This window comes from Perognathus longimembris, chromosome 5, assembly GCF_023159225.1.
Source record: "Perognathus longimembris pacificus isolate PPM17 chromosome 5, ASM2315922v1, whole genome shotgun sequence".
NCBI classification, from domain to species: domain Eukaryota; kingdom Metazoa; phylum Chordata; class Mammalia; order Rodentia; family Heteromyidae; genus Perognathus; species Perognathus longimembris.
The window spans coordinates 55,884,248-56,028,426 of record NC_063165.1 but is presented as its reverse complement, the minus strand read 5'-3'; the positions used below and the strand labels follow the sequence as shown (position 1 = coordinate 56,028,426).

The window sequence follows — 144,179 nt, the reverse complement described above, 5'->3', positions numbered from 1 at the left end:
AGTCGATTCCACTGGGCCCCACACATACCGCCCCCCCCAACGGACTCGCGGGAGGGCGCAAGTACAACCCAACAACCCAGGACTCTCTCTGGGAGGCATATCCCGCTAAAGTGCATGTTGTAGTGGACAACAGCACACAGGAGGGCGGGGGCCCCCGGCGACAGTGCCCGCTCTGGTAGGCGTACCCTGCACTGGTGGGCGGGGCCACAGCGGCAGCACCTGCTGCCGTAGATACGTCTACACAGGAGGGAGGAAAGAGCTACAAACCAAACCTGAGAAGCCACCCAGATTTCCAGATGCGCAAATCACAAAGAAACATAACTCAGTTCATCAAAGGACAAGCCAAATCGCCAGCTCCAAAAAGCAGCACGACTGAAGAGGAGATGGAGAATAAAAAAGCAAATGAGACCATGTTAACAGGAATGATTGAAAGCGTCAGAAATGAAATCAGAAAACAATTCCAGGAGTTTAGAGCGGAATTCTGGAAGGACACCCAGGAAGCCAAGAAAGAAATGGAAGCAAAAATGGATACAATGCAAGCCTCGTTTAAAGATATGGAAGCAAAAATGGATACAATGCAAGCCGCCTTTAAAGAAAATCTCCACATCCTGAGAATTGAAATGCATGAAAAAATAGATTTAAAATACAACTCTTTAAAGGAAGAAATTTCCACGATCAGAGCTGATATGACAACCATGAATAGCTCTCTGACATCCATAAACTCCGCAATTGAAACCATAACACAAAGAGTGGACCATATAGAATCCAGAATCTCTCGCCTGGACAATGAAGCAGCTGACAACAACCAGAAAATGACCACACTCCAAGAAAAGGTGAAGCTTCAGGGAAGATTAATCTAGGAACTAATGGACAAAGACAAGAGATATAATCTGCGCATAATTGGAATAGAAGAAGGAGCCGAATATCAGAACAGAGGGCTTAATCATGTTCTCAATAAAGTTATTGCAGAAAACTTCCCCAATCTCACAGGGGACCCCATCCAGGTAACCGAAGCCTATAGGACACCTGGCAGGCCAGACCCCAGGAAAACCACCCCAAGGCACATAATATTCAAGACTACAGACCTCAAGATTAAAGAGCAAATTCTGAATTCAGCCAAAGCGAAGAAGGAAACTTTTTTCAATGGGAAGAGGATTCGAATAACATCCGACTTATCCACACAAACTTACCAAGCTCGAAGTGAGTGGAAGAACACCATCCAAGTACTCCAGAATAACAATTTACAACCTCGGATCAAATATCCAGCGAAATTGGAGTTCACATTCGAAGGGAGAACCAGATCTTTCCACACCAAAGAGGAGCTAAAGGAGTATGTGAATAAAAAACCAGCCCTACAGCGAATATTAAGAGGGGAACCCCACCCAACAGAGATCGTAAATGACACACAGACAGAATCAGAAAGAAACTTCAATAGCCAAAGTCCAGCAGAAAGACCAGCTCACTAAAGACAAGAAGAAAAAAAAAAGAGGAAAAAACAGCCCAACAAGAAAATGGAAGGAGAAAAAAACACCCTTATCCTTGATCTCTTTAAATAGAAATGGCTTAAACTCCCCAATTAAGAGGAGCAGACTGGCAGAATGGATTCGCAAACAAAAAGTTGACATCTGCTGTCTACAAGAGACCCACCTTACAGCAAGGGACAAAAACAAGCTTCCAATGAAAGGATGGAGCAAGATCTACCAAGCAAATGCACCCACCAAAACGGCAGGTGTAGCCATTCTGATCTCAGACAAGCTGGACTTCTCTTTAAAGTCCACTCAAAAAGACAAAGAAGGACACTACATATTAATACAAGGAAAAATCCAGAATCAAGACATCACGGTGATAAATGTATACTCACCAAACAAAAGAGGCCTGACATATGTCAAGCAAATTCTCACAGAATTACAGAGCAAGATAGACGCAAACACAATCATAGTGGGTGACTTTAATACTCCTCTCTCTCCAAGAGACAGATCCAACACCCAGAGGATTAGTAAGGGAGCTGAGGACCTAAATAACACCATTTCCCAAATGGATCTAACAGACCTATATAGAACCTTTCACCCTACAGAGACCCAATACACCTTCTTTTCAGCAGCACATGGATCATATTCCAAAATAGACCACGTCATAGCCCACACAAAGAACCTCAGCAAATACAAAAGTATTGACGTCATCCCATGTATTATATCTGATCACAGTGGATTAAAGGTAACCCTCAACAAGAAAGGAAACCACAGACACTATGCACACTCTTGGAGGCTAAACCCCATGCTGCTATCCAACACTTGGGCCACAGACCAAATTAAAGATGAAATCAACGAATTCATAAGCCACAATGACAAAGAAAACACATCACAAAGAAACCTATGGGACAAAGCTAAGGCAGTACTGAGGGGCAAGATCATTGCACTCAGCACCCACATTAAAAGAATGGAAGCAGTGCAGGTGAATACCCTCATGATGAAACTAAAACAACTGGAGAAACAAGAAATGACAGAATCTAAAACGACTAGGAGGGGAGAGATCACAAAGATTAAAGAAGAGATAAATCAGATTGAAAATAGAAAGACCATTCAACAAATAAATAAGACTAAAAGCTGGTTCTTTGAGAAAATAAACAAAATTGACAGACCCCTTGCAAGACTCACAAAAAAAAGAAGAGAAGAGACTCATATACGTAAAATCAGGGACTCCACTGGAAAAATTACAACAAGTACACATGATATTCAAACAATCATAAGGAGCTATTTCCAAAACCTCTACTCAGCAAAAAACAATAATTTTACAGAATGGATCAATTCTTACAGAAGTACAAACTGCCCAAACTGAACCAAGAAGAAATAAATCAACTAAATAAACCAATAACTTACGGTGAGATACAGGAGGTAATCAAGAACCTCCCTACTAAGAAAAGCCCAGGCCCAGATGGATTCACCAATGAATTCTACAAAACCTTTAGTGAGGAGCTAATACCAATACTCCTCAAACTCTTCCGCGAAATAGAAACAGAGGGAGAAATCCCAAACTCATTCTACGAAGGTAATATCATACTCATTCCCAAACCAGGCAAAGACCCAACAAAAAAAGACAACTACAGACCAATATCACTAATGAACACAGACGCAAAGCTCCTCAATAAAATATTAGCTAACAGGATCCAGAAACTGATCAAGAAAATCATACATCATGACCAAGTAGGCTTCATCCCTCAGTCACAAGGATGGTTCAACATCCGTAAATCAATCAATGTAATTCACCACATAAACAGATCTAAAATTAAGAATTACATTGTTATCTCAGTCAATGCCCAAAAAGCCTTTGACAAAATACAACATCCATACCTATTAAAAGCTTTGGAGAGAACAGGAATAGATGGAACATTCCTCAAAACAATAAAAGCCATATACAACAGACCAACTGCTAATATCATATTAAATGGAGAGAAACTTAATTCATTCCCCCTAAACTCAGGAACAAGACAAGGATGCCCACTCTCCCCACTTCTTTTCAACATAGGGCTGGAATCCCTAGCCATAGCAATAAGGCAAGAGGAGGACATCAAAGGGATCTACATCAGCAAGGAAGAAATCAAGTTATCCCTATTCACAGACGACATGATCTTATATCTGAAGGACCCAAAAAACTCAGTACCCAAACTCCTACACCTAATAAACCAATTTGGCAAAGTAACAGGATACAAAATCAATCCACAAAAGTCAGCAGCTTTTCTGTACACCAGCAATAAACAAACAGAAAAGGAAATTATGGAAACAATTCTATTTACAGTAGCCAAAAAAAGAATAAAGTACCTAAGGGATCAACTTAACCAAGGACGTGACGAACCTATTCAATGAAAACTACAAAAATCTAATAAGGGAAATCAAAGAAGACACAAGGAGATGGAAAGACCTCCCATGCTCATGGGTAGGCAGAATCAATATAGTGAAAATGGCCATATTGCCCAAATTGTTATACAAATTCAATGCAATACCTATCAAAATCCCAGCCACATTCTTCACTGAAATAGAGAAACCAATCCATAAATTCATATGGAACAGCAAAAAACCTAGAATAGCCAAAGCAATTCTAGGCAAAAAAAATAGTGCAGGAGGTATCACCATACCAGACTTCAAGCTCTACTACAAGGCCATCATAACAAAAACAGCATGGTATTGGTATAAAAACAGATCGGAAGACCAGTGGATTAGAATTGAAGACCCAGAAATAAAACTGCACTCTTACAGCCAACTGATATTCGACAAAGGAGCTAAAGACATACAATGGAATAAACAGAGCCTCTTCAACTACTGGTGCTGGGAGAACTGGGCAGCCATATGCAGAAAACTCAAAGTAGACCCAAGCCTATCACCATGCACCAAGATCAACTCAAAATGGATCAAGGACCTCAGTATCAGACCTGAATCCTTGAAACTACTGAAGGACAGAGTAGGAAAGACACTAGAACTTATAGGCACAGGAAGGAACTTCCTGAATAGAGTCCCAGGTGCACAACAAATAGGGGAAAGACTCAACAAATGGGACTACTACAAATTAAAAAGTTTCTGCACAGCTAAGGTCATAGCCACCAAAATAGAAAGACAGCCAACGATATGGGAAAGGATATTTACCAGCACAGCAACAGACAAAGGCCTGATATCGGTCATCTACAGAGAACTCAAAAAACTAAGCCCCTCCAAGCCCAATAAACCTATTAGAAAATGGGCAAAAGAGCTAAAGAGAGACTTCACAAGAGAAGAAATAAAAATGGCAAAGAAACACATGAGGAAATGCTCAACATCCCTGCTAGTAAAGGAAATGCAAATAAAAACAACCCTGAGATACCACCTCACCCCAGTTAGAATGGCCTATACTCTGAACTCAGGAAACAACAAATGCTGGAGGGGCTGTGGGGAAAGAGGAACCCTTCTCCATTGTTGGTGGGAGTGCAAATTTGTACAACCACTTTGGAGAACAGTATGGAGGTTTCTCAAAAAGCTCAATATAGACCTACCCTGTGACCCAGCCATACCACTCCTAGGCATCTATCCTAAACAGCAAAACCCAAGATATCAAAAAGACATTTGTACTTCCATGTTTATCGTGGCACAATTCACAATAGCCAAAATATGGAAACAACCCAGATGCCCCTCCACAGACGAATGGATCCAAAAAATATGGTACTTATACACAATGGAATACTACATAGCGATTAGGAATGGTGAAATATTGTTATTCGCAGGGAAATGGTCAGAACTCGAACAAATAATGTTGAGTGAGACAAGCTTAGAACACAGAAAACAAAGGGGCATGATCTCCCTGATATATGACTGTTAACAAAGGGAGACGGAGAGACAGTAGAGACCAAGTCTGTGAACACTGTATATGTGCTTGATACATTGTATATTGCATATGGGTCTACCTGACCTAGACAAGGGATGGAAAAACAGGTTGTAAAATATCACAAGAAATGTACACACTGCCCTACTATGTAACTGCACCCTCTTTGCACAACATCTTGTAAAAAAATTTATGTTCAATTAATAATAAAAAATATAAAAAAAACAGAAATGTACACAGGTTCAATGTGGATAAAATGTTTAATGAATTAGTACAAACATGCTACATCTCACATTAAGATCTACTGCAGAGTGCAATGATAATTTTAAGAAATGAATATTGTAATAAGAGCACAAACGTAATTTCATTAATTTTATAGAAGAATATGTTTTGTAGGTTGATCAGATTAATTTGTGTAGTGTAAGTACGATAAATTTGCTAGGTATTAGACAAATCTAGTGAGTATTGAATCTGAGTTCTAACATTGCCCTCCTGAAATTAACATGGCATTTTCTCCATGCATTAATACCCTCAACTCTGCAATACAAATACATCTGTATGCAAATACATCTTTATCTTTATTAATTCCCAAGATGCTCTCATTCACAAGTAATTTACTACTTCACTAGTGGCAGAAAGTGATATGGAATACCTGCCTACCTGTGGGATTTTAGCATTTTGTACACATACCTTGGGTAAGATTTGGCCGTCCATGCACTGATTCTGAAAGGATCATCCCAGACAAAAATGTCAGAAGTCCAAAGCAAAGAAGAGTTGAGATCTTCATGGTACAATCTCCTTATGTAACAGAGACAGTAAGTTTCCCAGTGAAGACCAAGAGTTAAATGTGTGTGGAACACAGCAAAGCTTCCTCTTCAAAGGCAAGTGTGCTTCACTTACAAATCTTCTGGATACAAAAAAGTGCATAAAATGTAATGCATCCTGTCAACATGATTCACTACTTGGAGAAATGACAATGGCAGGAGAAACCTAATCAATACCTCTCAGTCCTGTCCATTTCATGTAAGAGCAGTCATTCTTCCCAGTGCCCTCACAATCACAGGGCACAAGCAAAGAGCAAAAACGTGAGACATAGACCTGCTTGTTACATTTTTGTAATTATTTTTAACTTTCCTTATGCAAGAGTTATTTTCAAATACAATTAACACTAAGTCTGAGATTACAGAAAGCAAGTATAAGTAGGAACAACAAATTCAATTTAACTAATTTTGAGCCCAGTGACAATCTTCCTCTTGGCAATGTAACCATCCTTTGATTCTTACCAACCAAATAGATCAGGGTTGAATTTGGAGTGAATCATAATTGTATAGCATTATGGCCTCACTGCACCAAGAGGTATCATTTTATTTCACTGTAACAAGCACTTTTATAAATTAATGCTCTATTTAATTAATTCAAAACTGCCAGATCTCCCATCTGTTACTCTCTTTGATACTTTAATTGTAATGGTTTTCTTTCTCCTCAGAGTCTTTCAATACATCTCAAATTCCTAATTTATGGCCTCAGGCGATGCTATACTGACCTCTAGTCTTGGCATTTACTTCTCTCCTGGGTCTTAAGAGTAATCATCTCTAAATCTGACTTTGTTCCAAGTGTACTTGAAGTACACTTGAAGTACACTTGAAGTACATGATGATATCAAATTTTTTATTAATTCAGCATGTTCATTGTTTCCTAAATAAAATCTAAACTACTTAGCTATATAGTTAGGCTTAATTTTTGTTTACAGGTTCATTTCCTGTTCTAAATTAATGAACCTAACCACGTTTTCTTCACTCCAGAACTTTGCTGATGTAGTTCTGTGTGCCTGGAGTCCTTTATTGCATGAGAGTGCTTCAACTTGTCTCTCAAACCTATGATCAAATGCTACCAGCTATTTTTATACTTCAGGATCTCCTTTCTTTCTTTATTATTTTATTTTCAGCCCTAACATTGTTTTCTTTTGGGGGGCTGCCACAGATTGTGTGTGTACAGGTGTGTGCATGTGTGTATCCTTCTGTGTGTGTGTGTAGGTAGGTAGGTGGTTAATTCAGGCTTGAACTCAGAGCATCCCGATCTTGTTGAATTTTTCTTCCCAAGGCTGACAACTCACCATTTTAGCCACTCTTGCACATTCAGCTTTTTTTCTGGGTAATTGGAAATAAGAGATTCAAGGAATTTTCTGCTCAGACGTTTTCTATCCAGGATGGTTTTAAACTTCGATCCCTGGATTTCAGCTTCTGCTTTAGCTAGGTTCACATGTGGGAGCCAATAGCACCAAGCTCCAGATTTCTTTCTCTTTTTTCCATTTCTTTCTATATTTCTCTTTTGCAGAAATTGGCAAGCTGATCCTACATTTGTAAAGAAATTCAAGGAACTGAGAAAAGCTAAAACAATCTTACAAAATGGAAGCCTCACACTTTTCAATTTCATAATTTACTCACAAGCACATTAATCAAGACAGTGGTGACTGGCATATGGATAAACAAAATGATAGAGAAGCAGTACTGAGTTTCTAGACACAAAACCATACTCCGGTGGTTCTGACAAGATGTCAAGATCCTACAATGAGAGAAGGAAGAGCTTTCTAAATAAATGCTTCTGGAAATACTAGATTACCATATTCAAAGTGAAAAAGTGGGAGCACTACCTTACATCCATCATATGTAACATTTAAGTCAGGTCTGAGAATGTGGCTTAGAGGTAGATGCTTGCCTAGCTTTGCCTGCAGCCATGAGTTCAATTCCTCAGTACTACATAAACAATAAATACGTAAAATTAGTAAAACTGAAAAACTCAGGATAGATCAAAGACCTTGTTTTTCAGAGCTTAAACTCAGAGCAGGAAGGCCTGAATTCAAGCCTTAGAACTAACACATATACCAAAAAAAAAAAGAAAGAAAGAAAGAAAAGAAATAATGAACCATGACCAGAATGGCATTGAATTTGTGTGGGCAAATATTGTGATTTTTACCAGATTAAGCTTTCCCATTTGTGAACTCAGGTATTTAATTTATTCTGATATTTTTTCAATCCTGTTTTGTACTTCTTGTTGAAGAAAACAGTTTTGTACATAATCTTGTTCAGTTAACGTCATTTGTTCTTTTACTTTATGTTTGCGTTGTTTTCTCTGCTGTGTTGCCAATCAAACTCAGGACCTTCTATGTCATAGGAAGGACTGTACCACAAAGCTAAAAACATCGTCTCACTAGTTAACTCAAGCTTGCCATAACTTGTCATATAGTCCAAGCTAGCCTCAAATGCATGATCCTCCAGCCACTGCCTCCTCCTCTGCAGCGGTATGCAGACATCCACTACCATGCCTGAGCAATTTTTTTTAGATGCTATTATAAATAAAGTTGTTTCCTTAATTTTATTTTTGCTTATTAATTACTAAACTATGAACATAAAATTGATTCTTGTGATTGGTCTTATATATTAAGAAGCTACTAAACTCCTTATCTCATACATATGCTTGTAAATCAAGTTGTCTTCTTAATTCATTTTTTTATTGTTCATTTCTGAAATATAAAATTCAACCTATTTTTATATATGGACTTTATATATTATGACATTGCTCCATTATTCCTTCTCATATATTTGTCTATTTGTATATACCTAATATGATGGCATCAACAAATACTTTAACCCTTTTCTTTACAATTTGTTGCCTTTTATTATTTTTTTTCTTGCATTGGCTTGGAACTTCTGGTGCAAATTTGAATACAAATGGTTAGAGTAGACTTTCATCTCTTGTTCCTGAACTTAGGGAGAACAACTTTAAACTTTTTTAAACATTTTAATATTATGTTATTAATTCTGGGTTTGGATTTTTTTTTTTTTTTGCAAATGCCCCTTTCGAGGTTTAGGAAGTTCCCTTCCATTTCTACTTTGATGCCTGTTTTCATTATTAAAAGAAATTGGGCTTTTCTAAATCATCTTTCTTCATCTATTGAAGTATCAGAGAAAAAAGTTCCAGTATTTATTTTAATAATATGCTATACTACACTGGTTTATCTTTATTAAGTAAACCTGTACCCCTGGAATTAATTCCATTTGATCATGCTGTATAACTTTTTAATATATTACTAGATTCAGTTTCCTAACATCTTATTGAAGATTTTTGTAACTATGATTGTAGGAAGTATTTTTCTATTGTGTTTTTGCCTTGTTCCATTTTTGTTATCAGAATAATTTTAACTTTACAGAATAAACTTAGAGTCGTTCTCTCCTCTTCTGTTTCTGAAGAGTTTCATGAAGAACTGCTATATCTCCACCCTCCTTTCCTTCTACCTCCAGCTATCACTTAATTTTTTCCCTTATCTTAAAGAAAGACAAAACCAACCAAACTGTCTCCCACTTGCTCTCCCCTGCCGTTCCATGACATCAGACCTAAGCTCCCCATGTCTACTTATTTCCCACATATTCCCTGCTCTGCCCTCTACCGTCTTGATCTTGTCACTCATAACCTCATGGACCATTCTTTTCCAGCAATCTGATTCCTGCTAAATCCCTTTCCATCTCTTTTTTCCTGGCTATCTTTCTAGAGTCATTGTTATTGAACCCATCCTTCTCCTACAGAAAATTCCCTAATTTTCTCCTACTTTGAGAGTCACTGCTTCTTGGTTTCTTTTAACATTTCCTTCTTACTTGACCTTTTACGAAAAATGAACTTGCTTAGGGTTTTATTTTCTTTCACTATTATGCTTCAATCTATTTTTGGAAGACACATGGCTTTAGTTGCTGTTTATCTTCCAGACACACCAAAAAGTATATCTCTCTTCTCTTTTGTGAATACCACAGCTGTGTACCCATTTTATCTCTCTTGCTTCTCCCTTTCTGATCTATTATAGAATTTTCATCTAAACTCACTTTCTTCATTTCATTTTAGTGCCTGTTTAGAGATACAATTATCATTTTTAAGCATTTGCCTTTTACATCACACCGGAAAATACTTAAAAGCCAACACAATAGACCTAGATTTTTATATTAACCATGTAGTAGTAGCCTTTACCAGTCTTCATATTTATTGTATATATGTAAGGTATATAACAAATGATGTTTTGATATACCACAGCCAAGTTAATGAATATGGTCAGCATATTTTACCATTACTATTGTGTGTGTGATTGTTGCAAGAAGGCTTAAAAATCCTCTTTGTTGGCAGATTCCCAGAATATAACACACAATTATACATACCTACAGTTCAAAAGTTGCTTATTCTTTCTACAATTTCTACCTTCATGCTCTTAAACTTACTATTCTCTGAACCCTTCCCATCCCCAAATCCCTGGAAATCACTATATACTTTCTGCTTTTATGTGTTTGATTAAACCTCCTAATTTCCTAATCTTTGCACTTCTTTCTGCTTTCCTTACCAATTTTCTCGATGGGAAAATGACACCTTCCACCTACACTACTTAAAAAAGCATCCTCATTAACAAGGCTCTGTCTACTCAGTGTTGCTTTCCTTTAGCCCATTGTCCATAGTTGTTACTCTCTTAAAAATTTTTAAACCTCTGTGTCATGATACTACTTAAAACATTCCAACTGCTTTTGTTTGTTTGTCTGTGATGGTCATGTAGGACCTGAGTACTATCCCTGAGCTCAAGGATAGCACTGTACCACTTCAGTTACAGTTTCATTTTGCCTTGTTGGTAGTTAATTGGAGATAAGAGTCTCACAGATTTTCCTCCTCAATCTGGTATTGAACCATAATCCTCAGATCTTAGCCTCCTGAGTAGCTAGAGCTATGGGCGTGAGTCATTGTCCCTTAACTGTTCTTTTTTAATAAGACAATTAGGATAAATATTCAAATCACAATATAATCTAGGAGGGCCTGCATTACAAGTCTCTATTCTTCTCTCCAATTTCATCCAGAACTTTCTTTCCTTTACCAAAAGTCAGCCACAATAGCCAGTCCTCCAAAAATGTCAAGCCACTTTCTGCTACAATAACTTTGTACCTGCAAGGAGACCTACTTCACTCCCACTACCTACACACACGTGTGTGTGTACTCCATTTTAATTGTCAGTTAAAGTTGTGTTTTCCTCAGGAAAATTTCCATTTCTTCAGATTAGGTGGGTGAGTTTTTGAGAGTTTCATGCTGAACTATACACATTTCCTGAAAAGCTCCTGTAACAATTCCAATTCAATAATGTAGGTTTGGGTGCAATGACTTGTCCCATCACATGCTAAAAATCAAGGCAGCACTTTACCACTAGGCCATATTCCCATCCCCACATGCTAAAAATCAATATGCCACAATACATGTTTTCTTTACTCATAGTGTTTATCTCCCACACCCAGAATTCCTGGTCCATGTGTGTCCCCCAGATAGGGTTATTGATTAAAAAATAAAGAAAGAACAAGAGTAAGCATTTATTTGTGGGTCAGTTTGTGCTTCATTGCCTCCCATTAGTTTCACTGATTCAAACACTTCCTACCAAAGAAAGAAAGGTTCTTAACTGTTCTAAACACCACATGAGTCTACTCTGAGAAAAGGAGAATGAGTGAGTGTCTCCAAAACCAATTCAGAGTCAGTTCCTGGAGGAAAGAGTGCTTGAAAAGTCACGTCCATATGTCTGCTAGTTTCCTAAGTGGATGAGGTATTTGGCATTGAGGGAACGAGATGGAAGAGAACTGAACTTGACTGATGGTTTAGTAGATACAAAAATTATGTAGACATCTTTACTCTAGATAGACTAGGCAACAAACTGTAATGATGCTGTGCTGGGAAATTATATCCGTTTCTTGTGACAACCATTATTGAAGCTGAGGTGTCAAATTGATGTCAAATAGCAGGCATCCTATGGCATTCACTGGATTCACCCAGATTTCTGAAGTCAAGGATATTTCCAGATGGTTGGCTAAGTGCAAAAAGCCTCCCCCCACCACCACCATTTAAATATCGTCTGTAACTTCTGGGCTCTGTATTCTTCTGTGTGCTTTTTGTATTTGGATTGTTGCATACTCTAGAGGCTTTGTTCTTTATGAGTGCCTGAATCAAGAGTCATACATCTATCCTTGGCCACATACCTACTTTTATTCCTAGGACCTACTCTCAGGAATTTTGTTTGCTCTTCTTTGACCTTGATTTCTCTTTTAGCCAGGTGTAGACTTTGGTGTAGACTTTGTAGACTTTGCCTCACTGTACATTAGAGCTAAGAAAATCCATTCAAGAAACCATTCCTTTATTTACACAATTCCTGTCAACTAAAAGGTCCTTATCATCCCTTCATGCTGTCTAGAAACCTCAACATTTTGAAAATCAAGTATCATTGTTGTATTTTCCAGTTAAAAGGATCCCTTAATCTTTTCTTTAGGGCAGGATTGATTGGTTTATCTTTTATATTCTCTCATCCTAATGTGTGTTATTACACCTGTTGCATTCCATTGGTAATTAAGCCAGTCGCTCTGAAAATGCTGAGCTGCTTGGGAATAAGCATAGTAATTTTTCATTTATCCTTAAATTCCATGTCTTTTACCCTGTGGAGATGAAAGGAGAAAATAGATGCAAAGCATTTAACATAGCATCTAGCACATACTACTGATTATAGATATTGGATAAAGCAAATAATATTCCCTGACTGACAATCCTTAAATAATATCTATTTATAGACATTAAGATAAAAGGTAATTCAATTCCCCTACAGATTTTAACATTCAACATAACACCTAACACAATTCTCCAAACTTGTGGAAGCTTCAGGAGCTGAATTACAAGAAAAACGTCGCAAATTCATTCAAATTAATATAGGTACTCTTTTGTCTTTATAAGTCGGTTTTTGTGCTTTATTTTCTTTTTGTGTTCATTGGATTTCAGTAATGTTTTTCCTTTCATATACAAGAGTGACTTTCTGGCCTAACTATAAGCTGTCATCATTCTCTCCTTAACAGAGCCATTTCCTCTTTTCTAGATGAATTCCAAGCCCTTTCTCTGGACAGCCAAACAGATTCAGGAATTTACACACGACTCAATCAAGGGCTCTTTAAGAATTTGTGTCATTGTAAAGGAGTGGCCCAAACATTTGAACAACAAAAACAAAAGAATAAAATAAATTACTTCTCTTAGAGTAAGAAGTTAGCCAGACATGAGCAGGAAAGAGAAAAGACCCCCAGTCACATGTTTGAGACATTAAAACCACCCTAAACACCTTCCTACAGAGGCCCCCAAATTGAGTGAAATGTATCCATGCCCTGGCCCATTTAAATAGAAGTAATGATGGGCCTCAAACATCAGCCAATAGATTTCCCAGCTATAACCCAATAAAGAACACAATGATAACTGGAACAGTCTATACCCAAACTACCTGCCTCACTCATACTTGTGTAAACAACCAGGCTTTCTTTCAACCCACATCAATCTTTGCTTTCATCTTAGATCTTGCCATGGGCCTATTATCATTATTAAAAATGATCACTTTTTTTACAGGAACACAACTTTGCTGTGTTCTCCTTTGCCTGTTTATCCTCCTTTTCCTGCCATTGGAAAGTGTTCTAATTAGAAATATTTTCCCAAAGAACCGAGGTCATGGTAACACCATCATAGTCCTGGACCACTGAAGGCAGTTCAGGAAATCTGGACTTTACATAAGGTGATTATACTCAGTCCTGCCTGGTTGATTTCCAGCACTACTTGTCCTCCATAAATTCCTCCTGTTTGTTACCACAATATATTTTAAGATTTCACTCTGAAAAAACCCTCAATATTATCAACATATTGCATTAATAGATGAGGCTATACACTGAACAACTTAGTTTGGCAAATTCTTGGCAATATTCATCCATCTTCAAGACCCCTATCCAAAGAGCTGTGCTTTAGGAAAAAATTGCAACTCTCCCAATGATATTTCTCCCAATGATATTTCTCCATCTGACAGAAATGATTAGGTGATGTCTATATTTATGGTGCTTTTATCCTGACTTGTATAAATTGTAACTGCCTTGGAGATTGCTTTTCAGCTCAACTGTTTGAAAGTCCATTAGTGACTATGAAAGAGGAAGGTAGGAGAAAAATGAGGGAGGAGATAACAAGTTTGATAATACTGCCTTGCATATGAAACTGTAACCCCTCTGGACATCCCTTTGACAACAAATAAATAAAAACAAAGAGGAAGGGAGGGGACTGGGGATATGGCGTAGTGGCAAGAGTGCTTGCCTCCCATACATGAAGCCCTGGGTTCAATTCCCCAGCACGACATAAACAGAAGACGGCCAGAAGTGGCACTGTGGCTCAAGTAGCAGAGTGCTAGCCTTGAGGAAAAAGAAGCAAGGGACAGTGCTCAGGCCATGAGTCCAAGGCCCAGGACTGGCAAAAAAAAAAAAAAAAAAAAAAAAAGAGGAAGGGAGATTTAATTGGCACTACTGAGAGCTTTGCTAAGGGTATGATTGAGGGGGGAAAAAAGAATTCCCTGGGAGGTGGAAATAATTAGCTTTTCTGGCTTCTGAAGTTCAGTTCTACTCATAGTCTAACAGTGGCCTCTTTGCCTGCTCTGAAGGCAAACCTAGCCCTTGTCTTACTTAAATTGCCATTTTGCGCCTCTAACCTATTTTCTCTTTATAGGTTAGTTCTCGTAAGATCATCTCAAATATAAGCACATTGAGGCCTCTATGGAATTTAAACTACCTTCCAAGCTCTGCAACCAGCAGGAGCCTAGAGAGCCAAGTCAACATGACCCTAGCTTCATTAACTAAGATCGTTGTACATACTTCTTGGTCCCTCTGCCATTTTCTTTCCCCTATATAATCCTGGAGCATTTATCCATATGGGAAAGATAGTGCTCTTAGAACATTGCTGGACACATTAGACACACTGTCTACTCAGTAAGGTTACACTGGAATAATCTCCTTTCATGCATCACTACCTCTTTCTACCACTTGTTCTCTGTGTGTGTGTATGTGTGTGTGTGTGTGTGTGTGTGTGTGTGTGTGTGTGTGTTGGACACTCTTTGAAGTAAATGATTAAGCTTGGTCTTTTGAGACCTAGGACTTTAGTATTCGTTGTTTTGGTTTCAGATATGTCCAGCAGGCATTCCTGATATCCTCTGAAGTAATATTCTCTTTGGAAGCGAAAAGTTAAGGTAAGAATGAAGAAGGTAGCATCTAGGAAAAGAATAACACATTTTACTATCATTTCTTGAGTATCTAACCCCAACCATATAAGCAAGCTGTATGTTATAAAGTCAGGAAGTTATCCGAAAAGCTTATATTGGCAAGAGTTCACCAAAGGAGTCAGAATGCCAGAACTCACTTTCTCATGTACTCCTTCCTAGTGTCATGACATTTGTTAGGCTCTGGTTTTGTCTGTTTGTCTATCTCTCTGTCTGCCTGTTTGTCTGTTTGTCCTTCTTCTAGTTACCACCCATAGATTTCATTTATTATGTGACTGTCTTCTTTACAGACTTTTGTATATTGACTTGAGTTTTTTGTTTTTACATTTTAATCTAATTAAAAATTATTAGCAATTGTTCCTGTAATTCTAGTTACTAGTTACTCAGGAGTCTGAAATATGGGTGTCCCTATTATTAAGGCAGCCTGGGAAGAAATTTTTTTGAGATTCCATCTCCAAATAATCAGGAAAAATATCAGGCTGGGGGAATGGCTCAGATGGTACCATCCAAGAATTCCAACTAAAAATGCAGGGCCCTAAGTTCAGGCTCTGATCCCAGCACATACACACAATACACAGACACACATGGCAACCTGCTCTTCTTACTAGAAAATGTCTTTCTTAGGCCTATAGCCAGTGTAAACTAAATAAGTCCATTTATGTTCCCTGATTGCTTCTTTACAGATGAAAGTCTCATTGTGAAAGGGCACCCTTTCAGAGCCACCTTGTGCCTCAGAAATTGTACCTTTTCCATGTAATCAGTTGAGGTAATGGTCTGTCTAATACACAATAGTCACATCTCTCTTTTATCTTCAGAACTCTATCTCATAGAAACTCAGCAACAACTGTGCTTTTATGTTCTTTTTTTTTCCTTCACGTAATACGTAACGTGAAGGAAGACCACATCATTTCTGTAACAAGCACTTCCAAAACAATTTTGCTAGAAAGCACTAATGCTACATTGGATCCACAAGTCAAATGAATACAGTATAAAAACTTGACATTCCTGCTTTCATTTTGTATTTGTTTCCTTTGCTCCAAATTTCTCTAGAGAGAGAGAAAGCTCTCAGAGATCACATCTTTACAATAAAGGACTGAAATGAAACTATCACAGAAACTAAACGGGATTTATCACCCATTCACAGGAGGGTAATTGCTTATAATGATAAGACTGTAACCTGGAGCAGGAAGGAATAGTCACCCATGCGGACAAGACTGCTCTCCGAACTCACCTAGAAATCCTCTGAAACCAGAACTTAGCTAATAACCAAATGACCAGCCAGGACCTTTGTGTACCTGGACTAATAAATAGTGCATACCTGTTGCCTTTGCCCCAATTCTTCCTATTTTTTCTCATTTCTTTATTTTTAGAGTGATGTGCAGAGTGGTAACAATTTCATATGTAAGGCAGTGAATACATTTCTTACCCAACTTGTTAGCTGCTTCCTCATTTTTCCTTTGCTGGCCCCTCCCCATTCCCCTACCATGCGTTGTACAGTTGGATTACATGGTATTGCTGTTGCATTACTTTGTCATTTTATCCTTCCTCTCAATTTTTGGTACTCCCTTTCCCTTCCCTAGTTCCAATACACATATATACAATACCCAGGGTACTAAAATCAGTTACAGTGATATCAAGGGTAAAATCACAGTTCTTACTTCCTCTTCAGAGAAGTCTCTTTTTAGGCCTTTATTCCATTTGTTGAGGGGGCAGTTAGTTCTTTGAGGAGTTGTTTTGTTTTGTTTTTTTGCCAGTCCTGGGGCTTGAACTCAGGGCCTGAGCACTAGCTTTTTTTTACGCAAGGCTAGCACTCTACCACTTGGACCACAGTGCCACTTCCAGCTTTTTCTATATATGTGGTGCTGAGGAATCAAACCCAGGGCTTCATGTACAAGAGGCAAGCACTTTACCACTAGGCCAAATTTCCAGCCCCTGAGACTTGTTTTAGAGGAATTTAATTTTTTATTTCTCCATATATTTTAGGTATAAGGACTTTGTCTGCTGTATGGCTGGTAAAGATCTTCTCCCAATCTGTAGGCTTTCAGTTTATCTTGCAAGCTATGTCCTTTGCCATGCAAAAGCTCTTTAGTTTAATTCAGTCCCATTTGTCCAACCTTTTTTGATTTGTTGTGTTTCTAGGCTTTCATTAAGAAACTTTCATCCTGTGCCAAGGAGCCCAAGTGTTTTGCCTATTTCTTCTTGTAATGTTTTCAGGGTATCTGATTTTACCTCGAGGTCTTTGATCCATATGGAATTGATCTGGTGTAGGGTGATAAACAAAGATCTAGTTTTATCTTGTTATAGGTGTTGCAGCAGTTTTACCAGCACTATTTCTTGAAGAGGCTGTCTTCCCTCCAACCAGTTTTTTTAGCTCCTTTATCAAAGATAAAGCCGTAGGTCTGTGGGTTCATTTGTGAGTCTTCAGCTCTATTCCATTGGTCCTTAGGCCTGTTCTTGTGCCAATACCAAGGCGTTTTTACTACTATAAGTTTGTAATACAGCTTGAAGTTTGGTACTGAAATTCCTCCAGCACTGTTCTTCCTGCTTAGGATTGTTTTCGCTATTCAGGGTCTTTATTGTTCTATATAAAATTCTGGATTGCTTCCTCTATTTCATTAAAAAATGAAGTTGGGATATTGATGAGTATTGCACTGCATTTCTAGATAGACATTGGCAATATTGCCACTTTCACAATGTTAAGCCTCCCAACACAGGAATATGGGAAGTTTTTCTGTTTACTTATTCCTATTTAAATTCGCTTTTCAGGTTTTTCTTGTATTTCTTTATTGACAAAGTGGAGGACAGAGGACCTACAGTTTCATATGGAAGGCAGTAAGTATATTTCTTATCCAACTTGTTACCTCCTCCCTCAATTTTCCTCTCTTTCTCCATCCCCACTTCCTTCCCCATAGTTATACAATTGGTTTACATGGTATAGTTTTGTAAGTATTGCTGATGCATTGGTTTGTCATTTTATCCTTTGTCTCTCGATTTTGGTATATTCCTTTACCCTTGCCTAGTCCCAATACAGGTACATAAAATATCGAGCAATATGAGTTACAATGATAACAGGGGTAAAACCATGGGATAGGAATATGGAAAGAAAGGGCACAGTTTAACCTCACATGTTGAAAATAATATCAATGATATATCACTTGTTTCCTTGAAGTTCATTTGACTTAGCATCACCTTATGTGTTCATATGGATATACCTTTTGAAATTTTGTGATCAGCTAGGACTATCCTGGACATATACTAATTATTCCCAATGAGAAAAACCAAAGTGTTCATGTTTCTTTGGGTACTACTCACTTCAATTAGTATGATTTATTTCCAACTCCTTCCAGTTCCTTAGAAATAGGGCAATGTCATTCTTTCTATTAGAGACAGAGAATTCCATTTGCCTGATTGTAATTAAATCACACTGCTGAACTCAGAATCCCAGTGATTTGCCTATACCATTGGCAGCACAACAGAAATATTTTTCTTCCACAAGGATGCTGTTGGATTTCACTTCCATCTCATGCAAATGAGGATTGCACATGTAATGTTTAAGACTAAACAAAGCTCCTCTCCATGCACACATTCTTTTCAAAGCTACACATTATTTGATTGTAGTCTTTTAAATAAACATATACCAGCAGATAGACTATACAGTTGAGTGTCTCAAATTCCCTCAGCATGGCAGATAATATCAAAGTCATATATAGTCCCATTAGAATTTATTTAATAAAACAGCCATATAAAAACCTTATCTCGGTGGATAAGCCTTTCAGTTAAAATAGCTTAGCAACAAACATGAAAGGGAGGATATCATATCCAAGAAGACTGGAAAACTTACATTTTGTCAGACAATTATTTGGGTTATCTCTAGGGTTTTTTTCTGAAAAAACTTTTATATCTTTAGCTAAAAGCATCCTTTGTGAATGAGAAGCTAAGTGAGAAGTTGGTTAAGATTTTGTGCCTTGAGTCATAATGAATCAATGTTTTCTGGAATTTACCTGAACAATCACTTTGTCACATGAACTGCTTTACCATTTATTTTTGTGCCAAGGATACATGTATATGTTGATATTTCAGATCAAATTCCCCCTCAGTATTAAACCCACTCAAACATGGAGATGGTAAAGGGGAAAAGTAAGGATTGTGTCTTTAAACTTATGTTTTCAAATTAAAAGTGATTTGAGAAACTCATTGTATATGGTTTATTTGCTTTAGCTGACACCTTATTCAACATTGTGGCACTTAAAAAAAATGTTGAAAAAGTCTTTTCTACAGAGATGTTTATAACAAGATGTTATCCTTAGAAAACAGAAAACATGATCTCAGAGGGACATAGTTGTGCAGGAATAATCATAGGGAGCAAAATTGATAAAGCCAAATGATTTATTATCCTTCAATATATAAAGGTGCAGAGAAACTGACTGTGTATTACAAACAAATTTCAGATTTCGTCTTTAGTCATTAACTTCCTCCTGGTCTTATCATTGCCTGAAGATAAGTGTAATGTTCTGGGTTTGCTCTCACCATGTAGTAGTCCCTTCCTGAAAGAGTAGAATAGAACTGGCTGTCATCTAGCCTTCCTCCTCCCAGTGAACATATCTTAAAGATTCAAATGTTCCACTTTAATAAGTGATTACAACAAGTATGGCATGATCATATCCTTCTCTTAAACAAAAGTATCTTGTGAGAATTTGTTATATGACACATATTGAAGAGTCTATTCCTGTGGTAAATACACAACAATATATGTTCTATGTTGATGATGCCCAAATAACAGGAAGCTAGAGGAACAATGAAGTGTTTTTGATACGCGAAGAGAGTTTTGATATTGCCTCTAGCCCCAATTATAATTGTTTTCCCTTCCCTAAGAAATAGAATTAAATTCAGCAACAGGCATGTTCCACACAGAGACAGATGATTTCAAGAGTCAAGGCAGACTTTGAGTCATTCTTCTGCCTGCAAGCACTCCTAAACTTCCGCCTTACAAAGGTAGCTTGCGAGCAAACAGGCAGAGCAAGTGTGAAGGGTCAGGAGAGGGAAAATTGTTCCACAGAACATGTGTGCTACACGTGAAATTGTTCGGTCATTCTTTAGAGAGTAATAAGTTCAAGCCCATCATTTTTCTCCATCAGGAGAAAAGGGATGGGGCGCGCAGTGCACAAGACTGCAAGCAAATTGGTGGAGTCCTGTAGGGGGCAAGGAAGGCCAGCCTCTACTTGGGCAGGTTCACGGTTGTCTTTAAGTTGCACTTCTTCAAAAGCGTCATGCTCCTCACTCAATTCAATCTTCATGGGACCTGACAGGTATGGAGTGGTCTCAGCAGCAAGGGTATCGGTGACTGCCTGCATCCTGTCCAAGTACACCATGCATTCACCAGCAAGGCACAACAGCAGCTTTCTCAACTCCTCCTCCTATTTCTTCTACTCTCGCAGAGCTGGTGGACATGCTCATCTTTCTCCTGATGCAGCTTATCCAGTGCTCTTTACAGGCAAGGATGGACTCTTGGATGGCTGTGGTGTGCTCTGACAGCTGGCTGCATTGATGTTGCAGGATATCCCCTTGATTCTGGAAATCCTCCCTGTCAGGCAGGTCAGGGATGAAGCAGATTTGCAGCTTCCTCTTAGGCACCTGTGTGTCCTGCCTCCTCTTCCCAAACAGGCCGTGGCTCCACCTGGTGGGAAATTGTGCCTGGTGCTCCAGCTTAGTCTGGCACTGGACTACCAGGTTGGCCAGGCCCCTGCAGAGGGCCTGCTGCTTCTGAAGCTGCTGGCTGAGTTGTACCTTTTTAGATTCAGCAGCTGAGAGTGCTTTGTGGTAAAAATCCCTCAGGATCTGAGGGGTATCTACATCCTCGGGGACACTCATATGGAGTGGGCTTGCCTCCTCCCCCTTTTCTTCCCCAGTGCTCACTCCTTCACCTTCTCCAGGGAAAGCCAGGAAGCTCAGCTGGGGCTGCAGTTGCTCCTTCTTTTGATTTGTTGCTTCTAAGCACTTCAGAGTGCCTTGTGACTTTTGCCTTTCCATCTGGGCCGGCAACTTGCTCTGTACTTGCTCCTGCTTCAGCTGCTCCAGCAGCTAGGTCTGCCTCAGCAGGTGCTGAGCAGGTGCTGCTGGAGGGCCTCCTTCTCTGAGGTCAGCTGCTGATTGGACTGTGTGCTGATCACAGGTGGCTCTGAGTTCCTGCAGCTGGGTCAGGTAGTGGTCGTGTAGCTCCTGCAGATCCTCAGCTGCTTGGCTCACTATCTCAGCCACCTCTTTCCATTCTTGGAAATCCTTCTCTTGCTGCTCCAGCTTCTCCTGCAGATGTTTCTTCAGGTGCTGCTCTGAGGTCAGGATGCTGGTGGGCTCCTCATGCTCACCACTCAGCCTGTGGAAGGCATCCTGCAGTGGGCCAGCTGACCTTTGATCTCTCTGTCATGCAGAGGTGTTCATGTAGGGGTCTCAATCATCTTGTGCACCTCCTTGGCATGCCCAGGAATGGGCTCCTTGCCTTTCTTCTCCAGTCTGCACAGCTGAATCCCAAGGTTGTGGCCAGAATCTGGTGATGCAGGCAGAATGGATGAGGTCATGATGACAGCTTATCCTGCAGCCCAATCCCCATCTAACACTGTCCACTTTGGTTTTGGGCAAGAGTGGAACTGGCTGCAACTGGATAGATGCTCCGTTTTACAGCTACCTTTCCTACCTTCCCTCACACAACAACTGTGGCCACCAGAGTTTTCCCCAGGCTTTTAATTGTCCTCCAGGGAGTGGCAGCAAGAAACACACCTCCCTGACCATATCCGTTGTCTTGCTCTTCTCACTCCATGCAGAAGTAGCTCTAGTTTTCTAACTACATTTGCTGACACTTGTATTCTGATCTGGAGTCACTGAGTTTCATCACAGTCTTGATAGATGCTGCTCTTCTAGTCCCAGAGGGACAGGAGGGCTCAGAGACATCACAGGTCCAGGGATCTTCTCCATGAGTCCTGGCTATGTTGCTCCCATAGGCCATGCCTAGTGCAGCACGTGTTTTACACACTTAGGTCTGGTGCTCTCAGAGGAATTAGAAAGACAATCGTGGGAGAAATGAGAATTTCTGAGAAGTCTGTGCTGCATCTACCCAGGAGGAGGTGAAATCTACTCCAACACAAAAAGGATCACTTGCACATAACTGAAAACAAATCTGCTAACCAAGGAGTCATCTACCTAGCCACATCCAAATGATGTTGTGTGCTGAATCCAATGTAAGGACTTGAGAGCATGAAAATCCACGGAGGCATGGCTAAAGGTGGCAAAGGGGTTTTATTTACAACCCAAAACCCAGAAACAGTACGTACTCCACGACCAAATACTGAACTGCCACTCCCTTCTTCTGGCCTAAATACCCAGAACGTAGATGCCAGAAGCCAGAAGCCAGAGCAGCCTCCATCTCCAACCTCCACCCATTTCAAACTCCAACGCTAGGTACTTACAAACCAGCTAGCTAGTATTCCTCCTTCCTGCAGGCCTGGCTTTGTTCATGCCTCCGCCCTCTCCCAAGTCCGCCTTGGGGCCTCCAGGCTTCTTTGCAGGCTTCCTTGAGGCCTCCAGGCCTCTCCACAGGGCTCTGGCCTTGTCTCCCCATGGGCCCCTTGACAGAGTCAGGCAGTGATCTGATCTGCCCAGTTGCTTTGCCCCAATCCTCTGACAGACACCTCTTGCTACTTCCTTCTCTCCCTTTTCACTCCACACACCAGCTCTCTCCCTCTGTCCACATACACACTGCTGACCACGCCCACAAACACATGCTAACCCACACAACACACAAACAAACACAAACACACACATACACACAACTCCAAACATGGGCCCAATATATAACCCCCCAGTCCCACTCAAATGGCTCTGATGCCCCACTCCCTCAAGCTGGTTATCACATTCCCCAGTTGTTGTTTTGTTTTTTGTTTTTTGGGTTTTTTTTGGCCAGTCCTGGGCCTTGGACTCAGGGCCTGAGCACTGTCCCTGGCTTCCTTTTGCTCAAGGCTAGCACTCTGCCACTTGAGCCACAGCGCCACTTCTGGCCATTTTCTGTATATGTGGTGTTGGGGAATCGAACCCAGGGCCTCATGTATACGAGGCAAGCTCTCTTGCCACTAGGCCATATCCCCAGCCCTCCCCAGTTGTTTTTATGTCCAAGTGAAAGCATTGATTTTATTTCTGGCCAAATCTGAAACTGTCCAACCCCCCACCCCCATTCCAATCAAGCAGGACACGTGCGGAAAATAGAGCATTTAACACCAGGCTGCGTCTACAAAGGGGTCAGCAGAAAATCTCTCCCTTCAGAAATATGATTTAAACAACAACAACAAAAAAATCATGGGCCAACCATAACTAAGAGTCATGACCCTGTTAAACATGTTAATTAATACTCGGTAAGTCTTATCTTTTGGGGTATTTTCTGAATCTCTCTGAACAGTCCATCTCGCAGCCACCTCATCTCTGGGTATTTTCCCACTGCCTGTCTCACTTGAGAGGGATGGATGCAATGCTATTTTCCTGTCACTTCAATGACTGATGGTGTAGTTAGCACTGCCCAGTAAGGTCCTCACCACTTGGGTTCCAATTCAGGAGCATGATGCCTTTTTACCCAAACCAGCTGTCCAGGCAAGAAAGAATGGGTAGAGTTATTCCCAAGGGGCCAGTGCACCTCCGACAAGGAAGGATAGACATGTGAAAAACACTTCAAAACCTGTAGTGACTATTGAAGACTGTGTTTACACATTTCTGTTCCTGTAGCTTCTGCAGAGTTTAGGATGCAAAGAGGGTAGTATACCATAAAATATTTCAAAGGCCATGAATCCTCTAACTTAAGGGATGCATCTTGCTTGGAGAGGAGCAAAAGGGAGGGAGTTTACCCAGACCTGGCCAGTCTTTGTAATTAACTTGTCTCCTTGAAGATCCTAGTCATTATTTCCAGCTGTCCTGAACACCTCCCACCCCCATGTTTGTAGCTACAATGTAACTTCCAATTGATTCCTAGGGCCTTGGCTAATGCTTGAGTAGCTTGGGTCCCGAAGGCCTGGCCATTGTCTGACCCCACTGCTATGTGTAAGCCAAATGGAGGAGGTATTTCGTGAAGTAATTATTAACTGTTACTTGAGTGGTTTCCGGTTTTTGTGGAAGGCCTCAGTCCAGCTTGAGAAAGTGTCCACTAGTAGTAACAGATACTGTTATCCATACTTTCCAGGCTTTACCTCCCTGAAGTTCACTTCCCCAAATTTGCCAGGTAAGGATCCTCATATACATGCCCTCTCCAAGTGTTCCCTCTTTGTAGCATTTACCCAAATGGTTTTCAAGACAGTTTCAGGTAGTAGCCCGGAGCAATTTAGAGATAGGCATAGATGGTATGTGCCGATGACCCTGTTTCACAAGTGCAGTCGCCACACATGCACCCTTGCTGACACTGTTTTCCATGCCTCTTCCTTTCATCTTAATGACCAGTAGCTCTAGAGGCCACACTGGATTTAGGGCAGCCTCCTGGGTTGCTTGATTAGCTTGGTTGCTTGCCTGAACTTCAGGGGACTCTAATTTCTTTAATGCATGGAGCTTGGAGCCTTCTTCCACTCTTTCTCCCAAGCTTGCTTTCCTGATTCCAACCTCCTTCTCAAAGGCCTCCTTAACCGGAAAGCATCCTGCCAGGGGCACAGTAGACTTCCTTTGACTGTCCAACTGCTAAAGGCAGTGCTGTGGCCACATCCATCTCTTTGCCCTTCTCCTGGTTCTTGAGCTGCTGCAGACTCTGCTCATAGGGCCTTTTCTCCAGCTTCTGCTCTTGATGGTGTTTCATGGCCAGCGTCCCTGCTGCTGCTTAATGTGCGCATGCACCTGAACTTCATGCTGCCTTGACAGCTGTACCTGTTGCCTCTGGAACAGGGCGATGATGATCTGCCACTGCATCTGCGGTTTCAGTATATGACTTCGTGTGGCAAGAAACTCAGCAGTCTATTTGGCCTTTTGCTCCAGTAGCTTTTCTTTCTCATTTTTCACTTCATTGTTGTTGTGACAGATCCTTCAACTCTTTATTTTGCTCTTCTGTTTTTCAGTCTCATGATCTTTCTGTTTCCCTGGCATTCCTCATCAGAGCATGTGTGTCCTTTACGTCTTTCTGAAGAATGACAATTCCCTTCTTGAGCCTGATTTTTTTCCAAGCACCCTTTTTTAGCCCCTTCTCTCTGACAGGGCTCTTTGGTGTCTGCTCTGTGAGTTATTCTTTCAGTTTAACAAAGTTGGATATTAGAGTCGCTAGCCCTCCTCAAGTTGCTTAGGAGATAGCAGCACAGTTTCATGGGGGCTAATGTGCTTACTTAACCTTTCATTTTTTATCTTTCTCCTCCTTCGACATTCCCTTTTCCAATGTCAATCTCCAGTTTTCTGGCAATAAGCACATTGGTCTCATCCATAGGTTCCCTACTGCCCTTTGGAAATGGCTTATGTTGAGGGTCTCTTGAGCCCTGTCCTATGGCTGCTGCTAAATCTTGAACTAACTTTTAAAGTTCTTTTCCTCTAGAGTGTTTGTGCTAGCCTACACGCACCAGGCAACTAAACCAACCCAGACAACACCTTCGCTTCAATACCTTGTAACCATTGAAGCTTTTTTCTAATTTTTTGAAGTGCTGGGTAACAAAGGACATGATTAGGGCTCTTTGATTCTCTGTGACCTCAGGATTCCATACGTTTATAGGTCTTATAGGCCTCCAGGACCCATTCAAGGTAATCAGCGGAGGATGCACTGGGAAGCTGTATATTCTCAATCACCTTATCTAAAACAGATGGCTTCACATCCACTGACATATCCCTGTTAACAACATGTGGAGATAACTGTCAAGCACCTCCCTACCTTGGTCACTATTGTCACCCCATCTTTTGTGGGTCACGGCAGAGACTAGTTTCAAACATACTGTGTCTTCTTTGGGGGATCCATCTGGTCCCAGGACTGTATACAATGCAAGGTGCCAGTTGTGCTCTTTTTCTTCTGAGTGAAAATTACCTGGTAAAGTTCTTGACAGTCATCCTAAGTGTGCTGGTGTGTGAATTATACAGTCTCTAATAATGAAATGAGGCCCTTGAGTTTTTCAGAAAAGCATGGTTTTTCTGTTCCAATTATATAGGTCACTAGTTTTGAAAGGAACATACAGTAGAAACAGGACTTGTCTATGGTCTCCTCCATGGTTTGGCACGTGTCTCAATGGTTTCAAGGCCGCTTTACCACCTTGTAACCCCTCAGGCTGGTATACAGAACCACTTCTGGTATGGGAGACAACATCGAAGGTGATTTGGGTCTGAATAAGGGGGAGAATGCACCAGCAGGTCTTCTGGTGGTTCTGCAACACTGGGGTAAGAAGATTTTTCAGTTATTATTTGGCTTTGAAGAACTTTGGGACATTGTTTTCCTATCCTGGAAAAAAGGAGTAGGCAGAGGTGTATAAAGAACACAAAATTTGTAATAAACACAGACAAGTAGCCACAGACACTGTACCCACAGGTCCCCCATGCACATGCCTTCCCTATGGATGATCTCGCTGAGGCCTCCAAATGTAATGCCCTGAAAGCAAGAACAATCACGAAGTCATGGCTAAACATGGCAAAGGAGTTTTATTTACAACCCCAAATCCAGAACCACAATGTTAATGCTGAGAGTGAGGAAAGTCCTCAGAGGCCCAATTAAAGTTGGAAAGGAACTTTATGTACATTGGAGCTTTATTTACATCCTACAATCCAGAACCAGAACAGCCCTCCTCCTCCAAATATGGCCTGGGACTACCTTGTCCTGGGCTAATTACCCAGAACTCAAAATCCAGAACCCACACTAGGCCTGACCTCCAAACCTGCACTCCTTAACATCCAACAGCCTCAACCTCAAAACCTCCAGAGGAGCAAACTTCTTTTGTTGTTGTTGTTTTTTAACATGTACTTTTTTCTTTTCTATTTTGGTACTGAGGATCGATTGCAGGATGTTGCACTTGCTAGGCAAACTCTTTTTCACTCTGGTACATGTCAGCCCAGAGCAAGTTTTTTTCTATTCCTCCTTCCTACAGGCCTTGCCAGTCAGGCCTCCCCACAGGCCTTAGGTCTCAGGCCTCTCTGCGTGCCTCAGGCTTGCTTCAGACTCTTCTGCATGCCTCAGGTTTCAGGCTTCAGACTTGCCCACTGGACTTCCCCACAGGCCTTAGGCTTCAGGCTCCTCTAGAGGCCTCATGCTTCAGACTTCCGCACAGGCCTCAGGCTTCAGGCTTCCCCAAGGCCTCAGGCTTCAGACTTTGGTCTTCTTCCACAGGCCTCAAATTTTGGACTTTCTTGCAGGCCTCCTGCTTGGCTCCTCCTCAGGACTCTGGTATCAGACTTCCCCATAGGCCTCAGGATCTGGATTTCCCCACAGGCCTCAGGCTTCAGGCTTTGGTCTTCTTCACAGGCCTCAGGTTTCAGACTTCTCCACAGGCTTGCTGCTTGGCTCCTCCTCAGGCTTCTGATCTCAGACATCCCCACAGGCCTCAGGCTTGGGCTCCTCCATAGGCCACTTAGCTCCATTCTACTCCACTCCTCTAGCAGGCATGACCCACTTTCCTCTCTCCTCCCTATCCTCTTCTCCTCCCAGAAACTCAAAACAGGCACCATATATTGTACACCCTAGCCCTCTGATGTTCACCCCCTTCCCCAACAGCCGGGCTGACTTAAAAGTATCGCCTTGGCAGTTAAGCATGTGTGGGGTGGGACTTCCCAGACTGCCCCTCCCATACTCCTGACACTCCAGCAGCTGAATGCCATGCCCCATCCTGCAGTCTCTTGCCTAATGCCATGCCTCTTCTGCAGTCCATGCCCTAATGCCACGGCCCCTCCTAAAGTCCATTCCCTAATGCTACACCCCCTCCTTTAGTCTGTTCCCTAATGCCAAGCCCCCTCCTGCTGGTACATGGCTGTGACACCAGCATGGGGTCCTGTCCCACTGGTTATTGCACAGAACAGCCTCTATCTCCAAATACTGGCCTGTGACTACCTCTTCCTAGGTAAAATACTCAGAACCCAGACCAACCCTCACCTCGAAACCTCCAACAACCTCAACCTCCAAACTTCCAAAGGAGTGAGCTTCTTTTAATTCCTCCTTCCTGCAGGCTTGGCCTTTCCTGATGTCTCTCACCTATCTTCAGGCCTCAGGCCTCTAGGCATTTCCACAGGCCTCTAGGCCACGCTGCAGTCATGGGGGCTCTACACAGGCCTTAGGCCTCTCCACTTCACAGGCCTCTCAGCAAGCTAAGGCACCACTCAGCTCAGCTCAGCTCAGCTATGCTCCTCCGGCATGTATCTGTTGCTGTTTCCTTCTCTCCTTTTTCACTCCTCACATACCACCTATCTTCCTCTCTCCACACACGCTGCCCCAGACATATGCCCATGCCCATATGCCCCAACCTCCACCTTAGACCACAAGCCTTATATATAGGCTCCCATTCCCTCTTCCTTCCAATGGCCCTAATTCCCCACCCTCTCCAGTGGCCATGTCTGGGTGGCAATGAAGTCAGGGCAGGGCACATCTTCCTGCCTAGTTGGTTATCAAATCCAGGGTCTGGGGACAACCCTCTACCACTCCAGAGGCCCTGGACATCTATTTTGGCTCAGAAGTGATTAGTTGCCTCCCAGAAATTGGCTGAAGTGATTGTTGAGTTCTTGTGTGTGGCCAGCTTTTCTTTCCAATGAAACTTCATGCTGGTTATGGTGGTATAATAACCTGAGAACAGAAAAAAAATCCACAGAGGCATGGCTAAAGATGGTAAAGGAGTTTAAGTTACAAAGGTGCTTTATTTAAAACCCAAAATCAAGAACCAGAACAGCCTACAGCTCCAAATACTGGCCTGCAACTACTTTGTCTTGGACTAACTACCCAGAACCCAGAGCAGCATGACCGCTAAGCCTCTACCAGCTTCAACCTCCAAACCTTCAAAGGAGCTAGCTTCTTTCTGTTCCTCTTTCCTGCAGGCCACTCCTCTCCTCAGGCCTCTCCACAGGCCTCAGGCCTTTCTGCAGGCCTTGGGTCTCTCTACAGGCCTCAAGCCTCTCCACAGTGGTACACATCTAAAGTTCTATGCTCAAGTCACTTCTTTGGATTCAGGCAATGTCACTAGAAGACCACTGTGAAATGCATATTACAGGGAATTAGGTCTGCGGTGACTCCTCAGTCCCTCAATTAAGTTGCAGCTGGTCCTGAACCCTTACAATGAGAACTATTTTAGTGAGCCACAGTCAATCAATTCCACTACTCTTGTATTAGCATATCAGTTGCTCAGGCAGCAAGCAGTCAGCTTGACTTCATTGAGTCTCAGGTCCACAGGAGCAGGTCTGAGTACTTGGCCTTAGTCAGCACTTAAGGAATGCACTGCTCCTCTAGCCACTTACGTTGTGGACTGTAAGTGACGAACACTGTAATTATAAAATATATGTTCTCCATTAAAATGTATATAACATACATTTATAAAGCTTTCAGTGTGGTGACCCTGAAATCTAAGATACTCAAGAAGGAATAACTGAAAAGACTAATCAGAAAATCAAAGACACAAACAAGTTGGGAATGAGGTGAGCCTCTTGAGCAGGCCACTCTTCTGCTGCCTCTTGGCTAGGCCTCGTTGTTCCAGTATAGCCATCATGTTGGTCACCTGCAGTGCCTGAAGAGGCTTCCTTTCCTGAGTCACATCTTCATCTCTCCCATCTTGCATGATGGTTATAATTGAGATAGTGTGGGAGAATAACTTCTCTGACCAGTGGAAAATTTAGCCTCGACACAGAAGTTCTGATGCCTTATTAGCAAACTAATAGGCCTATGGGGAAACATCTCCATTCAGGGTCTACTGTGTTTGCTGGCCAAAGGAAACCATTCTTTGTTATGAGAATCTCCCCTTTCCCTGTCTCCCTTGGGAGACTTGCTTGACCAGCCACCATTAGCTCTCTTCACAGTAAATAGGAAAGTCTCTTCACAGTACATAGGAAAGTCTCTTCACAGTTAATAGAGTCTTGGTCAAAGTCTTAAGCAAATAGTAGCTAGGTGGTAAAGTTTTGCCTTGACTTGTTTACTCCTCTGTCAACAATCTTTGATATAGCTCAGCCCTTAATAGTAAACACTCTTTGAAGTAGCCATCTTTTGTAGTAGGTAAACTTTTGTATTAGTTTCCTTCCTCCCAGTAGTATCATCCTCAATTTTTGTATTTGAGATGAATATCATGCTGTGTTAACTTTTACCCTGGAAGTTGTAAGTTGATTTCTAACCATGTATAAACCCTGGCCCTCCTGAAATAAAGTGTGCATTGGTCCACTCACCTCTGCATCCCCCGTGTCCTGACTATGGTTGTAGTTACCTAGGTCCAACAAGATAGGATTTGAAAAGTTTTCTTCCCTAGATGGCTTCCAATCTTGATCTTTCCTCTTTCAGTTTACTGAGTAGTCAGAAATTACTAGTGTTGGCCACTGGTCAATGGTTTTTAATGAATGGTGGATCTCTACATCTCTTTCATTGGTGAATGCCTGCATTGATAGTTGTATGTCAAACCTAAGTAGAACATTTTCAGTGATTCAGCTTTAAAACAGTAGTTATTTGATTACTACAGGAAATGAGTTGTTTCTGGATAAAGAAGAATCAAATCTTGAAGACGTATTGTTGGATGTAGTGAAGAAAAATTTTAATTTCCAGAATCCTTCCAACATTGGTGAGTGAAGAACAAAGTCAAGCTTGATATATTAAAAATAACAGAAACCATTCCATCTCCAGACCTGGTACTGGCATTTTAGGCACTAGTTATCAGGTTTAAGCCCAAATATCAGGTCTTGTTACTCAATCTAGTATGCCAAATAAAGAGAAAAGTAACCGTGAAATCAGAGAAAGTAAACTTAATTAACTTGGCATGGGCATACTATGGGAAGAGAAGAGGTATGATTTCCAAATTTCCAACTACTTTCCTTACACAGACATTTGCTTTAAGTTTAAATAGAGGAGGTAGAATTGGGAGGGCGTGGGGTGGGTGAGAGACAGAGAGGCATACATGCTCATTAAACAGTTTCAATCAAGAGGTGTTGTAGTGGCCCAGAGGTGTCAGTGACAGGTACACTGATTGCTTCTAGTCTCATTATTGGTCAGGCAAGGCCTTTTTACACTAGGACTCACTGCCGTCTGGTTGGAGTTAGGAGGTACTTTGCCTTTTCTTACAGAATGTCATTGATCATCAGTCCTGTTCTTTCTAATTCCTCAAGTCAGAGTGAAGGGGACAGATGCAAAACAGAGCTGAGATTCCAAGCTTTTCATTTGCTTTCAATTAATTCACAGACCCAAGTCAGAATCCAGTGTTTCTGAATAAAAGCTGCTTTACAGTATGTGTTCTATACCTGCTAATGCCAATTTGTATTAAATAAAATAATATCTATTCTCCTGTGTGATTCCCTGAGAACTTAAATGTTTTTCTTGGCATGTATTCATGGTAAAAGCTTCATATTTATTTAAAATCTTTAAAAGCCTATGTCATTCCATTTGAGAAGCCTATTGGATTGGAAACTAAGAAATTGAAAAATGGTTACTTTTACTTATGTTGTCCTCTCACGGAAAAGACTAGACTTTACAGTTCCATGGAGTAGTTAGTATTTTTGTTTTGTTTTTAAGAGAGGGTTTGTTTTTAAGAAATCTGACTTATTATATCCATCAACAAATGTGTATTTGTCATTCATTTATTTATTAATCTCCTAGGGATTGAACCAAGGGCCTTGCAGGTATTAGGCAAGCTCTGGCATACTGAACTACATTCTAGTCTTAAGATTTTCTTTTAACAAATATCTTGTCCTATAAAAGCAAAGCTTTAAAAAATACTTCACATGTTGTCCAAAGTACTGCCCAAGTCCAAAGAACTCAGTTGAAAAGTGGTTAACTTCACTATTGTAACTGGTGAAATATCTAGGGGAAACAATACAATATTCTTAAAATATTTAGAGGTGGAGTGTCTTGGCACACACCTGTAATCCCAGCTATAGAAAAGATGGAGGGAGGAGAATGGTGAGTTTGACGCCAAACTTGGCAAAGCTAGTGAGACTCCATTTCAGAGAGAGGGGAAAATAGAACTTAATCAAAACAAAGACAACTTCCATCTCCAAATCTTAATACTTAAAAAGAATGTTTAAAATTAGAAACAAGGGGCTGGGGATATAGCCTAGTGGCAAGAGTGCCTGCCTCGGATACACGAGGCCCTAGGTTCAATTCCCCAGCACCACATATACAGAAAACGGCCAGAAGCGGCGCTGTGGTTCAAGTGGCAGAGTGCTAGCCTTGAGCAAAAAGAAGCCAGGGACAGTGCTCAGTCCCTGAGTCCAAGGCCCAGGACTGGCCAAAAAAAAAAAAAAAAAAAAATAGAAACAAAACCTTTTCATTGGACAAGTGAAATTATAGAAAGAAAAATTTGGATGGGTGCAGATGATCCATGCCCCAGGGGGCTGAGATCTGAGAGTTGAAGTTCAAAGCCAGCCTGGGCAGAATATTTCCTGTGAGACTCTTACCTCCAATCAACCACTCAAAAACCAGAAGTGGAGTTGTGGCTCAAAGTGGTAGAGTGCTAGCCTTGAATAAAAAGAGCTCAGGGACAGTGCTCAAGCTCTGAGTTCAAGCCCCATTTCCAAGAGCAACTCAAATTCATAGCTATATTATAAAATTTCAAGAATTGCTACTAATATTTTGGTAAATTTTCTATCTTCATTAAATTCAGTGTAGAATTTGTATCCATTTATAACATTTAATATTGTTGCTTGGGATTTCACTATATCAGTCAAGATGTAGTTGCTTCTTTTCAAATAACAGTATATCTTGGAGTTACAACATTCCTTAGAACACTGAGCTTATTGTTAGAAATAGGGATTTTCTTGTGATATAACTGTCTGTGTTCCAATACTATTGGGAACATAAAATGTATTAAAGTATTTACATTAGGAATGGGCAAGTAATATCAAATCACATGAAAAAAAAAACTTTGTCACATAAAATCACAAGTATGTTTCCTGAAGGGGATATTACTTTCAATGAATGTTTTTCACCTGACAAATATTTCTTGCAGATGTTGGACTGGCTCATAAAGTGGAAGAACTAAATCAGGTGAGAGTGAGAACCACTTAAATGCTCAATTTCACAATTACAAGGCAATTTTTTTTGACACTGATAAAAAATATCATTAATAATCCAAGTAAAACTTTCAGTCTTGGTAAAGAAAGAGCAATTTGCTAAGAAAAAATTAAATTATACTTAACAAATTAAAACAAAACAAAACTATGCTTGATGTGTAATTTCCCAGCAAGGAGACCTTGGTTCGCCTCAAGTTCTCTGAAAATCTTATTAGTGCTTTTTGGAATTCTTACTTTTAAATAGTAGAAATCTCCTCCCCCCAAACCCCAACACACATAAAATGCTGCATGGCCTCAGCAAATGACACATGAAAGAGTGGAATTACTCTGCTCAAGCAGCTGGTTGGGATAAATTGCAATGCTGCCTTCTTGACAGGGAGTCCAAATGAGCACTGTATTCTTCATTCTTTCATATTCTATAAAGTATATTTTAAAATTGTTGCACGACATGATCATTGGCTTCTTTTAGATAAGTTGGATGCTAACCTACTGTTCTGTCATTTGGGAAGAGAAATTATGTCTGTCATTGTCTTTGAGCAGCAAGACTAGGAAGGCATGGAGTATTCTGGGCTGAGCACTACCTTGGTGGAATTACCTCTTCAAGGGGTAATGAGACATTGTTAACAATTAAGATGGTTGAAGTCTAGTACTGGCAGCTTACCCCTGTAAGACTGGTTACTTAGAAGGCTAAACTCTGCAAGATTATGGCTTGAAACAAGCATGGACAGAAAAGTCCATGAAATTCCATCCTCAAAATAACCAGCAAAAAGCTGGGCTGAAGGCCTGCCTCAAGTGTCAGAGTTCCACTAAGCAAGCTGAGTTCAAAAATAAGGTAGTTGAATTCTAGGTGGAAAATACAGACACTCAAAATAGTTCTCCTTTTCTGCTAAAAAGGGTGAAGTTGTGAGGAAATCCAAGTATTCACACATTTCACTGAAGTTCCTTGGAAAGAATTACTGTTCCTTGCACAACAAGTAAAATCTTGTCCTACCCAGCCTGCCTTTATTAGCTCCTTATTAATTTACACTCAGACTTTGACTTCTTTTGTCAAAATCTTGTTTCTTGGTTTAGAATTTCTGATTGTCATGTAATTTTCCAGCTAATCTGTGAATGCGTTTTTCTTTTTTATTTTTATTTGCTTATTGTCTTATTTTTTACTCTTGCCCTCCCTTTCTTCTCTTTCTTCCTTTTTTATCTTTCTTGCTTTATCTTCCTTTTCATCAATAGAGAATAGGATTGATGTTCCATAAGACTGATTTCCACTTAATTTTTTTTATCAGTTAGAAAAACAACATTTTATGGAGGCCAAGGATGCTGAGATGTCCCATGCTATGAATTGTCTATCCTCATCCAATCCAAACAAACGAGGTAAGCTTTCATTTCAGATTTTAAAATTGACTTCTGAAAGTTTATTTTTGCAATTATTTCTGAGATGGAACAGATAAGGTGACAAGTTTCAGTCTTCATAAGGCAGAAGCAGGAAGATCCTGAGTGAAGGCCAGCCCACAAAATGTTAGCAAGATTCTACCTCAAATATGAACTCACCTTCATATGAAATCACCATTTCCTTCCTAAACTCATCAAACTGTTGTTATTCTTTGTGAAATCTAACCCAATGCAATGTTAACCTATTTCTGATTTTCCAACCTTTTCTTCTAGTAATTTAAGAGACAGCTGATCTAACATACACAGTTGTTGCAGATGCCAAGTTTGCCACATTCGATACCGTCTTGTAAACTGGCTTCAACTTTCCCAACCCAAGGGAACAGTTTCTTATCCCACTAATGGGTTGCTAACCCTGTGTTATATTGTAGGTACTTCTTAAAATACAGCTCATTTTGATTCATCAATTTGCATATTGGGATATGTTTGGCAGATGACATTATCAAAAACAACCTTAAAACCTCTGTGGTGTAGTTTCTGGTGTTTTATTTTGAGTTTATATGATGCTGGTATATTCTGGTTTGTTTTCCTCTCCATCCTGCCTAAACTATGTGGAACTCATGCTCTTCCTTTTCCTCTGGCACAATAGGAGAGGCTTAGAGGATGTATACATATGTTCTTAGTACTAGAACTAAGCACATAGTCTCAATTTAAGTGTGGTTGAGGGCATGTGGGAAAGGTAGCAATGTTCAAGGAATAAGTTGAGATTCCTATCTTTAGACCTTATGAGCTTATTATACCATATACAAGAGAACCCCCTTGTGACTTGAGTATGCCTTTGGGTACACAACTGGGAGTTTGGAAAAGCAACACCTATTGGAGGCATAAATTTGATATATGTAAGCAAATTCACAGTTGGTATTGTGAACAGATTATCTGAGAAATGACTCTAGATACAAGGGTAATATATTCAGGGACTGAGTTCCAGAACACCCCAGGGTTGGAGATTGGGAAGATGATGGAGAGTCATCAAAATGGGCCAAGTAGGAGTAACTACAAAGAAAGGAGGCAACAGGGAAACAACATACAAAAATCAAGTAAAAACACCAGTTTATGTGTGGTAAGAACCAAGTAAATATCTGTGATGATGGATATGTGAAGTAAATGGTTAAGTCAGGTCACACAAACAACTCACATCACTGTGAAGTTACTGGTAGTGGCCAAATAGAACTTGATCACCATAAACAATCATATTTGAAAATAAAATGAATCCAGAAACCCAGCTTAAGACATTGAGAATTTAAACTTGCTGTGAGATACTATAGTTCTCTGTGTGTGTGTGTGTGTGTGTGTGTGTGTGTGTGTGTGTGTATGTGTGTCCTTGTTCTGGGTCTTGAACTCAGTGCCTTGGCATTGTCCCTTAGCTTTCTGGCACATGGCTGGTACTCTACTATTTGAGACACAGCTCTACTTCTGACTTTTTTGTTTTGTTGATGGTTATTTGGAGATAAGGAGTTTGTGGACTTTCTTCCTGGGACTAGTTTTGAGCCACAATCCTCAGCTCTCAACCTTCTGTGTATCTAGGATTATAGAAGTGAGCCACTAGCACCCAGCTTGTAATTTTCTTTAATCACTTTAAGTATAGTCAATAAATCTCAATCAATATTATAAACATAACCATCAATACCCAGCATTGGGCTAAAATCAGGGCATATGGGAGCAAATTCGACAGACATCAAGGAGCACCAAGATACTAGCTCTAGTTTTCTTCATGTAAACAATATGCAAAATGTGAGAGCAAACTGTTGGCAAGTCCACTAGGAGTAGTTCCTTTCAACCAGTCCCTGAAAATTCTCTAAAGTGTTGCACACTTAATTGAATTGCTCATGTGGTGTGCATCTTGGCTACGTGGGGATTTACAGTTTTCTGCCAAAGATAGCTGAAATAACAGCATGCTCAGTGATGGTGATGTTTCCATGGCATACTATAAAAAGAAGATTGGATTAGTGGACCAAGTGCTTCTGTACCACATCTGAAAATAGGCTTTCGCTTTCACAGGGTGAGTGTGGTTTTGTGTATGGAAATCTGTGGCTTCTGTGGAAATGAGAAGTAGATTCTGAAAGTGATCCTAATGCTCTTTGCATCTGTGCTGGTAGGCAGTGTGGTTACAGTTTAAAGAGAGACTTTAGTTGCAGAGAGAAAGCTAATAGACTTTAAAAAAAATTAATATTTTGAAATTTTATTTAATGTTAATACTGGGCCTTAAACTCAGGGCTTTTCTTTCTCTAGTCTGATGGACTTACTTGTGAGCCACAGCTCAATACATAACTCCATTCTTTTCTAGGCAATGTCTAATAAGTCAACAAAATATCCCCATACCGAAGGACTTTTAAGAAATCATACTAAGTGAAGTGAGCCAGACCCAAAGAAACATAGACTGTATGGTTTCTGTCATTGGAAATAATTAGTACATGTCCAGGATAGTACTAGCAGATCACAATAGCCCAATAGCTATGTCCATATAAACATATAAGATGATGGTAAGCAAAATGAACACCAAGTTATAGAAATAAGTGGTGTATCATTGTTATTATTTTCAACATGCCATGTGAATTTATGAACTTTTTGTTTTGTATTTCTCTCCTGTGGTTTTACCCCTAATATCACTGTAACTGATTTTAGTACCCTGCATATTGTATGTATGTATATTTGAACTAGGAAAGGGAAACAGAATACCAAAATCAAAAGACAAAGGATAAAAAGACAAACCAAAGCAACAGCAATACTTAAAAAACTATATGATGTAAACCAACTGTACAACTCATGGGGAGGTGGAGGAAAATGAGACAGGAGGTAACAAGTTGGGTAAGAAATGTACTCATTGCCTTACATATGAAACTGTAACCCCTCTGTATATCACTTTGGCAATAAAGAAATGAAAAAAAATAGCAGTAATAGAGCCTTCTCAGGACAGATCACCCACAAGCAATGATGAGTTGTATATCCAGATCAGTGATGACTACAATAATAACGTCTCTGAACCTCTCAATAATGAGCAATCAGGCTCTGCTTGAACCAGGACTCTTTAATAATTATGCATACATTATTCCCTTTGCCATAGTTCTTTGTGTATAAAATGTTCAGCTCTTGCCTACACCCCTGATGACAGCTGGAAATGCACTGAAATGCAGTCTTCTATGGCATGCTAATACCATGTAATAGACCTTTTCTCTTCCATTTTTATTTGGCATACAAGAATGAATGCTAAGATACAAGGTGGAAGTCCTGGAGTTTGAGCCCAGGGTGTAAACATTCCTGTTTCAGTTGTAGAACCCAAAATGTAAGTCAAAGCATATAACAACAAGCAGATTCCACCTACTTTAGTTTTTAAAATTACCTAAAGCACCACAGAGTAGACAATGGTACAGAAAAAATGTTTTGGGGTTCTGAAGCTGCATTAATGAATGGGAAAATAAGGAGGGGACAATTTTATAGTTGCGGTTGCTAAAGATTTTCTCATTTGCTAATTTCTTTGGCTCACCTCTGGCAGACCTTTTCTATCCTATACATGAGAGATGAGCTTCTGCCAGGCAGGAGGGTATAGTCCACATAATTAAATGGAAAAGAGATCCAGAGGAGCAAGAATAAGCAATATTACCTCTCCAGTTTAATTAGCTAATGAATGCCTGGCCTAGCTCTGGGTGCTTTTATTGATGCACAGCCTTATTCCCACCACTCTGTATGAATACAGTATCACACAGTCTTGAAAGTAAGTGTGCTTTTTTATAATTTATGTATTAATTAAACAAATTTTTTTGGCAAGGTGTTGTGCAAAAGGGGTACAGTTACATACTAGGGCAGTGTGTATATTTCTTGTGATATCTTACACCCTGTTTTTCTTTCCCTTCCCTAGGTCAGATAGACATATATACAATACACAGTGTACCAAAAAACACATACAGTAGCCACATGGACTACGTCAAAGGAAATTCGCCTAGGACTTTAAATGTAATGTCGGCAATAGGGTTTGCTTATCGTTGTCTTATATGAACATACATACATAGCTTTTGAGCTATTGTGATGCATTGAGAGGTTTATTTTTGACCTTTATATGTTGAGTAATTGTTTGGTTTTAGTTACATAATGTAGGGTTGCTGACTCAAACCTGTGGGAAATACCATTTGACAAGATGTTTTTGGTTTCACAGACCTGGTCTCGACTGTCGACCCTTCCCCCACCTTAACAGTCATATATCAAGGAGATCATGCCCCTTTGTTTTCTGTGTTCTAGGCTTGTCTCAATCAACATTATTTGTTCAAGTTCTGACCACTTCCCTGCGAATACCAATATTTCACCATTTCTAATCGCTATGTAGTATTCCATTCCAAGTACTCATATTCCAAGTACCATATTTTTTTGGATCCATTCATCTGTGGAGGGGCATCTGGGTTGTTTCCATATTTTGGCTATTGTGCAGCGATTAACATGGAAGTGTAGATGTCTTTTTGATATCTTGGGACCTGTTGTTCAGGATAGATGCCTATGAGTGGTATGGCTGAGTCATAGGGTAGGTCTATGTTGAGCTTTTTTAAGAACCTCCATACTGTTCTCCAAAGTGGTTGTACTAATTTGCACTCCCACCAACAATGGAGAAGGGTTCCTCTTTCCCTGCACCCCAACCAGCATTTGTTATTGCCTGAGTTCAGAGTATAGGCCATTCTAACTGGAGTGAGGTGGTATCTCAGGGTTGTTTTTATTTGCATTTCCTTTACTGCCAGGGATGTTGAACATTTCCTCATATGTTTCTTTGCCATTTTTATTTCTTCTCTTGTGAAGTCTCTCTTTAGCTCCTTTGCCCATTTCCTAATTGGTTTACTGGGCTTGGAGGGGCTTAGTTTTTTGAGTTCTCTGTAGATGACAGATATTAGGCCTTTGTCTGTTGCTGTGCTGGTAAAGATCCTTTCCCATATGGTTGGCTGTCTTTCTAGTTTGGTGGCTATGTCTTTAGCTGTGCAGAAACTTTTTATTTTGTAGTAGTCCCATTTGTCCAGTCTCTCCCCTATTTGTTGTGGCCCTGGGACTCTATTCAGGAAGTTCCTTCCTCTGCCTGTAAGTTCTAGCGTCTTTCCTACTCTGTCCTTCAGTAGTTTCAAGGATTCAGGTCTGATGTTGAGGTCCTTGATCCATTTTGAGTTGATCTTGGTGCATGGTGATAGGCTAGGGTTTACTTTGAGTTTTCTGCATATGGCTGCCCAGTTTTCCCAGCACCAGTAGTTGAAGAGGCTATGTTTTTTCCATTGTATGTCTTTAGCTCCTTTGTCGAATATCAGCTGACTGTAAGGATGCGGTTTTGTTTCTGGGTCTTCAATTCTATTCCATTGGTCTTCAGGTCTCTTTTTACACCAATACCTGGCTGTTCTTGTTAATGATGGCTCTGTAATAGAGCTTGAAGTCTGGTATTGTGATACCTCCTGCACTGCTTTTTTTTGCCTAGAATTGCTTTGGCTATTCTAGGTCTTTTGCTGTTCCATATGAATTTATGGATTGCTTTCTCTATTTCAGCAAAGAATGTAGCTGGGATCTTGATGCGGATTGCATTGAATTTGTATAACAATTTTGGCAATATGGCCATTTTCTTTTTTTTTTTTTTTTTTGGCCAGTCCTGGGCCTTGGACTCAGGGCCTGAGCACTGTCCCTGGCTTCTTCCCGCTCAAGGCTAGCACTCCGCCACTTGAGCCACAGCGCCGCTTCTGGCCGTTTTTCTGTATATGTGGTGCTGGGGAATCGAACCTAGGGCCTCGTGTATCCGAGGCAGGCACTCTTGCCACTAGGCTATCTCCCCAGCCCCCAATATGGCCATTTTCACTATATTGATTCTGCCTACCCATGAGCATGGGAGGTCTTTCCATCTCCTTGTTTCTTCTTTGATTTCCCTTTTTAGATTTTTATAGTTTTCATTGAATAGGTCCTTCACGTCTTTAGTTAGGTTGATCCCTAGGTAATTTATTCTTTTTTTAGTTATTGTAAACTAGTTATTTAGTTATTTCCATAATATCCTTTTCTGCTTGTACATTGCTGGTGTACAGAAAAGCTGCTGACTTTTGTGGATTGATTTTGTATCCTGCTACTTTGCCAAAATGGTTTATTAGGTGTAGGAGTTTGGGGACTGAGTTTTTTGGGTCCTTCAGATATAAGATCATGTCGTCTGCGAATAGGGATAACTTGATTTCTTCCTTGCCGATGTGGATCCTTTGATGTCCTCCCCTTGCCTTATTGCTATGGCTAGGGATTCCAGCACTATGTTGAAAAGAAGTGGGGAGAGTGGGCATTCTTGTCTTGTTCCTGAGTTTAGGGGGAATGATTTTAGTTTCTCCCCATTTAATATGATATTACCAGTTGGTCTGTTGTATATGGTTTTTATTGTTTTGAGGAATGTTCCATCTATTCCTGTTCTCTCCAGAGCTTTTAATAAGTATGGACGTTTTATATTGTCAAAGGCTTTTTGGGCATTGACTGAGATAACAATATGATTCTTGATTTTAGTTCTGTTGTTGTGATGAATTACATTGATTGATTTACGGATGTTGAACCATCCTTGTGACTGTGGGATGAAGCCTACTTGGTCATGATGTATAATTTTCTTGATCAGTTTCTGGATCCTGTTAGCTAATATTTTATTGAGGAGCTTTGCGTCTGTGTTCATGAGTGATATTGGTCTGTAGTTCTCTTTTTTTGTTGGGTCTTTGCCTGGTTTGGGGATGAGTATAATATTAGCTTCATAAAATGAGTTTGGGATTTCTCCCTCTGTTTTTATTTCGCGGAGGAGTTTGAGGAGTATTGGTATTAGCTCCTCACTAAAGGTTTTATAGAATTTGTTGGTGACTCCATCTGGGCCTTGGCTATTCTTTGTTGGGAGGCTGTTGATTACTCCCTGAATCTCGCTGTAAGTTATTAGTTTTTTTAGTTGATTTATTACTTCTTGGTTCAGTTTGGGCAGTTTATACTTCTCTAAGTATAAATTTTTGTTTTTTAGTGAGTAGAGGTTCTGGAAATACTTCCTTTTGATTGTTTGAATATCGTGCGTATTTGTTGTAATTTTTCCGGTGGAGTCCCTGATTTTACGTATATGATTCTCTTTTTTGTGTAAGTCTTGCGAGGGGTCTGTCAATTTTATTTATTTTCTTAAAGAACCAGCTTTTAATCTTATTTATTTGTTGAATTGTCTATTTTCTTTTTTTTTTTTTTTTTGCCAGACCTGGGCCTTGGACTCAGGGCCTGAGTACTGTCCCTGGCTTCTTCCCGCTCAAGGCTAGCACTCTGCCACTTGAGCCACAGCGCCGCTTCTGGCCGTTTTCTGTATATGTGGTGCTGGGGAATCGAACCTAGGGCCTCGTGTATCCGAGGCAGGCACTCTTGCCACTAGGCTATATCCCCATCCCTGTCTTTCTATTTTCAATCAGATTTATCTCTTCTTTAATCTTTGTGATCTCTCTCCTCCTAGTCATTTTATATTCGATCATTTCTTGTTTCTCCAGTTGTTTTAGTTTCATCGTGAGGTTATTCACCTGCTCTGCTTCCATTCTTTTAATGTGAGTATTGAGGGCAATGATCTTGCCCCTCAGTACTGCCTTAGCTGTATCCCATAGGTTTCTCTGTGATGTATTTTTATTGTCATTGTGGCTTATGAATTCGTTAATTTCATCTTTAATTTGGTCTGTGGCCCAAGTGTTAGATAACAGTGACGGGTTTAGCCTCCAAGTATTTGTATAGCCTCTGTGGTAACCTTTGTTTTTGAGGGTTACCTTTATCCCACTGTGGTCAGATATAATACATGGGATGACATCAATACTTTTGTATTTGCTGAGGTTCTTTGTGTGGGCTATGACGTGGTCTATTTTGGAGTATGATCCATGGGCTGCTGAGAAGAAGGTGTATTAGGTCTCTGTAGGGTGAAAGATTCTGTATAGATCTGTCAGATCCATTTGGGATATGGTGTTACTTAGGTCTTCAGTTCCCTTGCTAATCCTCTGGGTGTTGGATCTGTCTCTTGGAGAGAGTGAGGTATTAGTGTCACCCACTATGATTGTGTTTGGGTCTATCTTGTTGTGTAGTTCTCTGAGAATTTGCTTGACAAGTGTAGGGCCTCTTTTGTTCGGTGAATATGAGTATACATTTATCACCGCGATGTCTTGATTCTGGATTTTTCCTTGTATTAAAATCTAGTGTCCTTCTTTGTCTTTTTAAGTTGATTTTAATAAGAAGTCCAGCTTGTCTGAGATCAGGATGGCTACTCCTGCCGTTTTGGTAGGTGCGTTTGCTTGGAAGATCTTGCTGCATCCTTTCATTCGGAGCCTGTTTTTGTCCCTTGCTTTAAGTTGGGTCTCTTGAAGACAACAGATGGCAACTTTTTTTTTTTGTGGATCCATTCTGCCAGTCTGCTCATCTTTATCGTAGAGTTTATACCATTTATATTCAAAGAGATCAAGAATAAGAGTGTTTTTTCCCCTTCCATTTTTCTGTTAGGCTATTTTTCCTCTCTTTTTTTTCTTGTCTTTAATGAGCTGCTCTTTCTGTTGGGCTCTGGATATTGTAGCTTCTTTCTGTTTCTGTCTGTGTGTCCTGTACAATTTATGTTGGGTGGGGTTCCCCTCTTAGAATTCGCTGTAAGGCTGGTTTTTTATTCACATACTTCTTTAGATCCTCTTTGTTATGGAAAGATCTGGTTTTTCCTGCGAATATGAATTCTAGTTTCGCTGGATATCTAATTCTGGGTTGGCAATTGTTGGCCTGTAGGACTTGGATTGTGTTCTTCCACTCTCTTCGTGCATGGTAGGTTTGTGTGGAGTGGTCTGCTGTTATTCAGATCCTTTCCCATTGTAATAAATCTCTTTCTTAGTTTTGGATGCATTCAAAATTTGTTCTTTATTCTTGAGATCTGAACTCTTGATTATTATGTGCCTGGGCGAGGATTTTCTAGGGTCTGGTCTGCCAGGCGTCCTATAGGCTTCGGTTACCTGGGTGAGGTCCCTTGTGAGATAAGGGAAGTTTTCTGCAATAACTTTGTTGAAAATATGCTGAAGCCCTCTGCTCTGGTATTCGGCTCCTTCTTCTATTCCAATTATGCGCAGATTATATCTCTTGTCTTTGTCCACTAGCTCTGGATTAGTTTGTCCTGGAGTTTTTCTATTTCTTGGAGTGTGGTAATTTTCTGGTCCTTATCAGCTGCATCATCATCCAAGAGAGAGATTCGGGATTCATTATGGTCAATTCTTTGTGCTGTGGATTCAAGTGTGGAGTTTATGGATATCAGGGAGCTATTTATGGTTGCCAGATCAGCTCTGATTGTGGATATTTCTTCCTTTAAAGAGTTGTATTTTAAATCTATTTTTTCATGCATTTCGCTTCTCAAGGTATTAAGGTCTTCTTTAATGGAAGTTTGTTTGTATCCATTTTTGCTTCCATTTCTTTCTTGACTTCCTGAAGGTCCTTGGAGACTTCCATTCTAAACTCCTGGAATTGTTTTCTGAATTCGTTCCTGAGGTTTTCCATCATTTCTGCTATCATAGCATCAGTTGTTTTTTTATTCTCGATCTCCTCTTCAGTCGTACTGCTTTTTGGAGCTGGCGAGTTGGCTTGCCCTTTCATGAAATTTGTAATGTTTCTTTGTGATTTGAGCATCTGGAGATTTGTAGGTGGCATCCTTGGGTTGGCTTTGTGCTGATTCCTGCTGGTCTGTCAGTAGGAGACTTGTTTGTGTCCTGGTTCTGGGTTTGAGTTTGGCTGTAGAATCTTACTGCCCAATGGGTGAGTGTGACCGTCTTGGTTGTTGCTGGGGTGGTCACCCTCACTGCTCTTAGGGGTGGGTAGGTTCTGTGTCTTTCTCTGCAGGATAGTGTCCTGCCGCTGTGTTGTGCCTCCCTATTGTGACGGCGCCATCTTCCCTCCTTTGTAAGTCTGTTTTTAATCCTTAGGTTGACATTGAAGATTCTCCTCATCCAGCCTCAAATCCATCATTGCAATCTCTTCACCAGCCATGTTTTCACTGGCCCTCCAAATGCTGTTGCAGTTCATCTTATCCTATAGTGTCCTTTAAAACATCAAAACTGCATCGTAATCTTAGGAATGGAACAGAAAGTCACAATGTTCATTTGCATCAGATACAAAATAATATTTATCAAAAGGAACTCCAGGAAATGGAATTAAGGGTTTTTTTTCTTTTTTGTTGTTTTTCATTTCTTTTCTTTTTGCTCTCCATGTTTCTATGTCTTTGGGAAAGAAAGCATAGGAATGGAGGGACAAAGGATGAAAAATGCAGCAGTGGTACTCCCTGGACACTATATTGAAAATGAACTATACAACTTGTGGATGGAGGAAGGGAGGGAAAAGCTGGAAGAGAATTAGGGAAGGGGTGACATTGTCTAAAAAGAAATGTATTCTGAGTTGTGTAACTGTAACACCTCTGTATACCACCATTATAACAACAAGAATTTAAGGAAAGAATTACTGCAATAAAAATAAATAAATAAAAGCAAAACAAAAACAAACAAAAAACTCTGTATAATAATGCTCTGTATAATAATAACTGTATAATAAAACTCTGTATACAGAGTGAAACTCAGAATAAAACTCTGATACAGAGTGAAAGCAAATACAAGGTGATGTGTTTCATCACTGTCCACAATTTCATATGAAAACAGTCAGTTGCTGTGTCCTGTGGCATAAATCTGGATTGCTCCAAGGGATACCCAACCTCAGAACAGTCTATAGTGGATAAGAAGCACAAGGAATTCTCCAGTGTTTCCATCTCTTCTTTGGGTGTCACTGGGGTACCTCCAGAGCTTGTTAAATTTCCTGTACTTTCATGCTGTGTTATTCCCCTTTCTGTTTCTCAGGCATTCAGCAGAGTAGCTGGAACCTCTTCAGTTTTATTCTACCAATAAGTTCATTGTAGTAGTATCTCTTTGTTGGTCACTATTTTACCTATTGTCGGTATTTTATTTTATTCTGTGTTCATGGTGTTAGTTGAAAACCGAGCAGATAAATCTTATAAAAGGTTACAAAACCTCATGCAGCTAAAGCTCCATTCTTTGGCCTTGTGAGAGAAGAATTCATGCAAAGCACAAAGCATAATGAAAACAAAAGGAAAGTGTATTGAAGAGTATACACTGCTGGGGAACAGAGAGCTCCAGCTAGGCTCTAGAGCACAAATGCTCTGTTTGGCTGAAGTTTTTGTGGGCCAAAGTTCTTTTTGGGGCATTCTTTTCGGGCAAACGCTGATGCAGGTTGGTTGACAGGGGTAGCTTAAGTAACATACATGTACACATGACCAAGTGTGTTGTAACCACTTGTGCATGAACTCCCTACAGAGAGAGTGAATGACCTCAAGTGAATGTCTCAGGCAACAAAGAACTAAGAGGTTATAGATTTTATTTCTACATTTTTTGTACTTATTACCTTATACTTACTATTTTTACTTGTTTTATATAATTAGTTATTGTATAGTCATAAAGAAATTAGGTAAGGGTCTAATGCTTTGAAAAATGTTTCCAGATCCTTAGATATCATTCTTTTTTCAAAAATCTCTAGTCTTGTTCTGCTTTTCCTTTTTCTTTCTTTGAGATGGATCTCTATGTTGCCCAGGCTGGACTTGAACTACTAGCAAGTGACACTTCCACTTCAGCCTCCTTGCAGCCAGGACTGGAATTGCCCATCATCTCATAGCAATATTGAACATCTGTTTGTCCAGTGTAGACTTCTTTTTACAAATTTTCTTACCTTTTACCAGAAAATATTGTTGATGTGGTTCTTGTAATTTTGTAGTAGTTGTGACTGAGTTGGATGCTTTGCAATTCCTAGAGAATCATCAAGCCTCATTCCAGTCCTATTTTTATTTCTGAAGGACAATTATATTACATATTGAACATTTCAGACTGAGCATTTCAGATATTATTTTTGTTTTTCACATTAAGGTCACAATTTCATTATTTATGGTTATGCTTTATTGTTGTGTTTCTGACTTCATATTAAATCATTTCTATCATTCTCTTGCCTCGAGTTTACTGAGTCTTTACTTTATCATCCCTAATCTATTAAACTAAACAAATAATTTTTATTCTACTTCAGATATTATCTCTATTGGTTGTAGAATTTCCACTTATTTTCTACTTTTTCATCCACTAAAGTTTTATATTTTGCACTGATATATATATATATATATGTTTTCTTTTTCTCACTAGAGTTATAGATTTTGCTTTGAGTCCTTCAAGTATGCATAAAGCTGTTAATAGCCTCTTTATGTCATTGCCTACTAAACCTAACAGGTCATCTTAGTATCTCTCTCTCTCTCTCTCTCTCTCTCTCTCTCTCTCTGTCTGTATGTCTCTCTGTCGGTCTGTCTCTCTTTTTTCTCCCAGTCCTAGAGCTTGGACTCAAGGGTCTGGGCACTGTCCCTGGTTTCTTTTTGCTCATGGCTAGACTCTACTGCTTGAGGTATAGCATGACTTCTGGCTTTTTCTCTTTATGTGGTGTTAGGCAAGCACTTTATTACTAAACCACATACCTAGACCCAGTACCTTATTTTTTAAAATGGAAATTGGAGTTTAGATCGCAAGCCCCAAATGCCAGGAGTACTGTGTGATGTCAGGTCAGTTATATGCCAGATTTACAATGTTGGCTCCTGGTGACTAATGCTGTAATTCTAGCTACTTAGATATCTGAGAACTATGGTTTGAATCCCATTGTGGAAAATAAATCTGTGAGACTGTCTTCATTTAACCAGTAAAAGGTCGGAATTGGAACCCTGGCTCAAGTGGTCGAACCCCAGCTACAAGAGAAAAAACTAAGTGAGAGTGCAGGGTCCTGAGTTCAAACCCTAGTACTGGCACTTAGAACAACAGAAAGCATCATGAAGGGCAGAGAAAGATTTATTATATGGCACCAGCAGATGCAAGGCAAATAAGCACTCTGTTTCCTCTTCAGCCATCTTCTGGGTATAGGTTTAAACAAAGAACTGGGAGTAAAGAATAAAAAGCATAGTTTACCACTCCCAGTTACAGAGGTGGGCAGAATAGGGGCTGACAGTCCATGGTCTCAGAAACAGGTGGGTCCTTGCCATAATAAGAGACATTGATACTTAGGCACCAAGATGGCTGCAAAGTGATTTCAATAGAGAATAGGTCAGGGTAAAGTAGATAGATACAAAATGGAGGCTGGGCTGCTGAGCCTTTATTTTGCTTTTAGTTAAATTGTGTACCAAATTTTTGAGTGAGTGTCTTAAAGCTAAAGCAAAATCAAAGCAGCTGTTACACAACTTCTTTGCATGTGTAATTTCTGATTAATGGTGGATGTTGTTGTGATGAATGATAAGGAATCTGGGCAAGGTCATCTATTTGAAAACATTGCTGAATTTTGACAGGCAAGGCAGTTAATTTACTAGAAACTCTTCTTTGTTCTGGTAAGCCTTAGTTTGAAATTTTGTTATGTGAGCTAGGCTTTGCAAAGGCATTCTGCAGGAAAATATTGATTGTGTGGTTCATCTTCTAATAATCACTTTCAATACTTTCCAGTCTAAAGATCTTTATCTTTTCTTTTTCTTATTATCTGTAAGTAGTTGTACAAGGGAGTTTGAAAACATAGGTCCCGGCCATCCCAGAGGACCATGCGGAGATAATCACAGGCAGGAGAAGAAGGTTCGTAAGGAGGTTTATTAGTGGGGCCATAGTTCCCACGGGAGAGGGAGCTACATGGCTTCTGCACCTTATGCAGGTGGCAGCTTCTCTCTCTGGGGGTAAAGGGGAAGTAGTTAGGTAGTGAGTAGGAGTGGCTCATTAGGTATGGGTGGGTCTGGGGTCTAGTGAAAGGAGATGAGGACCTGAGGCTAGGGAAATGCTAACATTGTTGCCATTTAACAAGCAGTTTTTGTTTGTTTGTTTGTTTGTTTTTGGCCAGTCCTGGGGCTTGGACTCAGGGCCTGAGCACTGTCCCTGGCTTCTTCTTGCTCAAGGCTAGCACTCTGCCACTTGAGCCACAGCGCCACTTCTGGCCATTTTCTGTATATGTGGTGCTGGGGAATCGAACCTAGGGCCTCATGTATACGAGGCAAGCACTCTAGCCACTAGGCCATATCCCCAGCCCACTTTTTTTTGTTTTTAATAAAGCACTTGTTGAAAGTACATAATCATGACTCCTATGAATTTACTACTACTTGTTAATAAATCTATATTTATTAATTAAACTGCATCTGTACTCATCCAAATAGTTAAATATGCTGTATGAGATATTTACAATTTATATAGTTTATAAATAATTCTTTTACCCATGTGAATTTGTAAGACTCATGGTAGAAGTTCCAGCATGTAAAATATTATGGCTAAGGATTAAGCTTTTCTCACAGCTGTCTCTCTTTTTCTGCTGTGTCTTGTTCTTGTGTGTTAGCACAAATGCTTGTATTATGCTCTCTACACCAATCAGTGTCTATGCCAGCATCCTTAATACCATGAAGAGAAAACTGTTGACAGCCTACCCTAGTTCCTACCAAGCTGCTTGGCTAAGACTTCCTTCACCAGGGTCCATATTGATTTACTTTCTTTTTTGTTTCTTGACTACCATCTGTGACAATCATGGAAAATTTATGAAATGACAGCAAATATCAATGTCTTATTTTTTTATTCTTTTCTTCTTTCTTTTTTTTTTTTTTTTTTGGTGTGATCCTTGGGGAGTTAACTCAAGGCTTAAGTGTCCTTTTGATTGTCCAAGGCTACCACTTGAGCCACAGCTCTAGTTCTGGCTTTTGGTTTTCGTAGATTATTCCAGATAAGAATCTCATGCACTTTCCTGTCCTGAACTGACTTTGAATGGCAATTCTTAGATCTCAGCCTTCTGAGTTGCTAGGATTACAGGTCTGAGCCACTAGTACTTGTCAATTCTGCTCTTTTAAATCAGAAATGTATTTATCTATAAGAAACAAATGGATTTTAAGTAAAACTAGACTTCAGAGCATGATGATAGCAATATTGTGATTTTCCATTTTGTGTTCACTTCTATTTCTTGTTACATAATATCTAAACTCTTTGCAGTCCCCACAAGATTTGAAATGGTAGGGTGCTTTGGGATAGTCTTTGGGATGGTCTTACAGAAAAGGCGAAGTCATGAATAGAGAATTAGAACTTTTCAGGCTTACTAACCAACTTCCAGAAGAGGAGGGCAGCTGGAGACTGATCATTAATGACTATTGATTCAACAGTTATTGTTTAGGTGAGGAAACTTCCATAGAACATGTGAAATGAATGGGTTATTTAGCTTCTAGACAGCTAAGTAAATGCATGTCCCTGAATTGATTCCCCAGAGTAGAAACTGCTCTCCCGTTGGAGATCTGGGAGTGCTCTGAAATATTCTAACATTTACAAGCTTGGAAAGTGAAAGAGGAAACCCTAATAAATGTAACCTGCAAGGCTCCATCCTAGGGGTGGTAGGTCGCATAACTAGGGATGTGAACTGCAGATATTATCAAATAGAATTCTACCAGGAGGTTACACTCTAAAGGAAGTTAACAAGAGTTTAAGTTTTTTTTTTTAATTTAGATTAACAGACACCTTATAGCATTATACAATGAAGGTTAGAAATGTGTTATCAGCAAAATCAGGAATATTTTACATAGGTACAGATAGGCAAAATGCCTGGAATATTTTAAAGAAACACTAGGATGTTATTTGAACAGGGTATAAGACACAAGATAGCCTTTCCACTTTTACATTTTCCAGTGATGCTTAAAGCAGGATTTAAGAAAATATGACTGCGTCTGAAAAACTCTTTTATGTACTTTATAGTCAATGCCAATCAAAAAGTAAGGAATTGGGACATTAGTTAGCCTAACAAACCATATTTAGTTCATAATGTATTCATTCTGGGTTATTAGCAGCATAAAATGGACTAAGACAGGAATCAAGGAAGCCATGAAAATAGAAGGTAGGTAACCAGGAGTCATTAAAAGTTGAGTGATGATGGAATTATGAGAAAGGAGCTGTTAGCTTTAAGGAATGAGAAGCTACTTAGAAACACAAACAATTGTGGTAAAGAGATGCAATGGGTGACAGAATGTGAGGGCATGAGATGCAAAGTAACTGGAACTATTTAAGAGTGTGTGAGGAATGTATTCTAGAAGAGACAATAAAATGAAACTCAGAGAAGGAACATCGAGGTCCAGTGGGGTATGGTCTGTACAAGAAGAAACAGGATACTCGGATACTCTGATACTAAGGAGGTGATTTATTCCAGTGAAAATTATGTTGCAGTAGGAAAAAGGGGACATTCATAGAGAAGGTAGAGAGGATTTTGTGGATGATGGTGCATTAAATACATTGGATACAGTGAAACGGTCTAGGAAATTGGGGATCTCAAGACCCTGAGTAAGGTTAATGAACTTGCATACAGTGTAAGGGTCAGACAAAAGTGCTTTGAGTGTGGAGCAAGCAGAGACTTCAGAACAAATAAAATCTGCTGATACCTTTTGATCTTGGGCTTCCAGACTTCAGAACTGGGATAAAATAAATTTCTGTTGTTTAACCTTTTTACTTTGTGGTATTTTGTTACAGTGGCCCTAGCTAACTAATGCACCTTTTCATGCAAGTATAGCCTCCTTTTTGGAAGTGCGGTTTCAGGTAGATTGTGAGGATGAGGTCAGAGGAGGAGCCTTTCCTGTAGTGTGTATAACATGGCTTGTGAGAACCCTGTGGTGGCTTCTCTTTCCTGTAGTGTGTGCAACGTGCAGTGTGAGGACCCTGTGGTGGAATCTCTTTCCTGTAGCATCAAGGTCAAAATCAGTAATTAGTTTGTTCATATTGCGTTCTCTTTGCCTTCTTTTGTGATTTTTTAATTGGCAATACGGTTGGAAAACTAGGGACACTTTTTTAATGATAAAAATCATAGAGTTTTACTTTGGTTCTCCAACTTGGAATTGTCACTGTGGAATTTGATTTTTCCTAAATGGAATCACTATGGAATTCTCCTAAGAATATTACATGAACCAGAATATAGGGTGAATATGGAAACTCTACAATCCAATCCACTTTAAAAAGATATCTTCCCAAATTAGTTTCTTATTTTGAATTAAAATATTTATTGTAAAGGTGATGTACAGAGGGTTATAGTTACATAAGTGGAGTAAAGAGTATATTTCTTTTTGACCAGTGCCACCCCCATCTTCCCTCATTTTCTACTAGGTTTTCCCCTCCCAACCTCTCTATTTTGATTTTTTTTTAAATTTTACGTATCTCAAATTTCATATAAAATGCCATGGTATGCATACATCCTCTTAAAGTCATCTTACTTAAAGTCATCTCTTGATAATTTGTAATAATTAATCAATATATTCTAAATGCAAAGTGAATAGTTATTATTTTCTTCAGGGCAAAAATGACAAAAAATGTGCTTGTTCAATATGACATTCCAAATAAATGTAATGTAATATATATTAATAGAGATTTACACTACAGATTTAGCTCTTTTTTTCTTTTTCTTATTTATTAATTAGATTTTTTTGAAAAGGTGTTGTGCAAAAGGGGTACAGTTACATAATAGGGCAGGGTGTACATTTCTTGTGATATCTTACACCCTCGTTTTTCTTTCCCTTCCCTAGTTCAGGTAGGCAGATATACAATACCCAGTGTACCAAAAACACATACAGTAACCATGAATTTTGATTTTTTTTAAACAGGCTCTCACTCTCAGCTCAGACCAGCTCAGGCTGGTCTCATACATTTAACATCCTATCCCAGACTCCTGAGTGCTGAGATTATAGGCATGTGCTATATTATTCTTCTTGAAGTAGAAAAATAAAATCACATCTTAAATGATCAGTTAGTATTTCCATATTACACCTAAAAATTCTTACTTCTCTGTAAGTCAGTCAAATTGTGATTTGGCCCTGAGTTATTTGCCTAGGATCAGCCTCATGTCAGGGATTTAAATTTTCTATGGAAAGTCCACTCTTTGACCTTTTGTATTGCAAAACTAGCATTTTGGGATACTAAGAAATATAAATTAGTTATAGAAAAACACTGTAGGTTCATCCTCTATTAATAAAACACTTTCTGAAAAAAGCATTCATCAAAAATATTTAGTTATTATCCAAGCTGTTTTCAGACCTCTGTTGGATACTAACCTCTACTTCTAATTGTTTGCTCCTGTTGGGGGCAGACATAGTGGATGTGAATCAGAAGGAAAGCTTGATGGTGTAGGAGATTGTCCAGATCATTTGCACTAGAAACTAGATGGGGTTTCTGCCTTTTTTTTTTTTTTTTTTTGCCACTTTTGGGCCTTAGCACTGTCCCTGGCTTCTCTTTGCTCAAGGCTAGCACTCTGCCACTTGAGACACAGTGCCACCTCTGGCCGTTTTCTATATATGTGGTGCTGGGGAATCGAACTCAGGGCTTCATGTATACGAGTCAAGCACTCTTGCCATTAGGCATGTTCCCAGACACTCTGCTGTCTTTAAATTACCTTTCCCCTTGAATGCATGTAATCAGTAAGCATGCCCTGAACAATAGTCATGTCTTTTAGATATATTTTGTTCTGTATCAAGGCCAGAAATGACATTTTTAAGGAAAGCAAAACAGTACCCTTTTGGCATACCTTACTGTATCACTCAGAGTCTAGGCAGGAAGTAAGTCACCATCAAAATGACTTATCTGAAAAGAACATAAGGAACTTCAGAGATGATGGCTGAGTTAAGTGAACTGTTAACAATGGGAGGCCATTAAAACCCTAAACCTAATGGTTACTGCAAGGAAATGATAGCATTAGAAACCCATGAGAGGCCTGGTGTAGTGACTTGTGTCTGTAATTCCACGTATTCCAGAGACAGACATTGGGGAGGATTATGATTAGAGGTTCACCCAGGGGAGAGGAAGAGGCAAGAAGGGGGAAGGAGGGATAGAGAGAGCAAGAGCAAGACAGAGCCAGGCTAAACAAAAAAGCTGTGTGTGATGGTACACACTTGTCAGCTTAGTTAAATTGGAAGCATAAGTAAAATAAGGTCCAGGCTGGCTCCAGGCAAAAATACTTAATCCTATATTGAAAAAATAGGAGTTGGGGCTCTTAAAAGCAAAAAGGACTGTAGGTTCAAACCCATCATCATCACACACACACACACACACACACACACACACTCTAGAAACCCATGATAACTGAGATCAAGGAGAAGAGACCAGAGCTCTTGACAGGCATTATAGTTCCAAATGGACACAACAATGACCAAATTTTGGTTTAGCATAAGGGAAGAAGAACGTAACACGTAATCTTCTTGCATTTCTCTTCTCCTTTCTTTTGATCTTCTGACAGTACTTCTGATTGGACAAGCTCAACAGGTAGTCACAGATCAGGGGGGGCGGGATTTATCATCCTTCTGCAGCACCGCTTGGTAAAGAAGTACAAACAACAGATTTAGGGAGGGGAACAGGATAGACTGCCATTATAAATATTCTCTCACTGCAGGAAGATAAACATAAATTAACAGCAAGACAATTAAAAAGACATATCTAGTTTTCTGATCATAACTCTTCTTAGTCACATATTAACTTACTGAGCATCCTCTCTGCCTTAGCACTGGCTTGGACCAACTTTTTCTGTAAAGCCTGTGATAATATTTTAACTTTGGGCTTATGAGGCAAAGTTAAAATACATCCTATGTATGCCACCATTTAAATTGAGATGGTTTAAACACATATAGTTTTCCAACAGTGGGACAGATTTGGTCTGTGGACCATAGATTTCTACCTTTGGTTTAGAAAGTCTACTAGATTTTCAGTATCTTAAAGTCAGGCTTTGTTAGACTATGGTTTGCTTGTTTTTCATTGTCAAGTCAGAGTAAAACCTTTTACCCCCTCCTGATCTGTAATACTGGAACACTGAGCTGAGAAGGACAGGAAACCAATGTTTACTCTATTAAGTATAAAGATAAATTCAAATATGGCTACATCCAGGACAGAAGACATCTCTGCTGACCTCTAGGGATATCTTAGTTTGTTACAAATGTTTGCCTCAGAGATGTCTAGTTTCTTCTGCTTTCCTAGCTTTGCTTCTGTGCACAGTTCAGCTTCTTTACTGAGGCCCAGACTTCCTCCTTCTCTGCATCCTCTTGTGTCAGGGGAGAGGGGAGGGAAAAGAAGGGGAAGGGAGAGAGGGGAGAGAGGGGGGTTAAGGGGGAGAGGGAGAAGAGAGGGGAAGAGAGGGGGAGACAGAGGGAGAGAGGAGAGTTAGCCCAAGCAAGCAAGCCCAGCCCACTTGGGTACTATCCCTTAGCTTTTGCATCCAAGGCTGGTGCTCTACCACTGGAGACACAGCTATTTTATGCTGGTTAATTGTAGATAAGAGTCTCACAGAATTTCTTGCCTAGGTTGGCTTCCAACCAGACCTTAAAATCTGATTTCTGAGTAGCTAAGATTACAGACAGGAGCCACAGGCAGTGTGTCTTCTTTATATAATTAAGATAGAGGAACACTTCTTGCCTCTGGTCACACACATCCTTTGATTAAACCAGGGTGGTTGGGTGTGTGTGTATGGGGGGACGGTTGTGGGTGGAAGTGAAGATTGGCTAGGGCGCTGATGTTCTACTTTTTCACAAGCTGAAGCCGGGAGCTCTCCTCTGAGGAAGGGAAAGGGGTCATCTTCCCACCAGGAGATGTTACCAGGAGATGACCTGGGCAAGGTTGTCTGTCTTGGGGACATAGACATGTTAGAATTATAGTCCTGTGTGAGGCATGCTGTAACAGTGGTTAAGTCCGACCCTTTGTTTTTAAATTTAATTTTTTTTTTCTCAAGGCTAGCTAGTACTCTACCACTAGAGCCACAGCGCCACTTCCGGCTTTTATCCCCCTATATATGTGGTGCTGAGGAATTGAACCCCGGGCTTCAAGTATATGAGGTGAGCACTTTACCACTAGGCCATATTCCCAGCCCTAAATTTTATTTTTATCACCCCTGTACCTGACAGCAAACATATGGACATGCTTTTTGATGAATGAATGACTCAGCTCACTTCCACCAGCTGACTGGGAACATCCTACTCAAATCTATAAACTTGCTCAGATTTTTATCAGCTCTTTTAAATGATGTATGCTGTCTAAGAGGCTTTTTCTTTCCTTCTTTTTCTATTTTTTTTTGTTTTAACCCTAACAAATTACCTCCTTTCCCATGATGGGCACAAAATCAGACATATAGTTGTTAAAAAAATATATGCCCGAGATTCAGCTATTTTTGCAGGAAGTGTCCTGTGAGAACAGTACAAACACCTGGGATAGGGATGAGCACCATCTGGGTTTTGCCTTTTGGCCCCCAGATCGTGGTCTGGATGGCATTTATTTATTTATTTATTTATTTTTGTGGGGGCCTTCAGGGCACCTTAACGATACATTCCTTGGGGTGCAGGGAGGCAGGCCAGGGGCAAGGCCCTAGCCTCAGGGAGCCAGAAGCCAGGGCAGCAGGGCAAGGGTGATTTCCGACCTGCAGCTCCCCTCCCTCCCCTCTCCCCTCCCCGCCCGCCCGCCCGCGCGCTCGCCGCCCTCCCGCTTTTCTGGCTCCTCTCTCCCTCCGTAGTGGGCCGCTCGGGGTCTGTTTCCGGGATCTCCGGTGTCGATCCGGGCCGCGGGGGTGCTCGGAGCAGGTGGCCGCGGCGGCGGGGTGGGGCGGCCGGGCCCCAGCCGGGTGCACCCGACGGCGTCTCCCGCGGCTTTGCTCGCCAGTTCGGTTCCGCGCTGCCCCCCCTCCCCCCGCCGTCGGACCTTGACGCCGCGCCGGGCGGACGCCGGGGCTGCCGCGCTGCGGGCCGGCTCGGGGAGCGGAGCGGGGCGGCGGAAGGCGCGGAGAAGCCTGGGGGGCGCCCGGACCCTGGCCGGACCACCATGGCCGAAGTCAGCATCGACCAGTCCAAGCTGCCTGGCGTGAAGGAAGGTAGGGGCGGGGGCCCGCGCCCGCTTCCTTCTCCCCGGCCGGCGCCGCGGGGCGCGGGCGTCTCGGGGCCCTCGGACCTCCTGGGCCCTGCCCGGTCCGCTCTTCCCCCTCCTGGCCCCCTGCCCCCCCCCCCCCCCCCGCAGCCCGGTCGGACTCCCCGGCCTGGCCTGCTTGTTCCCCCCGCCCCTCCCAGGGCTCTGCCTCGCTCCCCAGCTCGCTTGCTACCCCATCCCCAGGGTCCCTCTGGGTCCTCGCCCCCGCCGGCGTTGGTCAGGCCTGGACCCTGGGGTCGTAGGTACAGTCACTCGCGCCGGAAGGTGGGATCGGATCCTCCCCGCCCCCCCTTCCCACAGCGAGGGGTTGTGCAAGATGTCTGTCGTGGACTGCCGGAAAAAAAAAATCTGTGGTAAACGCTGAAGAGCTGGGTGAATCTGGCTCAATTGTTCGTGAAGATGGAGGCTGGGGAGTGGGGGAGCGGCCCACACCCGGTACTCGCGGGAGCCCTTTGTTTTGAAACTTGACTCCTGGCTCCCCACTTTCCCCAGCGTGGCATCTGGGGGGCTGGCCGGCACAGCTCTGGCCACCTTCCTCCAGCTTCGAAAGCCAAGGCTTGGCCTTCGTGGGCCGATGGGAAGTCAGTTGTTTTCAAGTGTTTTCTTAGGAAAACCTGTTAGGAAGGGAGGGGGTAATGTCTTCATTGCTATCTTGGGTGTGGGTGGGGTGTCGGATCGTCTTTTAATTTTCAGTTCTTGGCTCTTTTCTTTGCTTCTCTACGAAGCCTGGAAGTTTCTGAGCGCTTAGCTGAAGCGGTGTCTGATGTTGCACCCAAGCGCTGCTGTCACCTGTGCCGCTTGGATAACGTTTAGTTGAAACTTAAGGGTTTTTACATCTCATGCAATTGCATGTTTCTCTACCAGCTTAATTAGACTCCAGGGTTCTTGCCCCAGCAACCTAGACATACCGAGGAGGTTAGTGACTGCATTCCTGCCCCCCTTGCCCAGAGTTCCAAGCACCAGGAGATCAGTGACTAGCAGCCACTGATTTCTATTTATTTATCTTGTAGACAATTTTGATGGGGCCCGAGGCTGTTTTTGTAGGCTAATAACACGCTCAGGCCAAACTTTTTTTTTTTTCCCTTTGGTTGTGGAGCTTGAACTCTGGGCCAGGGCTCTGTCCCTCAGCCCTTCAGATCAAGGTTAGTGCTCCATCATTTGAGTCACAGCGCCACTTCCTCAACCATTTTTTTTTTTTTTAGCAGTCATTTTTCTGACTTTCTGTTCCTGACCCATCTTGGTTGAAGACTACTATTCACTTGTTACAGTTTTCCATTCACTGTCAAGACTTAGGAGCTGAGTGATTGGAAAGGCAAGCTTAGAAATTTTCTTGGTGGGGGTGGGCAGGGGTAGTCTTATTTTGTCTTATCCCTTTTGTCCATGAGTTCTTTTGTGTGTGTTAGTATGTGGTTAAAGAAAAAGTGATCCTTACATATGATAGTGCTTCCTTAGAGGTAGGTGATTAATAGTAGAGTGAGAACTGGAATTCAAACAAAACTTCACTTGTAAATTATTTTACTTATGCTTGTGTCCATGTCAGTGACCTGGAAAAAAGTCTTAAAAACTGACTTTCTGTACATACATTTGTGCTATCCTTAGGTCATTGGATTTTTTTTTTTTTCAGGACCTGGGTGCCATCCTTTAGCATTATTGCTGAAGGCTGGTGATCGATCATTTGAATCATAACTCCACTTTCAGCTTTTGGTGGTTAATTGAAGATCAGCTTCTCTTGGGCTTTCCTGCTTGGGTTGGCCTTGAACCTTGATCCTCAGCTTACAGCCACCTTAGTAGTTAGGGTTACAAGCTTGAACCATCTCCTAATTTTTAAGTCCCACAGTGCTTTCCATCTATAAGTGCAAGATTTTTCTATTTTCAAGTTCTCATGGAATACTTACTAATTGGTTTCAGTTTGCAAAATAAAATGTTAGCAACTAATTTCACTTAGTTAATAAAGTGGTGAGGAAATTTAGTGTGGCTCTTTCATGTATGTACCTTTGTTAAGTTAGAATTTACTGTGTTAGTTTTGAAGAAATTGTTGAGAACATCCTTGTCTTTGTAAGCATGTGACTTTTCTGGGTCCAGGATCATCTAAGGAAATGATATACTGTTTAGGAATGCCCTAGCGGTAGGGAAGTTTTTGATCTGGGAAGTATTAAAGCCTAATAAATGGCATCTTTCTCTAACATAACTTTTTATTATGACCTAGTTATTCCCTAAGAGTGTCTTTATGCTAATGAAAGAGAATCAAGCTGGAGCATGCTGGGACAGAATATTGAGACTGTTGTATTACTAAGTTTGAGGAAGTTTGGTAGGAGTTTGTTTAATATTCTGCCACAGATGTTTGAACCCCACCAAAATTTTTTTTTGGCACTTCTCTTTTTAATTTAAACCTTTGGTTGTTTTATATACATTGACATCTGTCATCATGGGAGAGATTCCAGTGGAGAGGGAGAATAATTTTGTGGTGAATGTGTGACCCTCCACTGCCATTTCTTTGGAGGGACGGGAACACTTGGGACCTTTGTTGTGAACCTCTCAAAAGAGAGGTCATGGGTAGCAGCTGACATCTTCTTTGCTAGATTAAAATCCAGTGTTTACCTCTGCAGTTTTTAAGGAGGTCAAAGAATTTCATCATTTGGAAAGACCTTTTTTAAACCTCCCCCTTTTTTGCCAACCATGGTGGTATTTATACCTTGGGAAATCATTCTTAAACTAGAGCACAAAGAAGGACCTTTGGAGTTTGCACCAATAAAAAGAATTAACTAAATGTCAACTGCGTGTAAAAAAAAAATTAAAAAGAAAAAACAGTTGAAAACATGTTTGGAATAATGCTTTTATTTCTTAAGCCCTTGGAGTTCTACGCAACAAAAACTAAAATAATTCTCAGCTATTCAAAAAATTATTAGATCTATAACTGAAATGTAATATGCAATACATGAATGTAGGCAGAGGATCATACAGATTCCAACAATGTTCCAAAGTACTCATTTTACAGTTCATAGCTGGAAATTCAGTGTTTTTCCCCCTAAAAGTAAAGACTTGTAATTAGTAAGATAAAAACTTTTTTTCCCCTTTTTTGGTAGTCTTAGCTTCTTTACTGCATTTTATTTCTGGAACTAGATAAGGAGTTGATCATTTAAAAAGTGATCCCAGAAAATAAAGCCTAAAAACTACTGATCCCATTTTCCAGGAAAACAACAACAACAACAACAACAAAAAAAAAAAAACCCTGTGTGCTACAGATGGGAAATGAGTTGTGTGAAACCTTGAAATTGAACTAGCCAGGGATTGACCTATTGGGGACAAAAATTTACGTAATTCGTTCTTTATTCCTCCTCTTCTCCCTTCTTTTTCTTTTAAATTGTTCTATAGATACATAAGATTAATTTCTAAAGTGTTTCATTGAGTATTATCATTTAAATATTAAAATGAAAATTATGAACAAGTGGCAAGACCTTTTCAGAAATGCTAATGTTTTCACTTTTTAGTTAACATTGTTATTATTATTACTACTACTACTATTAGTCCTGGGGTTTAAACTCCTCCTGGCCTGGGATGCTGTCCCTGAGCTTTTGTGCTCAAGGCTAATGCTCCACTACTTGAGCCACAGCTCACTTTTAGCTTTTTGGTGATTAATTATAGATAAGCTTCTCATGGACTTTCTTGCCTGGCTTGGCTTTGAACGGAGATCCTCATATCCCAGCCTCCTGAGTATCAAGGACTACAGACATGAGCTACTGGTGCTTGGCGTGTTGGTGGTGGTGGTGGTATTGGCTGTTGGTTTTGGTAGTATTGGGTTTGAAGTCAGGGCTTCGAGCTTGGTAGGCAGATGTGATACCACTGAGCCATACCTCCAGCTGTTTGTGGCTGGCTTTTTTTTTTTTTTTTTTTTTTTTTTAGGACAAGGTCTCATGTACTTGGACATAGGCATGTACCTGGACATAGATCCACCTACTTTAGACTTTCTGTAGCTGCTGGGTCATAGGCCTGCCTCATCATGCTTCCTTTGCTATAGACGGCGCATCTTGTAGATTTTTCTGCTAGCCTCAACCATAATCCTTCTAATTTCAGCATCATGTGTTAAACTTGACCTGGTGTGATGGGCTTGTGTCACTTCCCTTAGTTTTATGGATTGAGAAAGGGTCTTTTGAACTTTTCTTCTCAGGCTGTCCTTGAACCTTGTTCCTCCTGATCTCAGCCTCTCGAGTAGCTAGAATTATAGGCGTGAACAACTGGTGTCCCACTAGGTTTTACTTTTGAATTAAGCATTTTTTGAGCCTTGCTTTTTGATTGAACAGATGGATTACTGAGTGCATTATATAGAAAGTCACATTGTTTCAGCAGTGTTTTTCTACTTGAAAAAGTTTACAAACTTTCATGAAGAGGCTATTATTTAAGGACTTGAACTCCAAACTTAAACTAATAGTGGAATTAAACTTAAAGAAACCCATTGATCATGATTTCTTCTTACTTCTCTTAAGAGGTTTTGAGATAAATTTACTTCAATGACAAATCATTTTCAGCCTGGTGCTAATATAAAATTAGGATACCCTACATCCTCAATAAAGCCTATAAAGGATAATTGGGTTTTATATTCAGAAGGACTCTGTGGATTACTTAGACATGTGAATTTGGAAAACGATGCTAAAGAGTTCTCAGTACATTTAAAAAGGACATGACAAGGGGTTGGGGACTTAGCTCAGTGGAAGAGCACTTGCTTGGGAAGTGCAAGGTCTTGAGTTGGGTCCTCAGCTCTGCAAAAGAAAAGAAAAAAAAGGACAGAGCCAGATGTGGTGGTGCTTACCTGTTATCCTGGAGGTATAGCCAAATACATTTGAATATAATTTACATATGGCAGACAATTCTTTAGCATATAGTTCTGAGTTTTGACACATGTATATACAGTCTTCATGTGTGCATGTATATGGGGATACTGGGATTTGAAATCGGCTTCTTGCTTGACTTTTTGCTCACTGCTCAGGCTCTATCATTTGAATCACAGCTCCATTTCTAGCTTTCTGCTGATCAACTTTTTGGTGTGGATTGGACTCTAACCATGATCCTCACATCTTTTCCTCTCAAGTAGCTATGACTACTCTCATTGGTACCCAGCTGCAGTTTTGTTTCGATATAGCATATGAACTGGGGCATGGTTTGTTGTTGGATGTGATTTGAAAGCTATAGGAAGTTGAATTGTAGTGTCCACAAGATTGATTGGAGCACAGCAATGCTCATTCATTTACGTGATGTCTGTGGTGGCTTTTGTACCACAGAGGCACACATGAGTCCAATATCCCATGACTCTTCACATTTTACTCTGGTACTTTACAGAAAAGAAAAGGTTGCTTTTGAAATTACTCCCCATGAAACCTTCAACAACCTTTTTGATATTTCACTGGTCAGTGTAAATACTAATTAACAAAACTCTGTTTTAATGGTCCAGCCTTTGGGGACAATTGTTGGTTGAACTCTGGACAATATAATTTTTTTTGACTTGATTTGTATCTTTTATTGGCTATATAGATTTGTATCCTCTTTTTTTTTTTTTTTTTGGTAAGGATGAGATTCCTTCCAGATTTCTACAGAGTTAAACATGAAATCAAGGTGAAAATGTTACCTAAAGTAACCACTATGCCAGAAACCAGCTCCTGGATAGGCTCGTGGGACATCAGGAGTAAGATACATAAAATATCCAAATAAACCTCTCCCTGCCCATTTTCAAGGATAGGGATCAAATCCTGGACTTTGGAATTTCACTTTTTAAGAAGCATGCTTATTTGTTTTATGTTCTTGTCCCTTTTTGACCCACAAAGCTAGTCCATTTTGCTTGTTAATTGGAGATGCAGTCTTGTGGATTTTTCTGCACAGGCTGACTTCAAACACCGATCCTCCAGGACTCAGCCTCTAGAGTAGCTAGGATGCACCAGCGTCTGGTTTTACCTTGCTACTTAGTAATTGGATCTGTTCAAACCCTTTTGGGGTATTTGTATTAATGAAATACCACTTCAGAGAAATTTGTGTTAGAATTTTGGCTAGGCTGATTTACCACAAAACTTTCAAAGCTGTGTGTTTAATAAATGTTATTAATCCTGGTAAAACTTCTCAGTGACCAAATATCAGGGAGTCTCCACTGGACATTTTGTCTTTTGCTTTTCTAATGAGTCATAAAGACTGAGTCAATTTCCATCAATTGTACTCCAGGGCTTTTAAATGTGTATAGCTAAACTGTACGTGACATAAGTCTTTCCCTCTAAACTGCCTTTATATCAGCAGCAACATTTGTTTTGTTTATTGACTATAGCGGAGCCCAGGGTTTACTTTTAAGCATTACATTCACTAACTTTTGATGATTGGGAAACTTGAAGTTGAAAAAGAGAAAGAAAGGACTCCGTTAAATTCCTTTTACTCTCATCTCCATCTCCTATTTGTCTTCACATCTGGGCTAGCTGCTCCAGCTCAGTTAGAAAGGACTATTCATCTCTTCTCAGTGTCTGCGTTTCCAGACACTTCAGGCTTTGCTTATAGAATGTTCCCTATTCAGGCAGTGATAGCTGAATTCTAAAATAACATATCTGCTTCTATTGTTTTCCTGACTTCTGTGGTCAGGCCTGCTTATTTTAAATTGGGCTTTATTGTATTTGCAAACCATTTAGTCTTTTCTGTTGTTGTTTTTGCTTCCCCATTAAAACTTCAAGGAGTTCATATCTGAATGCTAATTAACTGAAAGGGACATTGCTGAAATACCACAAGGGCTGGGATGCAGTTGTTAAAAAACTCTGCCTACAAAATGGAAAGTTACCATTTGCTCTTAAAACCTGGAAGGTACTTGTCTCCCATAGACTTGTCTTGAGGCTCACAGTTTGTTTTCTCATCTCATTCTTGATTATTAAGCACAACATGAAATCTACTGTTTAGACTATAGTAGAAATCATTGGAATTTCACTTTATTCATATTTAAGTAAAAATTACGAAAATTATATTTCTTGAGTTTGCTTTCTGTTTTCTATTTATGGGTTTCCTTATTGATTTCTAAAAATGTGAAGAACACATATTGAACTGAGTAATGTTATTGAAGAGAAGGAAGGAAGGCACATTCTGATTCCTACTTATTGGAAATATGGAACATGACCATCTTGTTAGATGGAAGCATAGAGGAGCTGCTCTTTACACTCTTCTGCTGTGCTTCTTTTCATTACTATGTAATATTTACCTCCGCCTACCAGTTTATCATATAGTTGATTCAATTTGACAACTAACTTGGGATACAAAATTTAAGTTCACTTGACCAGTAACTTCCTTATAAAAGGAAATTCTTTGACCCTAGATTTGTAAGGCCTGGTTTTACATCTCTTCTTTCTCCCATATTAGATGTATCAACTCAGAGACATCATTTAGTATTTTTAAGTTCCAGCTTCCCTTACCTATTCATTGGAGATATTTACTGTGCCAAGTAAGTGAGCTTGCTTTATATTTGAAGAAATGGATTTGTCAACAGATGCTGTGAGGGTTAGTAAAGTTTTCCTTTAGAGTTAGGAACTTCTCACGTAGGGTCTTTGACTTTGATCACAGAAGAATTTCTAGACAAGTCAGGATAGTAAGAAAGCTTGGGGAAGCTTTATTGAGTAAGTAAACAAGCAAGCAATCAGAAAAACAGACAAACAGCAGATAAACAGACAAGCAGAAGGACAGGGACACACTCTAGCAGAGTGTGGATGCTCTTACAGGGAGATAGAGGGAGAAAGACACATAGGTTCTTCTTGGGCTGCTGGGGTATTTACAGGGTAAAGGCAAGAGGCTTCAAAGTTATGGAAAGATATGTATTTTGTTTTTTATCTAATCACAGCTGGTGTTACCTTCAAAGTTTCCAGGTAAGAATGCATCCTTCCATAAAACAGGTCCTTATCCTCCACATAAGCAGGTGCCCTGCTATCTGCATTTGGGGCAGGAAATGGCTTAAGTTTGGGGAAAGTTTTCTCAGGAAGACATATATCCTCTTGTCTCTCTATACCATATTTCTGAGTTGCCTTCACCAGGCCTCAGTTTCTTTAAGTTCCCTTGGTTTCATTTTCCCCTAAATGACTTTGGTCCCTTAATCCTAAAGAAAGTGTACAAAGAAATATCTCTTGTATTTGCTGTAAGTTTGCCACACCTCGTTTCCCCCTAGCTTATTGGCTTCAGATACAGAAACATTTTGTGAAAGGCACTGTTGCATATTCTTTCTCATTATAGTACTGTTTATGTTGCCCTATAAATACCCCTGCCTTTCTCTTTTTCACACGTGGTACCTGTGCACGCTCATCCACTGTCCTTGAAGTTCTTCTTCAATATCCACATACATTTCTAATCTCTGGCCTAGTAGTGAGTCTCTCCATGTCCCCCCTGTTCCTTTCCTGGCCATCTCATGAGCTCACTTTGAAGTGTTTACTTCCTTAAGTAATGTGTCTCTGACTGTATTAAGTCTACTGGTCTCTCAAGTCAAGGCTCGCAGCTGTTCTTTAGCAGTATTTCTTAGTGTTTCTTATACATAGACATAGCAAACTTGTCAGAATACCTGGCAATTTGAGTTTAGTGGACAGAATGGCCTAATACAATTGAGCTAATCATACCAGGTTAAGAGCTATCAATGATCTTTTTTTCTGAATTCACTAGGTATGAATATAGGATGAAGAATAAGTCAGATTTACTTAATTGTTTCATCTCTCAAACTTTTGTAGAAGTTTGATGTTGAGGTTAGGTCTAAACCCATAGTCTATATTGGCAACAACAATTTTAACCTGCTTAATGAATAAATTTAGTTACATATGACCCTGGTAATGCCTGTATATTATTCTGTAAACTGCTAGAGCTTTTGCTTTGATTAGAGGATCCAGTTAGTTTCTTAGATAGGGTTGGATTCAATTCAGAATTTTTATGAGCAGTATTTTCTCTTAGCTTTTTAGATAAAGAGTTCTTCAGGTCTTAACAAAATAAGTCAAACATATTGTTAAAAAATTCTACAACAGAAATATTAGTGAATGTTAGGAAAATGGAGGAGAAAGGAAGGAGACAGGCCAGACTTGATCTTGACAGGCTAGGACTGTTTATTGCCAGCGAGGAACACAGACCTTCTTGTGGGCTTGAGGTGTGTGTGTGTGTGTGTGTGTGTGTGTGTGTGTGTGTGTAGTGTGTAGGGTGGTGGTGTCAAGGCTTTTATAGGGTCTGAGCAAGGAGACGGGTTACATCAATTTAGTATAGGGGTGACTACAGGTGCAGGGAGAGAATATGATAAGCATTCATTCCCTTATCCAAGGTCTCAAGCTTTTTAAATGTTCAAACAGCTCTACATCTGTCTTTCCTAGACAGTTTGACCTTTACAGTTGTTAGTTTTCCAACCTCTTAACCCTTTCCTGGCCTCACAGCCTGGCCTCAGAGCCTTACAGGCGAGGCCGACCATGGAATGCCCTGCCTGTGTCAGGCAGTCTGCACTTACCTTTGGTGGCTTGCCTGGTATTTGTAGGTACCTGGGAAAACAGGGTGGAAGTCAATCCTTCCTATTCCATCTTTGGATACATAGGAAGAATGAGCCAAGAGGAAAGAGGAGTCAAGTCTTTCAGAGAAGAATTTGAAAGTTTGGGTTTGGAAATTAAAATGCTGTACTGATTGCAAATTTGCAGTTGCTTAGGATGAAAAGAATGAGGAAGGAATGAACAAAAAAGCTCCAGAGTTTAGCTTCAGAGAAGAATAATTTTAATTTTGTTTATATTTAGAATCATTGTGAAAAAAAAGCTTCATATGGTGTATGAGCAGTTAACACCACTTCAGAAACATGCAGTACTACAAGAAAGAATTTTCTACTTATAGGGAGATAGTGTGTAAACTTTCAAAATCATCTGAACAATTTGACCCTTATAATACAAGTGCAGCAAGTGGATCCTCTGTGTACAGAAAGTTATATTAGTGGGAAGCTGGTTTGGTTTGCAGATGGAAGCTGCCCTGCTTTTCTTTCAGTTCCTGTACAGGGCTATGGCATAAGACCCTGTAAGGTAAACTGAGTTTTAGTAGCTTTATACAGAGAAATCCAGGGGAGTTAGGATGCTTTCCACACAGACTGAAATCATCTGGTGATCTTCGTGAAGCCTTCTGAACGTGGAAGGTATTAGCTTTTCCAGGCTATGCTTTCTTCATCTGGCCGGAAGAAGTTTGAAGGAAACCTTTAGCAAAGGTCTCTGTGCACATTTGGGTTTGCTGGGGAGTTAGGGACTGATAACTTGGTCTTGTTTTACCCTGATGATGAAGGGTCTGTAAGAGCTGCTAGTTATAATAGAAAAGCTTGCCTTTTTATAGGGCAGCAGATGGAACAAAAGGTTAGCTTAGAATTAACAGGTGGTTCCAGTTACTGTTCAGATAAATTCAATTAGAAGTTTGTTTTTGTTTACTAGACTTAGTAACATGAAGAGTAACAATAAAGAAAACAATATTTGGTACAGGAGAAAGTTACTCTATCAGTCATGCTGAATGGATATGCTTCCTATGGGGTGTGGTTGACACATTTAGATGTGTCTCATTAAGAGAATGAATCCACTTTTTCCTATAACCCTATATCTCAGCTAGATGAGTTCTGGAAGATAATTTTGACGGTGTACTCTCACATTAGGGGTATGAGGTTCGTATTTGGAAAAATAACTGTCAAAGCTTACTTGGTAAATTGCTGAGAGCCAGGACCAACATTCTTGCAAGTATCTGGAATTAAGAAGAGAGCTTTTAGTACTTCATCTTGTTTCTATTACAGTGAAGCCCTTAGATTTCCTAAAATTGGGTAAGAAATAACCACATTTTTTTTACAAAAGTAAATTGAAGATTTGGCACAAAGCTAAAGCATCTCAAAGTACAGAAATTAGAAAAAAATCTGTCTAGTTTTTGCCATGGCACAAATTTTAATCCCCATGTTGTTTGAGTTTTTGACAAAATATACTTTTTGTTGTTGTTGTTGTTGTTGTTATTGGTCTTTTGTGGTTGAACTTGAGACCTGGCCACTCACTGTCCCTGAGCTCTTTTGCTGGGGCTAGTGCTCTACCACTTTGAGCCACAGCACCACTTCCATTTTTTCTGGTGGTTAATTGGAGATAAGAGTATCACAAATTTTTCTGCCTAGACTGGCTTTGAACCATGCTCCTTAGATTTTGGCCTCCTGGGTAGCTAGAATTACAGATGTGAGCCAGCACCACCAGCGACAAGATATACTTGTGAACCTACCGTTCCATTCTTGCATCCTTAAAATTATTTTCAGATAGGATTCTAGTTTGTTAATCTTGAGAATTCAGCTGAAAGAAAAAGTTTGAAGTAGTTGAGCCTATCAAACACTCTACATATTCTGACTTGTGAAATATGTTTTCCCTCAATTGGATGAAATTAGGAAGAGCTATAGAGATGCCATTCTGTAGACTGTTTATTGCCAGAAAATATCCAATACAGATTCTACAATAAAAGAGACTAGTTATACTTCTTGGAACCATAGTGAAGGAGGAACTTAACAGGAAATAACTAATTGCAAGATTTATTAACTTTGGTGATGCCAAAAATGCTAGTAAGTTTTGTTTACTGAAAGGTTTCTTACTGAGTGGGAGATAATTTCTTTGTGCTTCACATAGCTTAGCCAATTTAGGTCTTTTTTTACTTTTTCAAATTTATTTTTTAGCTGTACAAAGAACAAATTATATTTATGGGGGGCTATGTGATGCATTGATACATAAACACATTGGGTAATGTTTACATAAGGGTAAACATCTCTTCAGATATTTATTTTTATCATTTATTCATGGTGTAAGGAATTCAGAATCTTTCCTTCTAGATTTCTGAAATAATGCAGTGCATTGCAAGTACTTGTCATGCCTGACTGTGCAACGAACCTTCTTACTGCTATCCCACCAAATGATTGACCAGAACTTCTCACTTTAATGTGACACCCTTCTCCATTCCTCACCTCCTCCCCCAATGTATCCTTATTTACAGATGAGGAATCAGAGGCTCAAAGAGGTTAAATAATTAGTTCTCAAGATCTTTTAGTTTAAGTAAATAATATTTAAAGTCTTGTCTGGATATCTTTATAAAGTTTATATTTCTTCTCTGTAGTACTTAAGTACTAAACACAATTCATTACAAGTCCATATTGCCAGCCTATGTACTAGGCTTGTGTTTCCTTTTTTGTAGTATTGGAGTTTGAAACTAGGGATTTTATTTACTCTTATTACCTGACTCATGTCCAGCCTGGCTTTTTGCTGCTTATTTTTGGAGATAGGGTCTTAAAAACTTAATTGCCCTAGTTGGTTTTGAACCATCATTCTGTGTAACTTAGCCTCCTGAGTAGCTAGGATTACAGGTGTGAGCAACTAGCACCAGGCTCCACTGTTCACTTTTGATCTCAGTATCTTAATTGAACTTAGATCACTCTGATTTTTGCTTCTCTCTTCTCTTCATACCTGCTGATTTTCCAATTTATGTTTGGAATAGAGAGTCAAGAGTTCATATATAATTTAAGTACCAGTGAAGCAAATACAGGTTCTTACTCAAGAAAAAAATACTCTCAGTCTCTACAGAGAGACAAAGTAGTTGACAGAATCACATCTCTAGCTATTCCTGCCTCTCTGTGTAAGCAATGTGTGTACTTTGAAGCACAGGCTATCTTTTTTATTTTTTGATTTGCATTTTATTGTTATAAAGGTGATCTACAGTGGGCTTAAAGTTACTTGAGTCAGATAAAGAGTACATTTCTTTTTGGACAATGTCACTCCTTCCTTTGCTCTCTCGGTTTGGCTAGCTTCTTTGAATTTTCTATGAGACCTCTTCCTTATTTTGTAGAGCTTATAGTTCTAGAGGAGGAAATCTGATTTAAATGCAAGCTTGCATCTATTAGGAAACAAATGTGGGAAGACAAGTCTTGTGATATTTTGTGTAGACACTACCTAAGACTAATATAAGACTGAGTACTATTCTAGGAAGAAGCCCAGGACCTCCAGATGACTATTGACCAAAACATTTCAAGTTGATGAACATGACCAATTAGGCTATAGTGACATTAGAAATGTCAAAGATTGAAATTTTTTCTCGCCCTAAAGTTTTGATTCACATACTAGTAGGTCACTGGAAGTGTTTATAGAATTTTTACAAGTGTTGACCAGAATGGAATTAGGAGTTTTGTAGTTTATTTTATGGGAACAAGATTCTGAGAATATTTTACTTTTCCTCCCATCTTTACCTTATGATCACTATCTATAATAAAGTTGTTGGGGGATTTTGAGTATTGCTCTTGATTTTTTTGTTTTTGAAAACAAAATTAATTTACTAGTCTAATATGAAAGAAAAGTGCTAGAAAGTATCTACTTGCACAGTATAATTTCAAGGTGGAAATATCTGACCCAAGGATAAACAGAACTTGCAGTATCCAGTACTTAAGGCAACTCACCTGTCATCCAAAGCCAGTGAACCAAAGTGGGCTTTTCCCCTGAGTAAACTTGTACTTAAGTTGGGTTGGATGTGATCTTTTGGTTTTTAATGGGCATCAGTGGATTAATTCTATAGAGGTTTGAGAAGATGGGCGGCTTTTCTTTCTAGGCTAAGGCAAACAGAGAACTGACTGCCAAACCATTTGAGGGCTTGTTTAAGTACCAGGAAAAGTGCTATTCAGATAGGGATACAGCATAAGATTGGAGTTTCTTTAGGGATACGTGGGCCCAAAATAGAATAAATAAATTCTTACTGTCTGGATATTCTTAGAGAAAAATTGCTTTGACAAGATTCTGTTTACTATTGCTTTTATACTACTGTCCACCCTTTTGAGGCTGTATTGTGACAATCATTAGTCTATTTTTTAAGTAGTTGTACAAAGGAGTTTCAACTCTAAGTCACATTGTGGGTATAGTGCATCTTAATTAATGTCATCCTTCCTATCATTCTCCTCCATCCTTTAATATGTTGTTCTGTACATAGGTGTGATGGCTTCTTAGGAGAATAATTTGTAACTACCTTAAACATTTAATTCCATGCACTGCTCAGGTACTTACTGATGATAATTATTTTTCTCATAGTTGTGCAAACAGGTGACACACAATTATTCACATAGGGAGTGTTGAGCAAAATTGGTTAGTTGTGCAACATATGCTAAGTATCTCACAGCCAGTGTTATGTTTATTGTCCTATAGAAAATACTATATGAGTTTTATTCTTTCCTTATAGTTTTCATACCCATTTCTGCTTTCTTAATTGTGAAGTTTTGAAAGTCAAAAAGTGCCATTTAAAAATTAACAGCATTTATATTTTCCTCACTTTTATGATACTAACAGTAATTTAGCTGATTTTTAAGTTAAAATATTCATGAATTGTTCTGGAGGAGATGACCTATGTAAAAATTATTGTTACTTTAAGAAAACTGGCACAGTGATAAATTTAGGAGACTGCTTTCTTCAATTGTGATTAGTTTAATTTTCAAGGCCAGTTGAAATTTATAAATATACACATTTGTCAATGTAAGTATTTGGTACAGATTTAGAGATTTGGTAAGTTTATTCAATAGCAGTTACCTTTTATGAATTGCAATTCTAGGGCTAGGGGCATAGCTCAAGAGGTTGAATCCCTGCCCAGGCCCTGAGTTCAAACTCTAATACCACAAAAACTGAAAAACAAACTTCTTTAACCCTGCTGAATACCTGTTTCCCTTTGCTTTCTCTGTGGTTGTATCTGCACAGTGATTGCCATGTAAATGGAGAGTAGTATTTTCTCTTTCTCTGCTGAGGTTAGCAAAACTACCATCATTAAGGGCTGAGGAAAAAGAAAAGTAGAAGAAATTTAGTATACAAGCACTCTGAATATAAATTGGTGGCTAGCACAAGAGCTGTAATATACTTGGGACTCTTGGTTGTCAGGACATTTTGGTTGGTTATAACTGTTGGTTATAATGTAAGTGTGCCTCCTCATACATACATCATACATACATATACACATATATGTAGTTCAAATAGTTTTAAATGCTGTGGTTCCTAATTCAGGGTCACTGCCTAAGAAGGTCACATTCTAATGATTGTCTGGAGCAATGCTAGCCAATTGAACTTACCTGGTGCTGGAGATACTCAGTATTGTATACTTACCAGCCTTGTGGCTATTTAGAAGTGGAAATGTGGTTCATGAAACTGAGAAAGATTGAATTTTTAAAATTTAATTTTATGTTGAAATTACTACATGCGACATATATAGGACAATAGAGTTTATAATAATGATAGAACATACAGATTTTGGTCCATTTTAAGGAATAAGTCTTTCCTAATACATGGTTTGTACAACATTAGGCCACTTGGAATATTTATCACTTGCGTTTTGATGGATGCCTTATTGACCACTTGGTGGGACTAAAAAAACAATTCAAGAATGGCTTTGATGAGAACTCAGGCTAAATGATTTCTTCATTAAGCTCCTTTCAGGTTATGGGGTCTTTCTGAGAAGAAAGGAAGTTAAACTTAAGCATTTTAATATATGCATCTGTGTTTTCTGAGAATGTGTAAGTTTTACTTCATTATTGTCACCAAATTTTTTTTTTTTTTTTTTTTTTTTTGGCCAGTCATGGGAACTGAACTCAGGGCCTGAGCACTCTCCCTGGCTTCTTTTTGCTCAAGGCTAGCACTCTGCCACTTGAGCCACAGCGCCACTTCTGGCCTTTATGTATATATATATATATATAATATATATTATATATTATATATATTATATATATAAACATATATATATGGTGCTGAGGAATCGAACCCATGTATAAGAGGCAAACACTCTTGCCACTAGGCCATATTTCCCAGCCCCTGTCGCCAAAATTTTTGACTTCATGAAAAACACCAATTTATAAGATTATGCCTATGCTATATAGGAAGCTTGTGAAGTTATATGTATGTTTTGAAACTCATTTTGGTAGCATAAGTTCCACATGGAAAGTTTTTCCCTTTCCCACAGACAGTGCTTACTGGTGTGAGTGAAAATGGCTTTATTTCTACTCTACTTCCTCTGTCCTTTCTCTTTCACTGTTCTCCTCATGCCCTGTCATGTGCCTTGTCAGATGGAAATTTCTGATTCAGCCATTTTCTACTTTCCAATAAGTTACCCGGTGATCTGCGGTCTCTGATAATGATGTGAATGGTCTGTGATATTAAAGTAGTACTTCTGACTTGATGACTTATATTATCTCAGCATTTTCACAAACCACTTGCTTGCAATCTGCTGTCTGTGGTTAGCTAGAATGAGTCTTCTTGCCAAACAAGTGGTTTAGGTTACTGGGGTTTTTACTTCACTCTGAATTTGGGGGGTTGAGGAGGGAAGGATACACTTCGAAACTTCCTTTGATAAATTTTATGAAAGTGAAATGTTGGGATTAAATCAGTTGTTTTGCTTTTTAGATTAGTTTTCTGTTCTGGTTACCCTGTGTGTTGAATATTGTGTGTGTGTGTGTGTGTGTGTGTGTGTGTGTGTGTGTGTGTGTGTGTTTAAAACTTGAGTTTATTTTCATGTCTGGTACTAACAAATACTTCTTTAAAGTGAAGACTTGACATTTCTAATCTGAGAACAGAAAACCTTTTCATTTTTACCTTCTTTGCTTCTAGCTGACATGTACACACATAGACAACTGTGTGTTTGTTGCTGAGTGAAACTGATTTGTCCATATGAATACAGTTGCATTTTCTAATATTGGGCTCTAATCTAGGCATTACCACTTTTAAAAATCTTTATGATCATTGGTATATTATTCCCAATCTTTCTCCCCCTAAACATAGTGATAACTTTGGGTTCAAAGATACCATTAAATGAATCACTTGTCTGAGTAAATGTTTCTGGGTGTTCTCAGATTCTCTCATATACCTGTCTATTAAAATACACCTGAGATTTTGAGTGATAGGATTCACTGTCATTTGAGGTAATGTTAGTTGCCGTGTAGCTTTTGAGCCTTGTTTTGAGTAAGAGGGAGAATTTGAATAAGTCAGTAAGCTGGATGGCTGTGGATTTTAAAAAATTTATTGTTTTATGCTATGTAATGAATACTTACCATCTTTTTTCTCAGGAGCCATTCTTTACAGAAACATTTATTTGAAAATCACTATCCCAGACACTGAGATGAGCATTGGCGAAAAATGGCTCATAAGATTTTCCCTTCTTTTGGGATTTAGGAAGTATACTAGGGAAATAGATGTATGAAATCTTTTAACTGTGATTAGTGCTGAAGTTTATTATATATACCATATGCTGTGACACACTGAAAGGAAACAATGTTTTCCATTGATTTTTATTGCATGTAGTGTAAAGTGTAGGTTTGGGTTAATAGAAATAACATTTGAATTGTGGAGTGAGTATAGATAGAATGTCCCCTCCCCACCCCATCTATGTTATGGTGCCTGAGCTTTACCTAGACTTGCAAGGTTCTCCCATTTGTTGTAAACCCACTACCCTTAAACCACTGAAAATAAAAACCAAATCCAATAACCATCCCAAGACAGTTGTAATATTGGTAAGTATCTATTGATCCTGCAATTCTTTTATGTCTAGAATGAACGTCTTTGTCTTTGGCAAAGGAATTACAGAAATCTGTGTACTTTGTGGATAGTAGTTGTACTAAGAAATAACTTCAGGCAGGGGATCTGATTTAACTGGATCTCTGCTCAGAAGGATCATCTGTCTCCCAGACACATGGAGTGACCATGGCATATTGGAATCAGCAAAAGATTTGGAGACTTGGTCAGAAAAGTAGCCCGATCATTGACTACTAGGAATGGAGTAAATGAGGACAGAACACCGACGCCACTTACCTGCTCAGCCTCTGTCAAAATTAGGTGCCATTCCCTCTTTTTGTCATACTGTACGTTTTATTTTCATTTCAATGAGATGGAAATTTAAGGGCACTGAGGGAGAAGGATCAAAGGTTTGTTTTATAGCTAATAAATGGCTAGGATATCCTGTCGGTTTTCAGCCTTCTTCCTGTTAGTGGGAAATTTTCTTCTCTGAGTGACTAGCAGCTCAGAGCTGAGCTATATGCGCTGTTCTGAGGCTCATAATTGGGACAGTTAGGAGGTTGTCTGCAGCTTATAGCTTAGCATCCATCTCTAAGAACTTTCTGACTGCTCCTGGCTGGATTGGTGTGACAGTATTAGAGTTGGTTTTGGTGGTGGTATTAGTATTCATGATATTGATGTCATTTTAGTTCCCAAATATATAAACTTTGTCAGAGCAGTGAACATAGATGATTTGGCGTAGTCTGTAGTTTTCTGACATCCAAATTTCTTTCCATCTAGTAATTTTAAGAAAAAAAATTAAAAACTTTTAACAATATACTTTGAGACATTTCTATTGTAGGACAACAAAAATGTAGGAGTTGGCTTTTAATTTAAGTTGTCATTAAATATCTTAATGCAGTAGTTTAACTTTGTGTTACATTTTTTGGGGGGGAGGGGCAGTCCTGGGGCTTGGACTCAGGGCCTGAGCACTGTTCTTTTTGCTCAAGTCTAACACTCTGCCACTTGAGCCACAGCGCCACTTCTGGCTATTTTCTGTATATGTGGTGCTGGGGAATTGAACCAGGGCTTCATGTATATGAGGCAAGCACTCTTGCCACTAGGCCATATCCCCAGCCCTAATGCAGAAGTTTAAAATTTGGTAGTTCACTGTCTCCTCAAAGAGAATAAAACTCTTGATGTCATATGAAGGATCAGAGAGATGGTGGCAGATTGGTATATCTCAAAGGGAGAATTTTCTTAAAATCTCCCACAGCAAACACTAGAGGATTATTCTTGTAGGTCACCTGTGAAAGACTATGCAAATTGAAGAAAAGATTTTATTGCTCTTGTTTTTTTTTCTGGAGTAAATATTGGCTACCAAAGACTGTACCTGGCTTCTTTTTGCTCAAGGTTAGCACTCTACCACTTGTGCCACAGTGCCACTTCTGGCCTTTTCTATATATGTGGTGCTGAGGAATTGAACCCAGGGCTTCATGTATGTGAGGCAAGCACTCTACCACTAGGGCATATTCCCAGCCCCATTACTTGAATTTTGAATACATGTACCACTTTTACTCAAATTTTACTTTCTCTAAAGAACCTTAAGGATATATAATATGTATATATATATACATGCATTTCCATTTTATATCTGTCATCTAATTTATGTATCTGTGTATGTATATATGTACATACATACATATGTACATATGCATGCATGCATCCATCCTTTTTTTCGAGCAGAAATATCTGAGACCAGAAGAGGGAGATTTAATTTACAATTTGCTTCTTCTTACCACTCTGCTCATAAGTAAAATGAAGATGTTAATAGAACCTTTTTTAAGTGATTAGGAGTAAAAATTGGAAGTGCAATGTAATCTTCAAAATTCCATATAAATGTTAGTTGTGGCTGCCTCCTGCACTTTTCAAGACATAAAGTGTGTTTCTAGAATATCTTCCTTGTTCCTAGAGGGTATTTTCATGTTTATAGACGAGTATGTAGTCTATTTGTTACAAATAGCACCTATATAAAAGTCCGTAAAATGCCATCATTCCACAAAAGGGAAAACAGACCAGTTGAAAGAAATAGTGAATGAATGTATTACTAATCTATGCAAAATTACGTGGGTGGAAGTTTGTAGTCGTTGAGTCATAGGAGTTGCACTTTCAGAGTTGAGGTATGGTAAAGAATGACAGAAGTAAAATGATTTTCACTTTTCTGGTTTATGTAGACTTAAGTGTAAAAGAGTTGGAAATGTGTGTTTTACTTGTAGACTATAAGAAGAGAATGTCCTAGAGCCATATGATGTGTGTTCATTCTGCATATGTGACTGTAGTGAGAGAAAGGGTTCTTGCTAACAGGAATATAATTTAGTTTGGAGCTTATAACTTTTGAGCGGAATAGTTTAGGCAGATGTTCCCAAAGGTTTTTTTGTTTTTTTTTTTTTCCCCTCAATTATGTTATCAGTATTACTGTAGATTAAGTCCTTCAATCTTGGCTAAAATTCATGAATACGTTCATTTAGTAGAAAATTATAATGTTGTATGTATACAAATGTGCGTGCCCACATGTACATACCTGTAATAGCTAGCAGCTGGAAAGAGATACTTCTGTATGTCCACAAAAATTTGGTAAGGGGATTCAGTGACTTTCATTCTAACTTCTAAACCAAAATCACTTCTCTGTAACTGGTTTTCAAGATAATATTGATTGTTTCTGAGTGAGAAGAGAGAAACTTGCTTAAAAAATAGCATTCTTGTATATTGTATGTAAAATGGAGGCATTCTTTATTATAGAAGGCTCAGGAGGATCACTATCTACTGTAGTTGTTAATAACTAAGAAATCCCTATTTGAAATACTAATGTAGGAATTTAAACTTGTTTTCATTGAACCAGAATTTCAAGGAACATTTAAGTCATTGATGCTCATTTTTCTTTATTTACTTATCTTATTAGGAGAACATAGGAATGTAGTTTTCTTCTTTCTGGCAATTGCCAAGGATAGAACTGAGGAGGGTGCTCTGCTTTATAAAAGAGAAGCAGTTCTTTCACTGTGTATATGAAAGCCTCCCAGTTACTAGTAGGGAGAATGGCAAGCTGGCTCTTTCTAGAGCTGGGACAAAATTGTCAAGCAGATCTCTGTATAGAAAAAAATAATGAGTAAGCAAAAAGAAGAAAGATGCATTAGAGATTCAGGAAGAAGGAAAAAAAATGGCAATAAATACCAGATTTCCTTTGGTGCATGTCTTGTAATCCAGGAATACAGGGTAGTCTTTGTTCCTCATTGTGGTGCATAGGCCCCTTCTGTCTCAGCCCCCATCCTGTGATTCTTGTTCAGATGCTTGCTTCTGAGTCATAGAACTTGGGGACATTGCCTGAGCTTTTTTTTTCTTTCTTTCTTTCTTTTTTTTTGCATCTTTTTTCTGTAATTGCTCCCTCTGCCATCAATGCTTAAGTTAACATTTCTGCCCATAGGAGTTTTAACCTGGTTTTGCAGTCCATTTCACATGTTAGATATTTAAAGGCCATCTGATACACTATCTGAGTCCATTTCTTATTATTTCTATTTATAATTCCTAACAAGCTTCACTGCTCAAATGTTTCCACCTTTAAAGGATTTACTATAGGTCTTCAGTATAACATCTATTAAATTATGTTAGACCTATTAACTTTTCATTCATCTCCACCTCTTTATGATTTGGGGGATGACTTACTCATACTGAAACAGAGAGCTTAACACATTTATTGAATAAATGAGTGCTTATTAAGTGGCTTCAATATAGTTTGGGTATTTAGGGAGAATCTTTAACTGAATGAGTCTCACTGTATATTACTAATAGTTGAGAAGGTGAAGTGGTTACCTCACAAATTCTCTGCTCTACTTTATAGACAGTTAGGGGGACAGTTGTCTACCTGTGTAGACAATGACTTTCTAAGCTTGGAAGCAGGTAAAAAGACTTAGCTGTCATCATGTAGTTTTGGAGAAATGTTTGGGGCAAAGGGAAGGGGTTACAGGACTGTCAGTGTTGGTGGGAACAGGAGTAGTTGTGAATTAACTATGGTGTGAAATCTTTTAGTAACAGACTTGCACACTAGACAAAAAGCTGGGTTGTGCTAATAGCATTTAGCCAAGTCTAAGTTGTGGGTAAATGAGAATGAGCATGGAAGGAAAAAGTTTGAGAAGTAGGTATATTAAAACAGATTCCAAATGTATATCTTAAATGTGCCCGCAGGTGTATTTAAGATGTACCTTGAAGTATTCAAGTGTAGTGTGCCAGACAAAGAGCAAAGTTATGTCCAGACTCTAAACTTGACCTTATGGTGAAGTGTGTTCTGCATTCCAGTCTAGTTACTGATTTACAAAGGTGATTGAATTTGTGACTGTTCTGTAGCTTACATTAGAGTAGTGGTTCAGAATATACATTGCAAGGTCTTGAAAAAAAAGTATTGCCGGCCGGGTGCTGGATGCTCACTGAGGCCTATAATCCTAGCTACTCAGGAGGCTGAGATCTGAGAATCTTGGTTCAAAGCCAGCCAAGGCAGAAAAGTTCATGAGCCTCTGATGTCTCATAAATGACTCCAAAAAAGCTGGATGTGGTGCTTTGGCTCAAATGGTAGAGTGCTAGCCGAGAGCAAAAGAAGCTTGGGAGACAATGCCCAGACCTAGAGCTTCAGGACACACACACACAGTGGATGGTGCAAGAAATTGTGGATTGGATAGATAGTATTTCCGAGTAGATGATTGTATATCTGGAAGGTTTTAGTAAACTCTAAGGTGTTACATCTGTCAGTGTGCATGACAACACCCCTGTATGCAGGTGCATGCTTCCTTAGTGTCATTGAATCTTCAAGGTCCTCTTCAACCTCTAGTCTCTGTTCATAACCTTTGGGTACCAGTTCAGCCTCTTTGAGTAGAAGAGTTAGGGTCAGTTCACAGTAATTCAATGTATTTCACTTTCACATTTAGGTATTTAAAAAATCATTTCTAAAAAGCCTTAAGGTAGTAAAAAATCTTTGTACATGCCAAACCCTTCTTCTTCATGTTTAGTTTTATAACCAGAGCCTTACTCCAGAGGCCCAGATCCCTGGCTGCAGCTGAGGGGAAGGGAATGGGCAGCTTGTCAGCCACTAGCCCTAATATGGTAGTTGAAGAGGCGCAGTAGTAAAGCGCAGAGAAAGGAGATTTAGTAGCATGTGTGGTAGGGTAGCTTTGGGAAGAAGGAGAATAAGTATTTCAGCCATTGTTGTGGCTTTAGATTTAAACAGAGGAAGAACTGCAGCAAGGGGCAAGAGATAGCTTAGTTAAAAAACAGTCCTGCTTTGAGCATGCTCTTTTATGATCAGTTGATCCTTATCTCAGTTCTGGTCCAGCAAGGAGGCTGGAAGAAGTTTTATTGGGGACAGTCTGGTTCTGAGATGATTGCTACTGCTTGTGTGTGAATGTGTGTGTGTGTGGTGGTGGTGGGGGGTGGCTTTTGTTCCTGGATCTGGAGGTGAGTGCATGTTAGGACAATGACTGGAGACTTTGAGGAGACTTTGGTGCGTGTTCTACTACAGGGGGTAAAATGGCTTCCTTACAATTATCTTTGAGCTTTCAGCTTTGAAGGGTGAGAATAAGTGAAGGCGCACCAGTGTTAGATAGATACTTCTTTTTAATTTTTTTTTCTTTTTAGTATATTTTATTGTTACTGTAGAGTTGATATACACAGCGGTTACAGTTGCATGAGTCAGGTAATGAATTCAATTCTTTTTTGAACCATCTTTCCTCTTCCCTCACTCTTTTTTCCCCTCCCATATCCACCCATTTTCCATAGTGTCTAGTGAGTACCACTGTTGTATTTGCCCATCCCCTTTGACCCTCCTTACTCTCCCAAAGACAAACCAAAAAACAAGACAAAAAAGAAAAGACAATAAAAACAGCAACAACAGAAATCTCTAAATAACATACCTGCTGCAGAGTTAGGCAGAATCTTACTCAAAGGTTTGAGATAGAGAAGACAGATGGGTAGGCTTTTTATCCCACTTTTACTTAACTTGTGGACTTAAGTAGGAGGCAGTCCTTTTTAGAAAAAGCATTTTTTTAAGCTCTTATATAGTTTAGCAATATATGCCATTAATGAAATGAAAGCAGTAGATTAAAAATTATACTGAATTATAGAATTTGAAATGAAATGTTACATATAGCATATTATAAAACAAAAATCACAGGAAATACTGAAAGCCCAGAACCTAAGCTCTGGACTCAGTATGGAGCTTAGTGTTAGATATCTGTGCAAGCTCTTTAATTTGAACCCCAGAACTATAACAAAACAAATGAAAAAACAGAAAGGAAAAGGAACCTACCACTCGTGCCATATTTTCCCTAAGTTTTTGCCTTTGTTGTCAATGCTAGAGGCAAGCCCCTTTTCATCTCTGTAAGATTACCATTATTTTTAATTTCGTTTGTGTCAGTGGTATATATTTAAAAACCAAGTTTGTGACTGATTTGTCTGTCCATAAGCAATGTATTTTTTGTTTTGATATATTAACAAATATTACAGGTATTTGAATGCATATTACATGGAAAACACATAGAACATGTATTTGACAATGTGGTGACTTAATAACATAAATTGAAATACTTTTTAAACTTTTTTGATATAATCTACAGAATAATAATGTTTTGTGAACTAGTATGTATATGGCTTACATGACGGTATATTTATGTGATATGAGTACATATAGTACTGAAAAATACTCTTTCTAAACTATTGTCATCTATACAACATGTTAATTTTGTTATTTTTCTAGCCTGTGAACGTTTAAATATTTGTGCCAAATTTAGTAACTTGTTACCTAATGATAGGCATTCATGATTTGGAAGATTAATCTAAACAAACCTGATCCACTACACAAGCATTATCTCTTGTATTATAATAAAACTACTCCAACTAATATGTACTATGTTACAGTAGTCTTCTTTTTGTTGTTTGGAGACTGATATTTGAACTTGGCACCTTACAGTTTTGATCATTGGCTACCATTCGACTGCCATACATCTAGTCCCTATAATAGCATTCTTTTTTTTTTTTTTTTTTTTTTTTTTTTTGGCCAGTCCTGGGCCTTGGACTCAGGGCCTGAGCACTGTCCCTGGCTTCTTTCCGCTCAAGGCTAGCACTCTGCCACTTGAGCCACAGCGCCGCTTCTGGCCGTTTTCTGTATATGTGGTGCTGGGGAATCGAACCTAGGGCCTCGTGTATCCGAGGCAGGCACTCTTGCCACTAGGCTATATCCCCAGCCCTATAATAGCATTCTTAATACATAAAACTTGGTTATATTGACAAATCTATCTTCCATAAATGAAGCCCCTATGTGAATTATCCATTTAAAAATTAAGTATCAATTCATTGAAGTCTTCTAGAGAATGCATTTTGGTTAGTATAAGAATATCTTGTGGGCTGGGGATATGGCCTAGTGGCAAGAGTGCCTGCCTCGGATACACGAGGCCCTGGGTTCGATTCCCCAGCACCACATATACAGAAAACGGCCAGAAGCGGTGCTGTGGCTCAAGTGGCAGAGTGCTAGCCTTGAGCGGGAAGAAGCCAGGGACAGTGCTCAGGCCCTGAGTCCAAAGCCCAGGACTGGCCGAAAAAAAAAAAAAAAAAAAAAAGAATATCTTAAGGTTCTTCCATTTCCTTACGAGTGAGGCAATGTCATTATTTCTGATAGAGGCATACAATTCCATTGTGTATATATACCACATTTTCCTGATCCATTCGTCTACTGAGGGGCATCTGGGTTGGTTCCATATTTTAGCTATGACAAATTGTGCTGCAATGAACATTGTTGTGCTGGTGGCTTTAGTGTGTTCTTGTTTGTGGTCTTTTGGGTAGATGCCCAAAAGTGGGGCTGCTGGGTCATAGGGGAGCTCTATGCTTAGCCTTCTGAGGAATCTCCATACTGCTTGCCAGAGTGGCTGAACCAGTTTACATTCTCACCAACAATGAAGTAGGGTTCCCTTTTGGCCACATCCCCTCCAACATTTGTTATTGTTAGTTTTCTTGATAAATGACGTTCTTACTGGGGTGAGATGGAATCTCAATGTTGTTTTGATTTGCATTTCTTTTATGGCCAGTGTTGTAGAGCACTTTTTCATATGTCTCTTGGCCATTCTCATTTCCTCATCAGAGAAGTCTCTTTTTAAGTCTTTAGCCTGCTTGTTGAGGGGGTTGTTGGTTCTTTGAGGTTTTGTTTTGGTGGAATTTAATTTTTTTAGTTCTGCATATATTTTAGATATGAGGCCTTTGTCTGTTGTATGGCCAGTATCTGTGGGCTTTCTGTTTATCTTGTGAGCTATGTCCTTTGCCCTACAGAAGGTCTGCAGTTAGATGCAGTCCCATTTGTCCAACCTTTCTTTGATTTGTAGCATTTCTGGGCCTTTATTAAGGAAGTTTTGTCCTGTGCTAAGGAGCCTAAGTGTTTCTCCTACTCCTTCTTGTAGTGTTTTCAGGGTATCTGTTTTTATTTTGAGGTCTTTGACGTATGAAACTATAACCTCTCTGTACATCAGTTTGACAATAAAAAAAAGAATATCTTCAAAATTTTTGACTGTGTGTTCTGGGATCAAGGAATGGTGTTACAGTGTCAGAGAAGGAAAGAGACTTTACTGGATTAGCATACACCTGGTCCTGTCACCAGTTCTTTTATATAGTCTTAATAAAATGGTTTTTCTGGATGCTCAGGTTTCTCACCTATTAAATGAGGAAGTTAAATAGCCCATTTTGAAAATACTGTCATTCTGTGAAATGCAGTGATACAACCTAGGCCTGCCTATGTGAATTTAAAAGAATAGAACTTTCCTATGGGAATTACCTCTTTTTTCATGCATTAGATCGTGGTTATTAAAATAGAGGTCTGTTCCTAACTGAGGGATGAATGTAGGTGGTGCTTTTTTTTTTAGAGACACTGTAATACACATAACTGCCTGTGTGAGGACCCTTGAACTAAGGATGCCCGAGGCTTAGGCTAGGCTTCTTTGAATTCTTCAGATACTGCAGGAACTCTACTCTCATTCTTGCAGCCATCAAAGCTTTGCTGGCTCTTGTCTTATTTCAGCAGCACTTCTTCCCTTAGAGCCATGCACTGGAATTCCTAGACCTCTGGGCTCTGGTGCTGTGGATAATAATTCCCCACCTCAGGCCATTATTTTATGGTACTCTGTGCTTGAAACTGAGTAGGCACTGTGGAGTTGTATGAGTGATGACTTAATATTTCATGAGACTCTTGTTTTGTGCATTTCAGGTTATAAAAATGATCATCTCAAAATAATTACAGTTGATTTTTTGAAGTAAACAAAATACTTTTCATATTAAAATACAACTAATGAGCCTTTCCCTCTACTTTTCCTCCTAAATCCCTACCAATCTCTGCAGTGTGCCGAGATTTTGCTGTCCTAGAGGACCACACCCTGGCTCACAGCCTACAGGAACAAGAGAGTGAGTAATGACTCTTATTTATGGGCCTTCAGTTTTCTTGGTAGCTTGAGGCTAGTTTCTTAAGGTGATGTAGGAAAGAATATAGTGACCAAGATAAACTGTTCAGGATTTGTCTAGGCAAATGGCTTGATGAATTTATGAGGGTTTTAAAGTAAGACGGGCCATCAGGGATTAGAAGACCCTGCTACGGGTTTGGGAGGAATTGATAGACCTGAAGAGAGAGACTGTCAGTAAATGTATCCACAATGTGGTAGGACCTATCATAAAAATCTCTTCTTGTCCTCAGCAAAGGGCATGAACATCTTTTCTTGGCAATCATAGTATCTATATGAAGTCACATTGTGGACTTTTTAGACAGTGTTCTTGTGGAAAGTAAAATTAAGTTTGTATATACAGTTGAGTTTGTGATTTCTTTATCATTTATTCATTTATCAGTATGAAATAAATTTTAAAATGTGGCTAATGAAGAGTAATAATGTGGTAATAGAGCACTGGCCCTGGCTTAGAATATTGGTGAAGCAATCCTGGCACCACTTTTTTTGCCAGGGGGCCAGAACAAATGAATCTTTGCTGGCAATAACAATCCCTCTGCTGCTTTTTTTTTTTTAAACAGTAAAGCCCTTCTTAAATTAATTATGAGGTCTATTACTGACAAAAACTCCTGTTCTAACTCTTCTTTAATCATTCTTCCCAGTTGAGCATCATCTGGCATCGAATGTTCAGCGGAACCGTTTGGTCCAACATGATCTCCAGGTAGCTAAGCAGCTCCAAGAGGAAGATCTGAAAGCCCAGGCTCAGCTCCAGAAGCGCTACAAAGACCTGTGAGGATCTGGGGAGTGGGAGTGATGTGGCTATTAGCTGTGGACCCAGCAGCTGACTAGGACAGGGGACGAAATCTCTCCTGCCCCATCCCTTCTCTCACAAATTCTACAATGGCTACCCAATAGTTTTATTTGAAAATATTTCTTTGTTTTGTACCATTAACTTACTGTAGGGCAAGTGAATATCTGCATGAGCTCCTAACAGTATTAGTAGCTTTGTGCCTTGAATTTGTTTTTTATACCTCAAGTGTAGATAAAGATGATATTTCTTCTTCTGCCTCCCAATTTATTTAGGGGACCCAATGCAATAGTATACATAAAAAAATTTTATGAGTTGTGTTGGCTTTATTTACTATGTCCTAACTATGTTTATTCTGTTTCCAGAATGTTCTGGAAAGCTCTGACTTGTATACTTAGTTATATTCACAACTTCAACATTAGACTAAGCTGTTCGCTCCCTTATTAGATAGATAAATGCATATTTTTAATTTTAAGGTCCTCTAACTATAATGGCTTTTTAATCTCTTGTAATGTGTAAAAACTCACAGAGTATATTTGTTGTCTGAGTTTGGCTCTTACAACTCATGTGTTGGGAAGAAAAGAATAAAAGGAGACATGAAGAGATCCCTTAATTTAGTGTGATGTTCAGATAAAACAGGAACACTTGTTGTTCCCTCCTCCCCCTTGGTAAAAGGGTTCATTATTCTGTTTATCATTTATAGGGGGGATTTTATTCTGAATTTTGTTAAGCTTCCATATATATTGTAAGTAAACACTATTGGCTTGCTGAACCTGGCCTGAAGAAGAGCATTGGATATCAGAAGTATAAACAAAACATAGTCATGGTCTTTACAAGCCCTAGGAAAACACATGAGCACTATAAACTTAGAGATAGGACTTGAGCAACAGATTTAATTATACATTTCATGCCCACGAAGAGATTGGGAAAAGCTTCAGAAGACACACCATGTGCTTAAACTATATCTTGATGGCTAGTTAGAAATTTGTGATGATAATTCGGGGAGACTATTCCAGCCAGAAGGAATAGCATGCATGAGGGCCAGGGCCAAAGGACCTGGAATCTCACAGTAACTGTGGGAAGTTGAGTATTGCTAGAGTATGAGTATGATTAAGACTATGGTGAGAAACATATTAAGATGATGAGTTGAGGGGCTGGGGATATGGCCTAGTGGCAAGAGCGCTTGCCTCGTATACATGAGGCCCTGGGTTCGATTCCCCAGCACCATATATACAGAAAACGGCCAGAAGTGGCGCTGTGGCTCAAGTGGCAGAGTGCTAGCTTTGAGCAAAAACAAGCCAGGGACAGTGCTCAAGCCTTGAGTCCAAGCACCAGGACTGGCCAAAAAAAAAAAAAAAAAAGATGATGAGTTGAGAAAAGTTGTCAAGTGCTAGACCAAAATGGACATAGAAGTTATGTTAAAGTAATTATGTCTCATAGATTTATATTATAACCATTTTATTATAAACCATGAAAAGAGTTTTAGGTTATCACTTTGGGACCTACTTTGAAGATTTGGGTGGGTAAAGGATTACAGGTGAAAGGAAGGGACAGATTTGAGCAGTGCTGAGGCCCAGGGTCACACATACAGATAAGGTAGAACTAAAATAAATCATTTGAGATATGTCGATGGTCATCTTTCATATCATTTACAATTCTCTGTTAAACTAGTTCTGAAGTTAATGTACTGGTTCAAGTTCCTGAACCAGGTTGATGACATTGAGCACAATAAGTTTATTCAGAGATTATTATGACAAAACACTGTGAAATACAAGTCAGGATTTGGAGAGAAGCAGATAATAGCTCCTAAATGAGAAAAGAACCAGGCATGGGGTATTTCTTCCTGGAATTCCAAGGTTTTGGAAATACTTAGTTAGAAAGGAATTCTTTCAGCTTCACTTTCTGGAAGTGTTTACAGCTGGCTCTCTAAAGGGAAGGATGAGATGCTTCTGATTTTAATGAGATGGGCTTTCACTCTCAGTGTCCTAGGGCCACTGTTGAAAGCCAAGCTTATGGGTTGTTCACTGTTCCTTTTGCACTTCATTTTACTTCCTTGTGGTTTGTTACAGCTAGCTGGCTGAGCTAGAGCTTGACTCTTTTTGGAAATAAGTGCAGCTTGAAATCACGAAGCTTACCTGAAAATTTATGTTCTTATTTTCTGTATAAGGAGCTGCAGCTTCCTGGTTACCTGAGACCTGAACAGTTCATTGTGTTTCTGCTTTCTTGGAGTTTATCACTTTTATGTAGTTAGTAGAGGCTTCCTCCTGTATGGACTTTACATTCATTGTGAGGCTCAGGTAGAAGTCATTTTAACTATTTTTTAAGCAAATGACTTAATATGAGGAAACATTAATATGATAAATATGTATAAATAAGAATGTAGAGGAGAAAATATAAATAGAAGTTTGAGTAGATTTTTATTTTTTTCATTTGACTTTTTAATTTTTTATTTAAGTTAACAACTGATTAACTGCAATGAAAAAGCATTCTGTAGTAACAGAATAGTGGTTTGGAGCCAGTCCAGGGAGAATAGTCCGTGAAACTCATATCTTCAGTTAACCACCAGCAACTGGAAGTGGAGCTGTGGTTGAAGTGATAAAAGTGCTAGCTTTGAACACAAAGTTCAGGGACAGTGGTCAAGCCCAGAGTTCAAAACCTAGGATGAGAGCATGCGTGTGTGTGTGTGTACACACACACACACACACACACACACACACACACACACACACACGGATCTACAGACTTCTTATTTGGTCATTTTTTTTTCTTCTGCCTCTAAATACATGTTTTCCTATTACTGGCTTTTGTTCTGTTGCTTATATTCTCTTGCTTGCTTCCTGCCTTTTTTGTGTATACATTTCTAGTGTGTGCATGCACATCTAAATTCACTTGTTTATTTCCCAGTGTATTCAAAATGACCATTTCCTGCTTGGAGGTATAGCTCAAATGATGGGGTTTCTGCTTAGTGAACTTATTCCTTCGGTTCAAACCCCCGTATTACCAAAATGACCATTGTCTTATACAAATGTGGATTATTTTTATGTCTTCAGTTTCATTAGAATAGTTGGGGTTATTCTCCAGAGAATAAGTTACAGAATAATTCCTGTGATCATTAATTGTTTTTAATTACAAAAGACTGACATTAAACATGAGACATCTGGCCAAATTTGAGTCTCGTTGAATATTTTAAGTTCAATTGGCAAAGGGAGAATGATGGAATGTGTATGTACTTAGCAAACAAACTGCATATATAAATTACAGTTGGAGTTAAGTTTTAGTAAATTTTTAGGTTTCCTAGCTAGTGGCTTTGTATGAAAAGTGACTCAATTTTTGGAATTTTAAGTTTCTGAATTTTTTTTTTTTTTTGCTAGTCCTTCTGAATTTTTTTTAAAGACAAAAATCAGAAGGCTTCTATAGGTAGGGGCACCCTGGGTAGAGGTTTCTGAGAAAGTCAGTCTTCATTTTCAATGGAATAGCTTTTCTGACAATGTTATGTTAAAGGATCTTGGTTCTGCTAAAATATGCCAGGGGTTTCAAAAGGCTGGAGGGGCATTTTTCCTATTTCTGTTCTCGGTGTTAAGCATTACTTGCAGATTTTTTCTGTGTACTCTATATTTGGATAGTAGGGGCTATTAATTGTGTGTGTGTGTGTGTGTGTGTGTGTGTGTGTGTGTGTGTGTGTGTTTATGTGTTTATTTAGTCATTCATTTACATATAAAGCCTTTGCAGAAGCCCTGGAAACCATGCTTGTTTCCTGTCAAGAGGTTCTGTAGTGTGAAGTGATATGATGAAGAAGCTGGATCATTCCATTGCAGTCTGGGGATCAGACTCTGGTTTTGCCATGTATATTTCCTTTGTGATCTTGAGGGAAATGACCTAATATTTCTAAGCCCATTTGCTTTCTATACATTTTATCAGTTATCTATTAGCCAGTGTATGTCATTACCATGAGGGTTAAAATGAGGTAAAAGTATATGAGGGGGTCACAGTATTCAGTAAACTATGTTAATTATTTTTTAGTAACAGTATTCCTTACTTATGTTATTTATACTATTTTTATCTTTGTTTTATAGTGAACAACAAGACTGTGAAATTGCTCAGGAAATTCAAGAGAAGCTGACTATTGAGGCAGAGAGACGCCGCATTCAAGAGAAGAAGGATGAGGTATAACTTAGTTAAAACGCCTCACCCCATGTAGGAAGGGGTGCGCATCTCTGCAGCAAAAGCCCTTTGTGCATGTTGTCTCAATGGAGGCTGGATGGGCAGCAGTAGACTTTTATCACTTGGAGTGAAAGTAGTCGTAAGCATTGTTCTCCATGGCCCACTTCTTTAACAGGTGCACACTTGGTAAAGGTTTGAGAAATAATAATGGACAATTTGATGTGAGGTGTGAATTTGTTTATTAGGACTGCTGCAACAAATTACCACAAGATTGGCTGTTAATATAACAGAAGTAAATTGTTTCACAGTTTTAGAGGTTAGAAGTCTAAAATTAGGGTGTCAGCAGGGATGTGTTTCCTTTTTTTAAAAAAAATTTATTTATTTTTTGTGTTTCCTTTTAAGAGGACTTCTTATTTCTTTTCCCAGCTATGGCAATTCCTAGCAGTCTTTGGTTTATAGCTGCATCACTTCAGTCTCTGCCTCTTTTGTCATATGGCTTCTCACACAGACACTAATCATTGGTTTAAGGACCTAATCCTAATGATCAGTTTAGCCTCTTTCATCCACAAAGCCCCCATTTCCAAATAAGGCCACTATTCAAATCACTAACATTTTCTGTGCCTGGGTTTGTCTTTCACCTTTAGATAGAGGAGATCTTGAATGAAATCCAAACTAGAATCAGGGATTAGTTCTTGCTAAGGATTAGGAGCTAGCATTAGTCTCCCTGTTTCTTGGTGGTTTACTTTTCTATAAGCAATTGATATAGGTAACCTAATTCTGTGTAAATATTTTTAAGTTTTATTTTTAAAGCAGAGAATGATTAAAATTAGCAGTAGTACTTTGTGAAAAGACTTGAATTTACAGTCAACTATTTCTTTTTTTTTTTTTTTTGCCAGTCTTGAGGCTAGGACTCAGGGCCTGAGCACTGTCCCTGGCTTCTTTTTGCTCAAGGCTAGCACTCTGCCACTTGAGCCACAGTGCCACTCCTGGCCGTTTTCTGTATATGTGGTGCTGGGGAATTGAACCCAGGGCTTCATGTATACGAGGCAAGCACTCTTTGCCACTAGGCCATATCCCCACTCCAGTCAACTATTTCTTTTTATGCAATGTATTTGTAGTACTACGTACAAAAAGGTTGGTTTACATTGATTCTGTGCTACCTTCTTTCACACCTAATATTCTCTTTTTTGCCACTATCTTGACAAAAACTAGAGCAGAATATGATTTCTTTTTATTGTTATTTCTGTGTTTTGGTCATTTCTAGGGTTTGAACAGACTGTTTTAATCACTCAGCTGGTACTCTACCACAACTGTAGCCTGGCTTTTTGCTAGTTACCAGAAGATGAAGTGTTACAGAATTTTCTACCTGGTCTGGCTTTGAACTATAGTCCTTCTGATCTCAGCTTTCTTAGTAGATAGGGTTACAAGCATAAGCCATGCTACCCAGTTTGATTTCTTATCTTCAGTATTTGGATAACTTTGTGATTTGTTGTGCCACTAGAACAACCTTTGAGGTTAAGAGAAGTGTTACTGATAATTACAACTGGCCTATACTGTTCCAGCTAGCACACAGCACCCTGTGGAGCACATATGTACACAGCTAATCCGGCTGAGCCATTCCTCTTTCTTCAGATTTCTTATTCAGTGACAGATGAGTGTGAGATCATGTTGTGAGTGTATTTGGTTGTTTAATCAAGAAGCAAACCATTATTTTGTGATAATTAGAACTTCAGATAAGACTTTCAGATTATATTTGATCCTCCCTGTTGACCCAATACAGGAAGCTCGTACTAGAGGATGACATGCCTCTTTGTGGTAATGACTTTGAGATGGAAAGAAGTTGTATTTTGCAGAAAGGAGAACCATGGTAAAGCAACACTATAATGAGCTGCCTGCTTATCAATGCCACTTCTGTCTTGTGAGGAATTTTTTTTAACCTCCATTCAGGAAAGGAGAGAAAGAGATGCCAAAACACTATTACACGTATTAAATTTAAGTAGCAATTAAAGTAAGTAGTATGATAACACCATATAAAGCAAGCAGTGTACTTAATCCTTAAATAAGTGTCTAGTTCCAAGTTACAATAACATGACAAATATTTGTATAATGTCCTCTGAAATGACTGGTCCTGAGTTCAATTATAGTGATAAAAATAACAACAACAAGATTTGGAATTAGGCCATTTTTGGTATAATTTCACCTCTTTAACTTCTTGTGAATTTTAGTACTTCACTTAAGGATTAGAAAGAACTTTAGGTTTCAAATGGACAAGTAACTTTAGCTAAACATAAATAAGAGGCAGTTGTGAGATTTCAGTGAAAAAGCTTTGAGAACAGTGGTGGGTATGAAGTTAATAATTAGGCTTTCCTTTTTATTTTGTGGCCCAGGTGATTTCCCCATAAATCTGACCTTTATAACCTGGATTCCTCCTTCAGTGGTACATGTGTAAAATTAGGAGGAAATTAAATAGGCTTTAAGGGTGTTCCAATGTGGGATGATTTGAGGAGTCTTCAAGCAAGCATCTGCTTGCTTTCACAGGCTTATTACTGTTTGTTTGACCACCTTTACTATTCAGCCTATTGAATGAAATGTTTTATCTTCCCCAGTAGAGTAGAAAAGTGAAATGAGAAATACATTGATGGAGTTTTAGTAGCTGGACACATTTCTTCTCTGAAAACTGTTAAGTTGGGTGCCAGTGGCTCACTCCTTTAATCCTAGCTTTTCAGGAGGCTTAGATCTGAGGATCCTGGTTCAAAGCCAGCCGAGACAGAAAAATTCCATGAGACTCTTTACCTCCAATTAACCAGCAAAAAGTTAGAAGTGGAGCTACAACTCAAGTGGTAGAGCACTGGCCTTGACTGAAAAAGCTCAGGGAGAGGTCTGGATTTCAAGCCCTAGTATTAGCACAAAACAAAACAAAAACCCATTTGGGTACAGTTGGTTCATTTCTGTGATCCTAGCTACTAAAGAAGCAGAGATCAGAAGGATCTTCAAGGCCATCCCAGGCAGAAAAGTCTGAGACTTTAAAATAACCAGCAAAAGCCACAGCTGGAGAGGTGATTCATGTGGCTGAGCACCAGCAGAGCAAGGAAAGATAAGCATATATAGGTCCCTGATTTCAAATATTAATACTGGGGACAAAAAAAAAAAAAAAGCCTTGTTTTACCTTTCAACTCGTCTTGGCTACTGTGCCGTGATAGTCTTTTCTGATTGAAAAATGTGAGTCTTACTCTACTACAATGTTATCAATATTAAATGAATAGAATTTGCATTAATAAAAATTTGTTCTTGAAGAATGAAACAAGCAATCTTTGAGGCAGAGGAGACAGAATCAGTAGTGCTAAGTCTTCTGGCTAGTGATACCTCCTTCTCATAATCTGCCCTAGTTCTTTTTTTTCCTCTTTGCTCTTCCCTGTAGGCTAATTCGTTATTTAATAATACAACTGTGGAAAATTTCTCTGGAATTTTACCTAAATATTTCAGAGGTATTTGGGGTCAACTTGCTTGAGCAGCTTATAGCTTCCCAAAATAATCAGATATAAAGACTAAGGTCCATTTCTTCTTGGGTCAGGGATTTTGTTCTGAATTTACTGCACTGTAGAAGCAATGGCACTACCCAGCTTTGTGTGTGTGACTAAACGTTTCCCACATCATCATGCTATAATTGTAGTGTTTGTTAACAGAGCAGAAGTAAGGAAAGTAACATCAACATGCCAGGCACTTCCATGTGGAAAAGTGCCTTAATAGCATTTGGGACATTGTTCTCTTTTTCTTTCCTCCTCCTCTTTTCCATGCTTTCCCTGGCTCTTATGCTCTTGTTCCTATCTTTTATTTGTTGTTATTTTTCTGTTTAAACCTCTTTTGTGTATTGTCATAAATACAGAGGTTGAATTTCTCTTTAGGTGTTTTGCTAAAGTGGTTTATAGCCTTTTGGAGTACTCTATGAAGTTGTGATCACATGAGTAGATTAATTACACAGAAGTCTTTCTCTTCAGTCACAGCCGTATGCATTTGCCAGTGGTTGTTTCTTTTTTTTAAATAAAGTGTGAGGTATTGTGATTTCAGTTAATTGGACTTAGTAATTCTTAAATAAAATGTTCTGTGTATATCTGTGTATATTTTAGACTGTGTGTGTTTGTGTGTTTGTATTATGTTTAAACCTTGGTCAAATATATGTGAATTTAGAATTATTTTTAGGAAAGAACTTCTTTCTTATTCTTTTTTTCCTTTTGGTTAAGTAAATATTAGCATGGTCAGACATACCATGAAAGGTTGTGGCACTGGCTTGACAACTTGAAGGCATTTATATATATTTGAACTATTCAAGGATAAATTTAGTTCCCAGCTTACATTAAAAAAATGAATCTCTTATGAACCATGGTACTTATTTATAGAACTTTAGGTAACTGGAATTTTATAGCATTTCTTTTTTGTTGTTTTCGTTTTTGTTTATCTGTTGGTTGTGGGGCTTGAACTCAGGTGCTGGGTGCTGTTCCTGAGCCATTCTTGCTCAAGGCTAGTGCTCTACCACTTTAAGCTACAGCACCACTTCCTGGAATTTTATGATCGCAAGTAATATTTATACAAGCTGATAATATTTAGACACTGGCTGTATAATAGTACCTTTTAGTTATTAAAGTCTTGTTATGTTTTTAAAATAAGTGTTTTAAACATAAACCTGTACTTATGAGCAGAAAGGCAGCAGGGAGGGAGGCTGCAAGTTGGGATTCCTTCTTCTAGTCTTAAACTAATGCTTTTACTATACACAATTGGGATTACCTATTCTCCTGTTTTTTTTAGCATACTCCTTTTATTTTTCATTTAATTTTGTATAAAGGTGATGTACAGAAGGGTTACAGTTATGGAAGTCAGGTAAAGAGTACATTTCTTTTTGGATATTGTCACCACTTCCCTCACGCTGTCTTTTGTTTTTATACTATCTATGAGATCTCTATTCAATGAGTTGTTAATATGTTAATTGTTAGTTAATAAAGTAGCTTAGCAATCTAATGGGATAGTTTCTTAATCACATTTTTGGACCTTTTGTCCTTAAGTTCAAGATTTCCTCTATCTGAAACCCATTATTATTGTAAAACAGCCGAAAACTTAAAGATGAAAATGATGATATAAATCATATACATCCCAGACCCCAAGGTCCTTTGGGCTCCAGGGTACCTTGTTATGTTGAAGCCTGTCTTAGATCCCTCATCTTTGCTCATGTCTAATTGTCCTGATAAGGATATTGAGCAAATAACCTGATTTCCTACTGACTCATGGCTTTCCTCTAGCATTCTTAGATCATTACCTTACCCTTTCTTGCATTTAGAACTTTACATTTTCCAAAGGTGAGTAAGCTTGCATAGTAGGAGAGAGGTGAGAGGTACAATGGTAAATTCCCACTCCAACTCTTAATAGCAGTTAAGAGTTTGTTAATACTTGTTTTCCTTTTACATAGGATAATAATTCCACAAACTCTACATTTTTATAGGAGTGATCATAAATTTGGAAAATTCTAGTTTACTTAATGATTAGAGGTTTCCTTTATGTAAGAATTTAAATATGATAATGTGCATTTTAAGAGTTAAGTTTGTGGTATCTTTTCTATTGAATACTTTTTTCTTGAGAAACTGTTGGAAATCAGTGTTCTCCAGAACAGAGCTTGTAAGTGCTGTTCTAGACTAGACTACCCTTTCACAGGGCACAAACTGAGGATCCAGTTCGAGGTTGCCTGAGCTGCTTAGCTACATCCAAGAGTGCTGTCAGGTTTAGCTTGTTTCAGAGAAAGTCACTTTAAATACGTAGCTAAACTCATTGTACTGCAAGTTTGGAAGTGGGAAAGAGAACCGGTTTGTCCTTATAAGCCTTATGTATAGTATAGGCCCAGTTTTCTATTGAATCTCTACCTTTTTCTTCCTTAACCTAGTAGCCTATTTCTTCTCATCCAGATAGAAGCTTAAGAGTTGAGAGGTTAGCAAAGCAAAAAGATTTGAGTGCCAATTTGACAAGGTATTATTTTTCTACTTCATTAAAAGCATTTGCTTGACCAGCTAATACATTTATAAAGAAGACACATAATTCTTGGTTCTTGTTCTTCACACTGGGAGAGTCTCTTATTACTGTGGTTTCATTAGGACTGAATTCAATAGCAGGAAAGCAATTGTAAAGTTCCAGGCATGTAGTTTAATCACTTTTTCTGGTAATTGGGTCTGATACTGTTGATTTGTATTTTTTCACATATTTTATAGAGGGGACTATTTTGTTTGCTGTAAAACATACTAAGGAAAGTAGAGTGTTAGGTGCTTAGTAATAAACACAACTCAGGTGTTTGCATTTCTTTCTACTGGTTAAGAGTACCAGAACATGGAAGTTCATCCAGAATGTGGAGCTTCAACAGTATAGGAAGGTGGTCACTTGGGAAGAACACACTATTCTTCCCCATCTCGACTACCCTGATTTGAAAAGAACTTGGTAAGAGATGAGAAACGATGAATCTGGCTTAGGCATTGGTGCCTGATAAAATCAAGATTAAGAAGAATGAATGAAGTGTTAAAACCATATTACTTTAAGATTGAATAGTTCACATGTCTCATTGTACAGATTAAGAATTGAAACCCAAGGAAATCACTTTCATAGGTACTATTCCTTTCTGAATATCTTCTTTCAATCACCTCTGGTTTAAACAAGAAGGAGTTATGGTATAATTTTTCAAAAGTACTAGAAATTCATAGGGGTACCTTGTGTTAGATAAGATTATATCCTTTTGCTCTCATTCTGAATTGTAAGAGTTGCTCATCTAGGATCTGACATTGTATTGCAAAAGCTTTAAAGTGTATTATCAAAACTATAAGTATGTGTGCACATAATATACATAAGTAAATGTAGTTTCTAAAGGTCTCTAAGAATGAGTTACCGAGACTTCCCAACCAGGCTTACTTGATCTTCAGCTTAGGAGGAATGAACACACACACACACACACACACACACACACACACACACACACACAACACACACAACACACATACACACACCTTAAAATTCTGCTGTAAGCCTGATGTAGGGTGGGCTAGGTTTGAAAATTTTTAGATTGAGTTAGATTTAAATTTCAGTTGGAAAAGAAAAGTTGTCTAGATTATGTAACAAAACTATTGAGTAGTCTGTGACATTTGAATAGCAGAGATTAGTGGCCAGAAGCCTGGAAACCTATGAATACAGCACATAGCAGTTTGCCAATAGAATGTCAAACTCTCCTTTATCAAGCTTACTATTTCTAAATATTTATTTCCATTCCCTTTTGTCTTTGTAGGATATAGCTCGCCTTTTGCAAGAAAAGGAGTTACAGGAAGAGAAAAAGAGAAAGAAACACATTCCAGAGTTCTCTGGAGCCAAGGCTTATGGAGATAATTACTACTATGAAGATGGAGGTAACAATACCACATCAGGGCCCACTCTGTTCTTAGACCGATCCACAAGATATCCCTTTAATTTGTTCCATAAAATGACCACAGGGCTCTGGGAGATATCTCTTATACCCAGGCATGGCATACATTTAGATTTGTGACAGTATTTTGTTTAATGTTGGTGAGTTCATCTATTCCTTAGTTGTACAACTACAGCCATTTTTATAACTGTCAAGTCATGTGTATGGCTTTGTACCACTTGGCATGAATTCTGTGCTTCAGTTACTACTCTTACTGTGCAAAGCGGCAGGTGAGTCTTTGAATTTAGCCTTTCTCAAGGAAGTCTGGACTGTGCTGTTTGGCCCAGCACTGTTCTAAATAATGAAGGTGCCTTATGCATCAGTTACTGAGTAACACAGCTCCTTCCCAGGGTCTTGTCTTCTAAACTTAGGCCAGTGACAACCTTCTGATGATAAACACTATTAAGCTTCGAGATTCACTGCTCTCTTTTTTGGATTTGAGGCTATCTTATTTGATGATCACGTTGAATAATTTCAGAAGGAAAGATATTCTGTAGGGTTTTACTACTTTTGCAGTGTGGTGGTGGTGCTGTGATGGTGGTGGTTGTGGTGAAGGTGATTCTTAAAAATGTGTTGGGAAAGGAATATGTACAAGCATAGTTGAATTCTTTTCTAATATTTGTCAAAGACATTTCCTGAATTTCATTTTCCATTGAATGAAGTTCAGCTTCACATACTTTCAGAGTTAACAGTTAACAAAACCTAAAGATAACTTAGAGTAAAGAATTTGATGTGATCCTAAGAGTTCTGTCAACTGTTTTTCCATCATTTCACTTCAGAAAGTAAAGACATGTTTGTCCTTAGTGAGGGAAAATAATGCATTATGTAGATGGTAGCATTACTAAGTATAATCTTGCTTAATCTTACTTATCAGAGCTCAGCTGTATTTAGTAAGGCCAATTTAGTAAGTAGATTCATTATCTAATGCTTGGTGGTTTCTTCCATATATAAAGTTCTAAACTTGCTAGTGTTTCTACATCAAATTATATCTTAGTTTATTTAAAAAGAAAGATTATTGTTATATTTTGCTATACCAGAGACCAGAAAGAAGGTAAGGGGTTAACTGCCTTTCAGTTTCAATTTAAATCTTCAAAATATGGTTATTTCTTTTGGAAGACATGTTTGCTATAAACAAAAATAACTATTTTAAGCATATCAGTCTTTAAAAAACATCAAGATGTGAAGCAGTAAAGTATGCGAAGATATTAATGTTAACCTGCCTGTGTTAAAGCCTTTGTTGTCTCGAAATGAGACTTAAGCCTGTTTGCTTTAACTTGAGTACTCTAATCCGGATTCATATCTCTAGAGCTGGAGCTATGTTAAGAATTTAAGTGGCTATAATATAGAACACCTAAAAGTTAAAAATGTTTCTATTCTTTACTACTTTTGTAAGCTTGTAGGGGTTAGCATGAGGGTGACTGAGAATATTGAGGAACAGGAAATAGGGACCTTGTGAGCCTTATATGTGTTTGTAGGTTGTAGGATTCCTTTTGCCTTGGCTGTGGATGTTGAGAGACTTATATTGCTCACCATGTTCTCATTTATGTGCCATGAAGTTAGACCAGGTTGAATACCACCGAAACCATACTGTAATGGATTCTCCATATTTACAAAGCAGTACTTACGTTTTTGCAGTGGTTCTTTCCCAACACATCTGTATATTCTGTAGTTGTATTTCTCTATCTTTTAAGTAGTTTGATTTTGCCTTACATAATAATCACACCTTCTAGAAGTGGTTGTCCTTTCAGCTTTTATGTATGCTATAGTAAATCTTAAAAATGATCTATAAATTTGAAATTATCCAAAACATTTTCAAAATGCATATAAATTGTGAAATGGTATATATTATTTTGTGCATCCATGTTTTTCTTTCAAAGCCAGTTACTATGTGTTGTCATGTTGATGATTTTTCTTTTAAAAGTCATAGTCTTTAAAGTTATATAAGGCTGTGATTCAGGTTCTTTTTTTTCCCTTATAACAACTAAAATTTTAACAAAGTTACTTACTGTAATTTCTAAGCCTTTTAATCTCATCTGTAAAATGGAGGTCTAAAAAATAGAGCCTTCACATAGATGTTGAAAAACATCGATTGCAATTTTGGTGTGAAGGATGTGTAAACTCTGGTCTTCTTATGCATATATCGATGTTTTATGTGAATATTTTGTTTCTATAAACAAGCCATCTTGAATGACAAACATGGAACCAGTTACAAAATATGATCTATATGTACATACGTGTCTGTTGGCAAAAAAAGGAGTTAATTATATTTGCCAAATAACTTTGTCTCAAGAAACATTCTCAACAGTGTTATAGGATTCAAATAAATGCTCCACAACTGTTTCTTACCACTCAAATTTAAAGATACCACAATAACTGATCTGTGAAATACATATATATGCGTATATATACATATATACAAACATGTACATACATATATATACCTATGTATATACTTATACTTAACATATATATGCATACATATATACTTACACTTAACTCTGAAAATCTAGGATAGCTGTAATAATCTGTACAACATATTTCCCCAAAGTAAAACTGTTAAGGATCAGTTAACTTTGTAAAATGAAAAACAGAAAAAACAAAAAGCAGCTTCAAAAATTCATGTTGAAACAAAGCCCTGTCTATTTCTTTTAGGACTAAAAGTGTACTTCATTCATACAACTCAGAACAGGCCCATTGGTGTCAACACTGTACATCTTTGTTCCCAGAATGTGCTCAGAGTAACATTAATTCACTGTGGTGGCCTGTTCTTTCAGTTGTGAAGACAGACTTAAAAGTTGGCTTAATAGAGAAGATGCTTTTTTCATAGTCATAGAGAGAATGTGTTGTATTTTACTTGTGATTTTATGCTCCATACACATTTAACCATAAGAGATCACTCTATAACTTGCAAATTGTATAGAAGACAGATTTTAATGTGGACTTACCTGTGAAACAAATTTACTTTTCTTCTGGAAAATGTAAGAGGAAACTGAGGTTTTTTGAGTGGAAGCTAGAAGGTCAATATTACACTGAGCACACCCTGCCCTTTATTTTGTTGTTTTATCAGGTTCCTGTTATCAAAAGCAATAAGCCAAAACAATTTAGAGCCTTAAAAGCTGTATTAGTACTTTCCCATGGATTAGCATTTCTTTTCATTATTAGCAAAATGTAAAATTTGTAGAAAAATATTAACATCAGCATGTTTTTACATTGTGCATATTAATTTACTTCCTTGGTTTTTGTCATATTCTTGTGTCTAAGTGACCTGACAGAACAGCCATGGATGAATGTGCAGATTTAAAGTTTGCATTAAGCTTGAGGACATGTATTTAGCAATGATCATGTTTTTTGAAATATATTTTGGAAATGACTCCTTTTATGTATGTTATTCTGGCATTTCTCTCTGCCAAGGTTCAGCTAAAATCAAGAACAGAATTACCTAAGATAACAGGGTCATATGCTCACTTAAAATTCCCCTCTCTCTTCTCCCACACTGAACTATAATACAAGACAGCTCTCTGAAGTAGCTGCTTTATTTGGGCCTTATGAAAGGGGAAGACAGAGAGGACCATTTCTCTGACTTAGGTAGAAACCAGTAATGTTCTTATGTATCTTTATTTTATTTCCAGTGAGGATATTTGAAAGCCTATCACAGAAATCACAGAGTTTTTTAAATAAGATTCTTGACTGTCTCTATACACACTGGCTCCAAATTGGTTTTATAAAGTAGAACTTAGTATTTAATGGCTGTATTTTTTGTTATTGGCAAATATAAAAATACTCTGTTAATTCTACCTAATCATGATCAAGTAATTCTTTCCAATTTAATATACTTCATATTAGTTTTCTTTTGACCTTTTTGGCCATGTATCTACAAACTGATGGGTGCATGGGCCATTCCAGTGAATGCTCATCCTCTCTTCTCAGTTTTGAGGTTGATAAAGCAGTTTCCCCCATTTTTAAAATCATGTTAAACTTGGGCCCTGCCTCCCCTGTGTAAGAGTTCACTCCCTCATTACGTTAATGTGCATTTTATTTTTCACATCCCTCTACCTCCTCTCAGACCTGCCAAGGTCAAGGAGGGCCAGGGAGTTGGGTTCTGGATGCTCAGGATCTCATAGACTGCAAAGTGAAGTGAAGACTGTGAAGCAGAGGAAGGAGAAACCAAGACATCCACTGGAGAGCTTGGAAGAGTTGGAAGAACGTTGTTCCTCAGAGACATCCTTGACATCCACTAATTGGAGAAAAGTAAGGGACGATCCCCAAATTACCAGGGAGCAGCAGGAAAGGAAGCAATCTAATCAAGAGAGGTCTCGGAGACCTCCACTTCCCAAGATTAGTGGTGAGGTGTTTCTGAGCTCTGGGAGTGATGACTGCGAGGCTCACAATGGCCATCAAACTCGGAATTGGGCAAAGCAGTCCCGACACCAAGACCCACTTTCACCCAAGACCTCACAGAAATCGGGGCTTCACTTCAAGGAAGCTGTATATGGGAGGGACCATGGGCAAAGTGAGCACAGAGAAAGGAGACACAGGCCCAGGACTCCTCCCTTCTCAGAGAGAGAAGAGCTGTACCACTTCCATGACCCAGGTAATAAAGGACAGCCCCATTGGAAGTCCTGATTTTATATGTATATATTACACAATGCATTTCATAAGCATATTAAGTAACCTTTCTTCCTCTGTGGTTTGTACTCATGTCTGTTGAAACAAATCCTGACACCAAACACTGTGCAAGTCTGGAGGAGCAAGGAAAACATTTGTGCCTTTCTCCTTCTGTGATGAGGAAAAACTGATTCCTCAGAAGTTCTTCCAGTGAGATACATTGATGCCTAGGAGGGTTCTACCAGGCCCTGGTTTCAGGTGAACATGCCCAAACCTCTGCACTTCTTCATTTGAGAAGACCTAATCAAATGTCCTGAATTTCTGGTTTTATTTCAGTGAACCCAGAAGATGTGGTGATAAGTACTTAATAGGATTTGTGTTTTGATAAAAGTGAGAGCACTCGAATTTCTAGACCTCATCTTTCACTTGTAAAATGAGGAGTTGGGTAGTCAAATCTTTTAAGACAGTATTTCCAAATTCTGGGCCTCAGATTATTTTCAACATAGAATGAAAAATAGGTGATTCCCTGACAAGATCAATTTCTGACTTAGTTTGGGCATGTTTTAGACTTCCATTCTTACAAAATTAAAGTTTAAAAGTCATTGCTCTTAAGTTACATTTTATGCTCTTTCTCAAATTGTAACTCTACAGATGTTTGTAAAGTATCAACATGTGTAAGGTCTTGGTACCTATAAATGAATTAGACATGAGCCTTAAGTTTTCGTCACCTCTGAGACTTAACATTGAAGTCTGTCTGTCACCCCCTAGTGATGAATTGCTTTTTGTGCTGTCTGGAACAAATCTGAGATGAGACTTTTCCCTGGAGCTAAGATGCTGTCATAACAGCATACTGTCTGATGTTTTAGTAGACCCTGCTCACCATCCTTGGTTTCATTGAACTCTCACTGAAGTTTCACAGAGATGGATAAGTTATCAGGAAGGAGTGGAATATAAAGGAGGAACCTGCTATGGCCCAGTTATACTTTACTTGTGGCTGGGAAGGTGGTTTCAAGGTTTCAGATTTAGATTGATTCTATGGGTTTTCCTATCCTACTGACTGTGATGGAAGGACTTAGTTACAAGGAGAATTAAAATTTAGTTTACCAAGCCACAAATCTACCACAAATACACCTGTTTTGGGATTTATGCTTTAGTCTGAGCCTCAAAAGGTTAAGCCTTTGATGGATATGTAAACATATATTTGCCAAATCAGAGATGAAGAAAGAACAGTGGAGAATAGAACTATAGGCAAATGCTGTTTTATTTTGCTATGACAAGAGCTTTAAAAACAGTGTAGCTAGTCTGTATTAAAATTATTAAAATGTGAATTGTGAAGTATTTGTTTTATTGCAGTCAGCCTGCCTTATATATTTTACCTTTCCAGGCCAGGTTGTCATTTGAATTCACAACCTTTCTGGAATAGTTCAGAAGAGTCATACTATGTACTTGCTGTTGGGGGTAGAAAAAAACCTGAACAAAACAAAACCACCACAACAAAACCCATAGTTCTTAAGGCTATTAGCATCAGCCAAAGTTTTATTTAACTCAATAATGAAGAAACTCAAAGGATGACAGTTTTTTCCAAGAACTTTTACACAGCATCATTCATAGAGTCAGTTGAAAAAGTAACATAAAACTAAATTGCTAAACTAGATAGTTGGTTGGTTAACTTCTTACAGGGCAGTCAAATCATACCTAGCCTTTGAAACACATTTCTCTGTTGAACTGCACTTTTAAATAGCTTATCACTTTTGCAAGTTATCCTCTTTCTATCCTCTGAAGGCTATTTATTACCTGCTTTATCTGTTGTTAATGGTTTGTCAAATGTACTTGACATTCCCTTCATGTGAGATGAATTTAAAAAATACATGATATCAAATGTATTAGTCATTGTGCGATTTTGTTTCAAGGTTGGAATAAATTTATCTTGCAGTACTTTCATCAATCTAATATTCCTACATGATATCAAATCTATTGGTCACCATGTAATTTTGTTTCAAGCTTGGAATAAATTTATCTTGCAGTACTTTCAGCACTCTATCTTATTCAGAGACATTAAAAAGGATGCTTTATTTGTATTCATTTTGGGAAGTTGTGTTCTCAAACTGAATGATTAACAGAAAAACAAGAAACAATTAGATTAGTGTCTCAGGGCTAAGGATGTATATAGTCGTAAAAATGTTTGTCTAGCATGGCAGTGTCCTGGGTCTCACCCGAAAAACACATAGACACACAGACACAGACACAGACACACACACACACACACACACACAGACACACACACACACACACACACACACACACACACACACACACACGACAGAATTTATGGTTCACCTGATTGGAATTTCAGGCTGCCCAAATGAAGCCAGCCATTCAGTTAATTGCCTATAATTCACTATGTCTTAAACGAGTTTTAAAAACATCTCTGCTTCTGTAATGAATGCTTCTCACAGAGCTACTGTGGTTCCTTACTTGGGTTTATAGAACTCTTAAATCACCTGAGTAGAGAGAGCACTTATAAAGACTAGGAAGTCATGTAAATGCAAGAATTCAGTTTAATGAGAATTACCAATTCCAACAATATAGCAAGGATTTGAATTATTTCCCCTGAGTATTTTGACTTTTACCAAATTGTCATTCTTTTTTAATTGCTGGTAGTTACAATCTTATCAGTTTGTCAAAATAATTAAAAACATTCATTTCACTATATATTTGATAGAATTCAATGTCTTTGATAGATTTGACCTTTTTATATTTACTATAATGGTGATATACAGAAGGATTACAGTTGTGTAAGTGAGGTAAAGACTACATTGCTTTTTATACAATGTCACCCCTTCCCTCCCTCTCATAGATTTTAAGGCAAAATATTTTCTTGGTTAATTCTGTCTTCTTAGAGTACTATCCTTTGAACTCAGGGTCCTGCACCTGTTAGGTAGGCAGTCCAACCACTTGAGCCATGTCCTCAATCCTAGTGAAGAAAGTAATGTCTTAAAATGCAAGCATTTCCTTCTCTAACTGGATATAGATAGCAAAATGGGAGAAGCTTGGCATATTGTTGTGAGCGAGGCTGTGGATTGTGCACTGCTTGCCTTTTTTCTATAGATTGGAGCATGGTATAACAGCATATCTGTCCATTCATCTCCTCCAGTGCTAAGGTCCTCATGTAGTTTTATTTACTTTCCCAATGTCTACCTTTCTAGACAGTTCCAGAATACTCAGAGAAATCCCACTTATGTATAGTCTGTTCTTGGGAGCATCTATTTTTTTTTCGTCCCAAACTAGTCAGAAATACAGCACAGCATAGCATAAGATCTAGAAGCCCTAGATATAATTTGAAGTGATCTGTATTAGTCAGTTCCTTAATAAGTATGAAGAGAAGAAACTCAGATTTATATTCACTTTTTAAAGAAATGGTAAAAGTAAATGCATGTAAGTCTGCTTTTGAATTTACCACAGTGTTAGATTGAACCTCTACAAAAATAAACTTAATAAGATACCCTACTTTTGGTGTGTGTTTGTGTAGGCATGTGTGTGCATGTGCATGTGTCTGTTTTAACAAGAGAATCATGTATGACGAGGCTTTTTGATAATCATTTTAATTTACTTTGATGGAGGCATACATTTAGTGGTTCTAACCACTACTTGCAAGTAAGAGTCAGCTGGAAAGTCTTGAAGCAAATAAACTTTACACAAGGCCAGAGCTCACCCAGCCTTCTCAAATTAGAATTTCTAGGGTTTTGGACAAATACCTTTATATTTCTAAAGCACTCCCAAGAAATTTTAATATATCAATATGTCAGTGGCTTGTAGCACCACTGACATAAAGAGATAGGTAATTGCGAATACATTTTCTTCCTTCAGTGTCCGTTTATTGAAAGTCACTATTCCAGATCTCTGAAACTGTTCACTGCATTTAATATTTTGAGAATTTCTGAGCACAGTACATTCATGCTATTAAGTAAGTATAATTTAAAGCAGGGTACCTAGGAAATACCTACAAAATGGAAACAACCATTAACATTTGCTGTAATTAATAACCACTAAAGGAATAGGTAGATTATGCCTGTAATATGTCAAAGTAAAAAGCCAGAAATGCAGGACTTCTTAGTCTTTCGTGTTCCTTTCTCCCCAGAATAGGATTCTGTCAGTGTACTCTGATGTTTCTTGTATATTATGTCTTCCCTAACATTTAGTAATGACATTAAATAGTGGATCAGAAGCCATTGTTGGGCTAACATATTTTCAGGTAACTTACAGTTGTATTCCTGTCTCCTCTTTAGTGAGATAAGTAGCCTATGAGACTAGAAGAAGCTTCTCTTTCACTGCTGTCTTGGTGAATTAGCCTTTCAGAACTGATGCTGTAACCTTTTTCTTTAAATTCTTTTTCTTTTCAGTGACTTCTTTATTTCCATTTCCTATTTTGTGAAGGAGGTTTCGTGCATGATTCTCTGCTGTTGAAGAAATATGTGAGAGGGATTTTTATCAGGACAGTTTGGTTATCTATCACCACTCTCATGCTTCGAGAAAAGTGTGTTTGAGATGTACTCCACACTAAATTCTGGTATGGAGGCTGTATGATCAGTTGTAGATAATAATGGGAACCTGTATCTGTTTACAGTTGCCTTATTATATTGAGTTTCTTTTAGGAATGAAGCCAAGAGTGATGAAAGAATCTATCTCTACTCCATCTCGAGTGACCCACCGGGATCAGGAGTGGTATGATGCTGAGATTGCCAGAAAACTCCAAGAAGAAGAACTTTTGGTAAGCACATTTCAGGGGAAAAGTTTAGTTGAATTAGTGTGTGTGTGTGTGTGTGTGTGTGTGTGTGTGTGTGTGTGTGTGTGTGTGTGTGTGTATTGACTAACAATTCAATTACATTGTGATGTTATAGGGATTATGAAATGGCTCAATAGCCCTTATCATTCGAGAACTATAGACAGTGTTATAGTGCATTGTTATTTCCTCATCCACAACTAGAACCTGTGGTCCCAATGACTAGGGCCAAGTGTAGTCCAAAAAGTTCAATGGGAAGTCCTGAAATAACAACTACCAACTTTTAATAATAATATAGTGCTACATGTATTCTTTTAATATTGTTCATCTTTCTGGACCTAATTTGTAAACTAAGCTTTCTCCTAACTCTATGTATGTGTGTATAGGAAACATGTAGTAGACTGTCTTTGGAGTCAGATACCCTGAGGGCATGGGAATGTGTCCTGGTGGAGAGGGGGACTTCCATTACTTGCTGAGTAAGCATTAGCAACACAACTCTTATGTACCAAGCTCTGCATTATTAAGTTCTGGCAATTTTCTTCAGAAACTGTTCTAGATTTGATCAAATATACCCCTGCTCTGGCCAGTGAAAGTATGCCAGAGTATTAGCAACTCACAGCTAATTTTCATTGCCAGTTCTTTTTTTTTTTTAATTAATTTTTTTATGTGTGCCAGTACTGGGACTTGAATTCAGTCAGAGCCTCAGCACTGTCCCTGAGCTGTTTTGCTCAAGTCTTGTGCTCTACCACTTGAGCCACAGCTCTGCTTCCGGCTTCTTAGTGGTTAATTGGGTTTAACAGTCTCACAGACTTTCCTGTGTTGGCTGGCTTGGAACTGCAGTCTTCAGATTTCCACTTCCTGCATAGCTAGGATTACAGGTGTGAGCCACTGGCACCCGATGCCAGTTGAAGATTTTTTTTTTTTTTTTAAATAGAAAGCATAGATTCCAATGAAATGACTTTCGTGTGTCTGTTTTCTCTAACACAGGCTACCCAGGTGGACATGAGAGCTGCTCAAGTCGCCCAGGATGAGGTAAGTTCATGTCAATGAGTTTATTAACATGGTATTTCTTTAAAAACATCCCAGTAATTTCCACACTAACTCTGTAGGTAATGATAGTGACTGGATTTTGTTTAGGAAATTGCTCGACTTCTAATGGCTGAAGAAAAGAAAGCATATAAAAAAGCCAAAGATCGGGAGAAGTCCTCTTTGGACAAAAGAAAGCATGACCCTGAATCAAAGGTAGAATTTAAATATTTTTTGGTGTGTGTTTGTTTTGTTTTAATTAGAAATAAAATAAAAAATGAAAAGGGATTGTGTTTATAGGGTAAGTTCTCCAAATGTATTTAGGATATACATAGTAATCTCTATTACCTATGAATCTAATGTGTGAGAAGTTGTTTCATTATGAAAATTTCCTGAAGACAGCAATGTGAAAGTTACAGCTGAGGTTGAGAAAATTCATTCTTTGCATTTTGACAACTGAGTTGCAGACGCTTCTGGTCATGAATGATCTTAGTTTTCATATACGCAGGTAGTAAGAAAAGGTAGCATCTCATATGCTTCCAACATTTTCTCAGACATATTCTTTCTCTGACTACATGTTGTATTGTTCTGCATCTCTTCCATTAGCTGGCCCTTTTGTGTTTTGTTGTAACTTCATTTATGGAAGACTGATAGATTGCTATCATGACAGTCATTATATTATATCACAGTGTAAGGACTCTTTAGCATGAGTTTCCTCATTAATCTGGTAAAAGACAAAATAGACAATGACTACAAATCATTCTGAAATAATTTGATTGCTGTATATAGTGATTTCAAGTTTTGTTTAGCAAACTGCTTTCAATGACTGTGTAGAGCCAACCATTCTGGACCAATGTGGAAACACAAAGAGCTCTTATCCATTAAGTCCACTTGTAAACAGTGAATACATATAAGGTCAAGCTGAATAAAAGAGCAGATGAAGAAGAGAATTCATGCAGTAAAACCATTGTTTGGAGGGAGTTGACACTGAGCTTGTCACAGTGCATTCATGATCCAGTTGATAGTTACCACTCTTCTCTCTCAGAAATCCTCCCTTGGGTCTCTGGTCCTACTTGATAGCATCAGTAATGGTTATAAGGCAAAAGAAGACATGCTGAAATTATTGCTCTGCTGTTTCCTTTGGTTCACTTACCAAGTATTAGTCTTGAAGCAAAGTATTATTTCCACATTACTTAGGTTTAGTTAGCTCTGCCTTACCCTCTAGATATTCAAGGTCTTTTCTCAGTTGCTTTTGCCAGTTACTCAGTTTCTTTGTTAACTAGAAAAGGATAAGTATTTTATGGATTAAAAAATCAGAAAAGTCACAGGGTAATAAACACTTGGCTAGGAACCTTATGACATCTGTGATTAACAAATAATATAACTAGTACTGGTACTGTTCCTTTGATGGAGTATTGACTTGCATATTCCTTAGGGATCTGGTTAAAAAAATCATCAGTCCTAAGTCAAAATGTACAGAAGAAAACTTGAAATCCCAGACCTAATCTTCCAGTTCTTAATGTGTTTCTATAAAACTCTTAATGTTAATAATCTGTGGCCTTGTGGGTTGGCATGTTTGTGTGTCTAGTTATCATCTGACTGTCCTGACAGCTTTTTATTTTAAACTGAAATGGCTATATTATAAAAATGCTTTATTGCTTAAATAAAAGTAAGCTAAAATTGCTGAAGAAAACCTTGACATGGTGTGTATATTTCTTAAATCTTATTTGTGTGTGTGTGTGTTGTTGTTGTTGTTGTTGTTTTTCTGTTCCTAGTCAAAATCATCTAAATCAACACACCCAAAGTCAAAGGAGAGTGATGAATCTCATCGTTCTAAGAATGACAGGTCAGCAAGGTAAGATGATACTTGAAAAGCAGAATGAGCAAGTACAGTATAGGTAAGTAAAGAAATACCCAGTTCCCTGAGAGAACTTGTTTAGAGAAGAGATACAAAATCTGTCATTCTGAGGTGGTATCGAGTATTACAGTGTTATAAGTGAAGAATATTTTATGGAAAGTGAGATGTATAAAGAACATGTGGCTTTTTTTTCTTGAGGACTAATTCATATCTCTGTACTTTAGCATTTATGTATTTAAAACCAGAGCTAGGGAGAGAGGATATTAACTATTTTTCTAAATAAAATCTCATTTTAAATTGTTACTGGATCTCTTCGTGGTTACAATGTTAGTACATGCCATTTAAAAATGCTCAATTTAAATATGCCCATACTCATTCCAGTGCAACACAAAGGGCTCTTATCCATGAAGTCCAATTATAATGAATAGCAATGAGCTCTACATTTTGGAAAGCTTCAGTGAAGTGTGGAATCTTTCACCACCAAGAAATGATAGATGTTTGAGGAGAAAGGTGTATTTACGTTGATGTAAACATTACACGACACATACTTGTGTCAAGACATCACTTCATCCTTTTAAATGTATGTATTTTTTATGTTTTTAACCTCTGAAATATATATGTACTAGCTGCTCATGTAGACTTGCACTGAGAACAAATTGAGATAATCTATGTAGAATTCCCAGCAAGGGAGTCTTCACTATCCACACAGGTTTATATCTACCTTCCTGGTGCTAGGGATAGGAAGAAATATTTGAATCCTCTTGTGTCAGTTTCTACATTACATAGTCCATGGTACCAAACTGACTTTAATTTTATAAACCTCAAGATTATATCTTATAATTATTCAATACAATATTAACTTCACGTGGTTCTATGTTTTAATGTAAGACTTGAATACATCTTTGAGAAAAAAAAAGAACGAGAGGGTGTTTGTTTGTGCTGGTTCTGGACTTGAATTCAGCCTGGGTGCTATCCCTTAACTTTTTGCTTAAGGCAGGTATTCTCAGGTATTCTACCACTTGAGCCACAGCTCCACTTTTGGCATTTTGTTGGTTAATTGGAGATAAGTGTCTCATGGACTTGTGCCTGTCTGGGCTAGATTGGAAGCAAGATCCTCAGATTTCAGCCTCCCAAGTAGCTACAGGCAAGAGCTACCAGAGCCTGGCACAGTGAGAAGTTTTGATTAAAATCTTTATCAATACAAAATATTTGCAAAAATCTGTATTGAGTACAAAATAATAAAGTTTAGAATAATAAAACCACTTGAACTTAATGTTAGTGCTTTTTTTTTTAGTGAAAACTAGTTTATTTTAAAATTAAGTGCATAGCACTCATCTAGTTCCATTGGTGTAGACTTTAGCACCGTACTCGCTATTTGTAATTTATGTCATACACAGATACATTTTGGTTTACAGTCTGTACTTGAGTAGTGTTTTTTCCAGTAGACTTTGATAAAGCTCTTTATACATACCATTAATCTTTTCACAGTACACATCTGATGGTACAGTAATTAAAAAGAAACAAAAATCTTCAAAGACTAATCAATAAACAGCTCTACATATCTTCCCCCCCATGCTAACAGTTGCTGAATTGTATTTATATTGAAACATAATGTTTTAAAAACCCATTTCCAGCACAACAAAGAAAAAAATAATGTTCATTTTTACAAATAGAAGCCAGCAACCTTGAATCCAATTTTCATTATTGTAACTACCTAAGTAATTCTATGAGTATAAGATAATTGGGATAAAGATCCTAACTTGAAACAGCAACCAGTGCCTGTGGTAATTTAATGTCTTGTCAAATGGTTTTATTGATTGGTTTATACGTCTCTTGTTATAGAAAAATATACCTTTTTGAAAAGTTTATTAACACTTTTCCAATTTTTATTTTAAAAAGCTAAAGAACACTGGATTAATTTTTTCTTTTTTTTGAAGGGGGAGCTTAGAATAAGATAATTGGTTAATTGATTACTATTGCAGCATACCCAGGGTAGGGTGGGTTTTTAAAACAGTGTTTTCTTTTTTATATAAAAAGTTATGTATGTATTACATAGAAAGTTGAAACTATTTTTAGACCTATTTTGCCACCTAGTGGACAAAGGAATTTGGCCTGTGAAATTTTGTTTTTCAAAGTATCTTTTCTTCCTCTATCCTTACTGGCCTCTCGCTGTCTTGACTCCATTGTTTTTTCCTTCCTTAATTTCTTTTCTTCTGTTCTTTTATTTCTTCCTTTCTTTCTTTTTTGGTAAAACCTACAAGAACAAAATAATTGCTTTTTAATGGCAGAGTCATATCTCATATGCCTTTCTTTCACTTGCACTGGGCCACAGGCATGTAAGGTGTTGAGATACTTGTTTATTTCAATTATGTCCATCAAAACACAGGAAGAATAGGCTAAAATAATTGATTTAAGTTCATGCAACTATCTAGGAGGTTCAGTGAGATTTTTGGAGCATTTTGACTTTGCATTTCTGCAGAAAATATTTTTAACCTGTGTAACTCAATGAAAGTTGGGATTATAGTTACTACTACTTAGATATCTTTTAAAATTCGGCTTTTCTTCAGGACACACCCAGCTATTGTGACAGAAGCCGAGGGTCCAGATTGCACACACTTTACAAACCAGCACAATTCCACTCGTCACTTCTCAAAATCAGAGTCTGCTCATAAAGGTAGGTAGAGTAGAGTATATGTGATCAAATCCTACTTTTTTTTTCCTTTTATAAGCTTTATCCTGTGGAAAATAAAGTACTGTTTTCTTATCTTTTACTTTTTTTTTCTTTTTTTTGGCCAGTCCTGGGTCTTGAACTCAGGGCCTGAGCACTGTCTCTGGCCTGTTTTTACTCAAGGCTAGCACTCTGCCACTTGAGCCACAGTGCCACTTCTGGCCGTTTTCTATATATGTGGTGCTGAGGAATCGAACCCAGGGCTTCATGTATACAAGGCGAGCACTCTTGCCAGTAGGCCATATTCCTAGACCAAGTACTGTTTTTTGATTGCTGGAGTAAATTAAATTATCTTTTCCTACATCATTATATTGTTCCTTATTTGTTGAAATGTAATCAAAGAGAAATAACTAAAAAGCAAAAGCACCTTAAAGTGAATACAAAATTTTCTATGTATTTGCATTTTCCTATGAGAGTAGTTATAACTTTCATTTAGATCTATTGGGCTGCTTTTTAAAATCCAGGTTTAGCATTTGAATAGGTAAATTTGAATTCTGAGACGTTTGAATGCTGACTTGCTATTCAAAAAGTATTAGACTCTTGTAGGATTTTACATGTCAGATTCTTGGGTTAGGGATCCTCAGCTGTTAGTCTATGCAAATATTCCAAATATCTGAAAAGCTCTGAAATATGAAAAACAGTTGTGTCCCTGGGATTGTGGAAAAAATATTAGTCTGTATGGATTCTTAATTTCCACCAGCCTGTGTTTACAGATTAGATTTCAAATAAGTACATGTACATGCCACATAAGTGTTTACGCGGAGAGAAATGAAATAAAGAAAATGAATAATATAGATGCCTAAATTGGATTACCCCTTAAAATGGCAAGATATAGATATACACACACACGTATATATTCATGTATGTGTATCTTTATGAAAGTTGTAAAATGAAATAAAGACATAGCTTCTTATATTAACGTCCTCATTTGCAAAGTAGAGGCGATGTAAATTTAATGCAGAATTGTTAATACCACATAAAATGAGTACTTTGAAGTTTGTAGTAGATTTTAGGTTTCATTAATAGATGTGTTATGATACAATTTTTAAGGATTTATCCAATGATACTTTAATTGCTAAAGCTTTCCTTCCCCCATTGATATCCACCTAATATTGAAACTAAGATAAAAGACGTTGTATAAAAGATGAGGCTAGTTGGACATTGAACACAATTTATCAAAAGAATTCACCTGTCATAATTTTCATCTGTTGGTGGAATGTCAGCATTCCTAATTTAATTGGAAATTATTGGTATTTTTCTGTTTCAAATGCTGTGTTCATTACTCTTTTTTGGGGGAGACAGGGAACAAATAAAATGGTCATATTAAAGTAACAATTGACTCTGTAGATACTTTATGATCAAAACGAAAAGAAGGGCCACTTGAAGTACATAAACATGAAGATAAATTACTTTGCTTAAGCAGAGAAAACGTACTGAGATTCAGAGATATGTTTTTCCTAATTGTTTTTGCTTTTTCTCTTCCCAACCCAGGCTTCCATTACAAGCAGTAAAAATCTAGGAAGCTGTCTTGAAAATGGACTCACTGTAGCACATACCTGGATGATACAGATTGTATGCCACATTTGTTTTTATCCCTCTGTGTTTGCATTCCTAGGATTTATTCTCAAGTGCTTTTTGTAACTATCAGTAATTTCAATTCCTATTGAATGTTTTTGCTATTTCTGATCACTTGGGCAGTATAAGAAAATGTAGCTTTGGGGTAGGGGCCACCACAGTGCTACATGTATATTTCCTGGGATACGGTTTCCACATGCTCCATAACATGGTTTGTTGATCATGGAGTATTGACACCTAAGGACTAGGCTTTATGTAGCAGTGTAGCAGCTAGAATTCAAGTCAGAGGTATCATTGGCTGAAACACAGAATAAAAGAATATGAGGTAGCTCTTGGAGTTTGGAAGATGTTTGGAAGGACAGAGCTTTAATTTTTATTCTCAGGAAGATAGAATATTATGACCATAAAGTATTTAAAAAAGAAACACCAGCGTCATTTGAAATTAATTGTTCTGAATACATGGACCATATATATATTTATAAGCACCACTGGGATAATTGGCCTGTATACCATATTTAATACTTACTATGTTGTTGCTTCTGCAATAGCAAGGCTCTCAGAAGAAAACAAGCAAAGAACATTTCTTAGCATTTATTGTCAAGAACTTCATTCCCTGAAATCTTAATTCATCCATTTGTAAAATCAGCTGAAAACTTAAGACAAAAAAACAAAATAATAATCTTTATATCCTTTGTTTTGCTTTTGCTTTTAGAAAGAGCTAAGGGGATGAAAGTAGATCATTTTAAAAGAAAAGATTCTGTAAATCTTTCTGATGGCTATAGACTGAAGGTTTCCTCTTGCTTGAAAGAGCATTATTTGTTGGAAACTTCTCAATAATGCTTTATTTCCCAGTTAATAATCAACATGAAATTGAATTTTATGGAGTGGTTCTTTACTAAGTATTTGATTCCACATATTGTATTCATTTTTACAAGTGGGGCCTTCTCTTCGAAATTCGGATCAGTGTGGCTGCAGACTCATGGACATGTTTATTTATATAATTTATCATACTTCTCTGTTCACATACATGGCAGTCAAGCCATAATTAACATATCCTTTCAGCTTGATTTCCTGCTCTTTTTCACTGTATGAATTTGTCTTTTGTTATACATGGAATTTATTTAGGAAGGAAATATGTAAGTGTCTAGAGAAAGAAGTGTTAACGTTTCCTGTCCTGGGAACTGCCTTCTATTTGCCTTATTTTCCAGACATTCTAAATATTGGGCAGAATTCAGAGAAGGTATTTCAAACAGATTCCCAGAGTGGATTTGGATCTCTCATGTTGAGAAAGACCTTTGGTTTCATAAAGTTTCTTTTTTATTGTAGGGACTTAAGTAAAAGGCACCTGAGAATTACATGGAAAAATATGAAACCTGAAATTGTCTAGTCACTTTGAGAAAATAAAGGAAAGGGAAAAATAACAGGACTTAAGCAGTTATAATGAAATGAATATAGAAAAGTCTCCATTTCATGGAGGGAAGGGAAGACAAAAATGAAGGCTAGTGGCAAGCCGATATCCATGCAGAGATGTTAATATCCACAGCACAGCCTTGGTGACTTAAAGTAATGGCTAGATTTTCTTTTATCTTCCCTGTGATTTTTATTCATGCTTTAAAATGGTAACTTTAAATTCAGAAAACACACCTGTATTTTTATTTGATTATTAGGCAAATTATTTGCCATATTTTTACTTTATAAATGTTTATTTTTCTATATCACATAGTGATCAGTTTTACTTTTGAAACTCAGCATTTTTTTCTTGGCTCTTCATGTACTTTATTCAGTCCTATTTATTGTGAAATGTTAGCTGGATACACTTCAGTCAACAGATGTCAGGCCACCTACCACACGAGAGTACTAGGCTTCCAGCTCTTGGTGAATGAACACACAGAGCAGTGCCCTTGTGACAGCCAATTCAACATCAGCATTGAAAACGTGTCACTTTTTATTAGGTTTTTTAAAAGAGTAGAATTTTAAAATATTTTATCTTTATTTTATTTTTTGTAAAACAAACACTTTTTTAAGAGTCTCAGTAATTATTTACCTGTGAATTCATAAGATAGAAATTTGTCAGTTATATTTCATTCTTTCTTATTCCATTAATGTAATAATTATCTTTGAAATGACAGAAGCAACTAACAGCTGTGCTGTGATAAACTGCCTATCTTCACTGTGTTTCCTGCTTTTTTACTTTGACATTTACTTTGTCATCAATATGGATACATTTATTTTGTTACTATTCTTGCTGCTGGAACACAGGCAACTTAATTTTTAGGCCCACAATGTGTTATGAGTTACATATTATACTACTACCAATGGCAGAAGTTCTTTCTGCTACTAAGTTTCTGCTCTCTGGAAGCCAAACCCTATTACCACCTGTGTTGCTGATGAGCGCACGGGATGTTAAGGTACCTAGCTTTTTAGGGCTACTTGACATGTATTCCCTCTCTTCCACCTGGCCTTTTATCAATGATTACCTAGGAGAGAGATCAAATGAAGTCAGCTTCAATGTCTGACATGAAAAAGCAAAGCAAACATCTCTAGTAAATTTTTAAGGTTGAGTTTATTTTCCTGAGAGACTGGGTGGTTCCTCTACATGCTCTAAAAAAGCGAATATGTATATCACTGAATTGGTTTCTCAAGTGATTTTACAATGACCTGCAACATTAAATGAGAGCCATGTGATTTTGATCATAGAGAAACATCTAAATTAAAAAGAAAGATTGATAAATGTTCCTAGAAGGAAACCATTTTCGGAATGGTGACCTTAGGTCTTGTGTTTTGTTGAACTCTAGGAAATTCTGAACCAAACCATCCTCTGTCTGTCTTTGTTCTAGCTGGAAACTTAACCAGCTGATGAATAAATTTACTGCTGACAGTTTCCATCCTTTTCATATACACAATGTCAGTATAAAAATGTAATAGTATTTTTATATTTGCTTTTAGCCGACAGTTGTTTTTAATAGTGTCATATCTTCTCTAAATTTGTCTTGTGCCAAAATGCAAATATCTATTATAATATGGTGCATTAAGTTTACCACATAAGTGGTTAGCATTTTTTTAGGGCCTTGATTTTTAATGAATGTTGCCTTTGTTAAAAAAGAAAAAGAGAAAACTTTGGAAAATACCCAGAAAGTGTATTATTCAGTTTTATTGAAAGACGACTCTGGTGATTGCCTAAGAAAAAAATGAGACCCTTGAATAAATCAACAGAATTGTTGAGAACAGAATGCAATCTGAACTAAAGGCTTGTCTCCTTTTATGAGGATAGCATTGGTGTAGTGACCATTAACACTGAAAAGCAACATTGATCAAGTAGATTTTGCTATACATACTGTGCCATATTCTGATAACAGAGCCTTTAAGATGACTCAAGTCAAACCCTGATCTTTTCAGCAAAAGAGTATGTAGTATGTCCATAATGTCCTGCTCGTCCAGAAGTGAGTCTGGAAAACACTTCCCTTTTCTAGTATCTGTTGGTGCCTGTGAGTTTTGAAGTTATATCTGCTTATCTTATTTCTTCTTAATCTATGATGGTGTATATGAAGAGAGAGGAGCAAACTACACATGACCCCAGTAATGCTGAACAGGGCACAGGGCCATGCTAATTCCTGGAACAATCTCCTTTGTGTGATGATATATGTAAGATTACTTACTAAAGGGGAGAGCACAGGCTGCCACTGTTCCTGGCACTTAACAGGTGTCACGAGGAATGCTGAAAGTTAATTTTGGGGAACTTGAATAGGTGAGAGTAACTGGGAAAATATCAGTAATACAGACTCACTTTCCTGATGAGCCCTGAATTTCATGCCAGCAATGTTGGCGAGGAGCATTTTTGCCTTAAATTAATTTGACTTTGTCTGAGCTCAGTATACTGCTGTATGTGAATGACAGTTGGCTTGCCATTGAAAAAAATCCAGAGATGATTCTCAAGCTTCCTTGTGACAGGGAGCACTGGTCTCTTCTCCCTCTTTATTTTTGCTGACTTGTGACGCTGACAGATACATCATTCCAGCTCCCTGCATTGCAAAGACATGACCAGAAAGACTGGCAGGAGGAGAGAGGAACTCCTGGTCAGAACCTTCATACCAGGGGATCATTTCTGAACAATTGAGTTTTCTGACTTTAAGAAAAAAAAAAAAAAGGACTACGTAGATGTTTCTAAAGATCCTATTGTGCAGTGAAGACATTGACGACATTGAAAACACTGTAAACATTTCCACAATGCCTTTGTGTATTGAAATGATTATTTACCATTAACAAAAAAAAGGGATAAAACCAAACAGCGTGCATTCACTTGAAATGGAAGATTTCTGATGTCCTGCCCAACTGTTCCATTTTTCTACTTCTTAGGAGAAAATTACCCAGGAAAACTTTTGCTATGGTGGGGGAGATACCAGGATGGTTTTTAAAGTTTCTAGTAAATAGTTGTGTTCATCTTCAGGAAATGTCCAGCCCTAAAAGCCATTCTCTTTACCATATGCATACATGTCTGAACACTGCCTGCTTACTAACATGTCCTTCATAGATTAAGTAGTATTCTTTTAAGTATCTTCACAAAACTGGAATTAATTTGTTTCTTCTCTTTTTGATTAACTTCATGACAGAGGGGGCCAGCACTGTGATGACTTTTATTTCCAGTCATGGCGGAACTGTTATGTAACTGTTATGTTTCTGAGGTTAAGATAGGAAGAGGGCAGGATCAAAGGCAGGGGCAAATAACATTTCCTTCAGGAGAGCAAAGATTTAGGACAGTAAAAAGAAAGCAGATGGGACAATATGGTATGACATACTGAATTTTGGACCATAGCCACTAAAATGCTTCCTAGCTGTTAAGTTTAGTGAGATAGTTTTAAGCATCAGAGTTTTTGTACTTTTGATTAAATTAGTCTCTGAAATTCGATAGGCTTTAGACCTTTAAACTGAAAGACCAATTTCCCTCTTGCTTCTTATGGGCAACTCAATATTCTTTACACGAACGGCTATAAATAAAAAGTATGGTGGAGAGTAACATATAAAAAGCAATGTTCTACCATGAGAATTCTCTCTAATGAAGAGTTTTCAAACCTAAGAAGAATCTAACCCAGCAAATATATTTTGAGAAGGTGCTGAATTAAAATGTTGAATTTGCTCAAAATTCAAGTTGCTCAGGAAATTCGAGATGATGCTGTCATTTGTCCTATAATTTGGAAAAATCTCGAGAGAGAACTAAGCAGTGGCCAGACAGTTCCAGTTCTTTGGTAAGCACTCTTTTGATATTTAGAATGTAGATTATGTTTATAAAATAAAAGAAAGGTTATCTCAAGTGCTCATCAGGTTATAGCCAAGCCCCAAAGTGAGAAAACAGCTTGAAAGTAGCTGTTTCTTGGAGTCAAACAGAATCTTGGTGGGATATAGTTGCTTTTCTGGGGACAGAAAGCACACCACTCCTAACTAACCACATGCCTGTCTAGAGATTAAGCGATACTGTGAGGGAAACGATGTGGATGCCTTAAAGGTGATGGGTGGGTACTAGTGTGCATGCACACACCCATCTGAACTATGTTGGTGGATCAGTCTATGTCACTTCACCTTCCTGCAGCACAGATTCTTGCTCATAACCTCATCGAGGAAGATGAGGAACATGGTGCTGGTTACTTTCCTGTGTTGGGAGGCTGAGGTGGCAGCATTTAAAGGCGCTCTCCTGTGCTCCAGCCTTTCTTGTCTACATGGATTCATCTATGCAAGCTTGTGTTTTCATGGTTTATGTTTCACATTTGCTTCTTCGAATATCAGGTTGATCATGATGTTAAGAATAATTTTTAAACCAAAGTATTGTAAATGTAAGTCTGTGTGCTTTGTTTTCCTGGATGGCGTGACGGGTGATCACCTGCCTTGTCCTTCTCTCTTAATAAAGTCATACACTTGTTAAGTCAGTGGTCTGTGTCTTGTGTGCTCTTTATTGCACTTGGCTCAGGAAGGTGTATTTGTTTGGGGAGCATTATTTTTCTTCTTTACAGAACAACTGATAGATCTTTAAAATTGTAAAATTTTTCTCCAATTTTACTTCTGGCTACTTTCTGCAAACATGTCTGAATGATGCTGTTGTGCATTACTGTGGATTATCAGCCATACTCCCTACTATAGGTAAAGTACACCTAGGTTGGGCAGTGTTGGTGGCCTGATTGATGTCTTTGGGAGAAAAAGCAGGTAAGTGGATTCTCATATGGTCTTAATGCCTAGCTCCTGCACAACCCTCTCTGCCTTGTGGATACTTAAGTGGACTTTCAGAACATGGGTGTTAATAACCAAATTTATTTAATATTTTGCTTTATAAAGCTTGTTTCAGGGCTGGGAATATGGCCTAGTGGCAAGAGTGCTTGCCTCATATACATGAAGCCCTGGGTTTGATTCCCCAGCACCACATATATAGAAAACGGCCAGAAGTGGCTCTGTGGCTCAAGTGGCAGAGTGCTAGCCTTGAGCAAAAAGAAGCTAGGGACAATGCTCAGGCCCTGAGTCTAAGGCCCAGGTCTGGCAAAAAACAAAACAAAACAAAAAACTTGTCTCGTTTTTCCTGGTTTTGTTAGGAAAGCCATGGTGTAGAAGCTGATTCTGTAGAAATGTAGCAGAACTCTCATTCTATGGTATTTAGATAGTATACTTAAGAAGCAAACTAAAAGTTGGCAAAATCACTTTATCAGAGAACTGGACAGAAGTAGGAAAGATTGCAATGAATGTGCTGCAGGACGTTGGGGATTCTAGGATACCTGCTGAGGAAGTGCTTCCCTTTAAGAATGGCCAGGAAGAGTGTTTCCTGTGCGCCTGGGTCTGGGAAGCCTTAAAGACTTCCTAGGCATCTGGAAAGGCCTTATTAGTTCTGCTCTGTGTATCTGACTACACTCTAGTATTACTCTAGCTCCACACACCCAGCAGACTCATGTATACTGCCATATGAAAACATGTTACTGAAGACGTCATTAACTTGTACGTATTCCTCTAACCAAAGTCAAAGTCAGTTTTGTAGTTCCTGACCTTCAATGTGAGTCTCCTTTATCTTTGGATGTTCTTGTAAACTTGATCACCTTTATACCTTCTTTGCCACATTCTCAAACATAACCCCCTCCCCTTTTAAAACAATCACTCAGCCTGTACATAATGTTAGGCATGTATTTAATTATGCCTGCCACTCTTACTTAGTCATTACTTCATTACCTGTCATTTTCTCTTTTTATTAATTAAATTTTATTGAGAAGGTGTTGTGCAAAGGGAGTACAGTTACATAATAAGGCCGTGAGTACATTTCTTGTGATATCTTACACCCTTGTTTTTCTTTCCCTTCCCTAGGCATATATACAATATCCATGGTACCAAAATCATATAGTAACCACGTAGGGTACGCCAAAGGAAATTCACCTAGAACTTTTTTTTTTTTTTGGCCAGTCCTGGGCCTTGGACTCAGGGCCCGAGCACTGTCCTTGGCTTCTTCCCGCTCAAGGCTAGCACTCTGCCACTTGAGCCACAGCGCCGCTTCTGGCCGTTTTCTGTATATGTGGTGCTGGGGAATCGCACCTAGGGCCTCGTGTATCCAAGGCAGGCATTCTTGCCACTAGGCTATATCCCTAGCCCCTCACCTAGAACTTTAATGTCAACAATAGAATCCTCCTTGTCCCCCCCCCCCCCCCGCTTTTTAAACAATCACTCAGCCTATACATAATGTTAGACATGTCTTTAATTATGCCCTACTCTTAGTTACTTAGGGTCATTACTTCATTACCTGTAGTTTTCTCTTAATGACTGTTCAGTGTCTGACTGCCACCTCCACCTCCATACCCTTAAACCCTTAAACCTTTAGGGTCTTCAGACTTCCGGTTGAGGTCATTAGAATGTGTCCTTGTGTGTTCATGTTTGTATGCATGTATGCTTAGGTATGTACTTGCACATTCCCATGTGTGTTCACTGGCAGATTTATCATTGGTTTTAATGGTATGTGTACATATGACAATGGACTTTCTGGCCTAGAAAAAAGTATCAGTTGATGCTTCTTCATTATTCCTTTTATGTATTACAGCTTTGATAGCGTGTCAAAGAACCTCACCCTTTTAGATAAAGATTGTTTTCCATGTATTTTTTCTCAGGAAGTTTTGCAGTTTTACATTTAAGTTGCTAATAGATTTCACTTGACATTTTGGTGACGTGTGATGTTTAGATATGGATGAATTTTCCTGCCTCAGTATTCACTTGCTCCTACATCCAGTTTAGTTCAAAGGTCTTATTTCTATATTAAAATGCCTTTGCTCCGTTTGTGGAAATCAATTTGTATGTTTTGTGACAGTCTCTTTTTCTTTAGTATTTTTTTTTATTTTGCTATATTATGCTGTATTTTGGTTCTGTTCTGGGCATAGTATTGGAAGTATTACGCAACTCTGGATACTCAACTATTAAAAGATTGAGCATCCTAAATCCAAAATTTGTCGTGTAAATGGATCCAAAATTTAAATTCAAAACGTTGTTACTTTTATTATGATGCCTGTTAGGCAAATACTTTACCATTTGAGCAACGTTCCCAGCCCTTATTATTGTAATTTTGAGGCAGTGTCTTGCATTTATTTGCTGAGGCTGGACTCAGGCAGCAGCCTTCTCTAGGATTACAGATATATTCCTTATGCTCCAGTTTATGTCCAGTTTGTTATTTAAGATAAGGTCTAACATTTTTGCCTATGCTAGCCCTGAACTGCAAACTTTCTACCTCTACCTTCCTGGTCCCTGAAAATTAATAGCTTTGTCATACACAGATTTCTTTAAAACTATTGTAGAAAATTCACTTCGGATGTTTATAGGGTAAATGAATGTACTTAAGGGAATCTCTTCTTAGACTTTGGTACCCATACCCAAGACAATTGATTTTTGTGTATACAGGTTTTCCAGACCCTGAAAGAATGCAAGCATTTCACATAAGGGCCGCTCAGCCTGTAGTCTTGAACTGGAATAGACTGGCCTTCCACTTTGTACTTGTTCAAAATTCCCTTGCCTTTTACATCAACCAGGGAGAATGACATTGCTCCCATGTCATATCTTGTACACTGTAGTGTTGATTTGTGTCTCCATGTATTTAGTCTCATTCCTTTGTCATTATTTTAGACTTCTCAGCATATACTCTACATTTCTCTTAGATTTACTTCCTCTGATTGTTATGTGATTGTAAATGTTAAGAGTTTTAATGTCTGTAAATTCTTTGCTATCCCAGACCTGACTGCAAGGATATAGAAATAAACTGTTATTTGTCAGTTGTCATCTGTTACTTATTTCTTTTCTGGGTACTTGGATCTCATCGTATGGCTTTTCTGAACTCATTTGTCCTAGTTTTCTCTAGTTACTGCAATTTCCTATTTATGCAACCATGTCATCCCCAAATTTTGACATTGGTTTTTATTCCCCCCCCCCCCCGATTCTATCGTATGTTTTTTCTTTCCTAAAAGGGCAAGCATTTGTTTTGGCATCATATAGAGCATAAACTGTTTAGCTTATTTTATTATTTAATTACTATAGTTTATTGATTCCCTCTTTTGTGTTCTGAGAGCTTTTACACCTTTGGTCATATTTGTTGAATTTTTTGAAATGATTTTTTCTATGATTGATATGATCAAATGATTATTAAGTAGTGCTAGCAAGCCTAATTTAAAATCCTGGCATGAACTTTGTCAAATTGTAATTTGGGGAGTAGGGGGCATGGGACAGCTGGTAGAGTACTAATTAGTGAGCAAAAGTGGCAGGCAAAAAAAACCCCATATTTTTTGTTATTGAAATGTGTTTTAATAGTTTACTAAGGACTTGTGCATGTACTTTTGTCATGCACATGTAGTTTGTTTTGTATTATCTTCATTAGACTTAATACTAGGTAAATGATACCTTGATAAAATGGAAAATTGTTCTTTTTTATTTATTTTCTGGATACACTTGTATAGAGTTGGTATTGTTTTCATAAAGTTGTCAGAATTCTTCCATGAAACAGTCAATGAATGGAAATTTCCTGTGAGTTTTAAAATTACAAATTGGATATCTGGAATTGTTTCAGGGCTATATAAATTATGTCTTTCATATTAAGTTAATGTTTGTGTTGGCATGGGGGCTTGAATTCGTGGCCTGTGCTCTTTATTTCCTACTAATTGCTTTGGGTTTACTTAATATCTGTCAGAGTCTTGAGTTGGAGCTTGGGTTTTTGTTTTCAGATTTTTTCCCCAATTTTCTTTCCCAAGAATTTACAAATAAAAATCTGGGAGAGAACAAGATGATGGGTGACATTGTCCAAAAAGAAATGTACACTTTACCTGACTTACGTAACTCCTCTGTATATCACCTTCATAATAACAAATAAAATTTTAAAAAAGAATTTATAAATATAAATATCCCAGTTCCCCATTGGTTTAAATGTGATCCACAAAATTTGATACAGTGCATTTTAATTTACCTTTGTTTTTTGGGGTCTAGGAATGTGGTTTAGCAGTAGAGTGACTAGCATACATGAAGCCCTGGGTTTGATTCCTCAGCACCACATACACAGAAAAAGCTGGAAGTGATGTTGGAAGAGGTAGAATGTTAGCCTTGAGCAAAAAGAAGCCAGGACCAGTGCCCAGGCCCTGAGTCCAAGCCCCAGGACTGTCAAAAAGAAAAATAGATTTTAATTTACCTTTATTTCAGTTTATTTTTAAAACCTATCTTAAGAGTTACTCTTAGAAACATGGATTATTAAGAAGCGTTTTAATTTCCAAGCGTGTGGGGAGTTTCCTTTGACTTTTCCACCATTGGTTTCCAGTTTGAGTCAGTTGTTAAAGGATATGCTCTAGTTGTGTGATTAGCCACAGATGTTAATTGTTAACTATGTTATTATGGCATGGGACTTCACCTATATTAGTATAATTTACATAAGCACTTCAAACAATAGGTGTGTTGTGGCTGTATAAAGTGATATTCTGACTGTTGCTTGCCTTAAGCATGTGTGTCGATTATCTTGTATTTTTAAGTCATGTCTACTAGGTTTTAGTGATTTTCAAGTTAGGCAAAGAACACCTTTCCTCACTCCTGCTAATCCTCAGGTTAGAACAGATTGACAGAATAATTCCAAAATAAGATCTCTTTCCCCTGTTCTCTTACTCTCTTTCTTTTTTACTTCTTATTGATTTCTTTAAGAAAAAATAGATTTTTGCACATCAGTACTTGACAATTTATCAATACTTCACATGGAAACCAGAAAATTAATAAACTTATGAAATACCATGAAGCTTTCAGAATGAACAAGGAATATCTCAGACATAGACTAATCCATAGGATGCATTTTTAAGCAAAAAAGATGGAAGACATGTCACCATGAACTTAGAAGAGTAGGATGATGACATTGTTAAGTAAAGATGTTTACTTGTAACAAAAAGGGGAATGTATAGGTCAGAGCTACAGATGCTTACTATAGAATATCCTCATTTCATAGATTTATATTAAAATTAGATACTTATTCTAAATTTAAAACAATATATAAGTGAACCTATTTGAATTGGCTATGCAGCATTTTTCTCTCCATCACTATTCCTATCTCTCTTGATATAGGCATTTAAAAAATATCTTAAACCATTCTTGTTTATTGAAGAGGTCTAGAAATAACTCAGTAATAATGTAAATCTTTCAGGCTTGCAATAGTATCTTTACTGAAAGACAGTTGGCCTCCATAAGGAAAGGACTTTTTAGATCAAACGTAAAGATGAAATTGGATGTAAACATAAAGGTGAATTTGGAAAATCTTGCACTATTAGTTGTAAAGAAATAGAAACAACTAGGATTCTGTCAAATTGAAGGGGTTCCAATCCTCCCCCCCCCCCCCCAAGGCCTCAGGACATAGACACTGTCCTTGAGATTTTGTGCTCAAGGCTAGTTAGTGGTCTCCCACTTGAGTCAGCTCCACTCCGGTGTTCTGAAGATTGATTGGAGATTAGAGTCTCAGACTTTCCTGCCCAGGTTGGCTTGGAACTGTGATCTTCAGACATCAGTCTGCGAGTAGCTAGGATTGTAGGTGTGAGCCACTGACACCTGGTTGGGAATGCATTTTTGTTAGCAAAGTTTCTTCAGTATCTCAGAAGAGATAAAAAGAAAAAACCTACTGGATTCTAATGCAAATGGTCCCCATAATTATTGTTGCACAAAAATGTGAAGGAATGAAACCCACCCAAGCAGTAGCATCTCTGTGTGCTGGTTGCCAGCTTCCTCTGGTGTGGGGACTTACAGACAGGCACCAAGGGACAGAGAGGCCTAAGATTCATTTAAAAGCATGTGCTAAAGTCTCTGCTGATTCTCCAGCCCTGTAGCCATCCTGACTGGAAAGCTGTTGGCTTTATTCTAAACCAGGGGAAACGGGATTTGGTGAGATAGAGCTGGCAGTGTCCTGCTTCAAGGAGAAGATGGTAACAGAGCTCAGGATGCGGTAACAGAGCCTTCCCAGCACATTCTGCAGTCTTTCATGAGGGCTACAAGAGAGAACTGAGTAGGAGACCTGGGGGACATGGAATAAAGGACTAATCTATCAGAAAGGGGCATATAAAACACGGAGCAAATAGCTAGTAAATTGGAGATTCAAGCCAATTTTTTTCAGTAATTGTGAGTTAAAGCTACAACTGAAAGACAGGGTTGCTGTACTATATATAGTGCTTTACAAGAAATAAGTATGTAGTGCTTTACAAGAAATACTTAAAAGAGGATGTATGGTATAGAAATGCTCAAATTCAAGGACAGAAACAAGACACTTCAAAAATGTTTCTTTTTTTAAGTGCTGTAATAGATATTAATTAAGGTAATCTCTTAAATTATTGGGGAGGAGCAAAAAATTGGTAAGAGTAAAAAATGAATGTAATCCAGAGTTTTACGGAGTGGACAAAAGAACTTTATTTTTACAACGCTATATGGAGTAAGCTTTCAGGAAGTAAGTTTCCTGTTGTGCTCCAAGCAACTTGAGCTCATTCTGTCTACCCCCTGCCTCAGGATTCTTTGTAATTCTGTGTGTAAATATAACCCAAATCAGACAGGAGAACTGCCTCACAGTGGGGCAGCACCACTGGGACTAGAAGTGGCTGGAGCTACTTCCCACCTGTGCTGCCTCTGGCATGGCTTGTGGGTACTCGGTGGTGAACTTTCTATGATGAACTAATGTATGGATGGAAAGGAAGCAAGACTTCTGAGCTCTCCCCAACTTGGACATTGTTTAAATCCACATTTATTAAAGTCTTAAGATCTGAGAAGGAAATGATGCATAGGGGAAGTTGTAAGGGAGTAAAAACAGATCAGAACAAGCCTCTTGGGAACAGGTTGTGTTCTTTTCCTTCCTTCCTTCCTTCCTTCCTTCCTTCCTTCCTTCCTTCCTTCCTTCCTTCCTTCCTTCCTTCCTTTTTTCTTTCTTTCCTTTTTACTCTCACTTGGCTTTTTTCACTCAAGGTTGGTACTCTGCTATTTTAACCATACCTCTACTTCCAACTTGTTTTGCTGGTTACAGTCTCATTAACTTTCTGGCCTGGGGTTAGCTTTGGACCATGATCTTCAGATCTTAGCCTACTGAGTAACTAGGATTACAGACAACAGCCAGGGATGTCCAGCCCTGGGGTCATGATTTGACCTACTACTTCATTAGCAGATTATGTTTGCAGAAATGAGCATTTTAAATGAGTGACCCACACCTCAGGTGGAGAGATTTGTGAGCAAGGTCCTTTGGTTTGCTGTGTAGTTTTCTCCAAGGCAAGGCTGGCAGGTTTACAGAAGCTATGAATGACTCCCCTCTCTCCTCATTCACTGAAGGCTTCTTATCGGAAATCCCCAGAACCAATATTAGTCATTAATCCATTTTCAATTTCTGCCCACCATCTTTGCATCTCCCCTCCAGGAGGTGCTTCAAGAGAAGCTCTGAATCACACACCTGCCTGGAATTCAGGCACTCCACAACATGGCGGGGAGACCAATGGTTCTTTACCTATCAGAGCCTACAGGTGCCCTTTCTCTGCTACTCTAGCACCTTGTCTCCACCCACCCAGCCATCACTTGGGCTCGCAGTAGTTCCAGTGAGCACACAAAGTGCATCCCACCCTCTCCCTTGCTGTGTGTGGGGGGGGGGAGGGGAGAGGTGTGTGATTCTTGATACTTCACCACACTAAGGAATCTCCAAAGTTGATCAGAAAAAGCAAATCCCTCCACAAACGCTGCTTTTCAAGATTTTTTAGTCTTCCATATACATGAAAATTTAAGCCAGTTTTACTTTTCTGCAGAAGTCTATTAATTTCAAATGTAGCATCAACTGCATGCATGCCACAGGACAGAAATACAAATATATACTGTTTAAAATATCCAGTGACACTTTATTTAAAATAAGTGGAATGGGAAGAGATAAAATTGATAATTTTAACTCAAAATGTCTAATTTTGACATATATAAAAATTAAAAAAATCAGAGACAAAACTGGAAACATCACCACAGAAGCAACCAAGATTCAGAATATAACAAGGGACTATTTTGCAAACCTATATGCTAATAAATTTGAGAATCTGGAAGAAATGGATGAATTCCTATCAAAAATATTTAAAAGTAAACAGACCCATATCCAACAATGAAATAGAAACTGCAATAAGAGATCTCCCATCCAAGAAAAGCCCAGGTCCAGATGGATTCATAGTGGAATTCTATAAGGCCTTCAAAACAAAACTCACACCAATATTCCTCAAGCTCTTCAATAAAATTGAAATGGAAAGTTTGCTACCAAACACATTCTATGATGCCAGCATAACCTTTATCCCTAAACCAGAGACTCATCAAAAAAAGAGAACGTTAGACCCATTTCCTTGATGAACATCGATACAAAACTTCTCAACAAAATTCTGGCCAATCGACTTCAACAAGTCATCAAAAAAATCATACACCACGATCAAACTGGATTCATTCCAAGGATGCAAATCTGGTTCAATATATGCAAATCAATTAAAGTAACTCACCACATCAATAGGAGCAAGGTGAAGAATCACATGATTATTTCTTTCGACACGGAAAAAGCGATTGATAAAATCCAGCACCCATATATGATAAAAGCTTTGGAAAAACTAGGATTCCAGGGACCATTCCTGAATATAATAAAGACTGTCTATGACAAACCAACAGCAACCATTATACTTAATGGCAAAAAGTTAAAGCCATTTCCTTTAAAATCAGGAGAAAGACAAGGATGTCCAATCTCTCTACTCCTCTTTAACATAGTACTAGAATTCCTAGCCAGAGTAATAAGGCAAAAGGCAGACATAAAGGGGATCCAAATAGGAAAAGATGAAGTAAAGCTCTCTCTCTTTGCAGATGACACGATCCTGTATCTAAAGAACCCCATAAACTCTACTCCCAAGTTACTTGAGCTGATCCAAAACTTTGGCAAAGTAGCAGGATATAAAATGAATCCTCAAAAATCAATGGCTTTTCTATATGCCAACAATGCAAAAAGTGAGGCTGAAATCAGGAAAGCAACTCCTTTTGCAATAGCCTCAAAAAATATAAAATACAGGGGCTGGGGATATAGCCTAGTGGCAAGAGTGCCTGCCTCGGATACACGAGGCCCTAGGTTCGATTCCCCAGCACCACATATACAGAAAATGGCCAGAAGTGGTGCTGTGACTCAAGTGGCAGAGTGCTAGCCTTGAGCAAAAAGAAGCCAGGGACAGTGCTCAGGCCCTGAGTCCAAGGCCCAGGACTGGCAAAAAAAAAAAAAAAAAAAAAATATATATATATATATATATATATATATATATATATAATACTTAGGAATAAACTTAACCAAAGACTTGAGAGACCCCTATGATGAGAACTTTAACAACCTGCAAAAGGAAATTAAAGCAGAACTAAGGAAATGGAAAAACTTCCCATGCTCCTGGTTTGAGTCGATTAACATTGTGAAATGGCTATCATGCCAATGGCCATCTACAAATTCAATGCAATACCCATCAATATCCTAACACCATTCTTTAATGAAATAGAAGAAGCAATTCAGAAGTTCATATGGAACAACAAAAGACCCTGAATAGCAAAAACAATCCTATGTAGAAAGAACTGTGTTGGAGAAATTTCAATACCAAACATCAAGCTGTATTACAAAGCTATAGTAATAAAAACAGCTTGGTGTTGGCACAAAAACTGGCCTGAGGACCAAGGGAATAGAACTGAAGCCCCAGCAATGAACCCCCACACCTATGAGTACTTAATCTTTGATAAAGGAGCTAAAAGAGTAGGATGGAAGAAAGACAGCCTCTTCAACAATTGTGCTGGCAAAACTGGTTCAACACCTGTAAGAAACTGCTATCATATCCTTATATATCACCCTGAACCAAAATCAATTCCAAATGGATCAAAGACATTGAGGTAAATCAGATACTCTGAAAACACTACAAGAAGGAACACTTGGGCTCCTTGGCACAGGACAAACTTTCTTAATAAAACCCAGAAACACAACAAATCAAAGAAAGGTCGGACAAATGGGATTGCATCAAACTGCAGAGCTTCTGCATGGTAAAGGATATAGCTATACTGGGGATTGAACTCAGGGCCTTGTATACATGGCGTAGTTTAGCTTTTCTACTTAATGCTGGCATTCTACAACATGAACTATACCTCCAAGTCTTTGTTGGATAATTAGAAATAACAATCTCTTGGATTTGTCTGCTAAGGCTGACTTGAAACAGATCCTCATCTCAGTCTCCTGAGTGGGTAGGATTACAGGCACAAGCCCCCTGTGCTGGGCATGGGCAGGACCAGGAACTTTTGAGGTATTCCAAGAGGTACTCCAAGAGGTACTCCTATGGGTAGTTGGTACCATTTTGGAAGAATTTGTTTACGTCAGCTCAGTAGGAAAAGGGTAATACTAAATATGTTAACAATGTTATATGTAATAAAGTGTTTATGGAATTGTAGCATTTTATAGACTGAGAAATCAATAAAGGCAAGGTTTCTCAATTTTTTGAGACATTGTCCAGCTATGTATTCTATGTGGCCTTGAAATCACTATATTGTTCAAAGATCCTCCTGTCTCTACCCTGGAATACACACACACACACACACACACACACACACACACGTGTGTCTATATGTGTTATATATTATTAAAGATATATACATGCATACACACATGTATATGTATATATAATATATTTAGTTATACACAAGGGTTTCAATTCAACATGTCAGTTTCTGAGTACAGTGCATCTTGATCTATGTTACCCCTTCCATCATTCTCTCCCACCTGTTCCAGCTCCATGTATTCTCCCAAGTTACTTACTTCTATTTTTACATATGTTTATTTGAAAGTGTTATTTATTTTATCTTATTTTTTTTATCGTCCAGGTGAGGTAAAGAGTGGTTACAGTTACATACATAAGGTAGTGAGTACTATTCTTGTCAAACTTACCTCCTCCCACATTTTTCTCCCACTCTACCTCCTACTCAATTCCCCCCTCCCAGAGTTGTACAGTTGGTTTACTACATAATGTCTTGTAAGTGTTGCTTTTACATTAGTTCGCCTTTTATGTTTTTAAACCTTGACTGTCAACTTTCTTTGTATGTTGTTCCTATGTTTAGCCAGCAGAGGGCACTATAAGCTGAGAGACAGCATTAACCTTGAAGCATGCTCAGAGCTAATCAACAATATTGGCTGGATGAGTTAGGGGGAAAAATCATACGTTTACAAAAGTGAATCTTTACCTATAAAAGCATGAGATGTTTATTATTGGAACTTTAAGAGTAAGGATAAGTTATCAAATCAATTAATCTATTATTCCCAGTCCCACAGAAACAAAATAAAAATTACAGTATGTTCACTCTCAGTCTCAACACAAAATAAAAAATTTAGCATATTCCAAGTTCAATTCTGTACATCAAATTCAGCTACATATACCATTATAGTTAGGTGCAGTTATACTGAGGGTAGATGGTTTGAGAAATCTTTAGATGACAATGGGAATTAGAGAGAAAAGAGATGGAAGAAAATGGAGGGAAGGTGCTTTGGTGATAGAATAAAATTTGTGGTAAAGAAACGATAGAAATAATCATATAGGGGCCAGGAGTTTGGCCTAGTGGTAGAGTGCTTGCCTAGCATGTATGAAGCCCTGGGTTCAATTCCTCAGTACCACATATACAGAAAAATCTGGAAGTGTCACTGTGGTGCTAGCCTTGAGCAAAAGTTGCTCAAGGACAGTGCCCAGGTCATGAGTTCAAGCCCCAGGACTGACAAAAAAGAATCATATATTTTTGTCATGTATATGCATGTAAGACATACATATGTGCACCTATAGAAGGGGACTGGCTTCATATAACATACCAGAGAGGGTATATTCAATGAGAAGCAGGTGAGAAAGGGAATGGATGAGTGCATGTGCATCTGGCAGCATACAGGGACTTGTGCTGAGAACGAGAGGGTAAAGTCAGATGTTTGAAGACCGAGACGTAAGAAGTCTTATTCTAAACAAGGAGAGTGGAATTTAGAAGCTTGTGGAGAAAGGTGACAGATGAGAGAAATGGCTGAGGGGAGTGATGGAGAGCACTGACTGGCAATTGCTGAGCACGGTGGATGCAGACAGCCACCGTGGTTGGGTTCTGCATGTTTATGGTGGCATCAATCTTCACAGGTACTGGGCTTTCAGCAGCTGCATCAGCAACCCATATGTAGAAGCAAAAGTCTCAAATCGATGGAAGGGATCCAGCGTTGTGGCTGAGATGGGCAAGCATAACAGGCAGTTGTAGGACCAGAGAGAGGGGGGGAAAGAGGGAGGGAGAGAAAGGAGGGAGGAACACAGATAGGAGGAAAGAAAGGAAATAGAAGGGAAGGGAAAGGAAGAGAAGGGGAATGAAAAGAAGGGAAAACAAGGAGAGAAGAAGGGAAGAAGGGAAGGGAAAAAAGAAGAGGGGAAGAGAGAGGTGGGAAGGGAAAAGGAGGGAAGGGAAGGGAAGAGAAGGATTAAGGTGAGGTAACATGAGGCCAAGGATTTAATAATAACTGATCAGCGTGAAGAAAGATGAGTACAGTAGAGGGATTGGTGCACAATTCCCCCACACTATCATTTCCATAGGCATGGAGTTCCAGAACATGAAAAGAGGCGTGGTTATGGAGGTTGGCATGGGGAACAGATCTAAGAAGGACAACAATTTCTAGACCTGAGCTTGGCAGTAAAACAGAATATGTTAGGAGGAAGTTAGGATATTTTCAAGAGAAAAAAAATTTTTTTTTGGCCAGTCCTGGGCCTTGGACTCAGGGCCTGAGCACTGTTTTAACACTACCTACTTATTTTATCCTTGGCTACTTATACAAGTTCTCAGTTTGTGTTTTTTTTTTTTTGGCCAGTCCTGGGCCTTGGACTCAGGGCCTGAGCACTGTCCCTGGCTTCTTCCCGCTCAAGGCTAGCACTCTGCCACTTGAGCCACAGCGCCGCTTCTGGCCGTTTTCTGTGTATGTGGTGCTGGGGAATCGAACCTAGGGCCTCGTGTATCCGAGGCAGGCACTCTTGCCACCAGGCTATATCCCCAGCCCTCAAGAGAAAATTTTAATCGGTATCAGGTCATACACCATGTGGTTTGACAACATTAACAATTTAGCCTAGAATGAGGACTGAGAAAGTTACAGGTGAACAGAAATATACGTTCCTACCACTTGTAATAGGGTTCCTTTTCCCCAACATCCCTGCCAGCATTTAATATTCTTTTTTTTTGTTTTGGCGCCCAACATGGGGAACAAACATTTAATATTCTTCTAATTCTTGATGCTTAATTTCTTTACATAACAAAGAAATAACATAAGCCATTTCAAAAATCGACAGTGCTCTCTTGAAGGGAACTGTTCACCAAATGACACTTAGCATAATCCAAGGTAGGGAAAGCAGATACAATTCTCTGTGGCAGCCACAGCATAGTCACACTGGCAGATGCTTACCATGGGCAACGCTGGGCAGAGGATGTCGCCAGACATGTTTACGAGCATGTGGCAGGATTGCCAGGATCTCCAGCTCCTAGATGGTACCATCTTATTTCTCTGTTACATTTGTGGGCCTAACTGCATAGTGTGAGCATCCCTTATGAAGGAAACTTTATCCAGTTTATCCAGTTGGTGTTTCTCTCTCCTTTTTCTCCCTCTGTCCCTTCCCTTCCCTTCCCTTCCCTTCCCTTCCCTTCCCTTCCCTTCCCTTCCCTTCCCTTCCCTTCCCTTCCCTTCCCTTCCCTTCCCTTCCCTTCCCTTTCCTTCTCTCCTCTCCCCTCCTCTCCCATCCTCTCTTGTCCTCTTATGTCCTGTCCTGTCCTCTCCTCTCCTCCCCTCTCCCTCACTCTCCTTTCTTTCCTTCCCTCTTTTTTCCCTATTACTGAGGCTTGAACTTAGAGCCTGGATGCTATCCCTTAGCTTTTTTGTTCAAATCTGGTGCTCTATCACTTGAGTTATAGCTCCACTTCCAACTTTGTGCTGGCTAATAAGCGATAAAAGTTTCATGAACTTTTCTGCCTGGGCTGGCTTCAAACTGCCACTGTCAGATCTGCACTTATGAATAGCTAGGATTACAGGCACAGGTCACAAGCAATTGGTTCAGCCTTTTCTTTAAATATGTCCCAGTCCTGGTAACATACTTCTTACTCAAGATAGCCATTCTTTACAGCTGTAAGATTTATATTATTTTTTTCTTTATGCAGCACAATTATCTCTTTATTTTATCTCCAGTCATTTGCCCTTCTGTTTTCTCTTCTGCATGACAGCTCTTCATACATTTCCAGGCAGTGCTGTGTCCCTTGATGATCCACTTTTCAGAGATAGCCATCCCCAGGGTCCTAGCTATCCTTTTATGCTACAGCCTAAGGCCTTCACATTTCTGATTTCCTCCTTTCACCTGTCTTAGTGTCTCTCTGTCCATTGTGTAGGAATGTCACCTCCAGCCACAGCTCGTGTTCCAAGAAACTGAGCAGATCCATTGCTATTCTAAGCTTGGGCACAGTTTGTGTATCTATAGGCCAGCTTTGCCTATGGAATTTTCAGTCTATTCATCCACACCAGAATTACTGATGATCCAGAAGCCCAGGGGAGATTTGCAATAAAGAAAAGGTCCTGCCCTTGTCCTTGGTTAATTTTGTTAGATTTGTTTATGGTCCACATTTGATGAATTTTCTTGCATCCCGATTCTGACAAATTGGATTTATGTGTAAATTTGAACACTGGCTTAGGTTTGGGTGACTGGCAGTGGCCCCATTGAGTGCCCTGGCAAATTCTGGTTCAATTATAGCCAGTGGCTTGGCTTCTGTCTGGCACATGTGGGGTTAGGAGGAAGGAGGCAAGAGGCTGGCAACACAACACACTTCCTTGTTGGAGGAATCCAAGAGTGACAAAGAGCTTGAAAATCCCAGTGTTTCTACCAACTTGCTTTATAACTGCATTTTTCTTCACTAAAAGCAAAAGGATTTATTTTTAGTTTTCAAATTATGTCCTTGTAGAGCTTTGAAACACACCCATATGAGTTTATAAGATAGCTGTGCTGGGTAAATGGGAAATATTTTTGTCTGCTCACTTAGAAAAAAAGAAAATGGCCAATCTGTTGCTTTGCCAAAGGAGGAAAACAAAACAGGCCATGCAATCCTCTAAGTTTATAGACTGTTGGTCTGTAACTTACTTAGTAGATGTATTAAATGAGTTGTATAAGTTATTGATGCACTGTTTTCTGTGACTAGTAATGTATATGTAACAATAATCAGTAGATTACAACTCCTTGTGAGAGAGCATTTGTCTGTGAGTGCTCAGAGTTATGCCATAAGAGAGATTTCTGTTAAGCTCATACAGCACAGAAGATGAGGCTGTGGAGTGGCAAGGATCATGTGACAATGCTGGACTCTGTGTGTGTGTGTGTGTGTGTGTGTGTGTGTGTGTGTGTATTCTGGTACTGGTGCATGAATCCAGGGCTTGCATTCTGTCCCGTAGCCTTTTTCTTCAAGGCTGACATTCTACCACTTGAGCCACAACCCTAGTTCTGCCGTGTGTGTGTGTGTGTGTGTGTGTGTGTGTGTGTGTGTGTAAGGGTTCTCTTAAAGGACATGTGAAGTAGACAAATCATTTTTCTTAAGAAAAAGATGAGATTATAGCATTGAGAAAAGTCAGAATGAAAAGAGATAGAGACCTTGAAATTGTTTTATGTCTTCGTGATTTTGCTAGGGAAAGAGCAGCCCAGTCAGAAACTGGTAGGCTGGGTGAGCATGGGGAGTGCCAGCTCTCTGTGCCATCTTGCTCTACCTTCTGTGCCCCTGTTTTAATTGGTGTGTTCAGCACTTTTGATCTGTGACAATTAAGAGGGAGCTTCTGCTGATGGAAGCTGGACAGGCCTTCAAATCTGACACCAGGACAAGAGGGAGAGTTACATCTGCCATGGGAGCCTGAGTTGTCAGCAGTTGGCAGGGCCCTGCCCTTCTGAGAAGAGTCTGCCTTTTCACCCAGAGGCAGCCCTGCTTGTGAGATGAGAACAATGCTCACCATGTTAGCAGACTCACAGGAGCGAGCTCCTAACAAGAATCATATCACATCTGCCCAAGAAAGTGATCAAAAGCAACAGGACTGGGGCAGCTGCCAAAAGGTGACCCCTTGGCTGCCTGACTGCTTCAAATATGCAGCTAATCCCAAAGATCTCCAAAGAGTAAGTGAATGGATTCACAGGAGGCCTAGTGAGAGGATCACTTTCTCTCCAAGTCTCCCTGCATACTGCCCTTCTCCCTTTACTCTCTTCTCTTTCTAAAGTTCAGCTCATCTTATTTACTACTTACAGTTTATTCACAAATAATATTTTACTCAGGAATCAGGTGCTCACACCTGTGATCCTAGCTACACAGAAGGCTGAGATCTGCGAATATCCTGGTTTGAAGCCAGCTGAGACAGATGAATTCAAGAGAATTTATCTCCAATTAACTAGTAGAAAACTGGAGGCATGGGTCACATGTAAGAACACAAGAGAGAGCATGTGACCTTGGAAAAAATATTGTATGCAAAGCACATAGTTTTGGATTTGGGGTCTTCTAACTGAACCTCATGTATTTCTGGGCTGGAGCTCTGCTACTAACTTCAACATTCATGAGAGTACACTTGATGCTTCTTTCGATGCTATCAGTGAAGAGTCAGATGCTGCAATGGAATAAAAAGTTGCTTCACCCAAAGAAACATGGACTCTATGGCCTCCCTTATTGGGAATAATTAGTACAGGTTTAGGCAAGTCATAGCAGAGCATCACAAGGCCCAATAGCTATACCCTTATGAACACATAAGATGATGCTAAGTGAAATGAACTCCATGTTATGGAAACAATTGTTATATCACAGTTGTAACTACTTTCAACGTCCTATGTGTATCTGTAGCTTCTATTATTGATGATGTTCTTGTATCACCTTCCTGTGGTTGTACCTACACTATCTCTGTAATCTTATCTGAGTATATTGGAAACCGTGTTTACTGGTATTGGAAGTAGGAAATTCAAAGGGAATACCAAATTTGAGAGACACAGGGTAAAAAAAGAGAAACAACTACAAAAGCAATACTTGCAAAACTGTTTGGTGTAAGTGAACTGAACACCTCCTGGGGGGGGGGGAAGGGAAGTGGGGGGAGGGAGGGAGGTATGAGGGACAAGGTAACAAACAGTACAAGAAATGTATCCAATGCCTAACGTATGAAACTGTAACCTCTCTGTACATCAGTTTGATAATAAAAATTTGAATAAAAAAAAAAAGAAAAAAAAAGTTGCTTCATTCCAAATTCAAAAAAGAAAGTATTTTGCTAAAAGCCATGCCTGAATCAAAAAAAAAATAGAGTACCCATTTCTTCACCTGCAGAGGAATATTTTAATTACCAAATTCATGGTTCTTTGGCCACATTCTCTTATTTGTTGTTTTTTTCAGCCTGAGATTCTTTAGAGGGAAGAGGTCACTTTCTCATAGAGGCAATTTCCTCTTCCATTTTCTTTATAACCAGATGGTGACTCTTTGGGATGAATTCTCAGCAGGAACACATTGAAAACATTTTAAAATAAATGCATTTACTGCAATTAAACCAATAATAGCATGTCTATTCATTAGGACTGGAACTTTGCTAAATACTTAATAAAAACAGACCTTATATCTTATATCAATTCACTGCTCTAGTGGAGAACACAGTGAGGAAACTGAGGCCACAATGTTCACAGGCTCTGCTTAGGTCACCCAGTCATCAGTAGCAGAGACAAGACCTTGGACTCCTTATATTTGGATCTGTCTGTCCAACATACTGTCAAACCTGCTTTCCCAATTGAAAATCTATGAGCTAGTGACAAACAGCCAGATATTTCTATGATGTGTGTGTGGCATGGGGGTTAGGACTTGAAGTCAGGGCCTGGGTGCTATCCTTTAGCTTTTTTGCTCAAGGATGGTGCTCTACCACTTGAGCCATACCTCTACCTCTGGCCTTTTGGGGGTTAATTAGAGATAACAATATCTACATCTTTCCTGTCTTGGCTGACTTCAAATTTCAATCCTCAGATCTCAGCCTCCTGAGTAAGTAGAGTTACAGACATGAGCCTCTGGTGCATGGCTCTTACTTTCTGTTTATTTGAAGGGTGTTGTGGGAACTGGCTTTATGGATGGCACATGCAGCAGATTAAAATGTAGAAATTTAGAGCTTATCCAGGACCCATGGAGTCAGAATTTAAATTTTAATGTATTCTCATTAGCCTTGTGTGTAAACAGAAGTGTTCCATGAACAAAGTTCTCACATGAGGGTTTTTAGTTCAATTGATGGATATATTTCATTAGAATGGACTCTTTAGACTACATATACCTGTAAAACACTACATGACAAACACACATTTTCACTCATAAAGCTATTGATTATTCTGTAATTTACTTTGACACATGGAAAGTTTAGGACCATAAGCAATTAACAGATGACAACTTGACATGATTACTTGAAATCAACATTCAAAGCCAAAAATGATCTTGGACCACTGCACTGACTATTGGATATATATAGTAAGCCTTCTTGGGCTGGCATTCAAGGCCTTTAAAATTTTTTTTAATATGCAGGTCCCCGGGCTTAAACTGAGGACCTAAGCACAGCCCTTGAACTATTTTGCTCAAGGTTAGCACTCTACCACTTGAACCACACCTCCACTTCAGGTTTTGGATGGTTTATTGGAGGTAAACTCTCACAGACTTTCCTGCCCAGGGTAGCTTAGAACCACAATCCTCAGATCTCAGCCTTCTGGTTGGTAGTAAGATTGCAGATATGAACTACTGGTAGCTAGCTCATTCTGTCTTAATTTGATGTGCAATAATTAGGAATTTTGACATTATATATGAAAAGAATTTTAGAAAGGAAATGAAAATACATGAAACATAACAACTGTCTTCTGAGAAACAAACAATTCATTATATACTCAATCATAAAACTTACTCTGCAAACAAACTGAAGGAAGGTAATACTTCTTATTCCTTTTTATTGCAAGGAATCAAATAAGATAAACTTTATGGTTTCCCTTTGTACATGACTTTTTAATCTTTAATTTTCTTTTCTTTCTATAAGGTCTCTGTTTTGTTCTCTTGGCTGTCATTATTGCAGAAATTCATTAAGGTGCCTTTTTCCCCAAAAACTATTTTCTTTTTTAAAAAATATTTTTACTATTTCAAAGGAATTGCCATTCCACAAAGTAGTATGAATACAATGCATCTTGATTGGTATGACCCCTTGTAACAGTCTTACCCACTCCTTCCAACCCATCCTTGCCCTCACTTTTCTTAGTTGGGTAGGAAGGCAATACACTGAATTTTTTTTTTTTACTTCACTCTCTTGCCCTTTCCTCTTCATTGATATTTCCACCACAACCAATGCTACCCCTTTCAAATACTTGTTTTGTGGTGTTTATCTAGTTCAGCTTTTCTAAGGAATGATACTACTTAAGTTCTCCCCTGAATCTGCCATATTTCAGTTGATACATATGTATATACTTGCATACTATGCAAAGTATTTACTTATATATTTGTAAATGAATGCTAGATTCCACATATGAGAGAAAATATGTAACCTTTGTCTCTTTGGACCTGACTTACTTAACTTAATATAATTTTTCTTTTCTTGAGGGCATTTAGACTGATTGATTCCTTTTTGTTTATGGCAAATAGTGCTGCAATGAACACAGTTGTGCTGGAGGCTTTACTGTATCCTGGTTTGTAATAGCTTCTTTTTTATTTTATTTTTTTCTTATTTATTGTCAAAGTGGTGTACAGAGAGGTTACAGTTTCATATGTTAGGCCTTGGGTACATTTCTTGTACTGTTTGTTACTTCCTCCCTTGTTCCCCCCACCCCTTTCCCTCGACCCCCATGAGTTGTTCAGTTGGTTTATACCAAATGGTTTTGCAAGTATTGCTTTTGGAGTCGTTTTTCTTTTTATCCTTTGTCTCTCGATTTTGATATTCCCTTTCACTTTCCTACTTCTAATGCCAATACATACAGTATCCAGTGTACTCAGATGAGACACAGTGACAGTGTGGTACAACCACAGGAAGGGGATACAAGAGGATCATCAACAAAAGAAGCTACGGTTTCACATGGCATGTTGAAAGTAATTACATCAGTGATATAACAGTTGTTTCTGTAAATGGAGTTCATTTCACTTAGCATCATCTTATGCATTCATAAGGGCATATCTATTAGGCTCTTGTGATCCTCTGCTGTGACTAGCCTAATTGAGATTCTACTTCACCCCAGTAAGAATGTCATATATCAAGAAAACTAACAATGATAAATGTTGGAAGGGATGTGGCCAAAAGGGAACCCTACTTCAATGTTGGTGAGAATGTAAACTGCTTCAGCCACTCTGGCAAGCAGTATGGAGATTCCTCAGAAGGCTCAACATAGAGCTCCCCTATGACCCAGCAGCCCCACTTTTGGACATCTACCCAAAAGACCACAAACAAGAACACACTAAAGCCACTAGCACAACAATGTTCATTGCAGCACAGTTTGACATAGCTAAAATATGGAATCAACCCAGATGCCCCTCAGTAGACAAATGGATCAGGAAAATGTGGTACATATGCACAATGGAATTGTATGCCTCTATCAGAAAGAATGACATTGCCCCATTCGTAAGGAAATGGAAGGACTTGGAAAAAATTATACTAAGTGAAGTGAGCCAGACCCAAAAAACATGTAATTGCTTCTTTTGCTCAAGGCTAGCTCTCTTCAACAGCACCACATCTAGCTTTTTCTGTAATTAATTGGAGATAAGAATCTCATGGACTCTCCTGCCTTGGCTGGCTTCAAACTGTGATCCTCAGATCTCAGCATCTTTAGTAGCTAGGAGTACAGGCATGAGCCATTGGAACAAGGCTAGCAATATCAATTTTGAAAAGCAAAACAAAATATAATCTAAGACATTTAGCTCCTATTTCAAATTTTAAATGTTTTTCTCCTTCAAAAAGGGAGAATTTCTTCATAGAATTACATCTTGAGATATCCTTCATTCTTTGTCTCTTGCAAACTCACCAATGTAATGTATAATTCTTGATATCATTCCAGATAAGAAAAGGACATCTCTGTTCTATACAGAACATTAATGGTACAATGGAAAAATAATAAAGTCTGTATGTCACAAGAACTGTTACATTAATGTTAGCTTCCCAATTATCACCAACAATACTGCATTTATGAAATAAAAATTATCCTCTGTGTAAGAAAATTTCACTCTGGCACTTAAAGAAAGGGTCTTTATTGTGTTGGAGACTTATGCTTCAATTGTCAGAAGAAAGTAACTTATTTTTCAATTGTCCAGAAGAAAGTATAATATACACATATACACACATATAAATATGAATATGTATAACTATCTGTCTGTCTGTCTGTCTACACATATTAAGAAAGGGAGAGAGAAACAATTGAATGTCTGTTCCTGGAAAGCTTGGCTACCATATGGTCATGTTTAGTTTGAGACTTTGGAGAAGCAATTGAGACGTCAAACCTCTAGCCTCCGGGGTAGGACTAATATTGTCATTAAAAGGAAAACTTTTCTTCCTTTTTTTTTTCTTTTTTCTTTGCTATCCTACACCTCCCCAAGAGGGCTCTCACTACATGCAGTGCCTGCATATTTAACTTTTTATCCTTCAGACAGAACTGTGCAAAATAAAATTAATAAACTTGTTTATTATGAATTACCCTGTGCCAGCCATACAATAGCAACACAAAATAGACTAAGAATGAAATTGGTACCAGCGAGAGGAGCGATTGTTGCTAAAACAAATTCTTAATGATTGGGGAAGCATCTTTGGCTCTGGACAATGAGAAGAGGCTCCAGCAGTTTTGAAGTGAGTAATGCCTGTGTTGCTGGGAGCAGGGAATCTTAGGGTGATTCTGTTGAGGACTCAGAAGGGATCAGCTGTGAGAGAGACAGAATCTTTCTGGGATTAAGTACTGGTCATTCTGGTGAGATCTCAGAGAAAATGAGGAATGAGGATTGTCGGGGTCCTTTGCTCCCAGCGCTCTCCTGGCCAGCGGGAGAGGCGGGGAGCATACCCCAATGGGGCTAGCCAAGAGGAGGTAAAGAGTCACAAACCGCCCGCACCCAGCCCTCTTACGTAAAAAGAAGGACACTCAGACGATCTGGGGGATGTCATGCATTCTCCCTGTTATTAATGGGGAACCACATTTATAAAGGCCAGATGGCAGCAGGAAGGGGAGGGGTGTAGCACACCTAGCTAGGGGCTATGATTGGTGGCCTGGTGCTGTCCATCAAGGGTGGAGGGCAAGGGACCTCCCTAAGGGCTGCCTACATCTACGTCATGGCCCACAAGACCGCCTCTGGGTTCACCACCAGCAGCCATCTTGGCTACACCTGGTCCCGAGGCTGGGAGGCGGGCGGGCGGGTTAGAGCCACGTTTCCGGTTCCAGACCCAGAAGGCAGGCAGGGCTACCAGCCATGTGGCTCCAGGGTTGGGAAAATAGGTGGGCCAGCTAGAACAGCCTCTTAATGGTGCAAGGCATCTGGGTGGGCGTGCCCCACAGGGGATCAGGATCCCAAGGGGTGGGGGTGGCTACTACTGTTATAAAGTAGCAAGGAACTCTGCAGATTTGTGTGTACATGCTAGGATGTTGTGGAAATCAGGATCTATGAGCAAGGAGCTAGGATATCTGGGGGAAGAATAGCTAAGAAAATTATTTAGGTGCTAATTGTCTTCTTTTAGCTGTGTATGGTATATGTAAGAAGAAAGAAGTGATCTAAGTACAGAATTTCTAATAAAGAAGGATTAGACTCTAAAGATGTAAAACATTCCCAGTTAGGCCTTCTAAAGAACTAACAATGGGACTGCATCAAACTGCAGAGCTTCTGCAGGGCAAAGGACATGGCTCGCAAGATAAACAGAAAGCCCACAGATTGGGAGAAGATCTTTACTGGCCATTGAATGGACAAAGGCCTCATATCTAAAATATATGCAGAACTAAAAAAATTACCTTCCTCCAAAACAAAACTGCAAAGAACCAATAGCCCCCTCATCAAGTGGGTTAGAGACTTAAAAAGAGACTTCTCTGATGAGGAAATGAGAATGGCCAAGAGACACATGAAAAAGTGCTCTACATCACTAGCCATAAAAGAAATGCAAATCAAAACAACATTGAGATTCCATCTCACCCCAGTAAGAATGTCCTATATCAAGAAAACTAACAATGACAAATGTTGGAGGGGATGTGGCCAAAAGGGAACCCTGCTCCATTGTTGGTGGGAATGTAAACTGGTTCAGCCACTCTGGCAAGCGGTATGGAGATTCCTCAGAAGGCTAAACATAGAACTCCCCTATGACCAACCCAGCAGCCCCACTTTTGGGTATCTATCCAAAAGACCACAAACATAATCACACTAAAGCCACCAGCACAACAATGTTCATCGCAGTACAATTTGTCATAGCTAGAATCTGGAACCAACCCACATGCCCCTCAGTAAAAGAATGGATCAGGAAAATGTGGTACATATACACAATGAAATTTTATGCCTCTATCAGAAAGAATGATATTGCCCCATTTGTAAGAAAATGGAAGGACCTGGAAAAGGTTATACTAAGTGAAGTGAGCCAGACCCAAAGAAACATGGACTCTATGGTCTCCCTTATAGGGAATAATTAGCACAGGTTTAGGCTAGTCACAGCAGAGGATCACAGGAGCCCAATAGCTGTACCCTTACGAACACATAAGATAATACTAAGTGAAATGAACTCCATGTTATGGAAACGATTGTTGTAACTACTTTCAACATGCCATATGTAATTGTAGCCTCTATTATTGATGATCTTCTTGTACTACCTTTCTGTGGTTGTACCTACACTTTCTCTGTATCTTATCTGAGTATATTGGAAACCGGGTATACTGGTATTAGAACTAGGAAATTGGAAGGGAATACCAAAATCGAGAGACACAGGGTGAAAGAAGACAAACAACTACAAAAGCAATACTTGCGAAACTATTTAGTGTAAATGAACTGAACTACTCATGGGCGGGAAGGGAAAGGGAGGGGGGGAGAGGGGAATGAGGGACGAGGTAACAAACAGTACAAGAAATGTATCCAATGCCTAATGTATGAAACTGTAACCTCTCTGTAATTCAGTTGATAATAAATATATAAATATATATTTATATATAATATATAATAATATATAGTATTATATATTATAATATATAATATATAAATATATATAAATATATATTTAAAAAAAAGAACTAACAAGCACATTTAGGACAGAGCCTCAATGTGATGCCAAGAATTCTTTGCTAAAGAGATGAATATAAGCAGGAGAAAGCCAGGTGGCCTCACCAAGGCCATGAGTGAGCTCAAAGACATTAGATGTTTACTTGTATTTATGTATTTATTTTTGAATAGAAATTAGACAAGTTGTCCCTTACCAGGAGTATATAAGGATGATTTTAATTTATTTTGCCTTTTGCTTATATATTTGTTCTTACTTTATTCAAATGATTTGTATTACTTGTTTAAACAGAAAAAAAAAGCCCTAAGCTATTATACTTGCAAATCCTTGTTTTATTTGTCTTGCTTGGAAATTAGGATTACAAGTAATGGATTTGTTAGGTTCCTTAATTTGCAAAATGTTAGTGTCTATTTTAACCTTGCTGATATCAGCA

General features: G+C 38.7%; 1 protein-coding gene and 3 long non-coding RNA genes across 6 annotated transcripts; 1 reads left to right on the top strand and 3 right to left on the bottom strand.

Moving 5' to 3' along the window:
• Positions 1-56,550: 56,550 nt before the first annotated feature.
• Positions 56,551-114,467, top strand: Ccdc50 (coiled-coil domain containing 50). 3 transcript variants are annotated; one of them, XM_048346941.1, is made up of 12 exons: positions 56,551-56,929; positions 83,886-83,948; positions 84,643-84,769; positions 88,862-88,952; positions 96,253-96,370; positions 100,490-101,017; positions 105,684-105,799; positions 106,799-106,843; positions 106,949-107,053; positions 108,613-108,692; positions 111,263-111,369; positions 112,915-114,467. In XM_048346941.1, the coding sequence occupies exons 1-12, from the start codon at positions 56,881-56,883 to the stop codon at positions 112,932-112,934; spliced, it is 1,449 nt and encodes a 482-aa protein (XP_048202898.1). In that variant the 5' UTR covers positions 56,551-56,880; the 3' UTR covers positions 112,935-114,467. The 3 variants fall into 3 exon arrangements, with proteins under 3 accessions (XP_048202898.1, XP_048202899.1, XP_048202900.1); XM_048346942.1 differs by lacking the exon at positions 100,490-101,017; XM_048346943.1 differs by lacking the exons at positions 56,551-56,929; positions 83,886-83,948; positions 84,643-84,769; positions 88,862-88,952; positions 96,253-96,370 and having other exon boundaries at positions 100,538-100,674.
• Positions 69,536-83,878, bottom strand: LOC125351872. Its single transcript, XR_007211035.1, has 3 exons — positions 83,149-83,878; positions 81,303-81,309; positions 69,536-69,546 (listed from the first exon to the last, which is right to left on the bottom strand). It is a non-coding gene; the product is annotated as an uncharacterized LOC125351872 (long non-coding RNA).
• LOC125351873 lies at positions 87,593-99,012 on the bottom strand. The gene is made up of 2 exons (XR_007211036.1): positions 98,854-99,012; positions 87,593-87,648 (listed from the first exon to the last, which is right to left on the bottom strand). It is a non-coding gene; the product is annotated as an uncharacterized LOC125351873 (long non-coding RNA).
• Positions 114,468-116,986: 2,519 nt separating the features above from the next.
• On the bottom strand, positions 116,987-127,386 carry LOC125351874. The gene is made up of 3 exons (XR_007211037.1): positions 127,358-127,386; positions 124,598-124,601; positions 116,987-117,121 (listed from the first exon to the last, which is right to left on the bottom strand). It is a non-coding gene; the product is annotated as an uncharacterized LOC125351874 (long non-coding RNA).
• Between the last annotated feature and the right edge of the window lie 16,793 nt (positions 127,387-144,179).

Excerpts from the sequence above, each read along its gene's own strand:
- Ccdc50 (XM_048346941.1), top strand. The coding sequence starts at position 56,881 with ATGGCCGAAGTCAGCATCGACCAGTCCAAGCTGCCTGGCGTGAAGGAA. Across the intron at positions 83,949-84,642 it reads CAGCCTACAGGAACAAGAGA|TTGAGCATCATCTGGCATCG; the intron begins GTGAGTAATGAC and ends CATTCTTCCCAG. Across the intron at positions 111,370-112,914 it reads ATCAGAGTCTGCTCATAAAG|GCTTCCATTACAAGCAGTAA; the intron begins GTAGGTAGAGTA and ends TTCCCAACCCAG.